This window comes from Plecotus auritus (genome assembly GCF_963455305.1).
Source record: "Plecotus auritus genome assembly, chromosome: 1".
Taxonomy (NCBI): domain Eukaryota; kingdom Metazoa; phylum Chordata; class Mammalia; order Chiroptera; family Vespertilionidae; genus Plecotus; species Plecotus auritus.
Window position 1 is genome coordinate 81,878,672 of NC_137770.1, and position 140,989 is coordinate 82,019,660.

The window sequence follows — 140,989 nt, forward strand, 5'->3', positions numbered from 1 at the left end:
GAGTGGCTGAGAGCCTGGCTGACTTTCTATGGCGGAAGAGGGAAGGAAGCCCCCGATTGCACTGAACCCCAGTTCTGACTGCACAGAACCCCAGTCCCGGGTGAAACCCCATGGACCCAGGCTCATACAGGGGGCATCTGGACTGTCAGGTAGAGAGAAAGGCACCCGGAGACTTGGAGACCCGGGGAGACCCGGGGGACCCCCGGTGGGTAGGGGTCTGGAGGTGCGTGCGCCAGTGTGCACAAAGGCTGCGGAGGTTGCCACAGGCTTTCCCTAGGAGAAGGGAGTTGGAAGCACCTGACTGCACTGAACCCCAGTTCCAGGCGAGCCCCTGGGGACCCACACTCTTACTGGGGGGAATATGGACTCTCGGGCGGAGACTCAGGAGCCGGGGAAGGCAGAGGTCTGAAGTCGCGCACACAAGGGCAAGGCTGACTGGAAGCCAAGACTGTCTGCTCCGCCCTGAGACTCCACCCCATCCAAACTGAGCACAGAGGCTATTGCAATTTGGCAAGTCTAATCCTATAAGGCTGTCTCCAACACCGAACTTCTCCCAGCGTAGACACAGCTGATCCTCACAGGCAACTGGCCCGGAGGTCAATTCCTCCCAGTGATACCAACAACAATCAAGACTTAACTACAACAAGGCTGTACACACAGTCCACAAAGGGGTGCACCAAGTGTGTCCACCTCAGGTTAACTGGGAAGGCCGACCCACTGGGCCATATAGGAAACCTAGCATACAAATCTACCCTACCAACTCAGGGAAGCAGTGAAAATGTGGCATCAAAGAAGCAGATCACAAACGAAAGAAATGGAGGAAAACAAACGACTGGATATAGAATTCAAAACCACGGTTATAAGGCTTTTCAAGAATATCCTAGCAAAGGCCAATAAATATAATGAGACCCTTGAAGATATGAAAAAGGACCAACTATAAATTAAACATACACTGACTTAAATAAAAAATATTATGCAGAGACCCAACAACAGACTAGAGGAATGCAAGAACCAAGTCAAAGAATTGAAATACAAAGAAGCAAAAAACACTCAACCGAAAAAGCAAAAAGAAAAAAAAATCCAAAAAGTTGAAGATAGTGTAAGAAGCCTCTGGGACAACTTCAAGCATACCAACATCCGAATTATGGGGGTGCCAGAAGAAGAGAGAGAGCAAGATACTGAAAACCTATTTGAAGAAATAATGACTGAAAACTTCCCCCACCTGGTGAAAGAAATAGACTTACAAGTCCAGGAAGCGCACAGAACCCCAAACAAAAGGAATCCAAAGAGGACCACACCAAGACACATCATAATTAAAATGCCAAGAGCAAAAGACAGAGAGAGAATCTTAAAAGCAGCAAGAGAAAAACAGTTAATTACCTACAAGGGAGCACCCATACGATTGTCAGCTGATTTCTCAACAGAAACTATGCAGGCCAGACGGGAGTGGCAAGAAATTTTCAAAGTGATTAATAGCAAGAACCTACAACCAAGATTACTCTACCCAGCAAAGCTATCATTCAGGATTGAAGGGAAGATAAAGAGCTTCACAGATAAGAAAAAGCTGAAGGAGTTCATCACCACCAAACCAGTATTATATGAAATGCTGAAAGGTATTCTTAAAGAAGAGGAAGAAGAAAAAAGTAAAGATAAAAATTATGAACAACAAATACATATCCATCAACAAGTGTGAATTAAAAACCTGAGGAACAGAATAATCTGGTGAATATAATAGAATCAGGGGCATAGAAAGGGAGTGGACTGATAATTCTCAGGGGGAAAGGGGTATGGGGGCGTTCAGGAAGAGACTGGACAAAAATCATACACCTATGGATGAGGACAGTGGGGGGGAGGTAAGGGCAGAAGGTGGGGTGGGAACCAGGTGGAGGGGAGCTATGGGGGGAAAAAGGAGAAACAACTGTAATAATCTGAATAAAGATTTATTTAAAAATATATATATATATTTAAAAATATATTTTAAAAAAAAAGAAATGACTCACTTATGTAATGACTTGTAAGGATTCTTCTACTTCTGAAATGAGTTGATTTGCACATAATTCACAAATTCTTAAGCTAACAGGCACTTTTATTTTTACTCAACACTTTCAATAAACCAAAATGCAGCCCTTTTTGTTAGGAGTTGATTTGCTCCATTGATTTTTTCCCCACACAATTTCTAGTTTTCATTACATTTAAATTAAATTTGATATTTTCCTTTTTTATTGAAAAAAAGTTGCTTTTATTAAATAGTGAAAAGATGTTGGTTAAAAGCAGTATAGGAAGAAAATGGATTTAAGTGTATTTAATATAAATAGCGTGTGTTGTTGCTTGAACGTTCTCATATCCATTTTACCCCCATTTGGATAGCTGCATATTCACTTTCCTTAGGGCATTATCCTTTCTCTTTCCATGTGCAATTTGGTGAGGCTGTCCATCCAGGTTTCCAATCTCCTCTACAGAGCAAAGTGATAATCATGACGTCAAGTGAAGCTAACTGGACGCTCTTGTAGAAGGGCAGAATATACCACCTTAAATTATGCCTCTTTGGCTTAAAAATTAATTTCAGAAACAGCACACGAAGAAGTAGTCCTGAAAGCAAAGTATAAATTACCCCTTTGTGGATTTAAAAAAAAAAAAAATGCATTCTATGGAGAGTATACTGAAAGGGTGATCTGATCATAAATTCCTAACTGGGCATGTCATGGTGGGTAGTCAGCCCCAGGCATTAACTGTTTAGTAAAAAGTGACTTATGTAAGCCCTGTCCATTGGTGTGTATGTGCGTGTGTGTATCTACCTTTGAAATAAGCAGTAACCACTCTCAAGAGGGCACATAATTTTTAATCCAATCCCAACCTTGTTTTCTCCCAGCTCTTCCTTACTTTCCTTCCTTAATTTAAAAAGCATAAAGGAAGCTGTTATTCTCCAGATATTTGAGATCTTGCTACCCTGGCATATGTTCTGGGAAGCCACCGCTTTCCAATACTATCATGAGAGTGCACCAAGGAACGCGGAAGGCCGATGGACCTTGACCATTAGCAGGGCTGATGCTAAGCACCGATTGTTGGTGTTGAGATAGTGGTGGCTCAAAGCAATTTCCTGACCTGATAGCCTCCAAGTAAATGTTTACTAGGCCTTACTAATCTTTACTGATCTTTACTGACCTTAGAGATGGTCTGTCTGCTACCTGTTTACCATGCTTTACTGAGGGCAAGATGTGTATCTAAACTGAATAAAAAGCAGATAAGGCCAGGTTTCAGTGTGTCTCTTCAAGAAAGAGGCTCCATTTGGCCCCCAATGCCTTCTAAATTCGTATTTCTTGTATAACATTTTCATTTGTGCATTGGCCCCTCCTTCAGATCCTAAACTCCCGCCATGAAGGTTGCAGCAATATGTTGTCAATTTGGCTCAAATAAAAGCATAAAAATTCTCCACATTTTGGATGTTTCTTATGTAGACACTTTTGTGGGGTAAACTTTTGTGAGTCTGAATTTCAAGTAGTGATGCAGGGTTAAAAAAAAAAAAAAAAGGAAGTGGGTTTATGCCCATTAAGCCCTGATCTCCAGCTTACCTAAGCTTATTGGGTTTCAGCTATTTCCAAAGACCAATTCCTCAGCTATATTTTTTCATATTATAATCTCTCCCACATTCTTCCAATAAATCCCCACCCTACTCTCACCACCATTTACACTTTTTTCCCCTTAAGTTACCTCAAATTGCTTGTTTGCTTGCAACTAAAACTCTAATGTATAAAATCAATTTTCAACATTTGTGACCTTCATGATCACTAGCATGTTTATGCCATCCAAATTTTGGAATTTTTCATGTATACTAGATGCATATTCTATAAGAAATATCAACTTTCTTTAGTACAGCACATAGTCTCCTACATAATCTGACTTCTGTTTACCTCTCTGGCCTCATCTCCTATCATTCGCTTCACTTTTCTCTTAACAGCAGTCATACCTAGCCACTTACAGATCTAGGAATATACCATACACATTTCAACCACTGGAACTTCTTTCGAACTTGTTGCTACTGTCCTATGTTTATATCTCACTTTAGTTCCATGATCATTGAGAAGTCTGTAAGCTCCAATTCATGGTGATCCCTCCCATCTGTTAAAAAACAAAATTCAATGGAGTAAATTTGAAGACCTAATTGGCTTTATTAAGCAATTCATAAATCCGACAGTATCCCATCTAACAACTAGAAGGATGTTCTGAGGGGTTGTACAAAATGGAATGTTTTAGAGGAAGCAGGATGGGGCATCAAAGCTATTAATGAAAGAAAAGAAAGGATTATTTTGGGTCTGGAACAACTTTTCTTTGGGGGAAGGAAAGAGAAAGGGATTCATTATGTAGATTGTCTCTACTTTCTATGGGGGATGGAGAGAGCTTACTGGACAGATTACCTTACTTGGCTTGACCAGAAAATTCCATACTGGTTGATTAAGATTATGCTTATGGGAGAAGTTGAAATTCAAATTAGATCAGGTATTAAACCTACATTTGGTATTGTTTAAAAAAACAAACAAATCTGTAGACCTAAAACGGCATCATTTGTGCTAAACGTCTATGATATCAAACTCAAATTCTTCCTATGAACTGTAGGGGAAGAAGAAGTTTTCTTTGTCTTTGGATCCCTGGCTGGTTCTAAAAGTTAAACTGACAAAGACAAATCAAAAAAAAAAAAAGTACAAATTTTATTAAATTTGTACATGTAGATGGGAACCTTCATGAGAGAATAAAGGCCCAAAGAAGTGACTGATAGATCGTCCCTCCCCCCAACTGGTGGGCAGAGTTATGACATAACCTGCGTCTGCGCTGGAACATCCCCGAGACATTCAACCACCAATCAGCATGTGCCAAGTGCCCTGGGGCCCACCCCTTCCCATTCTGCCCTGGGTCCCTACCTCTTCCTGTTCCTCCCCTCAAAAGGCGTCTTCACCGCTCCACGTGTTGCTGTTCTCCTAGGCTGCTCTCCCAGTCTGCGAGGCAGTCCGGCTGGGTCCTTCCTTCTCCTCCTCCCCCTCTTCTAATCCTGGTTTCTCTACCTCCTCCTTAACGAATCTCGCTCGTTAGTGCAGAATAAACTTCCTCTTTAACATGTCTTGGTCTCCGACTCCTGTTTCGTGCCCCTCAAACCTTGCAGTGACCAGAGCAGGAACTTTTTATACCTTTTAGGAAAAAATAAATAAATTTGTGAAAATTTGACAAAACAAAGGGCAATTGGTCTATGGATAGTAAATGGTAAACATAAGGGCTAGTTTGGAGATTCCTCTGGTGCCTTCTCTGGGCTGATTAAGAATCTGTCTTCAGTAAAAAAATTTATTTCCTGTCTTTAGGCTGAAAAGGTAGGTTCAGGAGCTTTTTCGGCATTTACTGATTCAGCACAAAACAATGTTTATATCAATGAGTCATATTTTGCGGTGACATAGTCTTGTTTTCTTGAGCATAAACATAAAATATTTCTCCATTTATTTTCCATCTATTTTGATGTCTTCTATTAGAGTTTTATAGCTTTCTGCATTGTGATCTTATACAATTTTATTAGATTTATACCTAAGTATTTCATTTTTCTTTGGTGCTAATGTATGTATTTGTGGGGTTTTTTTAGTTTCAAATTCCATTTGTTCATTGTTGATATATAAGAAAGCAATTGATTTTGGTATGTTAACCTTGTCTCCTTCAATTTTGTTATAAACCAACAACATTTTTTATGCTGTAGATAATCAGAGCCGTGAAAAGCATTAGACTCCCTAGCTGGTTTGGCTCAATGGGTAGAGAGTTGTTTCGAGGACTGAAGGGTCTTTGGGCAAGAGAGGGAGAAAATCAATTGATGTGTCTCTCTCACATCAATATCTCTCTCTCTGTCCCGCCCCCTACCTTTCACTCTATTTAAAAATGAATGGAAAAATACCCTTGGGTGAGGATTAACAACAAAAACAGACAAGTATTAGGCAACAGTGTTCCACTATTATATTTATGCTGAAGGGACTAATCTGCAAATAATATGTAGAATGGGTTGGAAGGAAAAGAGGCTAGAGATAGGGAGTCCATGTAGGAGGCTTTCTTGTGAACCCTCCATGAGACAACGAGATTCTGAATACAGGTATTGCAGCACCAATGGGAAGGTATGAATAAATTCAATAGGCAAATACCCCAAATTTCCCTTCTTTTTTGTGTGTTTGGGTCTCTTCACACAGAGTTTCCTTCTGGGGATGCCCTTACCATCCTCTTCACCTAACTTCTAATTAATGATCAAAACTCAGCTCAGGTGTTGTGCCCTCCAATGATCCCTCCTCTCTACTGTCTGCTCACATTCCCCTGTCAATTCCTCTATCAGAACTAACATGCTATTTATAATTATTAATTCATAATGAATTTGTCTGTTCACCTGTTTCTTTTGTTAGAACATGAGCTCCTGATTCTGAGTAGCTCAGTATCTGCTCTAAAAATGTCCACAAAAATGAATAATTTATTCAAGTCTGTTGTTGGAACTTACAACATTACCAAGTATGTGGCAGCTATTATATCAGATTTACTTGGTATATTTTCTCTTAAGAAACTGAAATCATAGAACTTCAAAAAACTGAAACTTCAGATCAGAAAGGAAGCAGGCAACCCACATCCGGAAGTGATCAATTCCTCAAAACTGAGTTTTGAGTCACTGTTTCTTTAAGTAAGCTTACTCTTCTTGTGCCTCTAGTGCAAGCATGTCAAATTTGCAGCCCATGGGCCACATGCGGCCCACAACCAATATTTTCGCGGCCCAGCCAATATAACAGGATGTAAGAAACATTTTAATAAAAATTTCATAACTTAATTTTTACAATATCCTGTTATACATAATTATTAATAATGAACTACAACATTTGAATATGACTGATTACTATAATCATGTTGCATTCATTTCCCTTACGCACCTTAAGCGCAAGCACACCATTTCTCTCCACTAATACTAGCAGCGAATATTTTAGCAGCTGATTGCCACATCATTAGTCTTGGACTGATTTGTTTGGTGTGTGCAACAGGAAATATTTCACTTACAGAGAACAAGAAAAATTGATACATTTGCATTAGGCTTATTAATTTGTGCAGCTATTCAGTGTCTGGTAAGTTACTGTTCCAGAAAAATATTAATTTTTATTAAAATGTTCTATTATTTTATGTTAACGATTACTCATTTATTTCAGCCTTCTGTATTTAGCATGTCTCTATCAAAATAAACCTACGCTTCTATGAAAATTAAGGCTTTTGTTTTTTGTGGGCCCACATAAACTTAAACCTTGTTTATTTGGCCTGTGTTAGCCTTTGAGTTTGACATGCTTACTCTGGTGATATTGATAGGATTTTAAACAGCAAGTTGGAAGGCCTAAGTATCTCATCCACATTGCGCACAAGAAGTTTATCTTCCAAGCCCTCCTCTTTCTTAAGGGCTAAGAACTTTCCCTTGAGAAGGCAGGCAGCTCTGGAATGCCTGGGGAAGAAACAGCCTACAAAAGCCTGTGAACCTGGGACTAACTACTGCTTCTGTTTCCAGTGGGAGCACCAAGGCGGAAAGCTGGTAAGAGAAGCCTCAGGGCTGGGCAGACTGGGACAGTGAAGATGGCTGGCAGGTCCAAGTCAAATAGATAGAGGATAAATATTTCAGGCAGGAAGGGGGAAGAGACAAGGTTTCTGACATGGGGGCCGTCAAACCCATGAGCATAGGACAGAGAAGAATCAGATCTGGCCAATAAGAGGAAAGGTCTTCTTCAAATTCCTCCTCACTGGGCTTCAGGCTCATCAGAGAATTGTGTAAGACTCAAGTGAGAAAGAAGATGGTTAGAAGAAAAAAAAACTATGAAATCTTAAAAAGCACAATAAAAATCTAAATGGTTATAAATAACAATTTTACTCTTATTGCTTATACTACTACTGTTATCTTCCCTCTTCCTACACAGAAAGATGGTGCTAGATCTCCTGGGACGCTTTCCTCCCCTCCTATTGCTGCTGGGACTATGGGGACCAGACTATCCATTTAATGCTTTGCCTAAGGCTCAGTGGTTTGAAATTCAGCATATACAACCAAGCCCTCTCCAACGCAACAAGGCAATGCATGGTGTCAATAATTATACTCAGCACTGTAAGCTTCAAAACACCTTTCTGCATGACTCCTTCCAGAATGTGGCTGCTGCCTGTGAGCTGCCCAAGACTGTCTGCAAGAATGGCCAGAACAATTGCCACCAGAGCCCAAAGCCTGTTAACCTCACTAACTGCAATCTCACTGGAGGGAAGTTTCCTAACTGCCGCTACAAAGATGCTGCCCAGTACAGGTTCTTCATTATTGCCTGTGACCCCCCTCAGAAGAGAGACCCTCCCTATCATTTGGTTCCTGTACACTTAGATAAGGTTGTTTAAAGTTTTTACCATTTTGCCTTGCACTTGGTACAGGTCCCTTTATGCTCTCCTGCCTTCTCTTAGGTTGATTCCCTGGTTCCCATGGAAGAAAAAAGGAGGGTATTGGGAGAATTAGAGTATCAAGGATACAAGGCCAGAGTTGGGACAAAAAGAAACAGGATACTTTCCTGCTTTGGATCTCTGTGTGTTTCAAAGAAAGGCAATAAGGAAGAGGGCAAAGTAGTGTCCAGACCTCCCTATTTTTAACCTGTAAACTTCTGTCAAGCTTTGTTACACTGCATTAACAGCAGTAAAACACTTTCTGCTGCATTCCAGTGAGTGTGAGTATGAGTGAGAACCCTTTTGTTACCAGAAGAGGACTGACACCAAGTTGGGTCTGCCCCAGAAGCCTTTGGAAATGGGCACTTCTGTGCTATCAGGGGAAAAGAATTTCAGGACACTCACATAGGAGGAGTTTAGCATAGTGGCAAGATTTATTTTCTGAATTATTTATTTTAAATTTCTTTATTGATTAAGGTACTACATATGTGTCTTTATTCCCCCAATACCCCCCCACCTCCCATTAATGCCCCCACCCCCCTGTTGTCTGTGTCCATTGATTAGGCTTACATGCATGCATATAAGTCCTTTGGTTGATCTCTACCCCACACCCCCACCCTCCCCTACTTTCCCTGAGGTTTGACTTTCTTATTGATGTTTCTCTGTCTCTGGATCTATTTTTGTTCATCAGTTTATGTTGTTCATTATATTCCACAAATGAGTGAGATCATGTGATATTTATCTTTCTCTGCCTGGCTTATTTCACTTAGCATAATGCTCTCAATCTCCATCCATGTTGTTGCAAATGGTAAGAACTCCTTTTTTACCCCTGCATAGTATTCCATTGTGTAGCTGTACCACAGTTTTTTAATCCACTCATCTGCTGATGAGCACTTAGGCTGTTTCCAAATCTTAGCTATGGTGAATTGTGCTGCTATTAACATAGGGGTGCATATATCCTTTCTGATTGGTGTTTCTAGTTTCTTGGAATATATTCCTAGAAGTGGGATCACTGGGTCAAATGGGAGTTCCATTTTTAGTTTTTTGAGGAAACTCCATACTGTTCTCCACAGTGGCTGCACCAGTCTGCATTCCCACTAGCAGTGCACGAGGGTTCCTTTTTCTCCGCATCCTTGCCAGCACTTGTCATTTGTTGATTTGTTGATGATAGCCATTCTGACAGGTATGGGATGGTACCGCATTGTTGTTTTGATTTGCATCTCTCTGATGATTAGTGACTTTGATCAGGTTTTCATGTCTCTTGGCCTTCCTTCTGTCTTCTTTTGAAAAGTGTCTATTTAGATCAGTTGCCCATTTTTTGATTGGGTTGTTTATCTTCTTTTTGTTAAGCTGCATGAGTTCCCGGTAAATGTTGTAGATTAAACCCTTATCATTGATATCATTGGCAAATATGTTCTCCCATGCAGTGGGCTTTCCTGTTGTTTTATTGATGGTCTTTGCTGTGCAAAAGCTTTTTATTTTGATGTAGTCCCATTTGTTTATTTTCCCTTTACTTTCCATTGCCCTAGGAGCAGTATCAATGAAGAAACTGCTTTGGCATATGTCAGAGATTTCTCTGCCTGTGGATTCCTCTAGTATTTTTATGGTTTCTCGTCATATGTTTAAGTCCTTGATCCATTTTGAGTTTATTTTTGTGTATGGTGTAAGTTGGTGGTCTAGTTTCATTTTTTTGCATGTATCTGTCCAATTTTCCCAATGCCATTTATTGAAGAGACTGTCTTGACTCCATTGTATGTTCATGCCTCCTTTGTCAAATATTAATTGAACGTAGTGATTTGGGTTCTCTATTCTATTACATTGATCTATATGTCTGTTCTTGTGCCAGTACCAGGCAGTTTTGAGAACAGTGGCTTTGTAATACAGCTTGAAATCTGGTATTGAGATCCCACCTACTTTGTTCTTCTTTCTCGTGGCTACTCGGGGTCTTTTTTTATTCCAGATGAATTTTTGGAGAGTTCTTTCTAGGTCTGTGAAATATGCCCTTGGTATTTTAATGGGGAGTGCATTGAATCTATAGATTGCTTTGGGTAGTATGGACATTTTAATGATGCTGATTCTCCAAATCCATGAACCTGGTATGTTCTTCCATCTGTTTACGTCTTCCTCTATCTCTTTTTTCAGTGTCCTGTACTTTTCCACTTATAGGTCTTTTACCTCCTTAGTTAAGTTCATTCCTAGGTATCTTAATTTTTTTGGTGCGATGGTAAATGGGATTGCTTTTTTAGTCTCTCTTTCTCTAAGTTCACTATTGGTATATAGAAATGCCATAGATTCCTTGGCTTTAATTTTGTATCCTGCTACATTGCCGAATTCATTTATTAAGTCTATTAGTTTTTTGATGGAATCTTTCAGGGTTTTTTATGTACAATATCATGTCATCTGTGAATAAGGACAGCTTTACTTCTTCTTTTCAAATTTGGATGCCTTTTATTTCTTCTTATTGTCTAATTGCAATGGCTAATACTTCCAGTACTATGTCGAACAGGAGTGGTGAGAGTGGACATCCCTGTCTTGTTCCTGTTCTTAGGGGAAATGGTTTTAGTTTTTGCCCATTGAGTATGGTGTTAGCTGTGGATTTATCATATATAGCTTTTATTATGTTGAGGTATGATCCTTCTGTTCCCTCCTTGTTGAGAGTTTTTATCAAGAAAGGGTGTTGGATTTTGTCAAATGCTTTTTCTGCATCAATTGATATGACTATGTGATTTTTATCTCTCAATTTGTTTATGTGATGTATCACGTTCATTGATTTGTGGGTATTGTACCATCCTTGCATTCCTGGAATAAATCCCACTTGGTCATGGTGTATGTTCTTTCTGATGTAGTGCTGGATCCGATTTGCTAGAATTTTGTTGAGGATTTTAGCATCTATGTTCAGGAGGGATATTGGCCTGTAATTCTCTTTCATTGTGTTGTCTTTATCTGGTTTTGGTATTAGGGTGATGCTGGCTTCATAGAAGGAGCTTGGAAGTGTTCCTTCCTCTTGAATTTTTTGGAATAGTCTGAGGAGGATAGGTTTTAGTTCTTCCTTGAATGTTTGGTAAAACTCCCCTGTGAAGCCATCTGGTCCCGGACTTTTGTTTGCTGGAAGCTTTTTGATTATTGCTTCAATTTCTTCCATAGTTATCGGCCTATTGCGATGTTTAGATTCTTCCTGATTGAGTTTTGGAAGGTTATATTTTTCTAGAAATATGTCCATTTCCTCCAGGTTGTCCAGTTTGTTGGAATAGAGTTGTTCATAGTATTTTTTAACAATCCTTTGTATTTCGGTGGGGTTTGTTGTTATTTCACCTCTTTCATTTCTGATTTTGTTTATCTGTATCCTCTCTTTGCTTCTTGGTGAGCCTGGCTAGAGGTTCATCAATCTTGTTTATCCTTTCAAAGAACTAGCTCTTAGTTTTATTGACCTTTTGTATTGTTGTTTTTTTTTTGGTCTCTATGTCGTTTATCTCTGCTCTGATCTTTATTATTTCCTTCCTTCTGCTTACACTGGGCTTTTCTTGTTGCTCTCATTCTAACTCCTTGAGTTGTGGGGTTAGGTAATTTATTACCATTGTTTCTTGTTTTTTGCAGTAGGCTTGTAGAGCTATGAACTTCCCTCTCAAAACTGCTTTCACTGTGTCCCATAGATTTTGGATTGTTGTGTTTTCATTGTCATTTGTTGCCATGATGTTTTTTATTTCTTTTTTGATCTCTCTGGTAACCCAGTCCTTGTTTAATAGCATGCTGTTTAGTCTCCATATGTTTGCTTTTTTTAATTGTTTTTATTGTAGTTGATATCCAGTTTTATGCCACTGTGATCTGAGAAGATGCTTGATATGATTTCTATCTTCTTGAATTTGAAGAGTTTTTGCATATGACCCAACATATGGTCTATCTTTGAAAATGACTCATGTGCACTTGAGAAGAATGTATATTCTGTGGCTTTGGGGTAAAATGTTCTGAAGATGTCAATTAATTCCATCTGGTCTAGTGATTCATTTAGGATTGATGTTTCTTTGCTGATTTTTTGTTTAGAGGACTTGTCCAATGGTGATAGTGGGATATTAAAGTCTCCTACTATGATTGTATTGCTGTCAATCTCTCCTTTGATATCCTCCAGGAGTTTTTTTTTATGTATTTGGGTGCTCCTGTATTGGGTGTGTATATGTTTACCAGAGTTATTTCTTCTTGTTGGATTGCTCCCTTTAGTATTATGAAGTGGCCTTCCTTGTCTCTTGTTACATCCTTCACTTTGAGATCTAATTTGTCAGATATAAGTATTGCTACCCTAGCTTTTTTTTTTTTTTTTCATTTCCATTCACCTGAAAAACCTTTTTCCATCCCTTCACCCTCAGTGTGTGTGCGTCTTTTTTTCTGAGGTGGGTTTCTTGTAGACAGCAGATATATGGATCATGTTTTCTTATCCAATCCCTTACCCTATGTCTTTTGATTGGGGAATTTAATCCATTTACATTTAAAGTTATTATTGATAGGTACTTATTTGTCACCATATTTATTCTTTACACCTGTGTTCCTTCTTCACTTCCTATTTCTTTTTTTTTACAGCAGACCCTTTAGCATTTCTTGCATTGCTGGTTTGGTGGTAATAAATTCCCTTAGTCCTTTTTTGTCTGTGAAGCTCCTGATTTCACCTTCAATTTTGATTGATAGCCTTGCTGGGTACAGTATTCTTGGATTCAGACCCTTCCTTTGCATGATTTTGTATATTTCATTCCATTCCCTTCTGGCTTGATGAGTTTCTGTTGAGAAATCAGTTGCTAGTCTGATGGGGGATCCTTTGTAGGTAACTTTCTGTCTCTCTCTGGCCGCTTTTAAGATTCTTACTTTGTCGTTGGTGTTTGCCAATTTAATTATATTGTGCCTTGGTGTCAGTCTTTTGGGGTTCATTTTACTTGGGACTCTTGGATTTGTGTGAGTTTTATCTTCCCTATATCAGGGAAGTTTTCTGTCATTATTTCTTCAAACAGGTTTTCTATTCCTTTCTCAATTTCCTCTCCTTCTGTACCCCTATTATGCGGATTTTGTTTTGTTTCATGTTGTCCCAAAGTTCCCTTAGGCTCTCCTTCTGCTTTTTAATTTTTTCTAGAAGCTGCTCTACTTGGGTATTTTTTTCCTACCTTGTCTTCTAGCTCACTGATGTAGTCCTTTGCTTCTTCTAGTCTACTCTTGATGCTTTCTATTGAGTTCTTTACAGCAGTGATGTCATTTTTCATTTCTTCTTGGTTCTTCTTCATTTCCTCTTGGTTCTTACTCATATTGTCGAATTTCTCTTACATTCTTTTCAGCCACCTTGTGACCATGTCTCTGAATTCTTTCTCTGGCAGGTTGCTTGCCTCCATTTCGTTTACTTCCTTTTCTGGTGATGCCTGCTTTTCTTTTCTATGTGGGCTGTTTCTTTGTCTCCCCATTGTCTCTCTTCTCCAGGTGTCTGGTTATGTAGTTCTCTCCTTATCCCAGGTGAAATCTGACCTTTTCATGGTGGAGTGTAGAGCTCCTCTGAATCCACATGTTTGCGCCATTTCAGGACTGGTGCTCTGGGGTTCGGAGCTGTTCAGTGGGTGCCGCAGTTGTAGATTTTCAGGCTTCAGATAACATCCACTTTTCCCTTCAAGATGGCGCAGTCTCCATGTCCTAGCCCTCCACTACGCCCACAAGACACGCCCACCAGCCAATCAGGAGCGAGTATGCAAATTAACCCAACCAAGACTGAAGACAGCGTAGAAGGAAGCCAAGCCCTCCCCCTTGTATGGTCACCATTTGGCTCCCACTGCACATGCCTCACAGTTTGACTTCATCCGTTAGCTTCTACTGCACATACACTATATAAAAGGAATTACCCCTTACTCTTTTCTCCCTCCCTACCCCCCTATTAATCCAGCAAAATGATGCCAGTTACCCTTTAGGGTGGTGGTAAAGCTATCTTTCCTGCCTAGACAACTGGGCAGTATGTTCTCCTCTGTTTGGGTGAACAATGCCAATTACTCCCCAGGGTGACTGTTCCATTCATCCCCACCTCATTTGTTATTATCTATCCAATACTTTCACACCATTGCTGGTCTAGAGAGATCTAGGCTTGAATTTGCCAGTTTTCCAAGGAGAACAATGTTAGCCCTTGATATAAGGGAGAAAAATATTTTTTTCTCTATTCTTCTAGGTTCTTGTCTGAGAACCCTATATAATAAAGAGCTAATATACAAATTGACCATCACTCCAACACACAAGATGGCCGCCCCCATGAGGTCAAAGATGGCCACCCTCCTGTGGACACAAGATGGCCTCCACAAGATGGCCAGCAGGGGAGGTCAGTTGTGGTGATCAGGCCTGCAGGGGAGGGCAGTTAGGGGTGACCGTGCTGGCAGAGGAGGGCAGTTGGGGACGACCAGGCCTGCAAGGGAGGACAGTTGCGGGGGGAACATGGGCCTGCAGGGGAGGGCAGTTGGGGGGAGCAGGCCTGCAGGAGAGGGCAGTTGGGGGGCATCGGGCCTGCAGGGGAGGGCAATTGGGGTCAATCAGGCCTGAAGGAGAAGGCAGTTGGGGGGGACCAGGCCTGCAGGGGAGGGCAGTTGGGGGCGACCAGCCCTACAGGGGAGGACAGTTAGGGGCAACCAGGCCAGCAGGGGAGGGCAGTTGGGGGGGGGGGGAACAGACCTGCAGGGGAGGGCAGTTGGAAGGGACCAGGCCTTCAGGGGAGGGCAGTTAGAGGCAATCAGGCTGGCAGGGGAGTACTTAAGGGGTGATCAGACTGGCAGGCAGAAGCGGTTAAGGGCAATCAGGCAGGCAGGCCAGCAAGCAGTTGGGAGCCAGCAGTCCTGGATTGTGAGAAGGATCCCAGATTGGAGACGGTGCAGGCTGGGCTGAGGGACAACCCCCCCCCCCCCCCCCCGACCGGTGCACAAATTTCATGCACCGGGCCTGTAGTAGTCTGTAATAAAAAGACAGATTAATAAAAGAAAACAATTTTAATTACATAGGTACATATGTGAGCCCCACAAAAATATGGGACTCAAAAGGTGGCAGAGAATTGAGCCTTATATACCATCCTGAGCTAAGAAACTGGGTAGGGTTCTGGGACTTCAAAGGGGTAGAAGATAGCTCTCAGGAAGGTTTGAAGAGTAAGTGTTTGGTAGAAAAAGGTTACCTGCCATGTAGATAAGTCTCCCAGATGAAAGGGTGATCTCTGGTAATAGCTTTTTCCTGGAACAGGCCCCCTTTATGATGTAAATTTCCCGTATAAAAGGGCAACTTTCACTCTGTTTTCAGATTTTCTGTGTGTGCAGTTCCTCAAAGTAATAAACTCAAAGTAATTTTTATGCCAAAGATGCATATTTTGGGGTGGCACACAGAGCGAGTTTTAGTTTCTTTGTCAACCTCTAGAGTTTTTAGTCAATAACCCCAATGGTTAAAAGGATAATATAATTCAAAGTGCTTTGTAGAGTGGTCAGTCTCTGAGTGGCACCCGAAGACAATGCATATTGAAAATGCCAAATATTGAAGTAGTTACAAGTCTGTCAATTACCAGTGCTACAGAAGGTTCTTTCCAAACCAGACTATTCCTTCATAGTTGTTCTAATTGGGCTCACCTTCTTTTATGCCACACATTTATGTCATGTCTAAGAAACAAAGAATGAAATATGACATTTTAGTTTTTGGATGCCTGGGATCCAAGAGTGATGGATATCCCAGGGCTCTCCCACTGGGAAGAAAAAAGCAGGCCAGGGCAACTTGACACCTGAGAAGGCAGTTACCCAGTAGGGGTGATACCAGAGAAGAGCTTGGGCTGACTCTCCTGGTTGTTACTAGGGGTGGTGTCTTTGCGATATCCTGAGAAAAAGAATTTTCTAACACTGGCATGGAAGAAGGAGTTATCTTTATTTCTGTGGAATTACATCAATTGGTTTCCAAAGTCCCATTTCCTTAGAAGAAATATATATATATATAGGTGGGGTTTGGGTACAGCTAAAATAAGAGCCAGTGTCTAGAATGTCCTTTCCACATTGGAGCCTTTCCAGTTCAGCTTCAGGCTAGTGTTGCAGTCCATTAGTCATTTGTATGTGTGGGGGGTCCACATGGCTGTGGACCACATGGGAGAATGCCAGGAAGCCAAGTGTGAGCCATGAGCTAAGCATGCCGAGAGAAAACAAGAGAGTAAACTTCTTTGTTTAGGGGATTATATATCCCAAATCGTCATGCCATTTCAGTGGCCATGCCCATTGTTGCCAATGACCTCTGTTCCCAGGTGTGACTGACAGACAAATATCTTCCCGTTGTCATCCCAAATTTAGTGGGCATGCATCTATTTTCCCTATGTGGTCCCCCGCTTTAGCCCCCAGAATTTTGTAAAGAATATGCCTATAATGTCTGGCTTTCCCTTTGGCTCCTTCCCTGTTATTAACAACTAGCTAATTACAATGGTATTAGGGGGAACTCTATGGTGTGACTTGAGTTTTCCAATTTAGAACAGCTCTTAATAGTATTGACCTGTATTGTGCTGTATTTACATTTTATAGTTTCGGAGTCTTCAAGTAAAGTCTGTGGGGAGTGGGGAGAAGGATCTTTGCTCATGTTTGCTGTGAACCAGTGTAGGAAACTAGCAGTGTCTTCAGAAGGTCTCTTCAGAAGGGGTATTCAAATGGTATGCTGTGAGCTGAGTGATAATCAGAATGGATTTATATACTACACTAGAGGCCCGGTGCACAAAATTCATGCATGGGGGGAGGGGGTCCTCTCAGTCCAGCCTGCACCCTCTCCAATCCACGACCACTTGGGGGATGTCTGACTGCCGGTTTCAGCCCGATTGCTGGGATTGGGCTGAAACCAGCAATTGGACATCCCTCTCACAATCTGGGACCGCTGGCTCTTAACTGCTCAACTGCCTGCCCACCTGATTGCCTCTAACTGCCCCCCTGCTGGCCTGGTTGCCCTCAACTGCCCCCCCTACCAGCCTGGTTGCCCCCAATTGCTCCCCTCTACCAGCCTGTTCACCCCTCACTGCCCCCTCTGCTGGCCTGGTCACCCCTCACTGCCCTCCCTACCGGCCTGGTCACCCTACGCAGCCTGCTGTTCGGTTGTTACTGTGAGGGCGTTGTGACCAATTTGCATATTACCCTTTTATTAGAATAGATAAGCACTATCTGGACATTTCCAGAGATTTCTGGAGAAAGTAATCTGGTAAAAGACTGAATTTCCTTTAATCAAACAATTCAATTACATTCTTGTTATTTATACATTAAAAGGATTGAAGAAATATATGCTATAGAGGTTTTGAATTGTTAAAAACATTAAAGAATATAAAATACTACTTTAAATTAGCAAAATTAAGTGTGAAATATACATTCTATTTCATCTTTTTCTGTGTCCTTAAAAATCACTGCAAATATTTGTCAAGAAAAAATTATAAACAAAAATATGAGTGCCATCTTTTAGACACTTCAGCAATACCTAATTCTCCTCTCCCCTCTCCAACTTCTCCCTCCTCCGAGAGTTGTAGTCACTTTCTGTCTCTGATCAAGGAGAGAGTAAGAATGAGGGTAAATGGGATAATGGTTTATGCCCAAACTCTTAGAAGGTGTTAGTTTTAGAAAAATGGACTAGACTGAGATGGAGATTCTCCCAGATTTGTTTTCTTTTCTACATGCAATTATGTATTGTGGGAGAGTCAAGATAACTAACTAAATTAGAAGTTCATTTAGCTGTATCCATAAATCAGATTAAATAACCTGACAGACATTATAGAGTAATCCCCAAAGTAGGCAAAGTTTAGGAACAAATTCAGCAAATGTTCCAGCAGCTCTCACCTCTGGTTTCATATTAAATTCACCTGGGGGCTTTTAGAAAAATATCGATGACTAGATCCCTGTGAGATATATCTTGGGACTTCAACATTCAAACTGCAGACCAGGAGACTATCAGATAGTCACTGCCTGCCTCCATTTCAGCAGAGAAAACTTTGAGCCTTACATCGAGAAATCTTCTCCACTAGCAACCTCACAAACTCAGAAACTGGTTGATAATTTGCTGTGATCATTAACTTTTTTCTGTTTTCATAGACATGCTGCTTAATATTAGTTCTCAATAATTTCAGGTCAAAGGAAGGGAGAAAAATAGAACATTACCTTGCAGGGTTATAGCCAAATATTTAAGAAAAGTTCAGGATCCAATTCACAGGTAAAAAATAAAACTTTAAAGGTAATTAACAACTAGAATATAATATCTATAACTGTTTCAATAGTTACTATTGAAGCAATATTTCTCTCTAGAATTATCCTTATTTTTCTCAGATAGTCAAACTAAGAATATTTATCCTATAAGTCTAGTTTTAATAAATTTGGTCAGATTATTTACATAAACGTAAGAATAGTAATTGATCATATAGGCTTTCTTAAATCTGCTTTGCTGGAATTTCATAAGGAATCTCCAAATTGAAATTTAATTAGCCTCCCAGGGCTAAGTAACAAAGTCACATAGTTGCCAGACTTTGCCTGCAATACCTATAAATTTGGGTAAATTCTTCAGGTTCAAGGTCCCAAAACATTCTTGAGGTGTTTTATTTGTTGTTGTTGTTTTGCCACCTCCCAGGAAAGCAACCTTCATTTCTTACCGGAAAGACTGCTGTGAACCATATAAGCAAGGTACCATGCTACTTTTCCATCGGGCTTTTATTGGCTTCCAAAGTCAATCTTAATCCCTTAAAGCTTTTGGGTGACATCCAAGTCTATGTATGTCTCTCTCAAACATGATATTCCAGTCAAAGTCTTCATTAATCAAACCAGTTTCCAACTGAGTACTGTTATTAAAATATTCTTATTAAATTTATGCAAACAATTATATTGCCATGAAAATAATAGTACTCATTAAGAGTTTTCAAATTCTAGAGGGATCCGATAGAGAGAAAACTATAAATGCTTAAGTATTTCATACAATGGTATAATTTACCAAATTGTTCTAAGAAAAAGAAGTTTCTTTATATCTGGCAGAGAAATGTTTAAAGTTCAGTAATATTTCAAACAAAAAGTTATTGTAAAAATTACAATCATTTTCAGTTCATTCAGTCCCATAATCAGTTCTTGTTCATCCTAACCTTCTGCCAACATTTTATGAATCAAGTTTACTTAGAGTTGTATGAATCTTCATCCAGTTTAAAGGTATGACCTGAATATTTATTCTCAGGAACTCTATTTTGGAATAAATCAGAGTTCTTTTCATGGATCTTTCTCAAGATAAAATATATTTCTAAAATCATCAGAGTAAAACAACAACTTCTGCAAATGACAAAGAAGTTAAAATAGTAGAAACTTTCTGTCTGATTATAGATCTGATTATAATTCAATTAACAAAGAACAGCTTTTCTGTAACATTTCAAGATAACAATTAGAACATTGTAGACTGTTGGAGATTTTTATATCTTTACAATATTATTTTAGTAACAAGAATATATGTATATAAATACAACATAATTATTATTTCTTTATTTGACAAAATTTCTCTTGTAATTTAAGTATACCAAATAGCCTAATGAGTTCAAAACTTTTCTTTTATAAGGACAGAAAAAAACTAACTTTTCTAAAATTTTCCTAGTCCCTTTTAGTTTATCTCTTTTTATTAAAAAACTAGAGGCCCGATGCACAAAATTTGTGCAAGAGTAGGCCTTTGCAGCCTCAGTTCACCCAGAAGGTTGTCTGGATGGTCATTCCACTGTTCAGCCATCCAGTCTAATTAGCATATTACGCTTTTATTATTATAGACTAGTGGCCCAGTGCACAAAATTTGTGCATGGAGGGGGCGGTTCCCTCAGCCCAGCCTGCACCCTCCCCAACTGGGGACCCCTTAGAGGGTGTCCGACTGCCAGTTTAGACCCAATTGGGATTAGGCCTAAACTGGCATTCAGACATCCCTCTCGCAATCTGGGACCGCTGGCTCCTAACCACGCACCTGCCTGCCTGCCTGATCACCCCTAACTGCCCTCCCCTGCCAGCCTGGTTGCCCCCAACTGCCCTCCCCTGCCGGCCTGATCTTGCCCCCAACTGCCCTTCCCTGCCAGCCTGATCTCGCCCCCAACTACCCTCCTCCGCTGGCCAATTTGGTTCTAACTGGTCAGTTTCTATGCCATTCAGTGTCAAAAACTCCACCTCTGAGGCAGCTATTGGCTCCTCACAGTTGACCCAGATTTGGTTCTAATTGGTCAGTTTCTATGCCAGTCAACATCAAAAGCTCCACCTCCTAGGCAGCCACTGCCTCCTCACAGTTGACCCAGATTTGGTTATGACTGGCCAGTTTCTATGCCAGTCAGCGTCTCTGGGCCTATCAACAGGGCCTGATCAGAAAGGCAGGGCTGATCAGCAGCCCAGGTGGAGGCTCAAATGGAGGCAGGGCTGCTGGCCAGGCTCGGAGGGAAAGAGAGAGGCAAGTGCTGGTCAAAAGCTGCCACAGACTCTACAGATCAGCCCCTGCTTCTCTCTTCAGGTCTATTTCCGAGTCTGATTCAAAGTCCCCTCAGCAGTCACTGCTGGGTCACCGGGCCTGCAGCCACAGTAGTCAGCACTGGGTCCCCATGGCAGCCCAGTGCTAACTGCAGGACTGACTTCCAGATTGGTGTTCTGATTGGCCTGTTTCTATGCCAGTCAGCGTCTCTGGGCCTATCAATGAGGCCTGATCAGAAAGGCCAGGCTGATCAGCAGCCCCGGTGGAGGCCTGGAGAGAAATGGATATGGGGCTGCTGGCCAGGCTCAGAGGGAAAGAGAGAGGCAAGTGCTGGTCAAAAGCTGCCTCAGACGCTACAGATCAGCCCCTGCTTCTCTCTTCAGGTCTCTTTCTGGGCCTGATTCAAAGCCCCCTCAGCAGTCACTGCTGGGTCACCGGGCCTGCAGCTGCAGTAGTCAGAGCTGGGTCACCATGGCAACCCAACAGTTGACTTCCAGATGGTCAGCCTTTGGTTGTGATCGGTCGTTACACCCTGGCTCTTTATTATAGAGATAACCAACTTAGGATAAAACTACTTTCCTTTCTTTTTCTTTAAATGTATCTCCATACCTTATACCCTCTATTATCAACAACATGCAGTTTTCTTCATATTATTTCTTCATATATATTCTTAAACCCCAGAAACCTCAATTTTTAGTAATAACTAAAAAGTAAGCAATTAGTATTCTTCAGATTGACAAATTTATGAATACATTTTATAACTGCTAGAAATATAGTCCCTTTCATTGGCAAATATATTCACAATCTATATATATAAAAGCCCAGTGATCAGAATGACCAGAATGACCAGTGGCTATGAAATGCACTGTGGCAGCCAACCAGCCTGTTTCAGGCCCCGATCGGGCCCTCCCCCCTGCCTGGCTCCCTGGCTGGCCCTGCTCCTGATCGGCCCCCCACCCCAATCAGGGGCAGGGCCAGCTGGCCAACTGCCTGTGGCTCCTTCCCCCCACCAGCCTGGCCCAATGGGCCCCCATCAGGGCAGGTCGGCCAGACCCTACCCATGCACGAATTTGTGAATCAGGCCTCTACTCTATATATATATAAAAGGCTAATATGCTAAGTGTCCCTCCACCCGTCCAACTGGTCACTATGACACACACTGATCACCAAGGGCAGATACTCAATGCAGGAGATGCGGTGACTTGGCAGCAGTGGTTCTCAGGTGACACACCCCAAAACCAGGGAGGAGGGAGCCCAATTCCTCATGGGGCTGCACGATTCCACCTTCGGTCATGGATTATGTTGTTGCTGGGGCACTGTCGGCCCCCGAATCTGTTTACTGAACACTTGTGCTTGTGTTCCACACCCTGTATGACAGCAACTTTGCAGAGTGTCCTCTTGTACTCAGGGACCCCTTGGGGGATGTTGAAGAGCCGGTTTCAGCCCGATCCCCGGAAGCCAGGCCGAGGGACCCGACATGCCAGAGGGACCCTGCTCACTCCACAGATGCTCTTCAAGCCACGGCACCACCCCAGGTGCGGCCAGCCAGTCCCACCCTGTCAACCACCTTCTAATTAATTTCCTTTCAATGTGCACAAACCTGTGCACCAGGTCACTAGTTGTTTAATAAAATATAAGACATATTCATAAACAGATCTAAATTTATTCCTCTCCTAGGGATATTTTTTCATTGACTTTTAGAAATAGTGGGAGAACCAAGAAGAGACAGCGAGAGAGAAACATCCATGTGAGAGAACCACATCCATTGGTTACCTCCCCAGGTGCCCAGACCAGGGCCTGGAATTAAGCCTACAACCAAGGTACGTGCCCTAGATTGGAATGGAACCCAAGACCTTCAGCCCATAGGCCTACCTCTATCCACTGAGAAAAACCCAGTATGGCACTTCTATTTCTTAATTTATGTAAGTATTTGATTCCTTTAAGCCAATAAATTATTACAACCTAATAATATCATCCGGAGACAGAAAGTACACCATATATAAACACAAATATCACCAACAGATCATACACATAAACAAAATCTATAATAATAAAAGCATAATATGCTAATTAGACTGGACGACCTTCAGGACGAAGCTGGGGCTATGAGGGAAGCCTGGGTCCCAGGTGCCAGAGGGAAGCTGTTGCGGGCAGCCTGGGGAAGGAAGGCCTACCCTTGCATGAATTTCTTGCATCGGGCCTCAGGTTATGAATAATTATAGAGAAGACAAGATGTTTCATTTGTCCTTAATAACTTTTAAGGAATCTGGAGATGAGGGGGGAGTATCAGGCATGATGACTTTAGCTACTTGTTTTTAGTTTTTATCTTTGTTAAATTTATTGAGGTGACCTTGGTCAACATGAACATGTTGGTTTCAGGTGTGGGTTTCTATGTTACAAGATCTGTATATTGTACCATGTCAAATGCCACTTGTTTTTACAAGTGCCCATTTTTTGTTGTTGTTTTTTTTCCCTTTGGTTACCTCAGCCTCAGGCGCTAGTGAGCTGTGTTTACATTTCTGATTACCCAGCAAGAAGACCTGTTGAAACTTTCAAAATATTACTATTAGTCTTTGAAAAATTACCTTCCAATTTTGTTAAGTTTCTGATCAGTCATTGAATCCTTTAAAAACTGTTCACTATACTTCTCATAATCTTTTAATCTCAATAACCTTTTAAAAATTTCCACCTTATTGGGAAGTCCCTAACTTTTCCTTCTACATTTGAAAAAAATTATCTTGTTATTTAACCTAATTAGCATATGTGACACCAAAAAAGCTAAATAGGTAATTCAAAAGTCTCGTTATATTTCAGTGTATCAATATTTTTCTTCCTAAGTGCTAAGCAATTGTGCTTCCAGTGACCTAATTTACAATATCTACAAATTTCTGGAAGTAATTAGGAAGGGGTCTGAGTGAACTTTGATTTTTATTCTAATTTCTGTCCTTCCATCTTATTAAGGGTCTCTTAATGGCTAATTACTACACCAATATGAGAGCTCTCTAAAATTTTTCATGTAAAAGTTTTGCAATTCTGTTATATCTGTCAACATCTACTCAATGACAGTAGGATTTTAATAGCAACCCAACAATAAGTCTTTTACAGCTTAACCAAGGAAGCAGAAAGGCTTACACAAAAGATACAGTGCAAAAGATACAGCTCTCATAGCTACACAAGTTCACTCTCAGAGGAAGCACAGACCTTCATTACATAGGAGGTCAGAAAGATGGAGTGTATGCCACAATATGTGAGATGCCTCCAGCCACAACCCGATCATTTATGGCACCAGGCAGGAGCTACTGGAATGGAATTTCTACAGCACTAACAAGTAACAAAGGTTTATATGACAAATACCCTCTTTTCTTGTTTCTTAATAAACATCTTAAAATCAGTATCCCAAAAAGGTATGTAAAGCCACGGCCCTTGTGGCCTCGGGTTCAAAGACTTGGAGAAAGGGCTGACACTCAAATTAATTACACAAGACAAGAAACATAAATTTGGAAATTATGGGGGAAGCCAGTTGTGAACTTGGTACAAGGGACCAAGTTCCACTGAGTCTTCCTTCCCATCTGCTTTTTATTTACTAGAATACACAATTGCCTTTTAGGAATGCAAACAGACATATCAAAGGTGATGTTTAGTAAACAGTAATATTATCAGGTTGGGGGAGTTTGCTTTAGGCCATTGACTCAGTAGCAGGTAATAAAATGCAGATATTCAGCCACGTGAATATCAAAAGCCCCATTCAGCCTTCTGACTGGACTTCTCACATTTATATTAATTACTATTGATCTTGGCTCCCAACAAGGTAACTTCAGGTGCCAAAACTTTGATCCCTTTATTAGTAAAAGCTGGAATGGCATAAATACCAAGATAAATATCAAGCTGGTATGGTATCAATTAGAAACAACCATCTATCAACAGGAAGTATGGCACCTATGGATGACAACAGTGGGGGGGAGGTAAGGGCAGAAGGTGGGGTGGGAACCGGGTGGAGGGGAGCTATGGGGGGAAAAAGGAGATACAATTGTAATAATCTGAATAAATATTTATTTAACAACAACAAAAAAAAAACAGGAAGTATGGGCCCTGGTGAGTACTACATTCTTTGTCCCTTTATCTTGTCAATCATTAGTACCTGAATTCTACTATTAAGAAAGTGCTATAACAGGGGCCTGTTAGTGGAGAATAATTTGTGTAAAACTCCTGGGTCCTCTATCTACTCTGACTCTCCATGCCTGTAAGCTAATTGCCCTTTAATAAATTCTGTTATAGCTTATGGAGTTGCCTGCATCATCCTTTAGTCTAAAGATACCTTTTAATTACCATGGCCATTACACCTTTGCCATATCATGAGACATTTACTATCTGTGCAAGTTGCCTCATTAACTACGGGATATTTGATTAATTAAATCTGCTAAACTCTCCTTGGTCTGGCATCCTGCAAATCACCAGCCATACAGGGTTAAAAAAGGCATGGTTTCTGTTCTCTAATAGCTTTCAGTTTAATGCAAAAGACAAACAAGAAAACTGTAATTTTTAATAAAGAGTGATTAGTGTTCATTGTCAGGGCAGTTTCAAGACCTAAATAAACAAATATAGATATAAAATGGGCTTAATAAAATTTCTGGTACATCATAAAGTTAGTTCCATGTCCCCTTGAATGATTATAAACTTTGAGGAGAATTATTTTATTCCTCTAAAATAAGACATTCTCAAAAAACCAAGATGGCGGCATAGATAAACACCTGAACTAGCTGCCGCACACAACCATATTAAAATTACAACTAAAAGACAAAACAAATATCATCCAGAACCACGGGAAGGCTGGCTGAGTAGAAATTCTACAACTAGAAGGCAAGAGAAAAGCACATTAAGTCCAGTAGGAGGTGATGAGATGTGGAAGTGTGGAGGTACAGAGGCACATGCGCGGAAAGGTGCTGGCAACTTAGTACACTGTTGTCTTTTTCAATTGGGAGGGAGATACAAGCTTCCGACTGCTCTGAACTCCAGTTCCAGGTGAGACTCTGGGGACCCAGACCCATATGGAGAGAAACTGGACTGTCTGACATCGGGCTGGAATGCGAGGGTGGCTTTCAATCAGAGATGCTTGCAGCGATCATCATTCCTGCACGGTGCTGCGGGACACAGAGACCCGGGGGCCTCTTCGGGGCAGGGCTGATGGTCAGCCATTGCTGTTTGCTCCACCCTGGTGTTTCCCTGAGACCCTGTCCAACCCAATTTACAACCCCACCCAAGCTGTGTGCAGATGCTTTTGCATATGAATGGCTTGGCCTTTCTCCACCTAAAAACCTGTCAAACTGCAGCTGGGTCAGAGAGCCACAGAACTTCAAGAGACGGCCCAAGGCTCCATAGCAGCTTTCATTGCTTCACAGCTGGGCCTCATCTGGGCACCTCCAAACCCCAAACAAAGAGGAGGAATCTGCAGATCTCTCTGTAGCTCCTGCTGGGTGGCCTCAGGCAGTGGCTGACTTTGTACCTCCTTGGAGATCCAAGAGCCAGTGTACCCAGTGGTCAGAGTGAGACCATCCAGATTACAACTCTTCACATCCATAAGAGACACACTCAGGGAGCAGACTCAGTGAGCTCCAAAGCCCCACTAAAGCAAGTCCTGCCCCATAAGGGTGTCTCCAGCACAGAAGTTATCCCATTGTGGACACAACTGGTTCTCACAGCCAATTGGCCTGAAGGTCAATTTCTTCCAGTAATAACAACAGCAATCAAGGCTTAACTATAACAAGACTGTGCACACAGCCCACAAAGGGGTATACCAAGAGTGTCCACCTCAGGTAACTGGGGAGGCTGAGCCACTGGGCCCTATAGGACACCTAGCACACAAAGCTGCTCTATCAATTCAGGGAAGCAGCCAAAATGCAGAGACAAAGAAACAGGTCACAAACGAAAGAAATGGAAGAAAGCAAACTACTGGATATAGAGTTCAAAACCACAGTTATAAGGTTAATCAAGAATCTTCTAGAAACCTCCAAGAAATATAGTGAGAACCTCAAGGATATGAAAAAGGACCAATTAGAAATTAAGCATACACTGACTGAAATAAAGAATAATGTACAGAGATCCAACAGCAGACTAGAGGATCCCAAGAATCAAGTCAAAGATTTGAAATACGAAGAAGCAAAAAACACCCAATTGGAAAAGCAAAAGGAAAAAGGAATACAAAAATATGAAGATAGTGCAAGGAGCCTCTGGGACAACTTTAAGCGTACCAACATCTGAATTATTGGGGTGCCAGAAGAAGAGAGATAGCAAAATATTGAAAACCTATTTGAAGAAATAATGACAGAAAACTTCCCCTACTTGGTGAAAGAAATAGACTTACAAGTCCAGGAAGTGCAGAGAACCCCAAACAAGAGGAATCCAAAGAGGACCACACCAAGACACATCATAATTAAAATGCCAAGGGCAAAAGACAAAGAGAGAATCTTAAAAGCAGCAAGAGAAAAACAGTTAGTTACCTATAAGGAAGTACCTATATGACTGTAAGCTGATTTCTCAACAGAAACTATGCAGGCCAGAAAGGAGTGGCAAGAAATATTCAAAGTGATGAACTGCAAGAACCTACAACCAAGATTACTCTACCCAGTAAAGCTATCATTTAGAATTGAAGGTCAGATAAAGAGCTTCACAGATAAGAACAAGCTAAAGGAGTTCATCACTGCGAAACCAGTATTATATGAAATGGTGAAGGGTATTCTTTAAGAAGAGGAAGAAGAAGAAAAAGGTAAAGATAAAAATTATGAACAACAAAGAGACAACAAATACATATCTATCAATAAGTGAATCTAAAAATCAAGTGAATAAAAAATCTGATGAACAGAATAAACTGGTGAATAGAATAGAATCTGGAGCATAGAAAGGGAGTGGACTGACAATTCTCAGGGGGAAGGAGGAAGGGGGGTGTGAGAAGAGACTGGACAAAAATCGTATACCTATGAATGAGGACGGGGGGTGGTAAGAGCAGGGGGTGGGATGAGAACCAGGATGGAGGGGAGCTATGGGGGGAAAAAGAGGAACAACTGCAATAATCTGAACAATAAAGATTTTATATATATATATATATATATATATATATATATATATATATATATATAATCACAAGACATTCTCAAATAGCCCACTTTCTAGCCAGCTCCCAACTTCCTGTCTTTCACCCTGGGACAGTGACTTGCAACAGCAGTCTTTCGGTAGATTTGTGTTAAATATTAATGTTGCAAACATTGCTTAACACCCCTCTAAAGGGATCAGAGAGCAGTCAGAGGCCTTGGGCTGGCCTGGAGCCAGTGTGCTTTGTGGCATGTGGGCAGTGCCACAGCCATTGCTGCACTGTATTCAAACTGAGAGTTGAAGGATGACAACACTGGATTCTGGTGTGGCAGGCAAGGAACGTGAGTGAGGAGCCAGCCAAAATCATCTGGAAGGAGGGAAGTGGATAGACTCAGGGTTTTCCCTATAGTCTGTAGTCATGGATCCCTCTGTCCCCCAGGGATTGAGCAAGTTTGCTTTTACAAAAACTGCTGTGGTAACCAAGGTTATTTAATAAGTTCCTCTAAGTAATTTTTTTTTCCTCTTGATTTTCTCTTATTTATTACCAAGCCTAATCTTGCATTCTGGGCAACTATGAAAAGTCTAGATATGCATAGAGGAAACTATTTTTTCCTTGGTGGAGGAGGGGATGGGATGGTGGTATCGAAAGCACATTTTACAAATTTTTTTTTAGTATAATTGCATATTTTAAAACATACATATTTAAATTGAGAAATCTGATGAGTTTTGACATATATATGTTATCATAAAACATTCAAACATGTAAAGAATTTTTATGAGTTTATTTAAGCCAAACTGTCGACATATGCCAGGAAGCAGAACCTCAACAAATTGAATAATGCTCCAGAGAATGGCGGGTTACATCTGTATTTATACACTATGTTTTTACAAGTGAGTGTGCACAGATTTGTGCACATTGAAAGGAAATTAATTAGAAGAAATATTTTAACATTGCTATTCACCTTTTCTCTATAATAGAAGTGTCAACCAAATTCACAATTGACAGTGACAGATCGAAACACATTTGTGCAATTGGCACCAGCGAGAGCTTTATATGTATCACACATGTGCGAGTCAATGTTTATTTTTAAATTGCCAGTGCTTGTCATATGTACCGGCTGGTTGGTTGGACTGTTGGACTGACATATAGTCGGTTGGTCACTTAGCCTTTTATATATATAGATAGAGGCCCAGTGCACGAAATGCGTGCACTGGGGAGGGGGGTCCCCTCAGCCTGGCCTGTACCCTTTCACAGTCTGGGAGCGCCGCGACCAATTGCCCTAAAGAGGTAGGTCCCGCCCACCTGACCGGGGCTCCTCGATGGATCGCCCCGAATAGGTAGGCCCTGCCCACGTGACCAGGGCTCCATGATGGATCAGCCCTGCAGAGGGAGGCCCAGGATACCCACCAGAGCACCACAGCAGGGTAGTCTGGGCCTCCCTCTGCAGGGACAATTGATCGCACCCCACAGCAGGAGGCCCCGCCCATCAGCCACAGCCTGCCGGATGGTGGCCTGGGCCTCCCCCTTTGGGGTAATTGTGGAGCCCCCTAATTGATCGAGTGTCCCACTGGCTATTGGCAGGGGCCTCCCTCTGCAGGGCGATCATGGGGCGATGGCCGGGCCCCCAACCAATCGCGCGGCACCTGCCTTGGCAGGCCTGGTGCCAGTGGGTGTCATAGTGTGGTCATCCGGAAGGTCATCCGGACGGTTGTTCTGCTGTTTGGTCATTCGGTCAATTTACATATTACGCTTTTATTATTATAGACTGTAATCCAGCGGTTCTCAGCCTGTGGATAGTGACCCCTTTGGGAGTTGAACGACCCTTTCACAGGGGTCACCTAAGACATCCTGCATATCAGATATTTATATTACGATTCATAACAGTAGCAAAATTACAGTTATGAAGTAGCAACAAAAATAATTTTATGGTTGGGGGTCACCACAACATGAGGAACTGTATTAAAGGGTAGCAGCATTAGGAAGGTTGAGAACCACTGCTGTAATCAAAGGAAGGGACATAAGTGGGTTACATGAAATTCATTGGTGATAGACTAGAAAGGCTGCCCTGATCAGTAAAGGAAAGCCCATAAAAGAACACAAAATGTCTGACAGAGCTCCTCTGAGAAATCTCCACCCCTTTCCCTGGAAGATCCTGAATATTCCCTCTCTTATTGAATACCCAACCCCTGATTAAATGAACCTTAATACAGGAAGCAATTCTTGTAAAGAGGGCTGTTCTGTCTGTGGCATACTCATTCTGTCTCATGGCTTCACCAGTAAACTCACTTTCATTTTAAACTCTATGCTGGCTTGTGTTTGAATTCTTTCCTGTGTGAAGCTGAGAACCCACAGTGGGTCTCAGACCCTCAGGTCCTTGGACCCGCAACCTGCATCAGTAACTAGAATATTCATGCAAACATTATTTTACAGGCCCTCCAAGTGGCCACTGACCATGGAAAACTTCTTGTGGTTCCCCGCGATCAACTTCTACCAAGTGACTATCGATCATGGGATAACTGATCTCATCCTCATTCCCAAGTCCTGCATCCACACCAAGGCCCCTATATAAGCCATCCACAAGAACCCCTCAGAGAGCTCAACTTCTCTTTACTGGTCCCTCCCTTGTATACAAACTGTCTGCAAAAAATCAATATGCCTGATCTTGTACAGAATACAGTGCTTATTTCTATGACATAGAGACTCAAGAACCTGGTGTTTGAGCTGGGACTATGACCATTCAGATGAATGATGCCTTTTTTTTTCCAGAGGATAGGATGTCCTTTAAGAGTATTTCTTTATTTTATTTTATTTTATTGTTTAAAATATTACATATAATAGTACACATATCTCCTTTTTTTCCCCCATTGACCTTCTCCCAGCCTCCCCTACCCCCTGTCACATGCCCTCATCCCCTCCTCGCCCCGAGTGTCTTGTGTCCATTGGTTGTGCTTACATGCATGCATACAAGTCCTTTGGTTGATCTCTTTCCCCCCCTCCCCAGCACTCCCCAGCCTTCCCACTGTAATTTGACAGTCTGTTCAATGCTTTACTGTCTCTGTATCTATCTTTTTATTCATCAGGTTATAATGCTCTTTATTTTCCATAAATAAGTGAGATCATGTGGTATTTTTCTTTCATTGCCTGGCTTATTTCACTTAGCATAATGTTCTCCAGTTCCATCCATGCTGCTGCAAATGGTAGGAATTCCTTCTTTTTTATAGCAGCATAGTATTCCATGAAAGATGACTTATTTGTTGTTAATTAAGAGGACCTTAAGGGAATGAGAAAGAAGATAAGCATGGAGGGGGGAAGGTGAGAAAACATCTTTCCACCTACACTTACTGCAAGCCATAAATAAACCCAAAGTACATGTGAATTCACTGAATGATTTGCAGAGGTGCTTATGGGATTTGTCCTCCAGAAAGTGGCTCCTGGAAAACAGTGTTGAGATGCTTCCAGACATGCCACTGTCTAGTCTTCAAGAGGTACACTTTCATTTTGTACCTGAAACAGAATGAAATGCTGGCAATCAATTCCCAAAAACAATATTAAAGTGCTTTCTGGCATGACTAAATAGATTCAGAGCCCCTAGTGTTCCCACTTGCTCTGTGAGGTCTGACTCAGACTAAGGAGGCAAATGTGGGGATTGGGAGCAGGCCTTCATTTACAGAGAGAAAGGTCAACATGCAAATACTGATGAGACAGCTCTGGAAAAGAAGGTATCTGATTCAATGATCATTTACTGTTAATTGAAGGGCTCATTTTAATTGTGGATGTAATACTGGACTGGGGGACTATTGGCCGCTGGAAATGAAGGAAGAATTTACCACAGAGAGAGGCAGGAGAGAATGGGCAGGCCAGAAGAGCAGAAGACAGTGTGATTTTGTGGATATGTAAACAGTGAATGACACCAGATGTTGCACCTTGGTCCTTGAGGTGTGCTAAGGAAAAAAAAAGTTCACAGCCAAGCAACTGCAATATAAGCAAAAGTTTATTTAGAAAGTCACAGGGGTATAAGAAGTGAGCCAGCTAGATTGCATGGACTCAGGAAACAAGTTACAGAGGCAAAGAAGGGCCTTTGGAGCTTAGGAGAAAGAAAGCAAAGATAATGCGCCTGATGGAAGAAAGGGGGAAGGAAAGGCTTGGGCGTGCTCTGGAGAAAGAGTGCACCTGAGGAAAGAAGGGGATTGGGAAAGATGTGTGTGTGTGTGGAGAGAGAGAGAGAGAGAGAGAGAGTCCTTTCAGGGTTGTGATCTCTACTGATTGGTTGGTGCTAGGATAGGAGATCATTAGTCATTGCATCTTGTCCCAAAGTCAGCCATGTCATTGCTTCTCTGGTTTTGCTGCTTTTCTGGGCCTGGAGCTGAAACACAATTGAGGCCTAGATGTTATCTCTAGTTTGACCAAAACTGTCTCCTTGGTCAACAGATCCAAGGCTTTGCTCCTAAGATTATTAGATGCGGGTCAGAACCTCATTGTTCTGGGGGCTTAATGCTTAAGGGAATGGTCATACAAGTGTTATATGGGAGTTGTATGATGCTATTCTCTGGCCTCCTTGTTCTGTCTCCCTCATGACTAGCAACATTCCAAGGGATGAAAGTTCAGGGGAGAATCTGAACTGCATGACCAGCGATATGAAAGGTCAAGACATGTAAACTGCATGACCAATGATATGCTAGGGGAGGAAAGGTCACCCTGGGGGTGAAGTCCCACCCTACAATACTTGTTTACGAAGTTTTCCCCTAGGCACCAGGGACTTTCTATCCTGGTAACCTTCTGTACCTGGCCTGTAGTTTCTACTCTGCTCATGTCTGTCTAACTGCCAACTATATCAGATACACTAAAAGCTGCAGGGGTAAGAAAGAGCTGGGATAATAATATGTGTTTATCTGTGTACTGAGAATGTAGAATTATTGAAGCTTGTTTGCTTTAAAGAATCTTCTGAAAATTAACATTATTCTTCATTGGATATGATTATTTCAGCCTGTAAGCAGATACCCAAGTTAGTACCTCCATTTTACTGTTAATTTGCCTGGGATAGTCTTCTGGTGATAGAGTAGGCATCTAGACAGGCATGAGCAGAGCAGGAACCAAAGGCCAGAGTGGAAATTCCTGGGTGCCTAACAAGGGACAAAACTAGAGAAAACAAGTATTATAGGCTTGGACCTTACCCCCAAGGTGACCTTTCCTCTCCTAGCATGTCACAAGTCATGCAGTTTAGACCCTTTGACCTTTTATATCATTAGTCATGCAATTTAGCGCCCCTTACAGGAGGAACAAGGGGACCAGAGAATAGTATCATACAACTCCCATACAAGCCCTTGCATGACCATTCCCTTAAGCATTAAGCCCCCAGAACAATGAGGTTCTGACTCACATCTAATAATCTTAGGAACAAAACCTTGGATCTGTTGACCAAGGAGAGAGTTTTGGTCAAACTAGAGATAACATCTAGACCTCAGTTGAGTTTCAGCACCAGGCCCAGAAAAGCAGCAAAACCAGATGAAGCAACAACATGGCTGACATCAGGACCAGAGGTAATGACTAATGATCTCCTACCCTAGCACCAGTCAATAGAAGAGACCATGACCCTGAAAGGACACACTTGGAAAACTGATGAATATACTATTGAGATCCTCCCCTGAGACCTCCCCTAAAATCCCCACCTTTAGAAAACAAATAAAAACCCCTAAGGAGAAGAACCGAGCAGGTGCTCTCCCGCTCTTGAGTACACCCACAACTCTCCACACCCCCTTTTGTCCCCAGGCACACTCTCTCTGGAGCATAATGGTGCCTTTCTCCCTCTTCCCTCAGGTGCATTATCTTTACCTTTCTTTCTCCTAAGCTCCAAGGGCCCTTCTTTTGCCACAGTAATTTGTTTCTTAAGTCATGCATCACATTTGGCTCATTTCTTCTACTCCTGTGACTTTCTAAAGAAACTTTTGCTTGTATTTCAGTTCTTGGCTCTGAATTCTTTTTTTAGCTGAACTCAAGCACTGGGGTGTAATTCTGACATTAACATCAGGAGGAACTAGCACTCCTTTTTTTGTGGGGTAGCAATAGGCTCCCCACAGAACAGAGACCTCTGATTTTTCTCCTGATAGCTGTTTCTCTTCTTGACTGAACTGGACCCCTCCAGGACAGGACCCCTCTCTCTTCTCCCAGTCTTCACCTCTTCAGACCACTTCCCTTCCCATTGGCTCCCTGGCTGTGCAAGTCTGAACCTGGACCATCTGTTGTCACCTATCACTTTATTCCACAGATGGAGGTCTGAGCGGTCTCATGGCCCAGGTGAAAGATAACATGAGTGGAGCCGTATTAAAATAGAGCCTAAGTAGCTATTTCAGAGGAACTGCTCTGCACATCTTATTTTTCTTTATCTTATAAGCTGGATGAAACCAACATAATTCCAAGAAGGCCAAGACTATCTTATATGTAAAGGCTGATGAAATTGGACTTTGAGAATGACCAAATTGGTAACCAACAAATTAAATACAATTTCAGGTGAATCTCAAGCCAACCCATGAAGTACAAATCTAACCCTACTTCATCTAGTACCGACAAATCTTCTTTAATACAACTTATCTCATCTTCCTCCCTTTCCCCCATAAAACCCTGAATCCCTATAAAGGGGGAACACCACTTGGGTTTCTCCCTGAATTTGTTCTCCCAAATTGCAATTCTTTTGGATCTTAAATAAATGCTTAAAGCTTCTCATCTTTTTTTGGTCTTTTTTTTCTTCTCATTTTTGCTTTTTATCTTTCAGTTAATACCCAGGAAGCACAAAGACCAAGAAACCAGAGGTGGTGATATGCAGTTGCAAATGCAGCAAAACACCAAGTTAGCATTCTTAGAAGTTCCACTAAGAAGGAGGAAAATTGAGGAGCTTCAGGCTTGGGAAGAAGGGTGAGATACAAAAAAATTCTGTCTACAGTAAACAAATCTAAAAACTTAAAGTTTCCTTTTTTCCCCCTCCTGCATCCTCACTGCTGGAAAGGAGTGAGACTCCCATTACCCCAGAAATGCAGGTATATCTGACCACTCTCACCTGCAGGCTTCCTCCTTATATAGAAGCTCCCAGGGCTAAGAATTCAGTTTACAAGAGAAACATAGCCACTTCCATCATTTTTAAATGTAGTATATAAAGTCAATGACAGAAGTGGTGAAACTGGTTGGAATCAGGGCCTTTCTCTCCCTATGACCTTGTCTAGAATCAGATACAGCTGTAAACAAAGAGACAAATAAAATGACTAAGTGATGATAGAAGCTGAGTCTAGTCTGTTCAAGAAATGTAAGGAAGCTTTGCCAAAAACTAAACAGACTCACAGGCCAAGTACCCTGAGAATCTGTGAGAGCCGCCAGCTCAGGAAGAGCCACAAGTCCACAGCATGTAGTGAAGCAGGAAGACTCAGAATTTTTTTTCTTAAGTTGTCTCGGGTGGCAGAAAGGATGAGTGGGAAGCAAGGAGACCTAGGATCTACTCCCAGCTGTGCCACTAATTAGCAGCAGCCCTGAGCAAGCCACTTAACCTTTTTGAGATTCAGCTTGCTCCTCTGTAGAAAGCAGGCGTTACAATAGAACAGGGGTGGCAAATGGGAGGCATGTGTATCCTTACTTCCCTCATGCCTTCCCCAGAGGCTACTGTTCAACTACATTATGGTTTAGTTCTTCTACAGCAGTCCAAATAGGCACTTCCAATTAAAGTTTGTACACAAGTTGAAATCTAGTTATTTTACCTCTAAAATTTCTTCTAGCTCCTAAATGGAAGGTTCCAATTTTCCAAGTAAGAGATACTATTTTTTTTATTTAATGGCTTACTCAGAAAAGAAAAGAAAAGAAAGAAAGAAGAAAAAAGAAAAGAAAAGAAAAGAAAAAAAAAAGAACAGATATCACTCCTCCTCCCCACCCTGAGGCTGGGCAGGGTCTTCCTGATGTCACGCTGTCCTTCCTTCTGTGTCAGATTTTAGTGTTTGATTTTCTCCTTCTATCAGTCCACCCAGCATGAGTGTCCTCTGCAGCACCCTTTTATCTAACCAGCCCACACTTGTTAGTACATGCAGACCAAGAGCAAGGTCCCGGGACTGAAAACCTACTTCCCTAAGGGAGGGCAAGGAAAGACCAATGAAAGAGGCTGGTCACTCCAGTCTGGTAATTAATAGAATTCACTAAGGGAAACTTACATACAAGGCCCATCTTGGGTGGCTCTGAGACTGAATGGATCCCCAGGACACCTGGCAGGTGCCAATGAATTTACTTAGGCTAAAAGAGGTGAGGGATAATCAGGAATAATAATACCTGAATGCTACCAGGTACAGAAATTACTTTACATGTTTGACCAAATCAGGACAATGGCCTGTTCCAGGATGGAGCAAGTCACTGGAGGCGGCGGAGAGGTCCCGATTTATGTCAGAAAGGACATCAATTGTGAACTGACAGTCTCTAAGGGGGATTTATGGGAAGCAATCTCTGTTCTGGCCCAGGTCCAGCTCACGGGACAGGACTCATATCATGAAATAATCTTTACTCCACATTTAAAATTTTATGTTTGGCATCAAGGAATCTACTTGAAAAGGAAATATCTCCAAAAAGAATTCTCTAAAAGCCAAGAGTCAGAAGAGGGGGCATTTAATGATTCTACTTGCTGCTCATCAAAGTTAACCAGATTTACAGTTCTCACCTTCTGGCAGGAAAGCAATCACATTAACAGTAACCTGAATGGAGACAGCTTCAGGAAGCCAGGTACTTGCAACTGAGTTTTATTGAAAGAAGCAGTAAAGTGGTTCACATGGGACCCACCTCACAACCCACCCCTCACCCCCAAACCACACAGGCACAAGTCGCAGGCCAGGGAAACACTTTAGTGTTAGATAGGAGACCTAACTTGAGTCATTTCCCTCAGTGGTTAGCAAGGAGAGGGAGACAGGTGACACGATGAGGTGGGACACCTCACTGCTTTGGTCTCAGGTGGAGACCTCTACTGAAGCATCAAAGTGGACAGGCACGTATGGGTTTCCCTCACAGGCCACGATGATGTGCCTCTCTTTCTGGCTGGTCCGGTAGGCACAGTTGGGGTACTTGGAGCCACTTGTCACACGACAGTCTGTGATCTTCATGCTGGAGCTGCTCTTGTGGCAGTTGGGCTGCCCATTCTTGCAGGTGATGTTTCCCTGGAGACAAATGGCCTGGACATCTACCAGAGGTTCGTGCACGAAGGTGTTCACTGGCTTGCACCTTCCCTCTGTCATATTCCGGCGCCTCATCATTTGGTTGCAGTAGTTGGAGTTGTTGCTGGGGTAGCCATCTGGGTCCATGTGTTGCCGCTGGAACTTCATGGCCCGTGATTCTTTGCCCAGGGAAGGCTGGACCCACCCCAGCACTAACAGCACCAGGACTAGCAGTGGGAACAGGATGAGGGACTTCTCCTGAGCCATGGTGGCCTCAGTCCCCTGGAAGAGCCTAGACAGTGAAGAGAGAGGAGAAAAGCATCACTTTAGAAGAGAACCCCAGGTCCCACCTGTGGACTCCCTGGCTTACAGTCTCCCTTCAGGTCAGCCAGAAAGACATCCTTCTTCCTACAAGATTTTCCAAGTGATGCAACACATGTACTCGCCTCCAAAGCATTTGACCCCTACTAGTGACAGGGAGCCGGGTCTTCCCCTCTGGGTGGTGACCTAAAATCCCAGGGGTCCTGTTTTTGAATACTAGAGGTTTTGTATCTAAAATACTTTTTTTAAAAAATATTTTTATTGATTTCAGGGAGGAGGGAAGAGGGAGAGATAGAAACATCAATTATGAGAGGGAATCATTGACCAGCTGTCTCCTGCCCACCCACTACTGGGGATCAAGCCCATAACCTGAGCCCACAACCCCAGCATGTGCTCTTGACTGGAATTGAACCCAGAACCCTTCAGTCCGCAGGCAGACACTCTGTCCACTGAGCCAAACTAGCTAGGGCTAAAATGCATTTGTACTCAGTGTTCTAGTGGGTCAATAGATCTTTTTGTCTAAACCATGAGACAACTTGTATTGTGGTTACTGCCATGACATAAGGGTCATGGTGGACAGAGCTCCGTTGTCCTACAACATTAGGGATACTCCACCGAGTGCCTGGCACTGGCCTCATAAAGGGATGCCATTGTATTCCAAAGAGAGATGCTTGCCTCCCCCCAACCTGGGGCTGCTCCTTCTCCAGACCTATGTGTTCTCTGCAGCCAGAATGCTCGCTCCCATCCCAGCTCTGCCCCAGCTACATTTGCCTAACCCAAGCTTAGGGTTTAGCCTTGCCCACCCTGCCTCCCTCCTCTCCAGACCTCAAGCAGAAGCTGCTCCAAGACCACCTCTTGGGCCCCTTACCTGGGACTCTAGCTTGAATTTCAGGCAAGAGCAAGTGGAAGGCCAGTTTCTGCAGTCACTGGATCCCTGGGGAGTGGAGCTTATGTAGATTACAAAGGGGCTTGGCTTCCAAGATGAGAAGGGTGGGAGGAGCATTTGGGTTTCCGACCAGAGGAAAACAAAGGCACCCTGTGTAGGGTGGGAATGGTCCAGGCTCCCCTCTTTTCAGGATTGCTGGGGGGAGTGAGTCTGCCTATAGGAGCCTTTCTTGCCATGTGAATCTCATCTCTCTTCTGGTTCACAGGGATAGCAGGGAAAGTCACTAAGGCCCTGATACTCAAACCCAACCACGTCTTTGTTATCTCTTTGGGGGCCATTTCACCAAATAGCCCTTGGAAGTTAGCAAAGGGCCATAATATGTAATCAAGGGTGTGGGGGAGGGAAGGGAGGTCCTCTCTCTCCCCAGGAGTCCTGGAGTGGTTTTGACCAGAATTACCAATCTCCTAACAGCAGCTCTCCTGGGGGAAGTAAGAGAGGTATCCAGCTGTCTCTAGCTGGCAGGCTTCCCAGATCTGGAGGAGGGGAGAGTGCCTGAACAGTTTGGGTAAGAAGGAAGCCTCTGCATGGCCTCACCCAGTTCTGGCCACTTCAACATTCCTGAGGTGAGTGTGTGACAATTTTTATCTTCAGTGACCATTCATCCTGTAGGTCAGAGTTAAGTAGAGAAACTGAAGATAAATCAAAACCCAAATTCCCTTTCAGAGAAAAAATAGAGAGCATCAAGTTTCTTAGCAGCAGAATTCCCTCCTAGGTAGAGATCTCTTTTTGTTGTGACAATTTTGATACTGTTTGAGTGAGAAATAGCAAAATTCCCTCCATGCTCTACATTTATTATTTTTTCTGGGAAAATTATTTTATTTAGTTATAATATCAATCTCCGACAGCTTGAAACAAAATTTCCATTGTTTTCCATTGAACGGTATGGTTTGTATGTCATTTTCTTTTAGAATATCCTGTTTTTCATTAAAATAACTTCTATACCACTCAATGTGTTCCACTTTCTATTTAAACACTCACATATGGGCTTTTAGAATGGCCATGTTAGTTCTGATCAAATAATTGAACCAATACTCCCTCCCCTGGAAACTGACCTTGAGGCCATTTCACAGTGGACATTCCCTCTTGCTTAGACCACATTCCACTTGCTAAGACCATTATCTCTCCCCTCCGAACCTTCCTAGGATCCAGACCACCCAGAGAATTCTCAGCCCAGAAAAAGCCCGCCTAGTCCTTTAAAATATCTGACTCCCTGTCCCTGTGTGCTGGCACCATTTGGGGGCTCAGCCCAGCTGGTATCCAGATGACCTAATAATTTTATAATCCCTTACCACTTCGGTTCCATGTGTTCCTCCTTTGGCGACCCTAACAGGTCACAGGTCACCAGCTCCATGAAGTAGTGAACTGATCTTTGTGTTGGAAAATACTGCAGGTATTTATCCAGAAATTATGTTCATTAAATTCTGAACCATCATCAAAACCTGCTTTGTTGTTAACTGGGAAATCCCAGTTTCCCCTCTTTCATTCACTGGCTCATCTTCTCAAAACAATTCTGAAAGGGCGTTCATTCACTGCAGCTAACTGCTTAGAAATTCCACATCCCAACGTGAAGGTGCTGTTTCTGTTTCAGGTGCCTCTTCAGTAACTGCTTTAACATAAAAAACATTAAGTTTCTTCCCCAGGAATATATTTTTCCTAAAATAGCTGACAGACTCACTGGCTTTGAACTGCAGTGCTGGGGCAACAGTTCCAGCATTAGGGACATTCGGGGGGGTGGGGAGGGTGGACTGGCTTCAGGGTGAGCGCTATCCATGCTCTGGATTAAGACTGTTTCAGTTCAAATTGTAGTGTAGCACCTTAAGAGCTGGGCAAGTTACAGAACTTGACTTATTTCCCTGCTCCTCAGTTTCCTGGTCTCTAAAATGGGGATAATAATATGTACCTTTTTTATTTGTTATTGCACTGAAATAAGGTCTGATGTGCAAAGCGCTTCAAGCAGTGCTTAGAAAGCATCTATAAATGGTAGGTCAGTGATTGTTCATAAGGAGTGGTGTTGAGGTTCTGTGCAAAGGAAACTGTTTAAATAACATTGGGTGATCTCTGAATTGCTTTTTACAGGGAGTGGAGTCAAGTAATAGGCAGACCTTGGTTTTGCTAAAAACCTGAGCTTAAAATAGCAGGCAGTTTTGAAATCCTGGAGACAGGAGGAAAGAGGTAGAGGAGAGAAGAAAGGGACCTTGGGAGAAAGAACAGAGTTCTTTTAAATGAAATTTCAAAATTGTCTTGCCCTGTGATAGCCAAGACATTTTTAGTCAAGTCAACATTATTTGCTAAAGTTTAGGAGTTTGGAAGTAGCAGGGGGGCTAAGGAAGCCATGGCATAGCATGAGCTTTTAGTTTCATGTTTCTGTGTTCACCCACCACCTCACGCTCCAGCCATGTTTTGTTTGTCTTAGTCCTTAGATAGTACTCTTATCATCTTGAGTGGTGTTGAGAGGAAAAATTTTCATAGCCATTTAGGTTCCTATTTGGGGGCCTGTGAATTAACTGATGAAAGCCAGATCAACAGGAGAGACTAGACAAAGTTTGTTCACGTGCAGATGAAGAAGCACAAAAGGGAGGAGAAAGGATAAACTGGAGGGTTCAAGGCAGGCTCCCAAGACCACAGGACATTATGAGGCCACACCAGTGATGGGCCTGATCCCAGGTGCAGGTGGGGAAGTGAAGGGAAGTACATTTTTGCCCCTCCCATAGATGCCTGGAAATTAATCTCTGAAATCCTCCTAGAGCCAACCAAAAAAGGGTAAAATTCCTATTGATGATTCCCATTTTATAAGACTTCTCATTTCTCTTTCCAAGCCCATTTCACTTCCATCCATCCAACAGTGTGAACTGGGAAAGAAAGGGGTTCCAACACCTGAGCTCTTGTTTGCGGCCAACCAGGTACAGGTTGCACTTTCCCAGAGGGCGGCTCTGACCTGTGTGTGAGCCCACCAGGTGCAGTCAACAGCCTGGTCTCTAGAACTCACAGAGAAGGGCCCCAGTGTCCTCCCTCTCACTCTAAGCCTCCCGACACTATCAGTTTTCCTCAGCCCCAAAGACAGAGTGCTTCTTCCCTATGTCCTTTCCCACCCTGAGTGCCACCCTGAGTCTTCTTAATGGAGGTCAGATATTTTTTAAGGTGTTTGAGCGAAGACAGAGACTTGGGAGAAGACCTAATTTCCTTTCAGCCTGGGTAGTTCAGTGGTCTCCTTGGTTCCACCCATTTTAGGAGTCTCCCTGCCCTTCCCTTATAGGATGAGCACCAGTGCCTCCATTCCTTATTTAAGGGTAACCCACTTGTGCAAGCTCTTCTGATAGCTTATCACAGTGGCATTAATTATTGACCTGGATTTCTGAGTGAAAGAAACAGCTGATAGCCCTGGCCTGGTGGTTCAGTTGGTTAGAGCATCATCCCATGCACCAAAAGGTTACGGGTTCAATGCCTGGTCAGGGCACACACCTAGGTTGTGGGTTCAATCCCTGGTTGAAAGATGAGACAGAGGGCCGAAAACCAGGACTACAGGCTTTATTAGAGGAGAAGGACCCTGCTGGGCTGTCTCGCAAGGGGAGAACAGCAACACGTGCAGAGGTGAACATGCCTTTTGAGGGGAGGAATGGGAAGGGATGGGGCTTAGGGTACTCGGCACACGCTGATTGGTGGTTTCATATAAGGCACATGATTAGGCACTTAGGTACTTAGGAATCAAGAGCTTAGGGTATTTGGCAGGTGCTGATTGGTGGTTCAATGTATAGTCCATATAAGGTGCCCGGTTAGGTGCTCAGGAATGTCCAGGCCGCAGGTTCAGGTTATGTCATACTCCGTCCATCAGTTGGGGGAAGGGAGGATCTATCACTGGTTGGGTTGTGTGTTGGGAGGGGAAGATAGGGGAATGACCAATTGATGTTTCTCTCTCACATCAATGTTTCTCTCTCTCCCTCCCTTCGTCTCCCTTCCTCTCTCTGTAAAAAAATCAATACACACATGTTTTCAGGTAAGGAAAGAGAGAAAGAAAACAACTGACAAGAGAGGAAAACAGGACACCTGAGGGAGCTGGGACCCTGAACTCTGCAGTCTCCACCAGAGCCACAGACCTTGTCTTCTCCTGAGAAGAGCTAAGCAGTAATTCAAGGACTTTGTTTTAGATCCAAGTGCTGAGAATTCTCTCTGCAGAAGCAGCCCCTACAGTTGTAATGCAAATTAGACCTTGATAAGAGCTCCCTACAGGTGAAGATGGGGTTATCAGAAAGCGATGGGAGAAAAGACGTGGAGTGGGGGAAATCGGGAAAGATTTCAGAGCAAAGGTTACCTTGTGAGGACTTTTAAAGATAAATAAGTGTTTTTTACTAGGCATACGGGAAGGGCAATTCAGATTTAAAAAAAAAAAAGGCCAGAAAGAAAAGTAGACACTCATGGTAGAGCACTGTCTATTTAGGAAATAACAAGTTCCTCCATGTGACTGGGAGGAAGTGAGGGATGGCACAGAAAGAAAACTGTAGGCCCAAATAGAAGTACCTTCAATACCAAGCAAAAGACTTCAATATGTAAAAGATGTAGACAGTTACTTTGAACTCAAGGAATGGAAAGACACAAGCAATGGAAAGGAACTTCCATCATTTTCCCATTATACACACAAGGCGACTGAAGGTCACAGCAGTCCCAAGGTCAGATAGCACCTTGACAGCAGAAACGGAAACCAGCCTCAGGTCCCCAGCTTCCAGGGCAGGGTCCTCACTATACTTTGCTGCCTGGTGTGCCCTGGGTGGGGAACATGCCCCCAGGATGTGCACCCAAAGGACTGCAATATCTCATAAAATTCATCTCTTCTTCTAGTTCTGATTTCCCAGAGAATTCTCCCACTGCCCTTCCTGCTGTGAAATGTGGTGGGAGAAGGCAGGATAGCTTTGCTGCTGCCCCCATCTGTGAAGTTCCGGGGGCTGGGGACTCATACTGAGGAATTTTCAGGGGTACTTCCATTGCAGCAGCTGGGGTGAGGGAAGTGGAGGCAGGGAGGGAATGAGTGTCCCGGGGCTCCCAGCTCCAGGCTCTGGAGGCATTGGTTGATTCTCCTAGAGACACTGGAGCAAGCGGAGCCAGCTTAGGAGGAAGAGGTCCCCAGGAGAATATCTACTCCAAGCAGTGTCTCTCCCTCTCTTTAAGAAGCCTCACATGCTGGCTCCATCAAGGAAGCAAAGTCCTGAGAACACTCATTTGCTTAGAACTTTTTGGGGTCTCACATCTTCCATCTCCTGCTTTCCTCCTTGAGTTAATCACCAGGACTGGTACAATGAGCACAATAGTGCTTCTTTTCCCAAAGCTGGGAGATAGTGTCAAGAACAAACCTCGTGGATGAGGAAGTTCATGCAGGCATATCAAGTGAAGAGAGTTCAGCTTTAACCAGTTCAGGGGACAACTCTTACATCTGTTAACGTAAAAATCATTTAAACCTGTAAAGAATATTTGTGAGTTTATTTGAGCCAAACTGTCGACATATGTCAGGTAGCAGAACTTCAATAAACTGAGCTAATGCTCTGGAGAATGGCGGGTTACATCTGTATTTATACATTGTAATCTAAGGAAGGGACATAGGTGGGTTACATGAAATCCACTGGTGATAGATTAGAGAGATGGGAGAAAGCAAAGCAGGGCATGGGGCGTTGGGGGTGGGGGGGGGGGAGATACCTGGGATTGTATAAAAAGTAAAATGATGGACACATGCTTAGGTGGGTGCAGGAACAATCCTATCTAATAAAGAGGTAATATGCAAATTGATCATCACTCCAACACACAAGATGGCCACTTCCATGTGGTCAAAGATGGCCACCACAAGATGGCCAGCAGGGGAGGGCAGTTGTGTGTGATCAGGCCAACGGGGGAGGGCAGTTGGGAGGGACCAGGCCTGCAAGGGAGGGCAGTTGGGGGGCAATCAGGCCTGCAGGGGAGGGCAGTTAGGGGTGACTGGGCTGGCAGAGGAGGGCAGTTGGGGGGACCAGGCCTGCAGGGGAGGGCAGTTGGGGGGGACCAGGCCTGCAGGGGAGGGCAGTTGGGAGGGAACACTGTGGTGGGGGGGGGGGGGACCAGGTCTGCAGGGGAGGGCAGTTAGGGGTGACCAGGCCAGCAAGGGAGAGCAGTTAGGGGCGAGCAGGCTGGCAGGGGAGGGCAGTTGGGGGCAACCAGGCCTGCAGGGGAGGGTAGTTGGGGGTCACCAGACCAGCAGGGTAGGGCAGTTAAGGGCAACCAGGCTGGCAGGGGAGGGCAGTTAGGGGTGACCGGGCCAGCAGGGGAGGGCAGTTGGGGGCAACCAGTCCTACAAGGGAAGACAGTTAGGGGTGACCAGGCCACCAGGGGAGGGTAGTTAAGGGTGACCAGGCGAGCAGGGGAGGGCAGTTAGGGGCAATCGGGCTGGCAGGGGAGCAGTTAGGCGTCTATCAGGTTGGCAGGGGAGTGGATAGGGGGTGATTAGGCTCGTAGGCAGAAGCGGTTAGGGGAAATCAGGCAGGCAGACAGGCAAGCTGTTGGGAGCCAGCAGTCCTAGATTGTGAGAGGGATGTCTGACTACCTGTTTAGGCCCAATCCAGGTGTTGGATTTGGCCTAAATGGGCAGTCAGACATCCCTCGAGGGGTCCCAGATTGGAGAGGGTGCAGGCTGGCCTGACAGACACAATCCCATCCCCCCACCCCCCATGCACTAATTTCGTGCACCGGGCCTCTAATTAACATGATAATGAAGGAATTTGTGGTATCTGTCCTGGCACCCAGCACATTTGGTTGTGCCCCAGGGGGTCCAGAAAAAGGGAAGTTACAAGTTACTCAGACACTTCAAGAGTATGTTATCATAAATGCAAAAAGACAGATAGGCTCAGTTAAGGTAAAGATTGGCCTTGTCAGTGAAGATACCGGCCTAGGATATAACTGACCACCATAACTGCTTTTAGTTAAACTTTAATTTCAGACCATCCTTTGTGGTTACTTTAGGTCTCTGCCATGCAGGCCTTCCCTGAGCTTGTCAGGTTAGTATATGGCCCCTTTCATCCACACATCTAATTAAATGGAACCTTTTATTGTCTCACTAAGTCCAACCTTCTGACTTACTGGCTGACCTGCTTTGAGTTGTATATTAACACAACTTCTTTCTTGGAATCTGATCTGGCAGGAGTTCCCTCTCTCTGAATATGGGTCTCACTTCTCCAGAAAGGCTAACACTTAATCCCTTTCTGCTATTTATGGTACTGCCCCAAACTCAACTCTACTTTCCCCCCTTTTTCCCAGTTTATCTCTCACAGAGGATCCAGAAAAGCAGACCTCAGCAGTGCTATGATTGTTTTATATGAGCAGGAGAGAATATCCAACTCTCAGCAAGTGTGTGTGTGAGCATAAGTGTTGGTGCAGGACCCGCAGCCCCCTCCACCAGCTGGGACACTAGGCCTCTGTCAGCAGGTCATGCAGTGACTGTGGCCAAACCATGTGACTTCTCTGAGCCTTAGAATTGTTTACTGAGAAATGAAAGCGTGAAGAAAGATGATTTCTAAGATTGCACTCAGTTAAAACAATTTTCCAGTGTTATCTGTTTCTAAAGAACTTCCTCTCAATACTTCCCAGAAAGAAAGATTGGATCTCAATATAAGATCTATTTCCATAAGACCTTTATGTGTTTTTGTGGCAGTACTCACCAATTAATTGCCTTCAGTTTAAACAAAAAAGAAATTCATTCACACGGAAATGCAGAAAGGGAGAGAACAATTCTTATTTACCCCCACTCCCACCCTCCTGAATTCCTGTCAAAATACCAGCAAAAAAAATGAATTTTTACCCCAATATGAATATTAATATATTTTTCTTTTAAAATATGTGTTTGTTTTTTTATTGATTTCAGTGAGGAAGGGAGAGGGGAAGGAAGAGAAACATCCATGAAGAGAGAGAATCATGGATCAGCTGCCTCCTGCAGGCCCCCTACTGGGGATCGAGCCCACAACCTTGGCATGTGCCCTGACTGGGAATTGAACCTTGACCTCCTGGTTCATAGGTTGATGCTCGACTACTGAGCCATGCTGGCCAGGCTTAATATTTTTAAAAAGGCACAAACTCTGATCTTTTAATTAAAAAAACAATGTCTTAAGACAGGCCTTGGAACTACCCCACGACCCAGGAGTCACTCCAGCCAAAATCCTGCTGCCCCACCTGCAGACCCACGGACCCTGGGACCTCCACCTCCAAAGGTGCACAGCTCGGCAGCAGTAAGTGCAACCTCCCCCTCCCCAGCGGCAAAACTCCGGACAACACATTAGCACGCTTCCAGCACACAGGCATCCAGGGCACACCACTCCATAGGCAGTGCCTGGGAGCCACTGGGAGCCCCCACGGGTGTGATTTTGTATAGACAATGGCGCACGGCCCTGCAGTAGAAATTCTGAACTCCCTCTTCCTGAATAACTGCCCACGGACACCCCAGCTGTGCAACTTCAGTGCCAGAACCCCCCAGAGTGCTTCAGAGCTCTGTGCAGGAAAAGGCACCTCCACACTCGCGCATTTCCAAGGAGCAGGCCCCCTGAGCCCATCTATCTACAGCGTGCTCGGGGAGCAGCTGTGAGACACTGCTGGGTGTGATTCTGCCCAGACAAGGGCACGCTGCTATACAGTAGAAATTCTGAATTCCCTCTTCCTGAATAACTGCCCACATTCACCCCAGCTGCTTAACTTCAGCTCCAGGGCCCCTCACAGTGCATCAGAGCTCTGCGCAGGCAAACACACCTCCACAGATGTGAATTTCCAATAGGCAGGACCCTGAGCCCATCTACCCATAAGGCGCTCATGGGAGCCACTGTGAGCTCTCCGTGGGTGTGATCTTGGACAAACAGGGTGTCCCCGGCAGTAGAAATTCTGAATTCACTCATCCTGGATACCTGCCCACAGACGCCTCAATTACACGGCTACACTGCCAGGGCCCTTCAGAGTGCTTCAGTGTGCCTCGTTGGCAAAAGCACCGCAGATGCCCCTGTGAGCCGCCACTGGGAACCCGCGCCTATCCACCACAGGTGCAAGAGGAAAAGCTGAGTCTGCCCACCCCACAACTACAGAACTCTGGACACCACAGTCATGCCTTTCCAGAGCACAGGCACCCTGAGCCCCATCACCCCAACAGATGGTTCCTGGGTGCCACTGTGAGTCCCCACTGGGCACATGTGATTTCAATTAAGGGTGCAAGACAGCAAAAATTGAAACACTCCCCTCCAGGGCTGCTGACTTCTAGACACCACAGCTGTGCCTCTCAAGCTCGCAGACCTACATCAAGAGAATCCAAATAGCTCAAGTAGGGAACTACACTAGATTATCAAACTCAGGAGAACTGAGAGTTTACACCAGTAGCACCATCCCCAAAAAAACCTAGGTAGCAAAGCAATTGGATCTACACTAAAACATTACAGGAAAACATGGGAAGACAAAAAAGCAATCCCCAAAGGAAAGAAAAAGAGGAATCACCAGAAAGGGAATTAAATGAAATTAAGGCTAGCAGCTTATCAGAGAAAGAATTCAGAGTAATGGTTATAAGGATGTTTAAACGGCTGGATGACAAATACACACAACTCAATGAGAATTATAAGGAGCTGAATGAGAATGTCGCCAACATGAAAAAAAAACCAAGAGGAGATTAAGAACGACATAGCTGCAATAAAGAACACAATAGAAGGCTTAAACAGTAGACTAGAAGAGGCTGAGAACCACATCAGCGAATTAGAAGACAAGGTAGGAAAAAACACACAAAAACAGCAGCAACTGGAAAGAAGACTTAAAAAGTAAGAGGAGAGCCTAAGGGAGCTTTGGGACAACACAAAACGAAACAACATTCCCATAATAGGGGTACCAGAAGGAGAGAAAGAGAAGCAAGAAATAGAAAATCTGTATGAAGAAATAATAACAGAAAACTTCCCTGATATTGGCAAGAAAAAAACGATGCAAGTAAAAGAAGCACATAGAGTCCCAAACAAGATGAACCCTAAAAGACTGACACCAAGACACATCATAATTAAATTGGCAAACACCAACGACAAATTAAGAATCTTAAAGGCTGCCAGAGAGAGACAGAAAGTTACCTACAAGTGTTCTCTTATTAGAATATCAATGGATTTCTCAACAGAAACACTCGAGGCCAGAAGGGAATGGAATGAAATTTACAAAGTGATGCAAAGCAAGGGACTGAACCCAAGAATACTATACCCAGCAAGGCTATCATTCAAAATTGAAGGTGGAATCAGGAGCTTCACAGACAAAAAAGGGCTAAGAGAGTTTATCACTATAAATGCTAAAGGGACTGCTGTAAAAAGAAGAAAGAGAAAGGCAAGAACACAAACATTAAGGAAAAATATGACAACAAACATGTACTTGTCAATAATAACATTAAATGTAAATGGATTAAATGCTCCAATCAAAAGGCCTAGGGTATCTGAATGGATAAGAAAACATGACCCATATATTTGCTGTCTGCAAGAGACCCACCTCAGAAAAACTGACTCACACAGACTGAGAGTGAAGGGATGAAAAAATATTTTTCAGGCAAATGGAAGTGAGAAAAAAGCTGGGGTGGTGATACTTATATCTGATAAAATAGACCTCAAAGTAAAGGCCAGAACAAGACATAAGGAAGGCCACTACATAATACTAAAAGGAGCAATTCAACAAGAAGATATAACTCTGGTAAACATATATGCACCCAATAAGGAACACCCAAATACATAAAACAACTTCTGGAAGATATCAAGGGAGAGATTGATAGCAATACAGTCATAGGAGGGGTCTTTAATACCCCACTGACACCACTGGATAAATCATCTAAACAAAAAAATCAGCAAAGAAACAGCAATCCTAAATGACACACTAGATCAGATGTACTTAATTGACATCTTTAGAACATTTCACCCCAAAGCTACAGAATATACATTCTTCTCCAGTGCACACGGAACATTTTCAAGGATAGACCACATATTAAGACACAGGCAAAATCTCTTCAAATTCAAGAAGATATAAGTCATATCAAGCACCTTCTCAGATCACAGTGGCATAAAACTGGAAATCTACTAAAATAAAAACAAAAAACAAAAATCAAACAGTTGGAGACTAAATAGCATGCTATTAAACAAGGACTGGGTTACCAGAGAGATCAAAAAAGAAATAAAAAACATCATGGCAACAAATGACAATGAAAATACAACAATCCAAAATCTATGGGACACAGTGAAAGCAGTCTTGAGAGGGAAGTTCATACCTCTACAAGCCTATTGCAAAAAATAAGAAACAATGGTAATAAATTATCTAACCTTACAACTCAAAAAGTTAGAATGAGAGCAACAAGAAAAGCCCAGTGTAAGCAGAAGGAAGGAAATAATAAAGATCAGAGTGGAGATAAACGACATAGAGACCAAACAAACAATACAAAAGATCAACAAAACCAAGAGCTGGTTCTTTGAAAGGATAAACAAGATTGATGAACCTCTCTCCAGGCTCACCAAAAAGCAAAGAGAGAGGACCCAAATAAACAAAATCAGAAATGAAAGAGGTGAAATAACAACAGACCCCACCGAAATACAAAGGATTGTTAAAAAATACTATGAACAACTCTATTCCAACAAACTGGACAACCTGGAGGAAATGGACATATTCCTAGAAAAATACAACCTTCCAAAACTCAGTCAGGAAGAATCTAAAAATCTCAACAGGCCAATAACTATGGAATAAATTGTAGCAGTCATTAAAAAGCTTCCAGCAAACAAAAGCCCAGGGCCAGACGGCTTCACAGGAGAGTTTTATCAAACATTCAAGGAAGAACTAAAATCTATCCTCCTCAGACTATTCCAAAAAATTCAAGAGGAAGGAACACTTTCAAGCTCCTTCTATGAAGCCAGCATCATCCTAATACCAAAACCAGATAAAGACAACACAATGAAAGAGAATTACAGGCCAATATCCCTCATGAACATAGATGCCAAAATCCTCAACAACATTATAGCAATTCAGATCCAGCAGTACATCAGAAAGATCATACACCATGACCAAGTAGGATTTATCCCAGGGATGCAAGGATGGTACAATATTTGCAAATCAATAAACGTGATACATCACATAAACAAATTGAGAGATAAAAATCACACAGTCATATCAATTGATGCAGAAAAAGCATTTTACAAAATCCAACACACATTTTTGGTAAAAACCCTCAGCAAGGTGGGAATAGAAGGATCATACCTCAACATCATAAAAGCCATATATGATAAACCCACAGCCAACATCATACTCAATGGGCAAAAACTAAAACCATTTCCCCTGAGAACTGAAACAAGACAGGGATGCCTGCTTTCACCACTCCTGTTCAACATAGTACTGGAAGTACTAGCCATTGCGATTAGACAATAAGAAGAAATAAAAGGCATACAAATTGGAAAAGAAGAAGTAAAACTGTCCTTATTCACAGATGACATGATAGTATACATAGAAAACCCTAAAGACTCCATCAAAAAATTATTAGACTTAATAAATGAATTCAGCAATGTAGCAGGATACAAAATTAACGCCAAGGAATCTATGGCATTTCTATACACCAACAGTGAACTTACAGAAAGAGAGACTAAGAAAACAATCCCATTTACCATCACACCAAAAAAAATTAAGATACCTAGGTATAAACTTAACTAAGGAGGTAAAAGACCTCTACTCAAAAAACTATAGGACATTGACAAAAGAGATAGAAGAAGACATAAATAAATGGAAAAGCATACCATGTTCATGGATTGGTAGAATCAACATCATTAAAATGTCCATACTACCCAAAGCAATCTATAGATTCAATGCAATCCCCACTAAAATACCAACGGCATATTTCACAGACCTAGAAAGAACTCTCCAAAAATTCATCTGGAATAAAAAAAGACCCCGAATAGCCACAGCAATCCTGAGAAAGAAGAACAAAGTAGGAGGGATCTCAATACCAGATTTCAAGCTGTATTACAAAGCCACTGTTCTCAAAACTGCCTGGTACTGGCACAAGAATAGGCATATAGACCAATGGAATAGAATAGATAACCCAGATATTGACCCAAACCACTATGCTCAATTAATATTTGACAAAGGAGGCATGAACATACAATGGAGTCAAGACAGTTTCTTCAATAAATGGTATTGGGAAAATTGGACAGATACATGCAAAAAAATGAAACTAGACCACCAACTTACACCATACACAAAAATAAATTCAAAATGAATAAAGGACTTAAACATAAGACGGAAAACCATAAAAATACTAGAAGAATCCACAGGCAGAGAAATCTCAGACATATGCCAAAGAAATTTCTTCACTGATACTAGGGCAATGGAAACTAAAGAGAAAATAAACAAATGGGACTACATCAAAATAAAAAGCTTTTGCACAGCAAAAGAAACCATCAACAAAACAACAAGAAAGCCCACTGGATGTAGAGCATATTTGCAAATGTTATCACTGATAAAGGTTTAATCTCCAACATTTACAGGGAACTCATACAACTTAATAAAAGGAAGATAAACGACCCAATAAAAAAATGGGCAATGGACTTAAATAGATACTTTTCGAAAGAAGACAGAAGGAAGGCCAAGAGACATATGAAAACATGCTCAAAGTCACTAATTATGCGAGAGATGCAAATCAAAACGACAATGCGGTACCATTTCACTCCTGTCAGAATGGCAATCATCAACAAATCAACAAACGACAATTGCTGGCGAGGATGTGGAGAAAAAGGAACCCTCGTGCACTGCTGGTGTGAATGCAGACTGGTGCAGCCACTGTGGAGAACAGTATGGAGTTTCCTCAAAAAACTAAAACTGGAAAAAACCAAGATGGCGGCATAAGGTATACACAACCACACCAAAACTACAACTAAAAGACAAAACGTCTAGCACCCAGAACTATGGGAAAGCTGGCTGAGTAGAAGTTCTACAACTAGAAGGAAAGAGAAAAGAGCATTGAGACGTGCACAAGCGCAGAAAAGGTGAGGTACAGAGATGCGCGAATCGGGCTGGTGGCTGGCAACTGGGTGCGCTGTTGTTTTTTTCAACCCGAAGGGAGACACAAGCTCCAGATTACTCTGAACTCCAGTTTCCGGCGAGACTCTGGGGACCCAGACTCCTACAGGGAGAAGCTGGACTATCGGCCATCCGGTCAGAAAGTGAGGGTGGCTTTCTTCCAGAGGTGCGCGCAGGAATCATTGTTTATTGAGCTGGGGTGCAGGATGCGGGGACATGGAAACTCGGAGACGCGAGATGGCTGACTGGCAGCCATCGCTGTTTGCCACGCCCTAGCCTAGTGATTCCCTGAGACCCCGCCCCGCACAATTTACAAACCCACCCAAGCTCTGTGCAGCGGCTTTTCCATATAAATGGCCTGCCCTATCGCAGCTTAACCTAACAAACTGCAGCTCTGGTCAGACAGTTCCAAAACCTCCAAACCCCAAGCAAAGAGGAGAAATCTGCAGATCTCGCTGTAGCTCCTGCTGGGTGGCCTCAGACAGTAGATGAACTCCAGTTTCCGGCGAGACTCTGAGGAACTTAGTGAGACCTTTAAGGATATTAATGAGAATGCCAAAAAAATGGAAAAGGACCAGTCAGAAATTAAGCATACACTGTCTGAAATAAAGAATATACAGAAATTCAACAGTAGACCAAAGGACCCCAAGAATTAAACCAAAGATTTGAAATATGAGGAAACAAAAAACACCCAACCAGAAAAACAAAAAGAAAAAAGAATCAAAAAATATGAAGATAGTGTAAGGAGCCTCTGGGACAACTTTAAGCGTACCAACATCCGAATTTTTGGGGTGCCAGAAGAAGAGAGAGAGCAAAATACTGAAAACCTATTAGAAGAAATAATGACCGAAAACTTTCCCTACCTGGTGAAAGAAATAGACTTACAAGTCCAGGAAGTGCAGAGAACCCCAAACAAAAGGAATCCAAAGAGGACCACACCAAGACACATCATAATTAAAATGCCAAGGGCAAAAGACAAAGAGAGAATCTTGAAAGCAAGAGAAAAACAGTTAGTTACCTACAAGGGAGCACCCATATGACTGTCAGCTGATTTCTCAACAGAAACTATGCAGGCCAGACGGGAGTGGCAAGAAATATTCAAAGTGATGAACAGCAAGAACTTACAACCAAGATTATTCTACCCAGCAAAGTTATCATTTAGAATTGAAAGTCAGATAAAGAGCTTCACAGACAAGAAAAAGCTAAAGGAGTTCATCACCACCAAACCAGGATTATATGAAATGCTGAAGGGTATTCTTTAAGAAGAGGAAGAAGAAGAAAAAGGTAAAGATAAAAAATTATGAACAACAAAATGACAACAAATACATGCCTATCAACAAGTGAATCTAAAAATCAAGTGAATAAAAAATCTGATGAACAGAATAAACTGATGAGTATAATGGAATCAGGGGCATGGAAAGGGAGTGGTCTGACAATTCTCAGGGGGAAGGAGGTGTGAGGGGTGCGGGAAGAGATTGGACAAAAATCTTACACCTATGGATGAAGACAGTGGCGGGGGGTAAGGTATGGGGGTGGGGTGGGGAATCAGGTGGTGGGGAGCTATGGGGGGAAAAAAGAGGAACATCTGTAATAATCTGAACAATAAATATTTAAAAAAAAAAAAAAAACCTAAAACTGGAACTCCCATATGACCCAGTAATCCCACTTCTAGGAATATATATCCTAAGAAACTAGAAACACCAGTCAGAAAGGATATATGCACACCTATGTTCATAGCAGCACAATTTACAATAGCTAAGATTTGGAAACAGCCTAGGTGCTCATCAGCAGATGACTGGATCAGAAAACTATGGTATATCTACACAATGGAATACTATGCTGCCATAAAAGAAGGAATTGTTACCATTTTCAGCAGCCTGGATGGAACTGGAGAGCATTATGCTAAGTGAAATAAGCCAGCCAATGAAAGAAAAATACCACATGATCTAACTCATTTATGGATAATAAAGAACATAATAACCTGGTGAACAAAAAGATAGATACAGGGGCAGTAAAGCATCAAACAGACTGTCAAATTACAGCGGGAAGGTTCGGGAGGGGTGGGGGAGATAAGAGACCAACCGAAGGACTTGTATGCATGCATATAAGCATAACCAATGGACGCAAGACACTGGGGGGTGAGGGCATGTATGGGACTGGGGTGGGGGGGGCAATGGGAAGATATGTACACATGTAATACCTTAATCAATAAAAAATAAAAAATGATAAAAAAAAACAATGTCTTCAGAATAGAAGTTTAAAGCTTTAATTGTATAGCTGAGTTGCACAAAAAATAAGTATTGCAATTTAATACACTAATTTATTATATGTTTATTTTTATAGTAGGAAAAAACAATATCAGTCTGTATGTGATTCCATCATCAATTCATTGGATAAATGAAAATTTTAGGAATGCAGTCTTATCAGAGACCCAGAAATTAGAGATAAACCTAGGAATAGAGTTTATAGAACTAGAGGCTCTCATTAATTAATTTTGGGAATAAGCCAATAGTAAGTAATTATTCATAAGAAAGCTCCAGTATATATTTCTCTATGTTATCAAGTGGGTGGTAAATATTGAAAAGGCACAAAATAATAAAATACCTGATAAACAAATAGAAATATGTTATTTGTATTTTCATCACTTATAAAAACATTGATGTTTTAGTGCATAATTCTCCACACTTTTGTCTATGCTATGCGTATGTTATTATAACATACGGGATATTGTATACTATGTATATACTGCTTTAGATTCTGCTTTTTCTTTTAAAATGCATCTGGGCTTTTGTTAAAATTAAGTTTCTTAACTTAGATAGTAGTGAACAAATATATGTTCACTTTGGATTAATTTATTGACTTTTATACTTAAAATTTGTTCATTTTTCTGCAAATATGTTATATTACATATAAAAACAAAAAGCTTATTCAAAAATATGCATCATAAACATTTATTCCAAGTCAACAAATACCTATATTATTCTGAAGGCTCAGTAGTATTTCATGTTAAGGACGTAGCATGATCCATCAAAAATAATTCTCTATTGTTGGACATTCATAGCATTTATAACTTTTTACATGTATGCATTCTAAAATAAAAACTCATTTAGTCTGGCTGGTGTGGCTCAGAGATTGAACATGGACCCATGAACCAAGAGGTCGTGGTTTGATTCCATTCAGGGCACATGCCTGAGTTGCAGGCTGGATCCCCAGTTGGGAGCATACAGGAGCAGCCAATCAATGTTTCTATCTCTCTGTCCATCTCCCTTCTATTAATAGTCTCTCTAAAATCAATAAAAAGATATTGAAAAAACAAACAAACAAAAAAACATATAACCCTCCCCAGGTAGCTGTTGGTTTAAGTGCCGTCCCACACAGGTGACATCTTTGTTTCTAAAGGACAGTAAAAACAGTCTCAGCACCATTGTGGGGACTAGGGAAAGCTTCACTTAGCCAAGACCTCCCTTTGTGTCATTAAGAACCTAATAATCAAGCCATAAATATAATCACTAGAAACGCAAGTGACATAATTATCTGAACAGCAGGTAGCCAACTTTCCAGAAGCAGCCTCAGATATTCCTAGAGCTACTTAAACTACATAGCTACTCACTAGTTAGTTAGTGCAGAATGATAATTGTGTTACATTTCATTTCAAGCAACTTTGTTTTTTTACAGATAAAGTAATATATTTTTTGAATTTAGGGAAATTTTCAAAGTAAGTTTCCCTTAAACAGCAACTTTCACAAGCACCTTTAGAATTAGCTTGGATTTTCTAGAAATTACTAGTTAGAACCTGAAAGCTGTGTAGTGCATTGGGAAGCTTCTACTCTAGGAACCCTAGATGTTCCTTGGGCCATACATGTTCTCTTTCTCTGTCCCTCAGGTTCCTCATCTGTAAAATGATGAGTTAACACAATGGTCTCTGAGGTCCCTCTCTCTTATTTTATGACTGCATGGAGTGGCCAGGTATTGTAACAGGACTCATAGAAAAAGAAGGTACTCCAGTCATGAGGAGAAAAACTATCATTTGGCAAAGAGTATAGGAAAAGCCATTCCAGAAAAAGAGGAAGGGCTCTGGCTTTTGTCAAAAGTGCAGATGTCAGGTTATAAGCAGGCAGAGGTAAGAGGCTGGTCAAGTTATTGTTGGAAGCATTTACCACTGTGATTCACAAATGAAAGTAGATGGCTAAGAAAGGGACCAAAGCAGGCTGGCAAAACCCCTCTTTAGGAGTTTCCATCATACTGTATTTGAGCAAAAAGCAACCTCTGTAAATAGTTATTCTCAGAAGAACACCTTGAAACATTTGGGAAAGAGAGAATGGGCATAAAGCCCAGAGTTTGTTGAAAAGTGAATGATTAATTATTTTCTGTTTGGAAATAGAGCCATGTCAGCAGGCCTGTGTCCCATTCTCCCTCTATCAGAACTGTCTCCCCTTCCTACAAGTGGAGGCATGATCCTTCTTTTCATGTGAGCATCATCCTCTTTAACCATTACTTCTCCTCTTAAGTAAGTTTCATGCCTATAGACCCAAACTATGTAAGAGTTATAAAGAAATGTGGAGATTAACCTCTTCCCTCCAACACACAATTTACTATTAGTCTTAAGGACAGAATTAAACATATGTACTCTGTGTAAAGGGGGAAAGTACACCAGCACCAGAGTCCTTAGAAGGAGAACCCAAGCTTCCCCTGTTCGTACAGGGAAACTATTGGCTTGAAGAAGAGACATAGAAAAACATTTCAGAAAAAGGAGAATAACTTTCAAGTTCAAGCTGTCAGAACATTTTTAAATATATGAATATATTTTTCATTTGGTAATTGTTTCACATTTATTACGATCACTGGCAAAGATACAGTCTTTATTAATGATAGACTATAATTTTTTGTATTTTGAAACACAAATGGATAAGCACTTATATGCACTTCAATAAAATTATAAAACTTTTCTCCCAAAAAAACCTAAGTTCCCTTTTCATCATAACCTCATTGTGCCAAGCTGAAAATAAAACAATTAGAATGAAAGCAACCATTCACCATTCACCTGACTCTGCACTGTCAACCAGGTAGGCAGGTTGTGGATCTCCCCAAGGCTGCTCAGTGAAATCCTCAGGCAGAGAAGGGATGTGGCTGTGGTCAGAGGCTGGAGGCTGCTCCCCGCCATCACTGCCAAACTAAACCCAGAGGCTGACCTGTCAGTGTGAGCTGGGCTGGAACTGGTGTTTCAGGCCATGGGACTGTTTGTGTGTGAATGTGACATTGGAGTGGAGTCCCTTGTCTCTGTTGTTGGGCGATTCATCACAGAAGGGTTGTGTGGAGCAAGTCGTCCTGTCCCCAAAGGCTGTGGGAGGTGGCTGCTGCCTCAGTCTCCTGGGACTGCTGAGGCACTCAGGGTGTTGGAATGGGCCTGGCAGCCATCTTCCCTAACAAGTGACTGGTTGATAACTTTAAAATAATAATAATAATAATAATAATAATAATAATACTTTACTGTTGAAAGTATTACACATGTCCCCTTCCCACCCCCCCCACCTTGACTCGCTCCAGCCTTCCCCCACTCCCCACCCTGGCCTTCACCACCCCATTGTCTGTATCCAAAGGCCATGCATATGTGCATACAAGTTCTTTGGTTAATTACCTTCCACCCACCCACTCTCCCCACCGCCTTCCCTCTGAGATTCCACACTCTGTTCCATGTTTCCATGTCTCTGGATCCACTCTGTTCATCAGTTTATTTTGTTATTTAGATTACACATATAAGTGAGATCATGTGATATTTGTCTTTCTCTGACTGACTTATTTCACTTAGCATGATATTCTCCAAGTCCCCCCATGCTGTTTCAAAGGGTAAGATATTCTTCTTTTTTTACTGCTGCATAGTATTTCATAGTATAAATGTACCACAGCTTTTTTATCCACTATCTCCTGGTGGGCACTTGGGCTGTTTCCAGATCTTAGCTAATGTAAATTTTGCTGCTATGAACATAGGGATGCATACATTCTTTCTGATTGGTGTTTCAGTTTTCTTAAGATATATTCCTAGAAGTGGTATCACTGGGTCAAATGGCAGTTCCATATTTAATTTTCTTAGGAACCTCCATACTGTTTTCCATAATGACTGCACCAGTCTGCATTCCCACCAGCAGTGTACTAGGGCTCCCTTTTCTCCACATCCTCCCCAGCACTTGTCAATTGTTGATTTGTTGATGATAGCCATTCTGACAGGTGTGAGGTGATACCTCATTGCTGTTTTAATTTGCATCTCTCTGATGAGCAGTGACTTTGAGCATGTTTTCATGTCTCTTGACCATGTGTACGTCTACTTTGGAGAAGTGTCTATTTAGGTCCTTTGCCCTATTTTTATTGGATTGTCTTCCTTTTGTTAAGTTGTATGTTACTTATATATTTTGGATATTAACCCTTTATCAGAAGTATCATTGCCAAATATATTCTCACATTCAGTGGACTCCCTTTTTGTTTTGTTGATGGCTTCTTTTACTGTGTAGAAGCTTTTTTATTTCTATGTAGTCTCATTTGTTTATTTCCTCCTTAGTTTCCTTTGCCCTAGGAGATGTGTCAGTAAACATATGTGAGATGTCTGAGATTTGCTGCCTATGGTTCTTCTAGGATTTTTATGGTTTCATGACTTACATTTAAGTCTTTTATCCATTTTGAGTTTATTCTTGTATATGGGGTAAATTGGTGGTCTAGTTTCATTTTTTTTTGCATGTATCTGTCCAATGTTCCCAGCACCATTTATTGAAGAGACAATCTTGACTCCATTGTATACTCTTGCCTCCTTTGTCAAATATTAATTGAGCTCAATGGCTTCCATTGATTTCTGGGGTCACTGTTCTGTTCCAACGCCTATTCTTGTGCCAGGACCAGGCTGTTTTGATTATGGTGGCTCTATAGTATAATTTGAAATATGGTATTCTGATTCCTCCAATATTATTCTTCTTTCTCAAGATTGCTGCAGCTATTTGGGGTCTTTTTTGATTCCATATAAAATTTTGAAGTATTTGTTCTAGATCTATGAAATACGCCATTGGTATTTTAATAGGGATTGCATTGAATCTATAGATTGCCTTGGCTAGTATGGACATTTTAATGATGTTGATTCTACCAATCCATGAACATGATATATTCTTCCACTTGTTTATATTTTCTTCTATCTCTTTTTTCAATGTTCTGTAGTTTTCTGAGTAGAGGTATTTTGCCTCCTTCGTTAAGTTTATTCCTAATTAGGTTAGTTTTTTGTTGCAAAAGTAAGTGGGATTATCTGTTTAGTTTCTCTATCTGAGAATTCATTATTGGTGTATAAAAAAGCCATCAATTTTTGGGTGTTGATTTTGTATCCTGCTACATTGTCAAATTAATTTATTAAACCTAGTAGTTTTTTGGTGGAGTCTTTAGGGTTTTCTATGTATAATCATGTCATCTGTGAATAATGAGAGTTTTACTTCCTTTGTTCCAATTTGGATGCCTTTTATTTCTTCTTATTATTTGATTGCTGTGACTAGGCCTTCCAGTACTATGTTGAATAAGAGTGATGAAAGCAGACATCACTGTCTGGTTCCTGTTCTTAGGGTAAATGGTTTTAGTTTTTGCCCTTTGGGTATGATGTTTGCTCTAGGTTTGTCATATATGGCCTTTATCATGTTGAGATATGCTCCCTTTATTTCCCCTTTGCTGAGAGTTTTTATAAAAAATGGGTGTTGGATTTGTAGAATGCTTTTTCTGCATCTATTGATATGATCACATGATTTTTGTGTTTCAATTTCTTTATGTGATGTATCACGTTTATTGATTTGCGAATATTGTTCCAGCCTTGCATCCCTGGAATAAATCCCACTTGGTCATGGTGGATGATCTTTTTAATATATTGCTGGATCCAATATGCTAATATTTTGTTGAGGATTTTAGCATCTATGCTTATTAGGGATATTGGCCTAAAATTCTCTTTCTTTGTAGTGTCTTTATCTGGTTTTGGAATTAGGATAATGCTGGTCTCGTAAAAAGAGGTTGGAAGTATTCCTTTCTCTTGAATTTTTTTTAAATAGTTTTAGGAGTATAGGTGATAGTTCTTCTTTTTATGTTTGGTAAAACTCCCCTGTGAAGCTGCCAGACCTGGGCTTTTGTTTGCTGGGCGTTTTTTGATTACTGCTTCTATTTCATCAGTTGTTATTGGCCTATTTAGGTTTTCTGATTCTTCCTGATTTAGAGTTGGGAGATTGTATTTTTCTAAGAATTTCATCCACATTGTCCAGCTTGTTGGCATATAGTTGTTCATAGTATTTTCTTACAATCCTTTGTATTTCTGTGGTGTCAGTGGTTACTTTTCCACTTGCATTTCTGATTTTATTTATTTGGGTCCTCTCTCTTTAATTCTTGATGAGTCTGGTTAACGGTTCATCAATCTTGTTTATTCTTTCAAATAATCAGCTTTTGGTTTCATTAAGTTTTTGTATTGTTTTTTAGTCTCTGTGTCTTTTATTTCTACTCTAATGTTTATTATTTCCTTCCTTCTACTTACTCTGGGCTTTTCTTATTGTTCTCTTTTTAGTTCTTTAAGTTGTAGGGTTAAATAGTTTATTGTTATTTTTTCTTGTTTTTTGAGGTAGGCTTGTAGTACTATGAACTTCCCTCTCAGGACTGCTTTTGCAGAGATTTTGGGTTGTTCTGTGTTCATTTTTATTTGTTTCCAGAAGGTTTTTTATTTCTTTCTTGATCTCATTGGTAACCCATTCATTGTTTAATAACATGCTAGATAGCTTCTATGTGTTTGAATGTTTTTGGGTGTTTTTACTGCAGCTGTTTTCTAACTTCATTCCACTGTGATCTGAGAAGATGCTTGATATTATTTCAATCCTCTTGAACTTGTAGAACTTGCTCTGTGTCCTAACATGTGGTCTATCTTTGTGAATGATCCATGTGCAGTTGAGAAGAATTCTGCAGCTTTGGGATGAAATGTTCTATAAATGTCAATTAAATCCATGTGATCTAGTGTGTCCTTTAGAGTCACTGTTTCCTTGTTAATTTTTTGTCTGGAGGATCTATTCAGTAAAGTCAGTGGGGTGTTAAAGTCCTCTACTATGACTATATTATTAATCCCTTCCTTAAAGTCCTCTAGAAGTATATATATATATATATATATATATATATATATATATATATATATATATATGCGCTCCTATATTGGATGCATATATGTTTAGTTTACCAGGGTTATATCCTCTTGTTGGATCGATCCCTTTAGTATTATGTAGTGACCTTGGTTGTCTCTTGTGATGGCCTTCATTTTGATGTCTATTTTGTCAGATACAAGTATTGCTACTCCCACTTTTTTTCTTTTCCATTTGTATGGATTTTTCTATCCCTTCACTTTCATCCCATGAGAGTCTTTTGTTCTGAGGTGGGTCTCTTGTAGACAGCATATAGTTGGATCATGTTTTTGTATCCATTCAGATATCCTATGTCTTTTGATTGGAGCATTTAAGCCATTTACATTTAAGGTTTTTATTGATAGGTACTTATAGATTGCCATTTTAATTCTATATCCCGAGGTTTGTCTCTCTATTTTTTCTTCTCATTACAGCAGTCCCTTTAGCATTTCTTGTAATGCTCGCTTGGTAGTGATGTACTCTTTTAGCCTTTCTTTGCCCAGAAAGCTCTTTTTTTGACCATCTATTTTGAATGGTAGCCTTTCTGGATATGGCAATCTTGGTTTCAGATCCACGCTTTCCATTACCTCGAGTATTTCATGCCACTCCCTTTTGGCCTGTAGAATTTCTGATGAGAAATCAGGTGTCAGCCTTTTGGGAGTTCTTTGTAGGTAACAGTTTGCTTTTTTCTTGTTGCCTTTAAGATTCTCTCTTTGTCTTCAGTTTTTGACATTTTAATTATGATGTGCCTGGGCATGGGCCTGTTTGGGTTCTTCTTGCTTGGGGTTCAGTTCTGAAATTGTGTGACTTTTTCCTTTACCACGTTAGGGAAGTTTTCTGCCATTATTTCTTCATACATGTTCTTTCTCCCTTTCTGCCTCTTCTGGCACACCTGCTATTCGAATATTGTTACATTTCATGTTGTCTTAAAGCTTCCTTAAGCTGTCTTCCTATTTTTAATTGTTGTTTTTCTCTTTGAGTGATTTTTTTCAACCCTACCTTCTAATTCACTGATTAGATCCTCAGCTTCCCCTAATCTGCTCTGTATTCCTTCCAATGTGTTCTTTATTTGTGCTATGTCATTCTTAATTTCTGTATTCATAGTTACTATATCTTTTCTCATGCTGTTGAGTATCTTTACCATCATTATTCTGAATGCTATGTCAGATAAATTTCTTTTTTTAAAATAAATCTTTATTGTTCAGATTATTACAGTTGTTCCTCTTCCCCCCCTGCCCCCATTGCTCCCCTCCATCCTGGTTCCCACCCCACCCCATGCTCTTACCCCCCTCATTGTCCTCATCGATAGGTGTAAGATTTTTGTCCAGTCTCTTCTCTCACCCCCTCCACACCCCCTTCCCCCAGAGAATTGTCAGTCCACTCCCTTTCTATGCCCCTGATTCTATTATATTCACCAGTTTATTCTGTTCTTCAGAATTTTTATTCACTTGCTTTTTATATTCACTTGTTGATAGATTATGTATTTGTTTTCTCTTTGTTGTTCATAATTTTTATCTTTACCTTTTTCTTCCTTTTCTTAGAGAATACCCTTCAGCATTTCATATAATACTGGTTTGGTGGTGATGAACTCCTTTAGTTTTTTCTTGTCTGTGAAGCTCTTTATCTAACCTTCAATTCTGAATGATAACTTTGCTGGGTAGAGTAATCTTGGTTGTAGGTTCTTGCTATTTATTACTTTGAATATTTCTTTCCACTCCCTTCTGGCTTGCATAGTTTCTGTTGAGAAATCAGCTTACAGTCGTATGGGTACTTCCTTGTAGGTAACTAACTGTTTTTCTCTTGCTGCTTTCAAGATTCTCTCTTTGTCTTTTGCCCTTGGCATTTTAATTATGATGTGTCTTGGTGTGGTCCTCTTTGGATTCCTTTTGATTGGGGTTCTCTGCGCTTCCTGGACTTGTAAGTCTATTTCTTTCACCAAGTAGGGGAAATTTTCTGTCATTATTTTTTCAAATATGTTTTCAGTATTTTGCTCTCTCTCTTCTTCTGGCACCCCCATAATTTGGATGTTGGTACGCTTGAACATATTCCAGAGGCTCCTTACACTATCTTCATACTTTTAGATTCTTTTTACTTTTTGCTTTTCCGGTTGGGTGTTTTTTGTTTCTTCGTATTTCAAATCTTTGACTTGATTCTTGGGATCCTCTGGTCTGCTGTTGTATATTATTCTTTATTTCAGCCAATGTATGCTTAATTTCTGATTGGTCCTTTTTCATATCCTTGAGAGTCTCACTAAATTTCTCAGGTTTCTAGAAGATCCTTGAGTAACCTTATAACTGTGGTTTTGAACTCTATATCCAGTATTTTGCTTTCTTCCATTTCTTTCATTTGTGACTTGTTTCTTTGTCTCTGTATTTTGGTTGTTTCCCTATGTTTGTTTCTATGTACTGAGTAGCCCTTAGGCTCCTTGAGTTGACAGAGTGGCCTTGTGTGGTTGGTGTCCTATAGGGCCCAGTGTCTCAGCCTTCCCAGTCACCTGAGGTGGACGCTCTTGGTGCACCCCTTTGTGGGATGTTTGCACAGTCTTGTTGTAGTTAACCCTTGATTGCTATTGGTATCATTGGGAAGAATTGATCTCCAGACCAATTGGCTGTGATGACCAGCTGTGTCTACACTGGATGATTTGTTGCACAGGAGACACCCTTCTGGGGCAGGACTTGTTCAGTGGGGCTTTGGTGCTCACTGAGTCTGCCCCTTGAGTGTGTCTCTTATGGATGTGAAGAGTTGTAATATGATATCGTCTCACTCTGACCACTGGGTACACTGACTCTTGGATCTCCAAGGAGGCACAAGGTCAGCCACTGTCTGGGGCCACCCAGCAGGAGCTACAGAGAGATCTGAAGATTCCTCCTCTTTGTATGGGGTTTGGAAGTTCCCAAATGAGGCACAGCTGTGAAGCAAGGCCACTGCTGCTGTCAGGTAGTGGGCCTTCTTTTGGAATCTCTGGGGCTCTCTGACCCAGCTACAGTTTGTTTTAGGCAAAGGAACAGGCCATTCATATGCAAAAGCTGCTGCTCACAGCTTGGGTGTGGTTGTAAATTGGGTGGGGTGGGGTCTCTGGGAATCACCAGGGTGGAGCAAACAGCAATGGCTGCCCTGAACCGGAGAAGTCCCTGGTTCTCTGCGTCCCACACCCCTGTGCAGGAACAGTGATTGCTGCGAGCACCTCTAAGAGTACGCCGCCCTCACATTCCTGTCCCGATGCAAGACAGTCCAGTTTCTCCTCATATGTGTCTGGGTCCCCCAGAGTTTCGCCTGGAAGTGGAGTTTAGAGCAAGCAGGAGCTTGTATCTCCCTCCTGGTTTAAAAAGCTGCACATCCAGGTGCAGCACTTTCCACACCTCCACACCTCTTACTGGAATCAATGAGCTTTCTTCACCTCTCTAGTTGTGGAACTTCCACTCAGCCAGCTTTCCCGCAGTTCTGGGTGGTAGTTGTTCTGCTGTTTAGTTGTGGTTTTGATGTGGTTGTGAGAGGCAGCAAGTATTGTTGGTTACCTATGCCGCCATCTTGGTTTCCCAGATAAATTTCTTATCTCCATTTCATTTATCTCTTCTTCTGGAGAATTCTCTTGTTCTTCCATTTGGGGGTTGTTTCTTTGTCTCCTCATTTTGGTTGCCCGTGTGTATTTGTGACTATGTATTAGGTAGATCTGCTATACCTCTCAATCTCTAGTGCAGGACAGTGTCAAACTCTATTTCAGACTAATTAGATCAGGCAAAGATACAAAGCCTCCAGAGGCCACTTCTGTCTACAGATAAGATTCCATCTTAAATTGCCCTCAGGCAATTGTCCACAGGTGTGGCAAGAGTTTTTTTCAACATAGTGGGGCAATTGCTTCTGCCTGGAGGCTGTGATTCTAAGTGTCTTAATTGGCCTCATTATCTCCCCAACAAAGAGGTAAGGTATTTTCCAATAGAGTGGGTCAACTGTCTTCCCCCCAGGTAAGGCTGCCTGTATAGCAAATGTCTGCGTGCGAAAGATGACCTCTGCAGCATGAAGGAATCACTTAGCACAGGAAACCAGGTGTCTGCCTTCTGAACTCTAACCCCAGAGCACCCAATCCTGGCTTCTGCTCACAGAGCTCTAGTCCACTCTGCCCTCCCTCTGCCGGAGCACAAGGTGAGTGGCTCCATAGGGAATTTTGTGCCTTGGTCCTTTGAGAGGGTGCCTGAATTTCCAGCCATCTCTCCCTGGCAGACAGAAACCCACTGATTTTTCACAGCCAGATGTTATGTGGTACCCTTCTCAGTTCTGGTGCTCTCTGGTGGAGGGCCAGCTTGGTGATTAGACCCCACAGTTCTCACTGGTAACTGCCTGAGATATCTCTCCAAAAATTCAATTGCTTCCCAGCCAGCCCTTTGGTGACTCCACCTCTCTTACCAGTCTCTATGGAGTTTCCACTTTTGGGGTTCCTTGATAATTTTTTAGAGTTCACTTATTCAGTGTCTCTTTAACCCTTTGTATGCCATAAGCATCTATAGACAATTTAAAAATCATTTTTCGTGAGAATTTTCAACTGAAAATATTCAAGAACACCTGAATTGTGAGTTATATTTATTTGTATAATATCCATTGCAAATTGATTTTTTAATTAAATTCAAAATACCGTGGCATGTGGGGATGGTTTCCATTTTGAACATGTGGCAGTTAACTGGTTAAAAAGTGATATGTGATTAATTTAAAATAAGTTCCACTGTCAAATAACTTGTCTACCCACAAAAGAACAGTGAGGATTTGGGCACTCTGCTAGGTGCCAGTAGAGGCTCCACTCTATGGACCCCATATCCTGCTACCTCTATTTGCTCCTAAAAGACATTGAACTTTGGTGTTTGGCAGAACAAATGTTCTGGTCAGAAACATGCCTGCCCTTTCCTTTCCAGAGGCTTCAGTAACCATGAGATACAAAGTACTTAGGGAAAGCATTTATGGCAGTGTGCTTGGTCCTCTTCTCACTACCTTCAACTTTTTTCCTTTTAGCTCAGGATTTGGTTGGGGATGCAGGCAAGCAGGGAGGGGACAAGGGGTGGGCAGGAGGAGGAGTGAGCTCAGGTAGGACTGTATCCCAACACAACTGAAAAGAAGGTTAAGTTTGTCTTTTTTGGGTTATCCATGCTGCCCATATCACCAGAAAGGGATAGGACTGGGCAAAGGCAGGTCTACCCAGGCAAGGCTTGGGATTTGTGGTTTTTTTACTTCCTGTAGGGAATAATTCAAGACACAAGCCCAGCTGATTTTGTAACTATGTTTAATAAAGGTTGGGTCAATAAAACAAAGGAAGGACTTAGGATAGAAGAAGCAAGATGACAGTAACAGAAGTGACCCTAGATGGGCTGCCTAGACTCGGGAAAGGAAGTTATAGTAACAAAAGTGAGCCTGGGCTGGGCTGCTAGATCACGGAGAAGTAAAAGTCTGAGTGACAGAAGTGAGCCAAGTGGGGACTGCTTTTGGCTCACTGAAAAGTTAAGCAAAAGTAGGGCCTTCAGAGCTTAAGAGAAAGTATTATTACATGCCGGAGGAAAGGGAGGAAAGGGAGGAAAGGGTGTGCTCAGGGGAGAGCATGTACTTGGTCCTTTGTCTTGAGGATTTTATGTGTTTTCTGTAGAGGGGAATTTTAGTGGAGTTCTCAATCAGATTATTCATCAGCTTTTTAGGTGTGTACTTTAACATGCTTACGTATCAGATGAGCATATAGTGGGGTTTGGGATCATTCTCTAATCATCGTTACCTCTATCTTGGATTTGTCTGGCTCTAATTATTTTTTGTTGTTATTTATTCCGCTGACTTCATTGGTTCTTGGGTTTATTTGGCACTAATGGCACTGCAGGGTCTCTGTTATTTATCTACCTGACTAGGGTGATTTAAGCTACTCACTCTCGGGTTGGGGAGTAGAGCTGTAAACCACTTGCTCCTAAGTGCCCTTGGTTAGGGAAGACAGAGTCTTATGATTTATTAGCTGGCTGTCAACTGCTTGGCCCTTTGTTTAAATATTTTGTCTCCATTTCCCTTATTCTACTTGCCAGAGAATTTCCCTAGTTTTTTATTACCCTGCCTCATCCACTTTTCTTCCTCCTTAAGTCCTCAGGCCCTTCCAGTTACCAAAACTGTTCCTAAGATAGGCTCTAGAGCACGTTCCCAAGCATGTGTAACCCACTGGCAGCTGTTTAAAGAGTTAATCTCTCTAGGAGAGAGTGCTTTGGAATAGGGACCATACCTCCAAAGTGAAGGCATATCCATGGGTTTTTAGGATATATCAGTAAACTAGAAGCAGGGCTTTCCTGGGACTCCTGGAAGCCTTTCTACTCTACCTGTCTTGTTTGGTAACCACTACCAAACCCAGTTGTGCTGGTGAGCCCTGAGAGAAGCCAGGAGAGTTTGCATGGTTGGGGTCTCGAGATCAGAGAATGCATTTTTAGACCAAGAGGGATAATAAAAAGAACTTTGGGCCTAGGTGTCTGTCACTGTTTTAGAAACTAAGACTGTAGAGATGAAAAAGACAATTATTCTTCTCTCAGGGTGTTCTATCAAATGGAGAGACAATGAGATCAATTAACCATTAAAGGAGTGGTGGTTATCAGTGGAGATGACCATTTTTGCAGCTGTGCTACAAGGAACAGAATATTGGGGGCTCCTGGTTAGTCTCTTGTGAACAGCTGAGCATGAAAGTAAGGAGAAGCCCAGGATATATGGCAAGGATAGTTCTGAGGGTTAGTAGCTGGGAGGTTGAGGTCAAGGGCAGTGGGTACTAACAGCTGTCACATAACCTTCTCTACAAGTGCTTTCCTGGTTCTGTGAAATCTATGATTAACCTACTTATTGGCATGGCATCCTTTCATGAAACCAAATTATGTGGGTAAATAGTGCACAGGAACAGCATTCTGCTGGGAGACCACATTTACTCTGTGGGGTTCTTCCAAGGCAGTTCTTGGAGTTGGCCCATAGATCAGAAACAGCGTCTTCTGGATCCAGATCATATATGTGAACAATGAAACCTTGGTCCTGTTATGGGCAAGAGTAAGAACCATAGACATCAGAAAAAGGGCAGCTTTGGGACAAAGGGCTATGCTTATCAATATCAAACATTGCCTCCTGGAACAAATCTTTAATCCACTCCAATAGGTAAATATTTGATCCAGTCATGTCCAGAGAAAAGGTGAATGACTCTCCTTGTTGTGCACAAGCAGTGTCCTTAGTTTTCCTATCTCTGCCAGGATTAGGGATCTTTGGAACTAGTTTCCCCACCCAGTTCATTTGATCACTATATAATCAGAACCAGAGGGGTCCAGTTCACACAGCTGGAACCCATCCCCAGAAACAAAGAGCTGGAAGCTATCTTCAGCTGGAGGGACTCTTCCAGATTTTTGTAAGATTCTTACCCCTGAGTAACCTATTGCTGTATTTGTTTATATATACATACTATTTCTAGCCATCTAGCCACTTGAATGAAACATCTTTTCGCCTTTTAAAGCTTCTGGGTCCAAGCTTATGAATTAAGAAAAAAACAAATCAAATTCTAAAGTTTAAAATGAAAGCAGATTTCTTTGGGGATTGTCTATATATGTGTGTGTAAAGGGAGATTAGTGAGACTGGGAGCAAGTGGAGGTTTAGGAGGAATTCCTGAATTGTGATAAAATCCCCAAAGACCTGGGGAAGCCATTTGCTGAAGGGCATCTGCATGGCCCCAGGGAACAGGCATTAAATGTGGCAGAGCAAGAAAAGAAACCAAAAATATGCTTTTAGTTCTGTTTTCTTCTAATCTTCCCTCCTAATTTTTTCCTTTAAAAACTTTTGATTACTTCTTAAGAGCCAAGTGGAACGCATCCAAGATCAAAAGAAGGTACACTGGCAGGTTGAAGGGAAGAAAGAAGGAAAAGAGATAAAGGGAGGAGTATGGGTGTTAGGCTTTCACTTTGCGGTATATTGCCCTCAAATATATAAAATTGTGAAGCTACATGTATGGAAATTATAACCATAGTTACTCATCATAGACTGTCAAGTTAGTGTGTAAAGTTGGATGGATCTCTTGAATACAAAACATTGCCTGTGGAGAGAGGAAGAGAATATTAATTCTTGTGAAGATTAAAGAATTGTTTTGAGACAGATGATAAAGTTAGTCTGAAGAACAGTGGGGACAAATTTCACTAACAAAAAGCTGACAGTTATGTGCTTGAATATGGAAGGTTATGTGTGAGTGAGTTTGACCACCAGATGTGAGGCTCTAAACCCTTGGCCTAGGCAGATTCACTTCCACATCAAAAATAATGTCTCATTCTTGTTTTCTCCCAAATTCATTTTACCTCTTTGGGGAAATTTAGGATTGAATATATGAGTGAGCAAGTTATGAGTGGGGGAGAAGATATTAGATACTGGTGGCCATGATGTGTACTAATTGGAATTTGCTTTCTGGATGTCTTAGGAAGTCAAGATTACAGTAAGCATGACCAAAATTTAGCTGACTTCTTACAGAATCAATGTGCAAGTTCTGCAATTTATAAACAAAGATTTTTTCTTTACCTCTCCAGACTGGGATGGGAGGCCTTCAAATTCCAACCAGCAAGTGGCTTTGTAGGATATGAAGCCCCTGTGTGGCATCAGTCCAGGGCCTTAATTAAAGGTGGTCTGTGGGCTTGGCTTATATGCTGAGCCTTAAGAAATGATACATTTCAGTGAGATTGGATCACAGGTTTTCTTATCATCTACTAGAGGCCTGGTGCATGAAATTTGTGCAGGAAGGGGGTCCCTCAGCCTGGCCAGCACCTTCTCCAACCCAGGACCCCTTAGGGGATATCTGACTGCTGGTTTAGGCAGTCGGACATCCCTCTCACAATCCGGGACCACTGGCTCCTAACCGCTCACCTGCCTGCCTGCCTGATCATCTCTTCCACCTCTGCCTGTCAACCTGATGCCCCTAACTACTCCCCTGCCACCCTGATCACCCCATAACTGCTCCCCTGCTGGCCTGACGCCCCTAACTACCCTCCCCTGCCTGCCTGATCTCCCCCTAACTGCCCTCCCCTGTTGGCCTGATGCCCCTAACTGCCCTCCCCTGCCAGACTGATTGCCCCCTAACTGCCCTCCCATGCTGGCCTGGTCACCCCTAACCACCTCTGCCTCGGGCCCTGCTACCATGGCTTTGTCTGGAAGGATGTCCAGAAGATGTCTGGAAGATGTCTGGTCTAATTAGCATATTACCTTTTTATTAGTATAGATTTCTTTCACAAGGTGCCTTATGCTACCTACCAACTAAACTTATACAACTTTATCTCTATAATACCACTAGACTTTTGCTAGTAAAACTAGAAAAGATTCTCTTATGCTTAATGAGAACCATGGAATTTCAGACTTTAGAGTTAGCAACTCTCTCATTCTATAGATGCACAAACTTAAGCCTTGAGAGGAAAATTAAGTCAATCACTAAAAAAATTTTAAAATATTGTGGGTCTACTGTGAGGCAGGCACTGTGATTCAAGGTGAATAATATGGGCTCTGCCCTCCTGTAGCTTATACACCAGTAGGAAACACTGACAAGAAGACAGGTAAATGCTTGCCTGGAATACATGGATAAAGGCTTGGAAATTACACCCATGAAAATTGGCAATAAGCATATCTTTATTTTATGATATCCTTGTGGGCAGACCCTGAGTTTTGTGACTTTTGCTTTGACACTTGTATCTAATGGGGTGTCCTTGGTCTTTATTATTTAAGCATAGAGTGTTTAGACAGAAACTCCAGACAGGCCCAGCAGCTCAGACCCCCTTCTGTGAACAACAATATCTCCACAACCTGTACAGCACTGGCACCTCCTACCAGGACCCCTGGTCTCCACTACAGCATGGAAGACATTGGCAACATTTCTATCTACCACTGCCACCTAATGACTCTTTTGGCTACTACAGCTCTGGTTCTTCTTCCTGATTTTGAACTCTGGGATTCTGGCCCCAGGCAGAGAGGTGTTGACTTGGAGACCCTAAGTTCCTGTTCCATCTTGGGAACCTGAGAGTCTATAATTGCCTTTGACATTAGAAGACAATGATTGTGTATTGAAGAGCAAAAGACCTAAATGAATCCAAATCAATAAACCTTTGATGAGGTCTTGCCCAAAACTAGAAAAAGAAAACACACCCAGAAGACTAAAAAGCACAGTGTAAATGTAAAGAGCTTGGCAAATGAGGAGCATGGCAGGCCAGCAGCTGTGTTGAAGCAGTGGCCATGTATGAATACTTGTTATTCTTTTAGGGCTGGCTTTTCCCTCTTTAGTCATGTATCATTTTTCTGCTCAAGTCCCAAGAACATGTTTTCACTTGATTTTATTAAAAATTATAATGAATGTACTTAATGGAAATATTTTCAGTTGTTATTTATTTTAGTATTGTGGAATGACCAAAGATTTTCTTAGTGTATAATTTGGTATTCTTTAACAGTGTGCCAAATTTGTGTATCATTATTATGAAGCAGACAAGGTGTATCAATGCCAAATGATGATGAGAAAGAGTGTTCACTTTGCTCCCTCTCTCACATGCCTTCCCAGGAAACCATCAGAACCCTGGATTTACTGGTCTTTCTAGATTTACAGTCATACTCCAAGGGCTGTTTAGTAATACTACAGGCTTAGTGCTAGAACCTGTGCCATCTTTAAGGGTGTAAAAATGTTTGACATAAAAATGTTTACTGATGTACATATAAGAAAAGTTCAAAATAAAGATTACTATTTAATTTAATGTCTATGAAAATGTACCATTTGTTTTATTTTAATTTAGGATTTATATGAATTACATCACACTTGAGAATAACTTGAAGGCCAAATTTTTCTTCCATTGTAAGAATTTATTATTATGTGTGATGGTTGCTAAGAAATCATAGCCAATCATAAAGTAAATGAGTTGCTCATTCACAAACAATTTGAAAAACAAAATTATAAAAATCGTTTTCAAATTTATAGTGAAAAGTAATTTTTATTATTGGATGTGGGAACACTGACATATATTTGATATAACGTGGGGAAGATATAATGGTTTTTAAAGACTCTAAATGTTCTTTAAATTTTTCTCCAAAGAACTAAAAATATTGTCAGAAACTTCCAAATATTTTTCTGGAAACACCAAATATTATTTTTCAATTCTCAAATCTTCACATTTCTTAACACATAAAGTTTTTAACATTAATATGAAATTTGTTTTCTATTTTATTATAATCTACTAGTGGCCCTCTGCATGAATCTGTGCGTGAGTAGCTCACTGCTGCTTGCCTCAGCTGGCCACCCTGCTCACCACCGCTCATAACTCTCGGCCGCAAGTAGCTCAGCCGCTTGTAGCTTGCTGCCCCTCCCTCCTGCTGTTCAGTCGTTATGTGACGGCATCCCAACTAATTTGCATATTACCCTATTATAAGTATAGATACCTGTTTAATTCTATTTTTAATAGCTATCATTGAGATAAAATCATACTCCAGAAAGAAGCATTATATTTACTTGATAGGTATGTTTGACTATGTGTGACACACTGCCCCTGGGAAGTGTCATTTCCACAGTTTAGACAAAAAACTCTTGAGAGATGATGGCAGCAATCCTCTTCTCTTTGTTATTCTTCTTTTGTGGAAGATGTTACAAAATCATTACAGCAAATTGTAAGGACTTTAGCTTGACGAAAGTTCTGAAGAGGTTTTCTTTGTTGTTGTTGTTCTATCACAGAGTAACATCATTTGCCTATTGTGTCACAGTGTATGTACATTTATTGGGGAAACTAGAAAATACTAGTATTCTCTGAGAATAATCCACCTTGTTCCTAAGAATAAGCTTGAATTCCTGTTCCTCCAGTCTTCTTTAAAAGTTGACCCAGACCCACTTCCAATCATTGCATCAATTCTTCCGTGCTCCTCTCTGTTTTTTTCTAACTAGTATATAATAATTCCACCGTTAGCCACAAACCAACTAATTCTTAGGAAATTGGGACTGTCTCCCTTCACCTCAGGGCAAAACTGCTCTCAACTGCTCTCTTTATAGACAGCTGATTTATTGACTTGAATACTTGGAATCTTGTCATTAACAAACCTCTGATTGGCCCTTCTCTGGGCACAGAAGACCCTCTTTGCCCTGGCCAGTGTGGCTCAGTTGGCTGAGTGTCATCCCATGCTCCAAAAGGTTGCCAATTTGATGCCTGATCAGGGCATATACCCAGGTTGTGGGTTTATTTCTGGTCTTGGTGCATATAGACAGCAACCAATAGATGTTTCAGTCTCATGTCAATGTTTCTCTCTCTCTCTCCCCACCCCCCACCTTTCCTTTCTCTCTAAAATCAATAAAACATATTTTTTAAAGTCCATCTTCTTCATAGGTCTCCTATCTTACTGTCTCATCTCAGTGAACTGGAACTTTTATTCCTTCCCCATGGATGCTACATCGCCTTTTAGGGAGGACTTGGTATGTCTTAATGGTCTCTGTGTGCCAGGACCTAGCACAGTGCCTTGTACCCAGAAGACCTTATGTAGTGTTTGTTATTCAATTAATTAATAACTGGATTAAAGAGTGTGAATGGATATTTTAATGCTATGACTGATAGAAAGGTAAATACTCAGAGTCTTAAGGGATATGAAAGAATGGTTGGGGCAGGAAGTTGTGTTCAGGAAACTTAGATTGATTTTCCAAAAGAATGGATTGACAAGAAATGTGAGATTAATGAGGAAGAAAAAAGAAAAGATATAATTTAGGTGACTGAGGGTACTGGACTCATGATGCCCTGTCACTAGTCCAGCAGGTCCCTGTCCTTTTAGTCTCATTTGCCCTTTTAGCCTAATTTTCCCTACCATACCTTTTGCCCTGGGCAGGAGCCTTGTTGGAAGAGATGATGATGGGCCTGGGTCCCCTTTTGTTGGTCTTCATGCTGGGGCCCCTGTCTGACCCCACCGACCCTGGCTCAGGATGAGAGGTAAAGACACTTCCTGGACCAGCACTATGATGCCAATCCAAGTGGCCGGAATGCCAGATTCTGTGATACCATGATAAGGAGATGAGGCTTGACTTCACCCTGCAAAGACACCAACACCTTTATTCATGGCAGCAGTAACAACATCAAGGCTGTCTGTGAAGATGAGAATGGAAAGCCTTATCGGGAAATTTTCAGAATAAGCAAGTCTCCTTTCCAGGTCACTACTTGCAAGCACAGAGGAGGGTCCCCCCCACCCCCCCTCCCGGCCTCCCTGCCAGTACAGAGCCACATCAGGGTACAGAGACATTGTTGTTGCCTGTGAACATAGCTTGCCTGTTCATTTTGATGAGTCCTTTTACCGACCATAATCAGCAGGCCACTAGCCCAGAGTTGGCTCTGCTCTCTATTCCTGACATTTCCCCACACACTCTAGAACAGGGGTGGCCACATTCATTGCCAGGGGCCCAGAAAATGAGCTGTCTGGATGTTTTGTTTTCTGTTTTACAATATGTTAATAAATAAAAATGTATCTGAAATCAGTAAGAATCAAAGTCTTATCAATTTGGCCTATGGATTTTTCCCCATTTTCTCTACTCAACTGCCCGCAGAAAGGATTACATGGAATACAAATGCCTTTTCCCCTATCAGTTACTTCCTTCTCAGTCAATAGGGAGGTAGACTTTCCTTTTTTGAGTGTAAGGATGTTAAATTCATCTTACAGCAGAGCTGGGAAATTCCAGGGCACATGGCTGCTAAGCAGAATTTTCAGGAGGAGCAAATTATTTTTGCTGTCAAATAAGTCAATATTACTTTTACAAATGTTAAACTTTTAGGAGTAGTGGTACAGGGGTGGGCAAACTTTTTGACTCAAGGGCCACAATGGGTTCTTAAACTGGACCGGAGGGCCGGAACAAAAGCATGGATGGAGCAATTGTGTGAACTAATATAAATTCAAAGTAAAGGAGTGGAGGGGAGAGCAAGAGAACCCTCCGCTCTTTCGGCTCCGCGAGCCGGATAGAACAGCCGAACAGGCCGGATCCGGCCCACGGGCCATAGTTTGCCCACGGCTGGGTTAGAACTAAATACCAACAGATTAATTATTCTTTATCTACCTCTCTCTTAAATTTTTGCATTTTTAAAGATATATTTCAAATAAAACACAAGGCATATTCATTAATAGATTCAAATCTATCCTCTAAATTCTCTATAAGAGGCAAACCAGATTAATATTTCAGTTTCCTGTTACTCCAAAATACCTATATATTTAAATTTTTTTACTGTTTAACCCAGCAAACTCCAAAGTTTTAAGTTACCAAAAAATTATGGAAAACTATGTTTAGGCATATATATCTATCCCTGAAAAAGCTTTATCATAAACCCTTTATTTTAGTTACATCTATTTATTATGTTTTAACAATGTTGTGATTTTAAAGCTAATTGTTTTTACCCAAGGCATTTTATTGGCAAATTTTGTAACAGATAATTCGTTGGCCTTCATTGGCTTTAATGTGAAAGTACCATTTTATTTTATTTTCCTTTAGAAAAACAGGAGTTCCCCCTCCCCTGCCTGCCTTCACTGCTATTTCTGCAACTTACTGGAGGGTTTTTCTACAGAGCTGTTCCTCCCAGTGTTATGGGCAAAAATAGAACATGGGGAACTAGTTATGGTTATGGGAAATATTAATCTGTTAGCCATGATTGCCTAACCAGGACATACCACCTGGCTGGGAGTCATACGTTCCCTCTCTCCTTGGAATGTGGTACATTTTTATTCAAGAACTGCCCATTATCATGGAAACATTAACCTTGTTGCCCAAACAATGGAATCCCAACCCAGACTGCATTGCTTACTTCCCCATGCCCTTAATCCCTACTTCCCCATGTAATCTTTGTCCCTATATTCATAAACCAGGGAACAGCAAACTAAAGTCCCCAAAAGATAGAAAGCCAAAATTACATTAGATACACAGACAGAAATCTCACTAGCTAAGAGTTTCTGGTGACTGACACCCTGAGAAGGAGAGCAGGAAGAGTACATTCTGACAGTATCTGTCCCACGTTCAGCCTCAATACACATAACTGGGCTTCCCCAAAGCAAGACATGGCCCATCTTTAAACAAATTAAACCAAACAACAAAGAAACACAAAACATCAACAGAAACATTCTTATACAGATGCGCACAATGCACTAAAATTTACACCACAGAGTGCCCTGCATTAAAAAACCACCGAAGCAGAGCAATATCTCCTGTCCCTGGTTCGGGGACTGTCCCTCCCCTGAATCTCAGCATTGTCCCAAATAGACTATTTGGGAAAGAATTCTATCTAGGTCTAGAATTTTTGTTTCCCATACTCAGAAAGTCCCTTGTCACTCTGTTTCTGCTCAATCCCCCATATTAGAGATGTCTCGCACTCCCCAAGATCCATTTTGTCCCTCTCTGGCCATTTCCCTTATGGGAGAACAGAAGAACAGATCAGAACTCCGCACTTACTTCATATGTCAGACCTTTCCCAGTCACATATACCCGACCGCCGAGGATACCCAACCACCAAGATGGTATTTCCATCTTGGGCCATGCATGAGACTTGCCTGGTTGCTGGGCATGTACCCTCTTTGTATCATTTTCACCACCTTCCAAAGAAAAACAGTCTTGGACTTATCTATGGCACCCACAAAGAGACAGGGCCCAGGCGAAGGGCCACCCAAAATTGGGTGGGACGTGCCTACCCTTCAACCAGGGTCCCTCCCTAGTCTGGGCACAGAAATCCCAGACACGCCCCCAAATTTTGAGAAATGGTTCACCTGTCTGAATTTCAAAAGATGGACTGGGAAACAGAAACATGGCAAAAATGAGACTTTTAATAACACTCTCAAGAGCCGGTGTCCATCATATGGCATACAAGTGGGGAGGGGAACATAGGCTATTTATTAGTCCCTCCTTCATTTCCTCATTGGCTGAATCCTATTTCTTCATACATCGCCTAGATCTTCTTGTCTGCCTTTGGGCCATTTAAAATATTGGCTGAGACCTTTATCTTTTTTTTTTTTTTTTTTTTTTTAAATTTTGGCTGAGACCTTTCTAAGTTGACTCCACTTCCCTTTGTTTAGGGGAATCTTCTTGGGAAAATGTGCTATCAGCCACGTGCACAGCTCTCATACCTTCTCCCCACTGCCCAAATTCTGTTTGCTCTGAGGAAATTCAGTAACTGCCTGGCCTCATAATGTTTCTTTTCTATAAAGTTTGAATCAGAGGCATGTTTCTTACACTGAGCACCTACCATGTACCTGGCATTATGATAAGTACTTAACATTGATTTTATCATTTATTCTTCCTAACATCCCTAAGTGAAAGGTATTATTATGCTCACTTACTTAAGAATAATAATGCTGAGAGAGGTTAAGTAATTTCCCCAAGATCATATAGTTAATGTGGCAGAGCTAGGTCTTTGGGATCACAGTATCAAAAGAAGTTCTTATTGCGAATCAATGTTGTAGATTGGAAGAGCCTTTGGGGCAAGCTCTGACCAAAAAGTATGTGTTGGGATGGTTTGGGGATCATTTCATTATCTATTGAAGCTACAGCCTTAGGATACACCCATTGATGGCTACATTGGACTTGTTGGCAAATATTTGTTGATGTCTTGTTAAATGAGTTGGTTATTGTGGCTGAGGCTGTGGGTTTGCTCTTGCATGAATAGTTTAGGTCTTCTCTATAGCCAGTTATCTTTCTAAATCATATCTTGGACACAAAGAAGCAGGATAAGAAAAAGTAGATAAAACCATGCAAAATCAGAGGTGAAAGATTAACTATGCAAGATTAGATTTGGGGAAAAATAACCCAAAGTGTATTGTGATGAAGCTATTACCCAAGTGCTAAGTGTACCTTCAGAAATTCTATCCATTAGTCTAAGGATGAGAAGTTATCAACCACCATTTCTTATTGCTCTCATATCTCATATCTATAGCTGTATGAACTGGTATGTGACATAGAGCTTTCTAGCCTTTTGTATACAAGCAAAAGGTGGCTGTGAATATAGGAGATAGCATTTTAAAGAATGAAGTTATGTTTGAAACTGGTATGCAGGTCCCTCATCAGCCATTTCAGTCACCCAGACAGTGTGACCTGCCATAATGAAGCAGCATCTTTGAAAACAAAGGACAGTAGTACCCATATACATCAAACCAGGACCTCGGGTACAATCAGCCCATGGACTGCATATGTAGAAATGGGCCTGTATGACCCTCAAAAAATTGGCCTTTCTGTTTTGGGTTGCTCACTTCCTGTTGAGTGATAAAATAATTTTATTTGCTCTAGTACAGCAGCTTTCAATGGGTATGCCCCAAGTATTTTTAAAACATGTAATACCTGACTATTTAGTCAGGGGCACTGACCTCCTTTCCCTTATATTGTCAAATTAAAAAATGACAACCAACACAATAGCTGCCTGGTGTGAATGAATCCAAATTATACCTACTTATTTTGTCAGATTGACAAATATACTTTTTGGTGTGCTGCAGAATTGAATAATTAGTTTATGTGTGCCATGAGATGAAAAAGGTTGAAAATCGCTACTGTAGTGAGTCAGCCCTGCCTCATTGCCAGGGTCAAGGAGATTCACAGTTCATGAGTTCATGCCAATCTCAGGAGTGACCATCAGATGGCAGGATCTAGCTAGCTGGTGTTGGTGAGCGATTCCCACTTCCACTGCTACCCTATTTCACCCCTGATTAAACTCTCTTGATAGACAGAAGCAACTTTGAACATAAATGTCTTGCATATCCTGAATATTTGAGGAGTGGAAACAGAGATGCACTAGAAAATGTGGAGAAAGCATTAATTTTAGAGCCAGAGAGGTCTGGGTTTTCTTTCCTTGGTCAATAGAAGCAATGTTCTGACACTATATGGCAATGCTTCCTTCGTTGTGGCTCTGAAGGTTTTTGTTTAGTTTTTGTGTTGTAGTTTTCATTTTTTTTTAATTTAATAAATCTTTATTGTTCAGATTATTACAATTGTTCCTCTTTTTTCCCCAATAGCTCCCCTCCACCCGGAACCCACCCCACCCTCTGCCCTTACCCCGCCCGCACTGTTCTCATCCGTAGGTATATGATTTTTGTCCAGTCTCTTCCCACACCCCCCACACCCCTTTCGCCCCGAGAATTGTCAGTCCACTCCCTTTCTATGCCCCTGATTCTATTATATTCACCAGTTTATTCTGTTCATCAGATTTTTTTATTCACTTGATTTTTAGATTCACTTGTTGATAGATATGTATTTGTTGTTCATAATTTTTATCTTTACCTTTTTCTTCTTCTTCCTCTTCTTAGAGAATACCTTTCAGCATTTCATATAATACTGGTTTGGTGGTGATGAACACCTTTTGCTTTTTCTTATTTGTGAAGCTCTTTATCTGATCTTCAATCCTGAATGATAGCTTTGCTGGGTAGAGTAATCTTGGTTGTAGGTTCTTGCTATTCATCACTTTGAATATTTCTTGCCACTCCCATCTGGCCTGCATAGTTTCTGTTGAGAAATCAGCTGACGGTCGTATGGGTGCTCCCTTGTAGGTAATTAACTGTCTTTCTCTTGCTGCTTTTAATATTCTCTCTTTGTCTTTTGCTCTTGGCATTTTAATTATGATGTGTCTTGGTGTGGTCCTCTTTGGATTCCTTTTGTTTGGGGTTTTCTGCATTTCCTGGACTTGTAAGTCTATTTCTTTCACCAGGTGGAGGGAGTTTTCAGTCATTGTTTCTTCTAATAGGTTTTCAGTATTTTGCTCTCTCTCTTCTTCTAGCACCCCCATAATTCAGATGTTGGTACCCTTGAAGTTGTCCTAGAGGCTCCTTAAACTATCTTCATATTTTTGGATTCTTTTTTCTTTTTGCTTTTCCAGTTGAGTGTTCTTTGCTTCTTTGTATTTCAAATATTTGACTTGATTCTTGCAATCCTCTAGTCTGCTGTTGGATCTCTGTATATTATTTTTTATTTCAGTCAGTGTATGCTTAATTTCTAGTTGGTCCTTTTTCATATCCTCGAGGGTCTCGCTAAATTTATCGGCCTTTTCTAGAAAATTCTTGAAAAACCTTATAACCGTGGTTTTGAACTCTATATCCAGTCATTTGTTTTCCTCCATTTCTCTCATTTGTGATCTGTTTCTTTGTCTCCGCATTTTGGTTGCTTCCCTGAGTTGATAGAGTGGCTTTGTGTGCTAGGTGTCCTATAGGGCCCATTGGCTCAGCCTCCCCAATTACCTGAGGTGGACACTCTTGGTGCACCCCTTTGTGGGCTGTGTGCACAGTCTTGTTGTAGTTAAGCCTTGATTGTTGTTGGTATCACTGGGAGAAATTGACCGCCAGGCCAATTGGCTGTGAGGATCAGCTGTGTCTATGCTGTGAGAACTTCTGTGCTGGAGACACCCTATGAAACAAGACTTGCAAAAGCCTCTGTGCTCAGCTTGGATGGGGTGGAGTCTCAGGGCGGAGCAGACAGCATTGGTTTCCCATCAGCCCTATCCTAATAGGCCCCTGTGTCTCAGTGTCCCGTGGTAATCGCTGCAAGCACCTCTGAGAGAAAGCCGCCCTTGAGTTCCGCCAATTTCTCCCTGAATGAGTCTGGGTCCCCAGAGTCTCACCTGGAACTGGAGTTCAGTGCAGTAGGGAGCTTTTGTCTCCCTCCCACTTGAGAAAGCCAGCTGCGTACTCAGCTGCCCACCCTCTCTGCGTGCGCGCCTCGGTACCTCTGCCTTCCGCAGTTTCTCTGAGTCTCAGTGTGATTTTCTCTTTCCTGACAGTCCAGTTTCATCCCGTATGAGTCTGGGTCCCCAGAGTCTCACCCGGAACTGGAGTTCAGCGCAGTTGGGAGCTTTTGTCTCCCTCCCGCTTGAGAAAGCCAGCCACGCACTCAGTTGCCAGTCCTCTCCGCACATGCGTCTCAGTACCTCTGCCTCCTGCAGCTTCTCTGAGTCTCAGTGTGCTTTCCTCTTTCCTTCTAGTTGTAGAATTTCCACTCAGCCAGCCTTCCTGTGGTTCTGGATGATGTCCGTTTTGTCTTTTAGTTGTAATTTTGAAATTGTTGTGCGAGGCAGCAGTTTAGGTGTTTACCTATGCCGCCATCTTGGTTTCTCCTCTGTGTTGCTGTTTTTAAACTCTATAAAACATATGTTTATTTTCCACTGTCAAAAGTGTTGTGGGGCAACCCGCAAGAGACAACCACCAGAGACTGAGATCAAAATTTATGAGCCTTTATTAAGCTGGCCACCAACTACAGTTGCAGCACTTCACCATGGTAAAGGCCGAACTGCAGTGCAGACCACAGGTGTTACAGCAAATTTATTCTCGGGAACCACAAGAGGGAGTTAGGACAGTTACAATGACAACCCAAAGGTTACAAAAGCTATTTCAGCCGTTTCTAAGAAACTCAGGGCACAGGTGCAATGCCTGGGCACGCTTGGCTGGAGCATGAACCACCACCTCCCTCCAAATTCCAACTGACCCATTGTTCCTTGACCTACTGCACCTCCCTCTGTCTTAAGGCATCCTGCCTCCTGGCAATGGAGGGGCTGTGCAATGTTTGCGGCCAAGAACAAAAGTGCCAACAAAACGAGTCTGCAACTAGAGATGACAGAAAACTAGCAACAGCTATTGACAAGACAGACACAGCATCAAAGATACATGGATGATGATGGAATATATCACCAAGGCCTAGTTTTTAGGTTGTGCATAAAAACAGCAAGGAAAAAAAGACAGTCCAAGTTCTCTTTTGTGGAGATTGTGCTGTTGAGATTTATTTTTAAAATTTCTTTTTTCAGTCAATTCCACAAGCCTGGGAAACATCTTCATCCCCTATGCCCATTTCATTTCATTTGTTCATTAATTCCCTCATTTTGTTTATTAGTTCATTCAACCAATATATACTATCTTCCCAACCCTTTGGCTGGATACTCTAAATTTTACTTTGTAGGTTTTTATATAGGATTAACAAGATTTCCATAAAGACTTGATTTTAAAACAATCAAAAAAAATAGCCCCATGAGTGAAAAGATCAAGTAATTAAGAAATACAAATGTCCAGTTTTTAAAATAGCCATAGAGATGTCAAGTAAACATAGGGAATATAGTCAATAGCATTGTAATAACTATGTATGGTGTCAAATGGGTACTAGGCTTATGGAGTGACCACTTTGTAAGATATATAAATGTCTAAGCACTCTGTGGTAAACCAGAAACTAATATAATATTATATGTCAACTGTAATTGAAAAAAAAAAATATTTAATTAAATAAAATAGACACAAGAGAGGAAAGGCTAACCCTATCCTTTTTTCCACATCTTCCTCAATTCCCAAATGTCAGGAATTAAAACTAGTTCATAAACTCTCATTGGCATATCCTGTCTATCCAAACTTTTGGGAATCAGAATCTCCAGAGAACCAAACACTCTCCAAAGATCACATGACTAGAGAATTTCCTCAAGAGACAGACAACTCCAGTTTCATTCAAATCTGCCTTTTCTCCCTTTTCACACCCTGACCATACAGGACACATACACCTGGACATCCAGCCCGTCAGTCTCTGCCCTGAGTCATTGTACTGGCTACAGCAGTGTCTCTCTATGAAAGAAAAGCTCTTGCTTTCAGAGAAGATCGTGTTTGCAAACTTTTTACTCTTTGGGAAGCAGTGATAACAAAAGTTGTGGGCATAGAAGTGGGGAGGAAAGAGTGAACTATAGAGCTGAGGAAATATCAACTTGCCATTCTCAACACCTCTCTGGTGCCCATTTGTTACCTTCCTTTCTCCTTCCCCTTGGTTTCTCCCCAGGCACCTCCTAGGTAGTGATGGCTCTCCAGAAGACACATTCATTGCTTCTGCTCTTGCTGCTGACTCTGCTGGGGCTGGGGTTGGTGCAGCCCTCCTATGGCCAGTCCATGTACCAACGATTCCTGCGGCAACATGTGGATCCTACGGTGACAGGTGGCGATGTTAAATACTGTAACTTGATGATGCAAAGACGGAGGATGACTCAGTTTCATTGCAAGCAATTCAACACCTTCATCCACGAAGACATCTGGAATATTCGTAGCATCTGCAGCACCACCAATATCCGGTGCAAGAATGGCAAGATGAACTGTCATGAGGGTGTAGTGAGTGTTACAGACTGCAGAGATACAGGAAGTTCCCCAGCCCCCAACTGCAGATATGGGGCCAGGGCCAGCACTAGGCGTGTGGTCATTGCCTGTGAGGGTAACCCCCCGGTGCCTGTGCATTTTGACAGATAGATGCTACCCTGCAGGGGTTATGGCCCCATGGTTGACCTTTAACTTACTCCTTGAATAGCAATGAGTAATGCATTTGAGCTATCTCAGGCTCTGTCTTCTCTGCTTATGTATACTTCTTTTTCTCTATATAATCCATTCTCTTAAATGCATCAAAGAGAAATGGAGGCATAAACCTATAATGGGACTTGGCTTTTCTATAAAAACTTTTCAGTAAACTTTTCTGCTTCTTTTTATAATACTGGTCAGCTTAGGTCTCTCAGATCCCATCCTCTGGAATGTAGTCATTATATGTATGATATAGCATTTCAAGTATTTTAAGGTGCTTCCATCTCAGTGATCTCATTTTAATACCACTGCACGCCTGTGATGCTCATGTTCCCACATATACTAGTGGGGCACAAAGTCAAAGGATTTGCTGAAGAACATGAAGTTAGTGGAAAAGCTGAAGCAAAAAAATCCACTTCAACTGCCTGCTAATCCAGGACTTTTTCTACTTCATCACAAGGAGTGTTTTGAAAGTGTCTACTTTTTGGTATTCCTATCAGTCAGCTATTGGGGAAGCATTAAAAATTTGGAAATATGAACTAGCAAAATGAGAGCTCTGTCTGTGTAATTTGGCAACCTTGTTATGTTTGAGTCTAAAAGATTATGATACAAAGAATTTTCTTTTTCTTTTCCCAAACTTTTGAATCACTGTAGCAAGTCAGAGTATTAACAATGCACTAGATCATTAAGACTCATTCACTCTTCCTGACTGGAAAGATTTTTCATGTTTTTCTTTTAATAAAGAACTCAAGCCCAGCCAGCATGGCTCAGTGGTTGAGCATCAACCTATGAACCAGGAGATCCACAGTTCCATTCCTGGTCAGGGCACATGCCTGGTTGTGGGCCAGTCCCCTTTGCGGGGCACGCAGGAGGCAACCAATCAGTGATTCTCTCTCATCATTGATGTTTCTATCACTCTTCCTCTCTGAAATAAATAAAAATATATTTTAAACAAAAACTCAAACTACAGATATCTGTGAAGATGGTGCTATGGTTCTTGTGTGGGATTATTTTTTCTTCTAACCTCTTAATTATTTTCTAGTTTATAAACATGCACCAACACCTTAATACCCTCATAAACTGGTCCATGAAAAAAGTCTATAGCAGGGGTGGGCAAACTTTTTGACTTGAGGGCCACAATGGGTTCTTAAACTGGACCGGAGGGCCGGAACAAAAGCATGGATGGAGTGTTTGTGTGAACTAATATAAATTCAAAGTAAAGGAGCGGAGGGGAGAGCAAGAGAACCCTCCGCTCTTTCGGCTCCGCGGGCTGGATAGAACAGCCGAACGGGCCGGATCCGGCCCATGGGCCGTAGTTTGCCCACGGCTGATAGGATCAATGACCAGGACACAGAAACATTTGTGTCATTTACTAAAGACAATTCTCACACCCCTCCCTTTTCCATTTGAATATTTTGAAACAAATTGGGGAACAGAAATGTATGGAGACACCAGCAGCTAAAGAAGGGAAGTATGTATCTTAAGAGTATGTGCACGCACATGTGTATATGTGTGTGTGTTTGCCTGTGTGTGTGTGTGTGTGTGTGTGTGTGTGTGTGTGTGTGTGTGAAAGGACTAAACTGAAAATACTTAAATTATAGCAGATTTACATTGTTTATATTTAAGGTGTGCAACCTGATTCAGTATACATATGCATTGTGAAAGAATCACTACAATCAAACTAATTAATGCATCTGTTAACTCACATGGTTATCAAAAGTGACTCCATTTTGGACTGTTTTCACCTCCATTCTTTTCAGCACTACTGAACATCATAGCTTAGTCCAGCCAGTTTCTACTGAATGCATATTGCTTTCATACCATTGTAAAGTCAAAAAATCATAAGTTTGAAAAATCATGAATAAAATTGTGAGTCATTTTTGTTAAGCCATGACACCAAACAAAAACTTAATAAATAACCAAATTTCACTTTCAGCCTCTTCCAGAGATGGAATTGTAAACCACTCAATTTCCTGATCAGCACTGGTAAGGTAATCTGCCTGATAAGACTCCCTGCCTTCCTCTGAAAGAAGGTGCCCTTGCTTAAAATAATACAGTCTGTAACTTGGTAATCCCACCCTCTTTCTGCCTATAAAAACCTTCCATTTTGTACAACTCACCAAAGTGCCTTTCTAGTGCTAGATGGCATGCTGCCCAATTCCTAAATTGCTCAATAAAGACAATTAGATCTTCAAACTTACTTGGCTGAATTTTGTTCTTTAGCTCCTGCCCCCAGGGCCTTGCCATTCCTTTGTACCCAGAAGACTGCCTTTGATGTATGACCCCTTTGCTCCAGGCTCTTCTCAGAGTGACCCCCAGTGTTCTAGATGAGGAGATAAACAGGTGCACATAGTAAGGCTGTCCCCTCTTCCCCCACCACCACTGCCAATCAGTTGGAACACTGCCCCTCCCACATCTTTTCTTTTCTTCACTGCCTCAGACTTCTTAGCTCTAAGAAAAGGGAAAGGACACTGACTCTGCTCTGTAGATTCACGCACTAATCCCCACAGACCTGTGAACGTAAGTATGGGATCTGAATAGGGCAAGTTAGAGTTAGAAGGGTTGGTACTGAGCATGGCTGGGGAAAAGGCCCTGGAACACTGGAAGGGCTTGCTTGACCTGCTAGGTGAGAGTTGAGAATGCAGTGATCCAACTTGTGAGAAGCAAAGACCTGAATTTAACTCAGCATTAATCTTACTAATTCACACCTCCCTCCCTCCCCAATATTTTCAAGCATAATACATTGAAGCAGCTTAAATCTTGGTCTTCTCATCCTGTTTAGGCCATTTGAACTAGGGATAGGGTGCCACAAATGAGAACCTGCCTATCCCTTATTCTGTGTCTGATAGAGCACTCGAGACCCCCAAAAGTGCTCTCATGCAAATCCCATTAGTCTCTCACAGGTCAGTAAGGGAGCTACTATTAGGCTCAGTTGAGGACACCAATTGTGAGATATTGAGAATCAGGTTAGAGTTTCTGTAGGGCTAGGTAACTCCTTGTGCTAACTGAGGACAGGGAGCTGGTTTAAAGGGGAGACTGTTTCAAACATCTCTAGGCCCTGATTTTGACCAGAGTAGCTCCTGTGAGGGCAGTTTCAAACTTGGTACTTGGTTGCTTAAAACACTATTTCAAAACTTTATGATGGTATTCTTAATGACAAATCAAGATCATTCAGCATGATGATAATTAGGGAAATGGCCTCTGAGAAGGCAAGTGGGCAGTCAGAAGTGCTACCATGTTTCAGGCAGGCATTGGGGAAGTGCTATGAGGAAGTCAAGATGAGATAAGCCCCACTTGCAGAGTCAGTTTTAATTGCAGCCTGGGATTTCAGGGAGCCAAAGCCTTCCTGCTTGGAAAATGTTTCCCAAGTCTACTCATCTTCTACATTCCCTTAAACCCTTTCTACTTCACAGACATAAAACTTAAAGTCCCATTCTCTTTCAGACACACTCTTATGAGAACACATCTGGCCTGTAAAACAGAGCTAGCTGGAAAGCTCCTTGTTTTGGGTGAAGAGAAGGTGTTTGGAATTCTCAAAATAAACTTCATCTATTTTCTACAATTTTGTGCTTGTCTCACTCAGGCTATAGCATATTTTCAGTTCTTGAAAATTTTATTATCTCATGAGATTTATCATCTTCTAGCCTGGAACCAAATGGTAAAATTGAGCCTAAGTATCTACATCGGCAGGGAAAGGAATTTTAAGGTGGAGCTCAGCTCAGGGCAGTGTGGCAGTTATGTTTTCCTCTCTCTTCCATGGAGACCCACAGGTGATCCTGGTGACTGAGATGTCCTCCTCTCTGAAGGTCCTACGTGCTCTCTTGTTCCTGCTGTTCCCCTTATGTGGGCTCCAGGTACACAGCCAGAACCTTTCCTGGAGGCAATTCATGAAACAGCACCACCTGAGCACAAGCTGGGAATTCAATGAGTACAGATGCAATGATCTCATGAGAGGAAGAGAAGCTCCAAAAGACAGGAACTATCACATCTTCATCTATACCTTCTGGCACAAAATCGAGCATGTATGCATCAGGAACTGGAGAGATCGCTACAGAAATGTATATATATGGGCCCAGTATCCCTTCAAAGTAATCAAGTGTTACCGGAGGAATAACAAAAAGGGCTACAAAGAGCACAGGAGTTACAGCTACATTGAATTCCATTGTGGCATGAATGGGTTTGTTGATAGCATAGAGGACATCCGGTTGTTAGAGGTCATCAATAACCTCTAACCACATCCCTGGTTTCCCAAGTGGTGGACCCTGCCCACATCAATAGCCCTTGCTAATCACTACTTTGCATTTATGTGCCGTCCAGAAAGTCGTCCAGCCATCCGGTCTAATTAGCATATTACGCTTTTATTATTATAGATAATAATAATAGCATATATAATAATATATACTGTATATTATATATACTATATATGCATATATATGCTGAATCATATATATGTATGCTGAATCATATATATATATATATATATATACATATATATACTGTATGTGATTCAGCTCACATGGCATCTCTTTTTCACTAACCCAGAAATTTTCCTGATATTGATTTCTTATACCTACTCAAGCTGAATGATCTTCCCTTCACAATAAATTATATCACTCCAATGTGCGTGACATTTATATATATTATATGTTCAGAGTATGTGTGGTGATTGGTATAAGTATTAGATATAGATTATATTTGGATGAGATTTGTGCTGTGTGTAGTTTAAGAAAAGGCCATGGTATTAACATTTTCAATTAGGTGACTACCTGGAATTTAGATCTCAATGAGATAGTGACCTATACCAACCAAACTCACAAGAGACTAGTGTTAACTCAGTAGTTCTTCCTCAATGATCAGTTCACATATGGAGAATACTGATTGTTTTTCTCACTTAAGGTGTTACATGTGTGTAATATGCTTATGTGTATGATGAGAATGTAAATGTTTATGTACTAGTTGGGAAAAAGTTGTGACCCAGCCATTGGTTGTGTTGACATGCTGAATTTCACTCAGATTGGGAATGTGGGGGTGGGCAGAGCGGATTTAGTATAACATTTACTATGGTCCTAGCTCATAGTGTGTGCTCTATCTACATTGGTCTTCTTTCTTTCCCATATTTTGGCTTGGTACCTTCTTTTTGACTTAGATAAAATCAATATCACAAGTGCCCATCAACCTGGAACTCAGATCTCTTCTCCCTGGCTTCAGAAGATAGTCTTCTAATATACAAATCTGTATGAAAGCTATAAATTCCCAAGATTGTAAAGAACCTTCCCCATCAGCTAAGGAATGACGGAGATTCCTACTGGACTCATTTATTAAGAATATCACTAAGGCCCGGTTGCTGTTGCTCAGTGGTTGATTGTGGACCCATGAACCATGAGTTCCTGCTCACATGCCAGGGTTTCACGTTTGATTTCCAGTAGAGGGCGTGCATGAGGCAGCCAATCAATGATTCTCTATCATCATTGATGTTTCTATTTCTCTCTTACTTTCCCTTCCGCTCTCTCTAAAATCAATAAAAACAAATTTTAAAAAATATCTTTAAGGAGGCAAATGCAATTTAACTAGGATAAGGCAGTAGTTTCCTGAGGAATAATACACTCTGCAGATGATATTAGCACAAGTGAGTTAATCTGATAATAATCATTTTCACATGGCAGAGAAATAGGGTGGGATTGGCAACTCTTCTCAGTAATGAGGCTCCAGACTTAAATTTTGTTGTAAGGAAAAGGAAGTAAATTGGGGGGTGAAATGTTGAGGACACAGTAAGTATAGTCCACTAGAATTCTGTTTACTAAGTGAGGGAGAGAGATACAGGATAAGAGAAATATTGGCTTCATATAATTTTGCCTAAGGCAGGTATGGGGAGAAGGAATACCAAACATTAAAACATAGTACCTTGTGTTCTTTAGCCTCCTGTATTACAAAATGATCCCAGCCTTGAAACAAAGAAAAGGCCATGGTGTTAACATTTTCAATTAGGTGACTACCTGGAACTCAGATCTCAATGAATAACCAGTAAATGTAGCTTGGTCATCGTGTTTCAAGGGAAGCTCCTCAGCTTTGCAGTTTTTCAGTGCACCTGGGGATGAACAGACACCTGGGAGATGATGACCTAAACCAGTGGTCGACAAACTCATTAGTCAACAGAGCCAAATATTAACAGTACAATGACTGAAATTTCTTTTGAGAGCCAAATTTTTTAAACTTAAACGTCTTCTAACGCCACTTCTTCAAAATAGACTCGCCCAGGCCGTGGTATTATGTGGAAGAGCCACCCTCAAGGGGCCAAAGAGCCGCAGTTTGCCGACCATGGACCTATACCAACCAAACTCACAAGAGTGTTAACCCAGTAGTTCTTCCTCAATGATCAGTTCACATATGGAGAACACTGATTGTTTTTCTCACTTGATAAATGCTGTTTCAAAATGTACTGGCATATTTTGGGGTGACACATTCTGATCTCCTATAGGGAAGTTTTACAAATACCTCATTTAAAAAACTCTTTAAAAGATGCTTTTATGAAAGGGTGAAAAGATGTTGGTTCAAAACAGGAAGAAAATGTATTTAAGAGTATTTAGTATAAATAGCATGTGTGGTTGTTGTTGCTTGAACATTCTCATATCCACTTACCCCCGTTTGGATAGCTGCATATTCACTTCCCTTAGGGAACTATCCTTTCCCTTTCCATGTGCAGTTTGGTGAGGCTGTCCATACAGGTTTCCAATGTCCTCTACAGAGCCAAGCGAGGATCGTGAGAGTCGAGTGAAGCTAACTGGACACTCTTGTAGAAGAGCAGAATATACCACCCTAAAGTATGCCTCTTTGGCTTAAGAATTATTTTGAGAAACAGCAGACAAAGAAGTTCTGAAAGCAGAGTATAAGTTACTCATGTTTGAATAAAAAAGAGGGTCTATGGAGAGTAAACTCCTATGGTGATCTGATCATAAACTCCTAACTGGGAAGATCATGGTGGGTAGTCAGCCCCAGGCATTATCTGTTTGGTAAAAAGTCACTTATGTAAGCCCTGTCCATTTGCGTGTGTCTGTGTGTGGGCATCTACCTTTGAAATAAGAAGTAACCACCCTCAAGAAGGCACATAATCTTGTTAACTATCCTGTAATCCAATCCCCACCTTGTTTTCTCCCACCTCTTCCTTATTTTCCTTTCTTAATTGCAAATGCATAAAGGAAGCTATTATTCTCCAGATATTTGAGTTCTTGCTCCCCGGCATATGTTGTCAATTTGGCTCAAATAAAATAAAAATTCTCCACAGGTGTGGATGTTTATTATGTAGACACTTTTGCAGGGTAATATATATATATATATATATATATATATATATATATATATATATATATATATTTGTAAGGGTGTTTCCCTCTCTGTACCAAGAAGAAAAAGATGACTCTAAGTCACAAGAAACTCTTATTAATGGAGAATGCAAAGAGTTACATAAAAAAAACCTTATCCTAGTTTACTGTGCTTTTTCCTTGTCACTGATGCTATTCCAGATCTATACTAGTTATCAGCCCCTTCCTCAATCACTGACTAATTATGGACATCTCTACATCCCACCTAAGCACGAAGAAGCTACATAAGAATGAAATCAGCCAGCCTCCATCAACCCCAATTTACAGAAACGCCAGCTGACGTAGGGGAGGGGGGAGGGGAAGGAGGGGGAATGCTGGGATGTTAGGCATATTTTCTACTTTTCCCCTGGGCTCAGTACTTTTCCATTATACCCCATTTGGGGCTCCCGCCCTCCCTGCGGTTTTCCTTTTACTCTCATTTCAGATTTTGCAAGATATGACTAATGGCTTCCAGTTCCCAGTAAACCACCTACACCTAGCCTCCCGCCAGCACCCAGTCCAAACAGTTTCTCTGACCTGCACAGGAGATATATATATCCCGCCCTCCCTACTCTTGTTTGCTGACACTGATACACTGGTCTCCGCCCGCTGTGAGAGAATGCAATAAAATTTCTTAAACGCTCACCATGTCTCTTGGCCTGGCTCCTGTCAGCCCAAACCTAACAGTGACCTTTCCATAACTTCCTTCTCCCACACTCTACTTCCTTTGTTTCAGCTAAAAATGGCATGTAACTCCGAATTCTAGCAACCTCTTTGAGTTACCCATTTTTGAGTTTTTCTCATATATGTATGAGATATCCATGCTAATAACTTGTTTGCTTTTCTCTTGTTAACCTGCTTTCTGTTAAGGAGGCTTTAGCTGAGAACTTAGAAGGATAAAAGAAAAAGATTTTTTTTTCTCCTTTATACTGTCCTCAGAGTTTGAATTTCAAGTAGTGATGCAGGGTTAAAAAAAAAAGGGAAGTGGATTTATGCCCATTAAGCCCTGATCTCCAGTTTACCTAAGCTTATTGGGTTTCAGCTATTTCCAAAGACCAATTCTTCTGCTATATTTTTTTCCTATTATAATCTCTCCCACATTCTTCCAATAAATATCCACCCTACACTCACCACCATTTACACTTTTTTCCCCTTAAGTTACCTCAAATTGCTTGTTTGCTTGCAACCAAAACACTAATGAATAAAATTAACTTGCAACATTTGTGACCTTCATGATCACTAGCATGATTATGCCATCCAAATTTTGGAATTTTTCATGTATACTAGATGCATATCCTACAAGAAATATCTACTTTCTTTAGTACAGCACATAGTCTCCTACATAATCTGACTTCTGCTCACCTCTCTGGCCTCATCTCCTATCATTCGCTTCACTTTTCTCTTAACAGCAGTCATACCTAGCCACTTACAGATCTAGGAATATACCATACACACATTTCAGCCACTGAAACTCTTTTCTTACTTGTTGCTACTGTCCTATGTTTATATCTCACTTTAGTTCCATGACCATTGAGAAGTCTGTAAGCTGCAATTCATGGTGATCCCTCCCATCTGTTAAAAAACAAAATTCAATGGAGTAAATTTGAAGACCTAATTGGTTTTATTAAGCAATTCATAAATCTGGCAGCATCATATCTAGCAACTAGAAGGGTGCTCTGAGGGGTTGTACAAAATGGAAGTTTTTATAGGAAGTAGGATGGGGCAACAAAGCTAGTAATGAAAAAAAAAAAAAGAAAGGATTATTTTGGGTCTGGAACAACTTTTCTTTGGGGGAAGGAAAGCGAGAGGGATTTATTATGTAGACTAGAGGCCCAGTGCACAGATTCATGCACCAGTGGGGTCCCTCAGCTTGGCCTGCAGGGATCAGGCCTAAACTGGCTCTCTGACATCCCCCACGGGGTCCTGGATTGCGAGAGGGTGTAGGACAGGCCAAGGGACCGCACTGGTGCACAATCGGGGCTGAGGAGGGATCGCAGGAGGGCTCCAGGGTGTGTCCAGCCCATCTTGCCCAGTCCTGATCCTCCGGACCCCAGCAGCAAGTTAACCTACCAGTCGGAGCATCTGCCCCCTGGTGGTCAGTGCACATCATAGTGACTGGTCGAATGGTCAAACGAAAAGTCGGACACTTAGCATATTAGGCTTTTATTATATATAATTGTCTCTTCCTTCTATGGGGGATGGAGAGAGCCTACTAGACAGATTACCTTACTGGGTTTGCCCAAAAATTCCATACTGGTTGATTAAGATTATGCTTATGGGACAAGTTAAAATTGCAATTAGATCAGGTATTAAACCTATATTTGGTATTGTTTAAAAAAAAAAGAAAAAAATACCCTATAGGCCCAAAATGGCATCATTTCTGCTATAAGCCTATGATAGCAAACTCAAATTCTTCCTATGCATTGTAGGGGAAGCAAAATTTTTCTTTGACTGTCTTAGGGTTCCTGGCTGGTTCTAAAAATTAAACTGACAAAGACAGATCAATAGGGGAAAAAATGTACAAATTTTATTAAATGTTTACATGTAGATGGGAAACTTCATGAGAGAATAAAGTCCCAAAGAAGTGACCAGAGCAGGAACCTTTTATACCTTTTAGGAAAAAAATAAATAAATTTGTGAAAATTTGACAAAACAAAGGGGTTTGGTCCATAGGTAGTAAATGGTAAAGATAAGGGTGGGCACTCTGGTGCCTTCTCTGGGCTGATTAAGTCTTGGCTGATTAAGTCTTTGTCTTCAGTAAAAGAGTTTATTTCCTGCCTTTAGGCAGCTTTTTTGGCACCTACTGATTCTTAATTGCCTTCAGCACAAAATAATGTTTATATCAAAGAGCCATATTTTGGGGTGACATATTCTGGGTTCCTTCAGCATAAACATAAAATATCTCTTTATTTATTTCTACCTATTTTGATTTCTTCTATCAGAGTTTTATAGCTTTCCTCCTAGTGATCTTGTACATATTTTATTAGATTTATACCTAAGTATTTCATTTTTCTTTAGTATTAATATTTGTGGGGGTTTTTTTATTTCAAATTCCAATTGTTCATTGTTGATATAAAAGAAAGCAATTGATTTTCGTATATTAACCTTGTCTCCTGCAACTTTGTTATAAACAGACAACATTTTTTATCTTGTAGATAATCAAAGTCATCAAAAGCATTATGATCCCTAGCCAGTTTGGCTCAGTGGATAGAGCATTAGCCCGAGGACGGAAGGGTCTGAAGGGTCTCAGGATGCATTCGTGAGGCAACCAATTGATGTGTCTCTCTCATGTCAATCTCTCTCTCTCCCTCTCTCTCTGTCTCCCTCTCCCTTCCACTCTCTCTAAAAATAAATGGAAAAATATCCTTGGGTGATGATTAACAACAACAATAAAAAAGTATTAGGCAAGAGTATTCCACTATTATACTTATGCTGAAGGGACTAATCTGCAAGTAATATGTAGAATGGATTGTGTGAACGAAAGGGCCACATGTTAACCTGACAAGCTAAGGGAAGGGCTGCATGGCAGGCTTGCAAACTCTAAAATCTAAAGTAACCACAAGGATGGCCTGAAATTAAACTAACTAAAAGCAGTTATGGTGGGTAGTCACTTCCTAGGCCAGTATCTTCCCCGACAAGGTCAACCTTTATCTTAACTGAACCTATGTTTCTCTTTGCATCTACGATAACACATTGAAATGTCAGAATAACTTGTAACTTCCCTTTTCTCTGGACCCCTCAGGGCACAACCAAATGCCCTGGTTTCCAGGACAGATACTGTTGCAGAATTTACCAGGTGACCAAAAAACACACAACAGGTACTCAGAAGATTCAGGAAAAACCCTTTATTTGCAGATGTACTAGTACGGTGACTCAGGGGAATCCATTTCCAAAGCCTGAGTGATGAATATGGACGAAACCTTCCCTTTATACCCTTAGTTTCTTTGTTTCCCAAATATGGATCAGGCTTCCAGACTTTTCACAGGCTTTGCACACACACACACACACACACACACACACACACACACACACACCACAGTGAGATGGGATGGGGGAAGTGAGTTTACACTCAGAGGCTTGGCCTGTCTGGTGCCAGCACTACTAACCCCCTCCGGAGGTTGTAAATGGTTCATGGTTTATGGCCTCTGTAAAATGGGACCGTTCCAGGAAACAGGTTCTGCAAGGCAGGACAGGCACCATAGATAAGAATGGAGTTAATTATCTGTTAGCAAGGGTTTGTGTTAGAATGCAGGTTACTGGCACAGATTCAGATAGCTAGCCCCCACAAATGTCTTATTTTCCCTTTCAATATCACAAATTCCTTCATTTTTATTGTTGTCATCTTAATTGTTGACTGTTAACCACCTAAGTGATGTGTCTATCATTTCACTTTTTATCCAATCCCCCCCTCTACTTTGCTTACTCAGCCTCCTTAATCTATCACCAATGGATTTCATGTAACCCACTTACATCTCCTCCTTTAATGTAAAGTATAAAACAAGGTGAAAAAACACCATTCCCTGGAGCATTATCCCAATTCGTTGAGATTCTGCTTCCTGGCAATTGTCGACAGTTTGGCTCAAATAAACTCACGAAAACTCTTTACAGGTTTGAATGTTTTTACATTAACAGTTGGAAGGAAAAGAGGCTAGAGGTAGGGAGTCCATGTAGGAGGCTTTCTTGTGAGCCCTCCATGAGACAACAAGATTCTGAATACGGGTATTGCAGCACCAATGGGAAGGTAAGAATGGATTAAATAGGCAATTACCCCAAATTTCCCCTTTTCTTCATGTGTATGGGTCTCTTCACACAGTTTCCTCCTGGGGATGCCCTTACCATCCTCTTCACCTAACTTCTAATTAATGATCAAAACTCAGCTCAGGTGTTGGGCCCTCCAATGATCCCTCCTCTCTGCTGTCTCCTCACACTCCCCTGTCATTTCCTCTATTAGAGCTGTCAGTGATGTTTATATTTATTAATGTATAATGTATTTGTCTGTTCACCAGTCTCTTTCATTAGAACATAAAATCTGAATAGCCCAGTATCTGTTCTAATAAATGTCCACATAAATGAATAATTTATTCAAGTCTGTTGTTGGAACTTACAACATTACCAAGTATGTGGCAGCTATTATATCAGATTTACTTGGTATATTTTCTCTTAAGAAACTGAAACCATAGAACTTTAAAACACTGAAGCTTCAGATCAGGAAGGAAGCACGCAACCCACATCAGGAAGTGATCAGTTCCTCAAAACTGAGTTTTGAGTCACACTGTTTCTTTAAGTAAGCTTACTCTTCCTGTGCCTCTGGTGATATTGATAGGCGAGTTTGAAGGTCTACGTATCTCATCCGTATTGCACACAAGAAGTTTATCTTCCAAGCCCTCCTCTTTCTTAAGGGCTAAGAACTTTCCCTTGAGAAGGCAGACAGCTCTGGAATGCCTGGGGAAGAAACAGCCTACAAAAGCCTGTGAACCTGGGACTAACTACTGTTTCTGTTTCCAGTGGGAGCACCAAGGCGGAAAGCTGGTAAGAGAAGCCTCAGGGCTGGGCAGACTAGGACAGTGAAGATGGCTGGCAGGTCCAAGTCAAATAGATAGAGGATAAATATTTCAGGCAGGAAGGGGGAAGAGTCGAGGTTTCTGACATGGGGGCCGTCAAACCCATGAGCATAGGACAGAGAAGAATTAGATCTGGCCAATAAGAGGAAAGGTCTTCTTCAAATTCCTCCTCACAGGGCTTCAGGCTCATCAGAGAATTGTGTAAGACTCAAGTGAGAAAGAAGATGGTTAGAAGAAAAAAAAAACTATGAAATCTCAAAAGCACAATAAAAATCTAAATGGTTATAAATAACGATTTTACTCATATTGCTTACTAGAGGCCTGGTGCACGAAATTTGTGCACTGGGGTGGAGGGTCCCTCAGCCAAGCCTGGCCCCTCTCACAGTCCAGGAGCCCTCAGGGGATGTGTGTGTCTGCTGGGGTGGGGGCCGCACCGGTCATGACTGTTAAGGCTTGGAGCTGGTCATGACTGTAAAGGCGTCCCGGACAATATTGCATATTACATAGATAGATAGATAGATAGATAGATAGATAGATAGATAGATAGATACTACTACTGTTATCTTCCCTCTTCCTACACAGAAAAGATGGTGCTAGATCTCCTGGGACGCTTTCCTCCCCTCCTATTGCTGCTGGGACTGTGGGGACCAGTGTATCCACTTTATGCTTTGCCTAAGAATCTCACCAAGGCTCAGTGGTTTGAAATTCAGCATATACAACCAAGCCCTCTCCAATGCAACAAGGCAATGCATGGTGTCAATAATTATACTCAGCACTGTAAGCCTCAAAACACCTTTCTGCATGACTCCTTCCAGAATGTGGCTGCTACCTGTAAGCTGCCCAAGACTATCTGCAAGAATGGCCAGAACAATTGCCACCAGAGCCCAAAGCCTGTTAACCTCACTAACTGCAATCTCACTGGAGGGAAGTTTCCTAACTGCCGCTACAAAGATGCTGCCCAGTACAAGTTCTACATTATTGCCTGTGACCCCCCTCAGAAGAGAGACCCTCCCTATCATTTGGTTCCTGTACACTTTGATAAGGTTGTTTAAAGTTTTTACCATTTTGCCTCTCACTTGGTACAGGTCCCTTTATGCTCTCCTGCCTTCTCTTTTATTGATTCCCTGGTTCCCATAGAAGAAAAAAAGGAGGTATTGGGAGAATTAAAGTGTCAAGGACACCAGACCAGAGTTGGGACAAAAAGAAATTATGATTCTTTCCTGCTTTGGAGCTCTGTGTGTTTCAAAGGAAGACAATAAGGAAGAGGGCAAAGAACTGTCCAGACCTCCCTATTTTTTAACCTGGGAACTTCTGTCAAGCTTTGTTACACTGCATTAACAACAATAAAACCACTTTCTGCTGTATTCTAATGAGTGTGAGAATGAGTGAGAACTCTTCTGTTACCAGAAGAGGACTGACACCAACGTGGGTCTGTCCCAGCACCCTTTGGAAATAGGCACTACTAGGTGTCACGGGAAAAGAATTTCAGTAAACTCACAAAGGAGGAGTTTAGCGATAGTGGCAAGATTTATTTATTTATTTATTTATTTATTTATATCTTTATTGTTGAAAGTATTATAGATGTCCCGTTTGTTTCCCATTGACCCCCTCGACCCCGCACCCACCCCCCAAGGCCTTCACTACTCAATGTCTGTGTCCATGAGCTATGCATATCTACATATATCAAAGCCTAATATGCAAAGTGTCCCCTCAGGAGTTTGACTGTTCACGAGTTCAATCACTTACTATGACATGCACTGACCACCAGGGGGTGGTGTGGAATGAAAAAAGGCCCCAGCCAGCAGCCAGTGAAGGGAGGCTCCGGCCAGCAGCTGGCAGCCACTAAGGACCTACTTGTGCACACATTTTGTGACTGGGCCTGTAGTATGCAGATAAATTCCCAGGTGAATCACTCCCCACCATTACCCCAACCCCCACCTTTCCTCTGAAATTCATCAGTCTGTTCCATGCTCTATGTCTCTGGATCCATTTTGTTCATCAGTATATTTTGTTCATTAGATCAGTGGCAAGATTTATTACAGTGACAAGTAACAAGTGACAGTAAGCTTTCGGAGAGGCAGAGAGAGCAGGCAGGCTATAGGGGAGTGGCTGCGTGGACTCAGAAAAGGAAGTTACAGAGGCAAGAGGAGCATCCTCTGTTCTGTTTGCTGCTCCCCAGATTACAAGTTTCGCCGGGACGCTTAGAGTTTTGGAGAAAAGAAGGCAAAAGTTACATGCCCAAGAGAAGGAAGGACAGGGGCGTGCTCCAAGGAGGACATGCCTGTCTTCTTTGCCTAGTTCCCATATATTCCCTTGGGTTTGGGAAAGCTCAGGCTTTCTTTTGGACCACCCAACCCCTTTCCCTGCTTTTCCAGGCTGTGTTTGTGCCCTCCCCCTATCCACTGTCTTTTTTGGATTCTCTGAGGCCTGTGCCCTTCCTCAATCCAATCCTTTTCCTAGACTTTCCCAGGCTAGTGCCCTTCCCTTGTATGGTCACCATTTTGGCTCCTACTATACATGCCTCACAGTTCTGCTTCATCACTTGGCTTCTACTGGACATGCACTATGTAAAAGGATTCCCCCTTGCTGCTTGCTCCCCCCCCCCACCCCCCCCCCCCCTTGCCCCCTATTAATCCAGTAAAATTATGCCAGTTACCCTTTGGGGTGACTCAAAAGCTATCTTTCCTGCCTGGTCAACTAGGCAGGATGTTTTGCTCTGTTTTGGCAGAACAATGCCAATTACTCCCCAGGGTGACTGTTCCATTCATCCGCTCCTCTTTTGTTATTATCTAACTAACTGCATGCTCTAATACTTTCACACCATTGTCAGCCTAGAGAGAGCTAAGCTTGCACTTGCCAGTTTTCCAAGGAGAACAATGTTCGCTCTAGGTCAAGCATGTCAAACTCAAAAGCTAACACAGGACAAATAAACAAGGTTTAAGTTTATGTGGGCCACAAAAGAACAAAAGCTTCAATTTTCATAGAAATGTAGGTTTATTTCGATAGAGACGTGCTGAATACAAAGGGCTGAAATAAATGAGTAATTGTTAACATAAAATAATAGAACATTTTAATAAAAATTAATATTTTTCTTGAACATTAACTTACCAGACACTGAATAACTGCACAAATTAATAAGCATAACGCAAATAAACCTATTTTTTCTTGTTCTCTGAAAGTGAAATATTTCCTGTTGTGCACACCAAACAAGTCAGTCCAAGACTAATGACGCAGCATTCGGCTGCTAAAATATTCACTGCTAGTATTAGTGGAGAGAAATGGTGCGTCCGCGTGGTAAGGCGTGTAAGGGAAATGAACACAACACGATGATAGTAATTAGTCATTAGTGAAGGTTGTAGTTCGTTATTAATAATTATGTATAACAGGATATTGTAAAAATTAAGTTATGAAATTTTTATTAAAATGTTTCTTACATACTGTTACATTGGCTGGGCCACAAAAATATTTGTTGTGGGCTGCATGCAGCTCGTGGGCCACAAGTTTGACATGCTTGCTCTAGGTGTAGGAGAGGAAAATAATTTTTTTCTCTATTCTTCTAGGTTCTTGGCTGAGAATGCTCTGTAATAAAAAGACAGATTAATAAGAGGAAACAATTTTAATTACATAGGTACATATGTGAGCCCCACAAAAATATGGGACTCAGAAGGTGGCAGAGGATTGAGCCTTATACACCATCCTGAGCTAAGAAACTGGGTAGGGGTCTGGGACTTCACAGGAAGGTGAGAAGAGTAAATGTATGGTAGACAAAGGTTGCTGTGTGATATAGATAAGTCTCCCAAATGAAAAAGGAATCTCCGGTAACAGCTTTTTCCTGGAACAGATCCCCGCTTTTTTATGTAAATTTCCCTTATAAAAGGGTACCTTCCACTCTGTTTTCAGAGCTTCTTCTGTGTGTGTAGTTCCTCAAAGCAATAAACTAAAAATAATTTTTATTTCAAAGAGGCATATTTTGGGGTGGCATACTCTGCTCCCTTTCACAGGTGATTTTCACAGAGGGAGTTTCAGTTTCTTTGTCAACCTCTAGAGTTATTGGGCAATAACCCCGGTGGTTAAAAGGATAATATAATTCAAAGTGCTTTGTAGAGTGGTCAGTCTTTGAGTGGCACCCGAAGACAATGCATATTGGAAAGGCCAAATATTGAAGTAGTTACAAGTCTGTCAATTACCAGTGCTACAGAAGGTTCTTTCCAAACTAGACTATTCCTTCATAGTTGTCCTAATTGGGCTCACCTTTCTTTATGCCACACATTTATGTCATGTCTAAGAAACAAAGAATGAAATATGACATTTTAGGTTTCAGGTGCCTGGGATCCAAGGATGATGGATATTCAAGGGCTCGAAAAAAACAGGCCAGGGCCACTTGACACCTGAAAAAGTGGATACCCAGTAGGGGTGATAGCAGAGAAGAGTGTGGGTCCACTCTCCCAGTTGTTGCTGTGATATCCCAAGAATTATAATTTTCTGAGACTAGCACAGGAGAATAAGTGATTTTTATTTCTGTGGAATTAACATCACTTGTTTTCCAAAGTCCCATTTTCCTTAGGCCTGTCATAGAAGAAACATCTATAGGAGAGAGAGAGAGAGAGAGAGAGAGAGAGAGGTATAGGTATAGGTATAGGTATAGGTATAGGTATAGGTATAGGTATAGGTATAGTATAGATAGATGGGATTTCATTAGAGCTAAAATCAGAGTCACTGTCCTGAATGTCCTTTCCATGTTGGAGCCTGGTCCAGATCAGCATCATTGTGTGTGTGTGTCGGGGCGGGGGGCGGGGGGGAGGGTCCACATGGCTGTTGGCCACATGGGAGAATGCCAGGAAGCCAAGCATGAGTCATGAGCCAAGCATGCCAAGAGGAACCAAGAGTGAACTTCTTTGTTTAGGAGATTACAAATCCCAAATCTTCGTGCCCTGTCAGTGGCCATGTCCATTCTGACCAATGACCTCTGTTCCCAGGTGTAACTAGTAGGCAAGTATCTTCCCTTTGTCAGCCCAACTTTACTGAGCATGCATCTATCTTCCCTATGTGGTTCCCTCCCCAGTGCTTTGCAGGGACTATACCTATAATGTCTGCCCTTCCCTTTGTTCCTCCCTGTTATTAACAACCAGCTAATTACAGTGGTTTCAAGGTGAACTCAATGGTGTGACTTGAGTTCTCCAATATAGAACAGCCCTTAATAGTATTGACCTATTAGTCTTTGAAAAATTAGCCTTCAATTTTGTTAAGTTTCTGGTCAGTTATTGAATCCTTTAAAACCTATTCAAATATAATTTTCATAATCTTTTTATCACAATAACCTTTTAAAATTTTCCACCTTAATGGAACGTCTCTAACTTTTCCTTCTACATTTGAAAAAAAAATTATCCTGTTAATTAACCTAATTAACACTTGTAACACCAGAAAGCAAAATAGCTAATTTAAAAGTCTGAAGTTATATTTCTGTGTATCCGTTTTTGTTCTTCTTAAATGCTAGGCAATTGTGCTGCCAGTGACCTAATTTTTACAATATCTACAAATTTCTGAAACTAAATAGAAAGGGTCTGAGTGCACTTTGATTTTTGTTCTAATTTATGTCCTTCCATCTTATTAAGGGTATCTTAATGGCTAGTTATTATACCAATATGAGAGCTCTCTAAAATTTTTCATTTAGAAGTTTTTCGATTAAAAACTAATACCATCTAGTCAATGACAGTAGGATTTTAATAGTGACCCCAACAATAAGTCTTTTACAGCTTAACCAAGGAAGCAAAAAGGCTTACACAGAGAGAGTGCAAAAGGTGCAGCTCTCATAGCTACACCCGTTCACTCTCAGAGAAAGCACAGCCCTTCATTACACAGAAAGTCAGAAATATGGAGTGTATGTCACAATATGTGAGATACCTCCAGCCACAACCTGCTCATTTGTGGCACCAGACAGGAGCTACTGGAATGAGATTTTTACAGCCCTAACAAGTAACAAAGGTTTATATGACAAATATCTGTTTGGGACTGGGTGTGGGAAACCACCTATTGTCTTCACTAGCAGAGAGGTGTGGACAAGGAGCCTGAAATGTTGGTGACCCTTGAGCCCTGGCAAAGGTGAGAGCTATGCACCCACTGTTTAGTGGAGACAATGGTAGCTGAAGCAACTTCCCCATCAGACAGTCATGTAAATCCTTACTGTTAAGATAGTCTGCCTGTTACTGGAAATTGCCTAAGGGCTATAGGTGTACCCCAAATTCAATAAAAGGATGGCAAGGCCTGAGCCCAAGGGAGTCCTTCCTCTAGGGATGGGCTACCACCTGGCCCCCCAATTTCCAAATTATTATTTCTTGTCTCGTCTCTTTCATTTGCATGCGTCCCCTTCTCCAGATCCCGAACCCTGAACCATGCGGGACGTGGGTCATTCACAACTGGGGCCCCTTCTGACAAACTTCCCTGAGAGCTGACATAGCCAGACAGAGAGACACTTGGAATGTCACCAGGTGCAGTCCAGTAAGGGTCTTCCAGATGATGGAGACCAGAGAAAATATTTTCCCTGGTCACAAACCAATCTCTTAGGACATAGAATATGAAGGAAAAAAACCTCATCTGAGTCTTATATAAAGACTCACAGCAACATTTGTCTGGATGAGAATCATCAGCTCCCCAGCCTGTGACACGAGATCAAAGAACAGGCTTATTGGGAGTCTGTGTCATGTTCTATCCTTATGCTATTTCCTTTTTATTATAAAATGACATAAAAAACGTAGACATAGAGAAACAAAATAACCATTTCAGGGAGAAAAGGATCAATAAAAAAATAATATTTAATTAAAACCCCCAAGAGTCACTAGGCCCAAGAATCTAGCTTCACAAATATTTTCTCCTGCCAATCTAATTTAGAAGAGAGAGTTTCACCACTTCCAGTTTCCTTTTCTGTTACATAATAACCAGATTATGACAAGGGTATCGCAACATGGTGATTAGTTTCACCTAACGGTAATCCCTACCCTCATTATGCAATCATTTTAATACATTAGCATGCTAAACAACACATCCTGAGCTGCCCTGATCAGTAATGGATAGCCCATAAAACACAAAATGGCTAACAGAGCTCCTCTGAGAAATCTCCACCCTTTCCCTGGAAGATCCTGAATATTCCCTCTCTTATTGCATACCCAACCCCTGATTAAATGAACCTCAATACAGGAAGCAACTCTTCTAAAGGGGCTGTTCAGTCTGTACCGTGGAAAACTTCTTGTGGTCAACTACTACAGTATCAAGTGACAATCAATCATGGGATAACTGATTGTTAGGTTTGATGGAGCAATTGAGTTGATACCTTCCTTCAGAAAGTAACTTTTCTGGTCATTTCATTAAGGACATTCCCTTTGCTGAAGACCACTTTTCACTTGCGGTGAGCACATTCCATTCTCTCCCCTCCCGAGTATGCATAAAGAAGTCTCCACCCAGAAAAATCCCACCAAAAGTCCTTTAAAAACCGCTGACTCCCCTCACTGGATGCTGGAACCACCCAGGCTCAGCCACCTGGTGTGCAGATGATCAAATAAATTCCTAATCCCTCACCACTTTGGCCTCCTGCATTCCTCCTTCCTCGACCTAACACGGATCTCGTCCCATTCCCAATTCCTACACCCACACCAAGAGCTCCTAAATAAGCTATCCACAAGAACCCCTCAGAGAGTTCGACTTCTCTTCATTAGTGTCTCCCTTGTGTACAAGTTGTCTGCAAAAAAATTTATATTCCTGATCTTGTACAAAGTTCAGTGCTTATTTCTAGCACATGGAGACTCAAAAACCTGGCATTTAAGATAGGTAACAGTGAATGCTGCCTTCCAAGGGTCCTCAAACTACGGCCCCGCGGGCCACATTTATCCGGCCCGAGGACATTTATCCGCCCCGCCGGGTGCCTCTGCCTGTCCTGCTTAGCAGCTGACTCGTCCCTGGCCCGCAGTGCGCTTAGGAATTTGTTCATAGTTTTTTTTTTAAACTATAGTCCGGCCCTCCAACGGTCTGAGGGACAGTGAACTGGCCCCCTGTTTAAAAAGTTTGAGGACCCCTGAGTAAGGGAGTGAGAAAAAAGATAAGCATCGGAGGGAGGAAGGTGAGAAAACACCTTTCCACCTATGCTTACTGCAAGCCAAAAAGAAACCCAAAGTACATGTGAATTCACTGAATGATTTGCAGAGGTACTTATGGGATTTGTCCCCCAGAAAGTGGCTCCTGGGAAACAGTGCTGATATGCTGCCAGGTGTGCCACTGTCTAGTTTTCAAGAGGTACACTTTCATTTTGTACCTAAAACAGAATGAAAGGCTTGCTCTCTCTGACGACCTTAATTCTAGGTTACATTTCTCCCATGGCCTTCAGGCTAATAGCTCCCACTACAGATATGCTAATTAACTAGAGGAATTCTCCTTAAGGTTTGAGATTTTATAAGAGCAGCCACTTGTCAGAAGGAGATTTTTCCCAAGAGGTGGGGATATACAGTATATACAAAGTAATGACAGTTTATCAAAGATTTACATGAGTCTCCAGACCAGACTCAGTTCAGCTGGGGTCAAAGGACATATGGGAACAAAAAGATTTAGAAATTTCTTGCTCTTTCTTGGATCCCAGTCATGCCTAACTGTCTAAGATCCTCACCCACCTTCCCCTTCCCTCCCTTTCCTTGACAAAGAAACCTGGGTTCTCTTAACATGGATTTGCAGAAGCTATAAGGCACCCCTCCCCCCTCCATCTTCCTGAGCTGGATCTTCTTGGTCAATGAATATTTGCTTACTTCAAACTCGTTAAGGTAAAAAACCATTGAAACCTGTAAAGAATTTTTGTGAGTTTATTAGCCAAACTGTCGACATATGACCGGAAGCAGAACCTCAACGAATTGAGATAATGCTCCAGAGAATGGCAGGTTACATCTGTATTTATACATTGCAATCAAAGGAAGGAACATAGGTGGGTTACATGAAATACATTAGTGATAGATTAGAGAGGCGGGAGAAAGCAAAGCGGGGGTGGGGAGGGGGGGATCCCTGGGATTGGATAAAAAGTAAAATGATGGACACATACTTAGGTGGGTGCAATTAACATGATAATGAAGGAATTTGTGGTCTCTGTCCTGGCGCCCAGCACATTTGGTTGTGCCCCAGGGGGTCCAGAAAAAGGGAAGTTACAAGTTACCCAGACATTTCAACAGTATGTTATCATAGTTGCAAAAAGACAGATAGGCTCAGTTAAGGTAAAGGTTGACCTTGTCAGAAAAGATACCGGCCTAGGACCTAACTGCCCACCATAACTGCTTTTAGTTGAACTTTAATTTCAGACCATCCTTTGTGGTTACTTTAGGTCTCTGAGTTTGCAAGACTGCCATGCAGGCCTCCCCTGACCTTCTCAGATTAGCATGTGGCCCCTTTCATCCACACTCTGATGTTTTAAATATTGTCCTTTTGTGTTTTTTTAAGCATTGGGCACACAAACCTTGTACTGGTGACAAAACTTCCAGGTAGGATATCCATCATAAATCATGAATTATTAATATGGAGAGCTGTCCCACATTCATGATCAATTCCCAAAAAACAATATTAAAGTGCTTTCTGGCATGAGTGAATAGATTGAGAGCCCCTAGTGATCCCACTTGCTCTGTGAGGCCTGAATCAGACTAAGGAGGCAAGCGTGGGGATTGGGAGCAGGCCTTCATTTCACAGAGAGAAAGCTCAACAAGCAAATACTTATGAGGCAGCTCTGGGAAAGAAGGAATCTGATAAGATGATCACTTACTGTTAATTGAAGGACTGATTTTAATTGTGGATGTAATACTGGACTGGGGGACAATTTTCTGCTGGAACTGAAGGAAGAATTTACCACAGAGAGAGGCAGGAGAGAAAGGGCTGGCCAGAAGAGCAGAAGACAGTATAATATTTTGACAGGTAAACAGAGAACTAAAGCAGATATTACACCTTGGTCCTTGAGTTGGGCTAAGAAAAAAATTCAGAGCCAAGCAACTGCAGTACAAGCAAAAGTTTATTTAGAAAGTCACAGGGGTAGAGGAAGTGAGCCATGGAAGAAGTGAGCCAGCTAGGCTGCATGGACTCAGGAAGCAAGTTATAGAGGCAAAGAAGGTCCCTTGGAGCTTAGGAGAAAGAAAGCAAAGATAATGCACCTGAGGGAAGAGAGAGGGAAGGGAAAGCTTGGGCATTCTCTAGAGAAAGAGTGCACCTCTATATATATGAGAGAGAGAGAGAGAGAGAGAGAGAGAGAGAGAGAGAGAGAGAGAGAGAGAGAGAGAGAGAGAGACCTGGTCCTTCATCTTGAGGGCATCTATTTTACAAAGGCATGGTTTTTAGCGGAGGTCTCAGGGGAGGATTTGGTCCCAAAGTCAGACATGTCATTGCTTCATCTGGTTTTGCTATTCTGGGCCTGGAGCTGAAACACATCTGAGGCCTAGATGTTATCTCTAGTTTGACCAAAACTCTCTCTATGGTCAACAGATCCAAGGCTTTGTTTTTAAGATTATTTGATGCAGGTCAGAATCTTATTGTCCTGGGAGCTTAATGCTTAAGGGAATGGTCATGCAAGGGTTTGTATGGGAGTTGTATGATGCTATTCTCTGGTCTCCTTGTTCTGTCTCCCTCATGACTAGCAACATTCCAAGGGATGAAAGTTCAGGGGAGAATCTGAACTGCATGACCAGCGATACGAAAGGTCAAGACATGTAAACTGCATGACCAATGATATGCTAGGGGAGGAAAGGTCACCCTGGGGGTGAAGTCCCACCCTACAATACTTGTTTACGAAGTTTTCCCCATTGCTAGGCACCAGGGACTTTCTACCCTGGTAACCTTTGTACCTGGCCTGTAGTTTCTACTCTGCTCATGTCTGTCTAACTGCCAACTATATCAGATACACTAAAAGCTGCAGGGGTAAGAAAGAGCTGGGATAATAATATGTGTTTATCTGTGTACTGAGAATGTAGAATTATTGAAGCTTGTTTGCTTTAAATAATCTTCTGAAAATTAACATTATTCTTCATTGGATATGATTATTTCAGCCTGTAAGCAGATACCCAAGTTAGTACCTCCATTTTACTGTTAATTTGCCTGGGATAGTCTTCTGGTAATAGAGTAGGCATCTAGACAGGCATGAGCAGAGCAGGAACCAAAGGCCAGAGTGGAAATTCCTGGGTGCCTAACAAGGGGCAAAACTAGAGAAAACAAGTATTATAGGCTTGGACCTTACTCCCAAGGTGACCTTTCCTCTCTTAGCATGTCGCTAGTCATGCAGTTCAGACCCTTTGACCTTTTATATAATTAATCATGCAATTTAGCCCCCCTTTAGAAGAGTAACAAGGGGACCAAAGAATAGTATCATACAACTCCCATACAAGCCCTTGCATGACCATTCCCTGAAGCATTAAACCCCAGAACAATGAGGTTCTGACGTGCATGAAATAATCTTATGAACAAAGCCTTGAATCTATTGACCACAGAGAGAGTTTTGGTCAAACCAGAGATAACATCTAGACCTCAGTTGAGTTTCAGCTACAGGCCCAGAAGAAATGACATGGCTGACTTTGGGACCAGATGTAATTACTAATGATCTCCTACCCTAGCACTAATCCATCAATAGAGATCACAACCCTGAATGGACACATTTGGGAAGCTGATGCATATTCTATTGAGATCCTCCCCTGAGACATCCCCTAAAATCCCCACCTTTAGAAAACAAATAAAAGCCCTTAAGATGAAGAACCCAGCAGGTGCTCTCCCTCACTTGAGTACAACCACACCTTTCTGCATCTTTGGTCCCCAGGCACACTCTCTCTAGCATGCCTGTGCCTTTCCCCATCTTCCCTCAGGTGCATTATCTTTGCTTTCTTTCTCCTAAACTCCAAGGGCCATTCTTTTGTCTCTGTAATTTGTTTCTTAAGTCAAGCAGCCCAGCAGGCTCACTTCTTCTACCCCTCTGACTTTCTAAAGAAACTTCTGCTTGTACTTGAGTTCTTGGCTCTGAATTCTTTCTTAGCCAAACCACATGTAATTACTAATGATCTTCTACCCCCTAGCACTAATCAATCAGTAGAGATCACAACCCTGAAAAGACTGGGTGTAATTCTGCCATTACCATCAGGAGGGACCGGTTAGTACTCCTTTTTTTGTGGGGTAGCAATAGGCTCCCCACAGAACAGAGACCTCTGACTTCTCCTGATGACTGTTTCTCTTCTTGACTGAGCCTGACCCCTCCAGGACAGGACCCCATCTTTCTTCTCCCAGTCTCCACCTATTCAGACCACTTTCCTTCCCATTCGCTCTCTGGCTATGCAAGTCTGAACCTGGACCATCTGTTGTCACCTATCACTTTATTCCACAGATGGAGGTCCCAGTGGTCTCATGACCCAGGTGAAAGATAACATGAGTGGAGCCATATTAAAATAGAGCCTAAGTGGCCATTTCAGAGGAACTGCTCTGCACGTCTTATTTTTCTTTATCTTATAAACTGGACGAAACCACCATAATTCCAAGAAGGCCAAGACTATCCTATTTGTAAAGACTGATGAAATTGGACTTTGAGAATGACCAAATTGGTAACCAACAAATTAAATACAATTTCAGGTGAATCTCAAGCCAAACCGTGAAGTACAAATCTAACCCTACCTCATCTAGTACCGATAAATCTTCTTTAATACAACTTATCTCATCTTCCTCCCTTTTCCCCATAAAACCCTGAGCCCCTATAAAGGGATAACACTATTTGGGTTTCTGCCTGAATTTATTCTCCCAAATTGCAATTACTTTGGATCTTTAAAAAAAAAAAATGCTTATTGCTTCTCATTTTTGCTTTCTATTTTTTCAGTTAATACCCAGAAAGTACAAGGACCCAGAAACCCAGCTCTGGTGATGTACAGATACAAATGCAGCAAAACCCCAAGTAAGCATTCTTAGAATCTCCACTAAAGTGTTAGCACTAGCAGGAGGAAAGCTGAGGAGTTTCAAGCTTGGGAAGAAGAGTGAGAAAAACTTAAGAAAAATTCTATCTAAAGGAAACAAATCTAAACAATTATAGTTTCCTTTCTCTCCCTCCACCCCCAACTCTCCTGCATCCTCACCGCTGGTAAGGAGTGAGACTCCCATTACCCCGGAAATGTAGGATGTCTGGCAGCTCTCACCTGCAGACCCTCCTACTTATAAAGAAGCTCCCAGGGCTAAGAATTCAGTTTACAAAAGAAAAATAGACACTTCCATCATTTTTAAATGCAGTATATAAAGACAATAACAGAAGTGGTGAAAATGGATGGAAGTAGGACCTTTCCCTATGACCTTGTCTCGAGTCAGATACAGCTGTAAGCAAAGGAACAAATAAAATGACTAAGTGATGACAGAAGCTGAGTCTAGTCTGTTCAAGAAATGTAAGGAAGCTTTGCTAACAACTAAACAGACTCACAGGCCAAGTACCCTGGGAATCTGTGAGAGCCGCCAGCTCAGGAAGAGCCACAAGTCCACAGCATGTAGTGAAACAGGAAGATTTGGAATTTTTTTCTTGAGTTGACACTGGTGACAGAAAGGATGACTTGGAAGCAAGGAAACCTACTCCCAGCTGTGCCACTAATTAGCAGCAGCCCTGAGGAAGCCACTTAACCTTTCTGAGATTTAGGTTGCTCCTCTATAGAAAGCAGGGGTTACAATAGGACAGAGGGGCCATGTACATCCTTACTTCTCTCATGCCTTCTGTAGAGGCTACTGTGAAACTACATCATTGTTTAGAAGTTCTTCTACAGCAGTCCAATGCAAGTTTGTACACAAGTTGAAATCTACTTTTTTTCCTTCTAAAATCCCTTCCAGCTCCTAAATGGATGGTTCCAATTTTCCAAGTAAGAGATGACCATTTTTCTAATTTGGTAATAGCTCACTTAAAAGGAAAGAAAAAAGAGAGAAAGAGAAAAGAAAATTTAGTATTATAATTTCATACACTCCTCCTCCTCCCCACCCTGAAGCTGGGCAGGTTCTTCCTGATGTCACACTGTCCTTCCTTCTGTGTCAGAGATTTTAGTGTTTGACCTTCTCCTTCTGTCAGTCCACCCAGCATGAGTGTCCTCTGCAGCACCCTTTTATCTAACCAGCCCACACTTGTTAGTACATGCAGACCCAGGGAAAGGTCCTGGGAATGAAAACCTACTTCTTTAAGGGGAGGACAAGGAAAGACCAATGAAAGAGGCTGGTCACACCAGTCTGGTAATTAATAGAATTCACTAAGGGAAACTTACACACAAGGCCCATCTTGGGTGGCTCTGAGACTGAATGGATCCCCAGGACACCTGGCAGGTGCCAATGAATTTACTTAGGCTAAAAGAGGTGAGGGATAATCAGGGATAATGATACCTGAATGCTACCAGGTACAGAAATTACTTTACATGCTTGACCAGATCAGGACAATGGCCTGTTCCAGGAAGGAGCAAGTCACTGGAGGCAGGGGAGGGGTCAGAAAGGACATCAATTATGGTCTGACAGTCTCTAAGGGGGATTTATGGGAAGCAATCTCTGTTCTGGCCCAGGTCCAGCTCACGGGACAGGACTCATATCATAAAATAATCTTTCCTCCACACTTAAAATTTTATGTTTGGCATCAAGGAATCTATTTGAAAAGGGATTATCTCAAAAAGGAATTCTCTAAAAGTCAAGAGTCAGAAGAGGGGGCATTTAATGATTCTACTTGCTGCTCACCAAAGTTAACCAGATTTACAGTTCTCACCTTCTGGCAGGAAAGCAATCACATTAACAGTAACCTGAATAAAGACAGCTTCAGGAAGCCAGGTAGTTGCAACTGAGTTTTATTGAAAGAAGCAGTAAAGTGGTTCACATGGGACCCACCTCACAACCCACCCCTCACCCCCCAAACCACACAGACGCAAGTCTCAGGCCAGGGAAACACTTTAGTGTTAGATAGGAGACCTAACTTGAGTCATTTCCCTCACTGCTTAGCAAGGAGAGGGAGACAGGTGACACGATGAGGTGGGACATCTCACTGCTCTGGTCTCAGGTGGAGACCTCTACTGAAGCATCAAAGTGAACAGGCACGTATGGGTTTCCCTCACAGGCCACGATGATGTGCCTCTCTTTCTGGCTGGTCCGGTAGGCACAGTTGGGGTACTTGGAGCCACTTGTCACACGACAGTCTGTGATCTTCATGCTGGAGCTGCTCTTGTGGCAGTTGGGCCTTCCATTCTTGCAGGTGATGTTTCCCTGGAGGCAAATGGCCTGGACATCTACCAGAGGCTCGTGCACGAAGATGTTCACCGGCTTATACCGTCCCTTTGTCATGTTCCGGCGCCTCATCATTTGGTTGCAGTAGTTGGAGTTGTTGCTGGGGTAGCCGTCTGGGTCCATGTGTTGCCGCTGGAACTTCATGGCCTGTGATTCTTTGCCCAGGGAAGGCTGGACCCACCCCAGCACTAACAGCACCAGGACTAGCAGTAGGAACAGGATGAGAGACTTCTCCTGAGCCATGGCGGCCTCAGTCCCCTGGAAGAGCCTAGCCAGTGAAGAGAGAGGAGAAAAGCATCACTTTAGAAGAGAACCCCAGGTCCCACCTGTGGACTCCCTGGCTTACAGTCCCCCTTCAGGTCAGCCAGAAAGACACCCTTCTTCCTGCAAGATTTTCCAAGTGATGCAACACATGTACTCGCCTCCAAAGCATTTGACCCCTACTAGAGGCAGGGAGCCAGGTCTTCCCTTCTGGGTGGTGACCTCCAAAGTGACCTAAAATCCCAGGGGTCCTGTTTTTGAATACTGGAGGGTTTTTATCTGAAATACATTTGTACTCGGTGTTTTAGTGGGTCAATAGAAGATTTTTTTGTCTAAAGTCTAAACCATGAGCCAAATTGTATCGCGGTTACTGCCATGACATACAGGGTCATGGCGGACAGAGCTCCGTTGTGCTACAACACTAAGGATACTCAACCGAGTGCCATTGTATTCCAAAGAGAGATGCTTGCTTCCCCCCCACCTGGGGCTGCTCCTTCTCCAGACCTATGTGTTCTTAGCAGCCAGAATGCTCGCTCCTATCCCAGCTCTGCCCCCAGCTACATTTGCCTAGCCCAAGCTTAGGGATTAGCCTTGCCCACCCTGCCTCCCTCCTCTCCAGACCTCAAGCAGAAGCTGCTCCAAGACCACCTCTTGGGCCCCTTACCTGGGACTCTAACTGGGATCCCAGGCAAGAGCAAGTGGAAGGCCAGTTTCTGCAGTCACTGGATCCCTGGGGAGTGGAGCTTATGTAGATTACAAAGGGGCTTGGCTTCCAAGGTGAAAAGGGTGGGAGGAGCATTTGGGTTTCAGTCCAGAGGAAAACAAAGGCACCCTGAGGATAGTGGGAATGGTCCAGGCTCCCCTCTTTTCAGGATTCCTGCGGGGGAATGAGTCTGCCTATAGGAGCCTTTCTTGCCATGCAAATCTCATCTCTCTGCTGGTTCATAGGGATAGCAGGGAAAGTCACTAAGGCCCTGATACTCAAACCCCAACCAAGTCTTTATATCTCTTTGGGGATCATGTCACCAAATATCCCTTAGAGATTAGCAGAGGGTACATAATATGTAATCAAGGGAGAGGGAGGAAAATGGAGGTTCTCTCTCTCCCCAGGAGTCTGGCTTTGACCAGAATTACCAAACTCCTAACAGCAGCTCTCCTGGGGGAAGTGGGGGATGTATCCAGCTGTCTCTAGCTGGAAGGCTTCCCAGATCTGCAGAAGGAGGGGAGAGTGCCTGAACAGTTTGGGTAAGAAGGAAGGCTCTATATCAAGCATGTCAAACTCAAAGGCTAACACGGGCCAAATAAACAATGTTTAAGTTTATGTGGGTCACAAAAGAACAAAAGCTTCAATTTTCATAGAAACATAGGTTTATTTTGATAGAGACATGCTGAATACAAAGGGCTGAAATGAATGAGTAATCGTTAACATAAAATAATAGAACAATTTAATAAAAATTAGTATTTTTCTTGAACATTAACATATCAGACACTGAATAAATGCACAAATTAATAAGTATAATGCAAGTAAACCTATTTTTCTTGTTCTCCGAAAGTGAAAGATTTCCTGTTGTGCACACCAAACAAGTCAGTCCAAGACTAATGATGTGCAATCGGCTGCTAAGACATTTCTGCTAGTATTAGTGGAAAGAAATGGTGCGCCTGCGCATAAGGCACATAAGGGAAATGAATGCAACACAATGATAGTAATCAGTCATTAGTGAATGTTGTAGTTCGTTATTAATAACTAGAGGCCCAGTGCACAAAAATTAGTGCACTCGATGAGGGGCTTCCCTCAGCCCAGCCTGCACCCTCTCACAATCTGAGACCCCTCAGGTAGGGTCCCTAGGCCTGGCTTGAGATCAGGGTCTATTGGGGCTTTCCTTCCCCCGGCTGCAAGCAGCTACCCCCCCCCACCCACCCCACCCCCCACTGCTGCCACTGCTTGCCATCTGTGCAACGCTGCCTCCCCCTCCCCTGCCACTGGTGGCCTCCCTCTGCAGGTGACAGGCTAGGGTGCGATGGTTTGGCTGGCCTGGGCCTCCCTCTTTCTTTGTTTGGGGGCTGGGCCGTCGGCCTACCTGATCTCCTCTAACTGCTGGCCTGCCTACCTGATCGCCCCTAACCACTTGCCTGCCTACCTGATCACTCCTAACCTCTGGTTTGCCTACCTGATCACCCCTAACCATTGGTTTGCCTACATGATCACCCCTAACCACTCTGCCTGCCTGCCTGATTGCCCCTAATCGCTTGCTTCGGGTGAGGCCAGCCCTGCGAGGAGCCATGGTGGTTTGGTCTCTGGTCGTTCTGGTCATGACGCCTCTGACCTTTTATTATATAGGATTATGTATAACAGAATATTGTAAAAATTAATTTTTATTAAAATGTTTCTCACAAAACATTTTGGACAACAAAAATATTTGTTATGAGCTGTGAGTTTGACATGCTTGCTGTACATGGTCTCATCCAGTTCTGGTCACTTCAACATTCCTGAGGTGAGTGTGTGACAGTTTTTATCTACAGTGACCACTCATCCTGTAGGTCAGAGATGAGTAGAGAAACTGGAGATAAATCAAAACACAAATTTCCTTTCAGAGAAAAAAAATAGAGAGCATTAAGTTTCTTCGTAGCGGAATTTCCTCCTAGGTAGAGATCTCTTTTTTTATTGTGATGATTTTTATACCATTTGAGTGAGAAATACAAAATTCCCTTATTTGTTCTAGAAAAATTATTTTATTCAGTTATAATATCAATCTTCAAGAGCTTGAAATAAAAATTTCCATGGTTTTCCATTGAACGTATGGACTTTCTTTTAGAATGTCCTGTTTTTCATTAAAATAATTTCTAAAGCACTCAATGTGTTCCACTTTCTGTTTAACACTTAGATATGGGTTTTTGGAAAGACCACAAGTCACCAGCTCTGTGAAGTAGTGAACTGGTCTTTGTGTTGGAAAATACTGCAGGTATTTATCCAGAAATTATGTTCATTAAATTCTGAACCATCGAGGAGAAACCAAGATGGCGGCATAGGTAAGCACCTAAACTGCTGCCTCACACAACAATTTCAAAACTACAACTAAAAGACAGAACGTACACGATCCAGAACCACAGGAAAGCTGGCTGAGCGAAAATTCTACAACTAGAAGGAAAGAGAAAAGCTCACAGAGAATTGGAGGTACAGCAAAGGGTCTTTGTGCACGCAGAGAGGAAGGGCGGCTGAGAGCCTGGCTGACTTTCTCTGGCAGAAGGGGGAAGGAAGCCCCCGACCACACTGAACCCCAGTTCTGACTGCACTGAACCCCAGTTCCGGGTGAGCCCCTGGGGACCCACGCTCTTACGGGGGGAGTCTGGACTCTCGGGCGGAGACTCGGGAGCCGGGGAAGGCAGAGGTCTGAAAGCGCGCGCGTGCCAGTGCGCACAAAGGCTGCGGAGGTTGCCACAGGCTTTCCCTAGTGGAAGGGAGTTGGAGGCTCCTGACTGCACTGGGCCCCAGTTCTGACTGCACTGAACCCCGGTTCCAGGCGAGCCCCTGGGGACCCACGCTCTTGTGGGGGGAGTCTGGACTCTCGGGAGGATACTCGGCAGCCGGGGAAGGCAGAGGTCTGAAGGCGCATGCGTGTGCGCAAGGGCAAGGTTGATGGGAAGCCAAGACTGTCTGCTCCGCCCTGAGACTCCACCCCATCCAAGCTGAGCACAGAGGCTATTGCAATTTGGCAAGTCTAATCCTATAAGGCTGTCTCCAGCACCGAACTTCTCCCAGCATAGACACAGCTGATCCTTACAGCCAACTGGCCCGGAGGTCACTTCCTCCCAGTGATACCAACAACAATCAAGACTTAATTACAACAAGGCTGTACACACAGTCCACAAAGGGGTGCACCAAGAGTGTCCACCTCAGGTTAACTGGGGAGGCCGACCCACTGGGCCATATAGGAAACCAAGCACACAAATCTACACTACAAACTCAGGGAAGCAGTGAAAATGAGGCGTCAAAGAAACAGATCACAAACGAAAGAAATGGAGGAAAACAAACGACTGGATATAGAATTCAAAACCATGGTTATAAGGCTTTTCAAGAATATCCTAGAAAAGGCAGATAAATATAACGAGACCCTCGAAGATATGAAAAAGGACCAACTAGAAATTAAACATACACTGACTGAAATAAAAAATATTATACAGAGACCCAAAAACAGACTAGAGGAACACAAGAATCAAGTCAAAGAATTGAAATACAAAGAAGCAAAAACCACTCAACCAAAAAAGCAAAAAGCAAAAAAAAAATCCAAAAAGTTGAAGATAGTGTAAGAAGACTCTGGGACAACTTCAAGTGTACCAACATCCGAATTATGGGGGTGCCAGAAGAAGAGAGAGAGCACGATACTGAAAACCTATTTGAAGAAATAATGACAGAAAACTTTCCCCACCTGGTGAAAGAAATAGACTTACAAGTCCAGGAAGTGCACAGAACCCCAAACAAAAGGAATCCAAAGAGGACCACACCAAGACACATCATAATTAAAATGCCAAGAGCAAAAGACAAAGAGAGAATATTAAAAGCAGCAAGAGAAAAACAGTTAATTACCTACAAGGGAGCACCCATACGACTGTCAGCTGATTTCTCAACAGAAACTATGCAGGCCAGACGGGAGTGGCAAGAAATTTTCAATGTGATGAATAGCAAGAACCTACAACCAAGATTACTCTACCCAGCAAAGCTATCATTCAGAATTGAAGGGCAGACAAAGAGCTTCACAGATAAGAAAAAGCTAAAGGAGTTCATCACCACCAAACCAGTATCATATGAAATGCTGAAAGGTATTCTTAAAGAAGAGGAAGAAGAAAAAAGTAAAGATAAAAATTATGAACAACAAATACATATCTATCAACAAGTGAACCTAAAAATCAAGTGAATTAAAAAAACCTGAGGAACAGAATAATCTGGTGAATATAATAGAATCAGGGGCATAGAAAGGGAGTGGACTGATCATTCTCAGGGGGATAGGGGTGTGGGGGTTGCAGGAAGAGACTGGACAAAAATCATACACCTATGGATGAGGACAGTGGGGGGGAGGTAAGGGCAGAAGGTGGGGTGGGAACCGGGTGGAGGGGAGCTATGGGGGGAAAAAGGAGAAACAATTATAATAATCTGAATAAAGATTTATTAAAATAAAATAAAAAAGAAAGAAAGAAATAAAAACATATTTTAAAAAAAAAAATTCTGAACCATCACCAAAACCTGCTTCATTGTTAACTGGGAACTCCCACAGTTTCCCCTCTTTCATTCACTGGCTCATCTTTTCAAAACCATCCAAAAGGGCATTCATTCACTGCAGCTAACTGCTTAGAAATTCCACATCCCAACGTGAAGGTGCTGTTTTGTTTCAGGTGCCTCTTCAGTAACTGCTTTAACATTAAAAAAACATTAAGTTTCTTCCCTTTGAATATATTTTTCCTAAAATAGCTGACAGACTCACTGGCTCTGAACTGCAGTGCTGGGGCAATAGCTCCAGTATGAGGGACATTCAGGGAGGAACTGGCTTCAGGGTGAGGGCTGTCCATGCTCTGGATTGAGACTGTTTCAGTCCAAATTGTAGTTTAGCACTTTAAGAGCTGGGCAAGTTACAGATTTATTTCCCTGTGTAAGAATAAGCAAGTCATCGTTCCTATCAAAGAACTGTATAGCCAGCCTGCCATTTTGGCTGCATGACTTGCAGCTCCCCTGGGGGTCGCCATCTTTAAATGGCAAAGTCCAACCCCTCCCTTTGAATTAGCCAATCGCAAAAGACTGTGCGCCTGAGCTCCAATGAAGAGTGTGGAACAGGTCACGCGGGTCAGAATTAAAAAACTGAGCAGACTGCCTGCTGGGTGTGCGTGTGCTTCCAGACCATGTGTGGGCCCACCCTCCTGCAGGAGTAAAGGTATTTGCCTTGCTGCCTGGCTCCCGAGTATGCTTTGTGTTCTACAAGGACCCCTGAAATTGGGGGCTCACCATATTTCTAACACCTGCTCATCAGTTTCCTGGTCTCTAAAATGGAGATAATATGTATCTTTTAGATTTGTTATTACACTGAAATAAGGTCTGATGTGCAAAGCGCTTCAAGCAGTGCTTAGAAAGCATCTATAAATGGTAGGTCAGTGATTGTTCATAGGGAATGGTGTTGAGGTTCTGTGCAAAGGGAACTGTTTAAATAACATTGGGTGATTTCTGAATTGCTTTTTACAGGGCGTGGGGTCAAGTAAATTGTAGGTTTTGGTTTTGCTAAAAACCTGAACTTAAAATAGCAGGCAGTTTTGAAATCCTGGGGAGAGGAGGAAAGAGGTAGAGGAGAAAAGAACGGGACCTTGGTAGAAAGAACAGAATTCTTTTAAATGAAATTTTAAAATTGTTTTGCCCATGATATCCAAGACATCTTTCATCAAATAAACTCCTATCATCTTGAGTGGTGTTTGGAGGAAACGTTTTCCACTCATTTAGATTCCTGTTTTAGGGCCTGGGAATAAACTGATGAAAACCAGATTAACAGGAGAGACTAGACAAAATTTATTCATGTGCATATGAAGAAACACAAAAGGGTGAAAAGAGGATGAACTGGAGGGTTCAAGGCAGGCTCCCAAGACCACAAGACATTATGAAACCACACCAGTGACTGGCCTGATCCCAGGTGCAGGTGGGGAAGTGAAGGGAAGTACATTTTTGCCCCTCCCATAGATGCCTGGAAATTAATCTCTGAAATCCTCCTAGAGCCAACCAAAAAAGGGTAAAATTCCTATTGATGATTCCCATTTTATAAGCCTTCTCATTTCTCTTTCCAAGCCCATTTCACTTCCATCCATCCAACAGTGTGAACTGGGAAAGAAAGAGGTTCCAACATCTGAGCCCTTGTTTGCGGCCAACCAGGTACAGGTTGCACTTTCCCAGAGGGCGGCTCTGACCTGTGTGTGAGCCCACCAGGTGCAGTCAACAGCCTGGTCTCTAGAACACACAGAGAAGGGCCCCAGTGTCCTCCCTCTCACTCTAAGCCTCCCGACACTATCAGTTTTCCTCAGCCCCAAAGACAGAGTGCATCTTCCCTATGTCCTTTCCCACCCTGAGTGCCACCCTGAGTCTTCTTAATGGAGGTCAGATATTGTTCAAGGTGTTTGAGGGAAGACAGAGACTTGGGAGAAGACCTAATTTCCTTTCAGCCTGGGTAGTTCAGTGGTCTCCTTGGTTCTACACATTTTAGGAGAGTCTCCCTGCCCTTCCCTTGTAGAGCCAGGACCACTGCCTCCATTCCTTATTTAAGGGTAACCCACTTGTGCCAGCTCTTCTGATAGCTTATCACAGTGGCATTACTTATCAACCAGGATTTCTCTCTCTCTTCCTCTCCCTTCTTTCTCTCTAAAAAAAATCAATACACACATATTTTCAGGTGAGGAAAGAGAGAAAGAAAACAACTGACAAGAGAGGAAAGCAGGACACCTGAGGGAGCTGGGAGCCTGAACTCTGCAGTCTCCACCAGAGCCACAGACCTTGTCTTCTCCTGAGAAGAGCTAAGCAGTAATTCAAGGACTTTGTTTTATTTTTTTTAATAAATCTTTATTGTTCAGATTACAATTGTTCCTCTTTTTTCCCCCCATAGCTCCCCTCCACCCGCTAACCACCCCACCCTCTGCCCTTACCCTCCCCCCACCACTGTCCTCATCCATAGGTGTACGATTTTTGTCCAGTCTCTTCCGGCACCCCCCACACCCCTTTCCCCCGAGAATTGTCAGTCCGCTCTCTTTCTATGCCCCTGATTCTATTATATTCACAAGTTTATTCTGTTAATCAGATTTTTTATTCACTTGATTTTTAGATTCACTTGTTGATAGATATGTATTTGTTCATAATTTTTATCTTTACCTTTTTCTTCTTCTTCCTCTTCTTAAAGAATACCTTTCAGCATTTCATATAATCCTGGTTTGGTGGTGATGAACTCCTTTAGCTTTTTCTAATCTGTGAAGCTCTTTATCTGCCCTTCAATTCTGAATGATAGCTTTGCTGGGTAGAGTAATCTTGGTTGTAGGTTCTTGCCATTCATCACTTTGATCATTTCTTGCCACTCCCATCTGGCCTGCATAGTTTCTGCTGAGAAATCAGCTGACAGTCGTATGGGTGCTCCCTTGTAGGTAACTAACTGTTTTTCTCTTGCTGCTTTCAAGATTCTCTCTTTGTCTTTTGCTCTTGGCATTTTAATTATGATATGTCTTGGTGTGGTCCTCTTTGGATTCCTTTTGTTTGGGGTTCTGTGCACTTCCTGGACTTGTAAGTCTATTTCTTTCACCAGGTGGAGGGAGTTTTCGGTCATTATTTCTTCAAATAGCTTTTCAGTATTTTGCTCTCTCTCTTCTTCTGGCACTCCCATAATTCTGATGTTGGTATGCTTGAAGTTGTCCCAGAGGCTCCTTACACTATCTTCATATTTTTGGATTCTTTTTTCTTTTTGCTTTTCTGGTTGAGTGTTTTTTACTTCTTTGTATTTCAAGTATTTGACTTGATTCTTGCAATCCTCTAGTCTGCTGTTGGATCTCTGTATATTATTTTTTATTTCAGTCAGTGTATGCTTAATTTCTAGTTGGTCCTTTTTCATGTCCTCGAGGGTCTCGCTAAATTTATCGGCCTTTTCTAGAAAATTCTTGAAAAACCTTATAACCATGGTTTTGAACTCTATATCCAGTCGTTTGCTTTTCTCCATTTTTTTTTCATTTGTGACCTGTTTCTTTGTCTCTGCATTTTGGCTGCTTCCCTGAATTGATAGAGCAGCTTTGTGTGCTAGGTGTCCTATAGAGCCCATTGGCTCAGCCTCCCCAGTTACCTGAGGTGGACACTCTTGGTGCACCCCTTTGTGGGCTGTGTGCACAGTCTTGTTGTAGTTAAGCATTGATTGTTGTTGGTATTACTGGGAGGAATTGACCTCCAGGCCCATTGGCTGTGAGGATCAGCTGTGTCTACACTGGGAGAACTTCTGTGCTGGAGACACCCTTATGAGACAAGACTTGCAAAAGCCTCTGTGCTCAGCTTGGATGGGGCGGAGTCTCAGAGCGGAGGCCCCTGTGTCTCAGTGTCCCACGGTAATCACTGCAAGCACCTCTGAGAGAAAGCCGCCCTCAAGTTTCGCCCGCTGCCAGACAGTCCAGTTTCTCCCCGAATGAGTCTGGGTCCCCAGAGTCTCGCCCAGAACTGGAGTTCAGAGCCATCGGGAGCTTTTGTCTCCCTCCTGATTGAGAAAGCCAGCTGCGAACTCAGTTTCCAGCCCTCTCCATGAGCGCACGCGCCTCAGTACCTCTGCCTTCCGCAGCTCCTGTGAGTCTCAGTGTGCTTTTCTCTTTCCTTCTAGTTGTAGAATTTCCACTCAGCCAGCCTTCCTGTGTTTGTGGATGATGTCAATTTTGTCTTTGAGTTGTAGTTTTGAAATTGTTGTGCAAGGCAGCAGTTTAGGTGTTTACCTATGCCGCCATCTTGGTTTCTCCCTCAAGGACTTTGTTTTAGATCCAAGTGCTGAGAATTCTCTCTGCAGAAGCAGCCCCACAGTTGTAATGCAAACTAGACCTTGATAAGAGCTCGGTACAGGTGAAGATGGGGTTATCAGAAAGCAATGGGAGAAAAAGAGTGAAATGGGGGGAAATGGGGAAGGTTTCAGAGCAAAGATTACCTTTGAGGCTACTTTCAAAGATAAATAGGTGTTTTGTTTTTTTATTAGGCATTGGGGAAGGGCAATTCAAATTTTAAAAAAAATAATAAAAGTCCAGAAAGAGCAGTAGACGCTCAGGGTAGAGCACTGTGTATTTTGAAAATAACAAGTTCTTCCATGTGACTCGGAGGAAGTGAGGGATGGCACAGAAAAGAAAACTGTAGGCCCAAATAGAAGTACCTTCAATACCAAGCAAAAGACTTCAATATGTAAAAGATGTAGACAGTTACTTTGAACTCAAGGGATGGAAGGACACAAGCAATGGAAAGGAACTTCCATCGTTTTCCCATTATACACACAAGGAGACTGAAGGTCACAGCACTCCCAAGGTCAGACAGCACCTTGGCAGCAGAAACAGAAACCAGCCTCAGGTCCCCAGCTTCCAGGGCAGGGTCCTCACTACACTTTGCTGCCTGGTGTGCCCTGGGTGGGGAACATGCCCCCAGGATGTGCACCCAAAGGATGCAATATCTCATGAAAGTGATCTCTTCTTCTAGTTCTGATTTCCCAGAGAATTCTCCCACTGCTCTTCCTGCTGTGAAGTGTGTGAGAGAATGCAGGATAGCTTTGCTGCTGCCCCGACCTGTGGAGTTCTGGGGGCTGGGGACTTATACTGAGGTACCATCAAAGGTAGTTCCATTGTAGCAGCTGGGGTGAGGGAAGTGGAGGCAGGGAGGGAATGAGTGGCTTGGGGCTCCCAGCTGCAGGCTCTGGAGGCATTGGTTGATTCTACTAGAGATGCTGGATGAAGGGGAGCCAGCTTAGGAAGAAGAGGTCCCCAGGAGAATATCTGCTCCAAGCAGTATCTCTCCATCAAGGAAGCAAACTCTTGAGAACACTCATTTGCTTAGAACTATTTGGGGTCTCACATCTTCCATCTCCTGCTTTCCTCCTTGAGTTAATCATTGGGACTGTTACAATGAGCACAATAGTGCTTCTTTTCCCAAAGCTGGGAGATATTGTCAAGAACAAACCACGTGGACGAGGAAGTCCACGCAGGCATATCAAGTGAAGAGAGTTCAGCTTTCACCAGTTCAGGGGACAAGTCTCACATCTCATTAAGTGGAGCCTTTTATTGACTCTTTAAGTCCAACCTTCTGACCTACTGGCTGACCTGCTTTCAGTTGTGAATTAAACAGTCCTGATTCCTTCTTTCATTGCAATTTGATCTGGCAGGAGTTCCCTCTCTCTGAATATGAGTCTCACTTCTCCAGAAAGGCTAATCCTTAATCCCTCTCTGCTATTCTTGGTACTGCCCCAAACTCAACTCTACTTTTCCCCCCTTTTTCCCAGTTTATCTCTCTCAGAGGATCCAGAAAAGCAGACCTCAGCAGTGCTATGGTTGTGTTACATGAGCAGGAGATAGTATCCCACTCTCAGCAAGCGTGGATGTGTGAGCATAAGTGTTGGTGCTGGGACACAAGGCCTCTGTCAGCAGGTCATGCAGTGACTGTGGCCAAACCATGTGACTTCTCTGAGCCTTAGAATTGTTTTCTGAGAAATGAAAGCGTGAAGAAAGATGATTTCTAAGATTGCACTCAGTCAAAACAATTTTTCAGTGTTTTCTGTTTCTAAAGATCTTCCGCTCAATACTTCCCAGGAAGAAAGATTGGATCTCATATAAGATCTATTTCCATAAGACCTTTATGTTTTTCTAGGAGCCAAAGTTGCTTTTTTGGCAATATTCACCAATTAACTGCCTTCAGTTTAAATAAAAAACAAATATCATTCACACAGAAACACAGAAAGGGGGAGAAAAATTCTTATTTACCCCCAACTCCCAACCTCCTGAATTCCTGTCAAAATACTAGCGAAAAATTTAATTTTTATCCCAATATGGATTTGTATATTTTCATATTAAATGAAATGCACAAACTCTTATCTTTTAATGAAAAAAAATTAAATGTCTTCAGAGTAGAAGTTTAAAGCTTTAATTGTGTAGCTGAGGTGGCACAAAAAAATAAGTATTGCAATTTAATACACTAATTTATTATATGTTGATTTCTATAGTAGGAAAAAACAATGTCAGCCTGTCTGTGGTTCCATCATCAATTCATTTGGTAAATGAAAATTTCAGGAATACAGTCTTATCAGAGACCCAGAAATTAGAGATAAATCTAGGAATAGAGTTCATAATATAGAACTAGAGGCTCTCATTTAATTTTGGGAACAAGTCAATAGTAAATAATTATTCATTAGAAAGTTCCAGTATATATTTATCTCTAAGTTATCAAGTGCATGGTAAGTATTGTAAAAGACACAAAATAATAAAATTCCTGATAAACAAACAGAAATGTGTTATTTGTGTTTTCTTTTTTTTTTAATTCTTTGTTGTTGAAAGTATTACATGTCTCCTTTTTCCCCCATTGACCTCTCCCCAGCTGCTCCCACCCCCAGCACATGCCCTCACCTCCCTACTGTCTGTGTCCATTGGCCATGCTTATCTGCATGCATACAAGTGCTTTGGTTAATCTCTCCCCCTTACCCCCACCCTCCTTTGCCTTTCCTCTGAGGTTCGACAATCTGATGATTCTCTGTCTCTGGATCTATTTTTGTTCATCAGTTTATGTTATTATATTCCACAAATGAGTGTGATCATGTGATGTTTATCTTTCTCTGACTGGCTTATTTCACTTAGCATAATGCTCTCCAGTTCCATCCATGCTGTTGCAAATGGTAAGAGTTCTTTCTTTTTTACAGCAGTGTAGTAGTCCATTGTGTAGATGTACCACAGTTTTTTAATCCACTCATCTGCTGATGGGCACTTAGACTGTTTCTAAATCTTAGCTATGGTGAATTGTGCTGCTATGAACATAGGGGTGTATATATCCTTTTTTATTGGTGTTTCTGATTTCTTGGGATATATTCCTAGAAGTGGGATTACTGGGTCAAATGGGAGTTCCATTTTTAACTTTTTGAGGAAACTCCATACTGTCTTCCACAGTGGCTGCACCAGTCTGCATTCCCACCAGCAGTGCAGGAGGATTCTCCACATCCTCGCTAGCATTTGTTGTTTGTTGATTTGTTGATGTTAGCCATTCTGACAGATGTGAAATGATACCTCATTGTTGTTTTGATTTGCATCACTTGGATGATTCGTGACTTTGAACATTATTTCTTTTTTTTTTTTAAATATATTTTATTGATATTTCACAGAGAGGAAGGGAGAGAGATAGAGAGCTAGAAACATCGATGAGAGAGAAACATCGATCAGCTGCCTCCTGCACACCTCCCACTGGGGATGTGCCCGCAACCAAGGTACATGCCCTTGACCGGAATCGAACCCGGGACTTTTCAGTCCGCAGGCCGACGCTCTATCCACTGAGCCAAACCGGTTTCGGCTTGAACATTATTTCATATGCCTCTTGGCCTTCTGTATGTCCACTTTTGAAAAGTAGCTATTTAGGTCCTTTGCCCATTTTTTTATTGGATTGCTTATCTTCCTTTTGTTAAGTTGTATGAGTTCCCTATAAAATTGAGGGATTAAACCCATATCTACTGTAACATTGGCAAATATGTTCTCCCATGCAGTGGGCTCTCTTGTTGTTTTGTTGATGGTTTCTCTTGCTGTGCAGAAGCTTTTTATTTTAATGTAGTCCCATTTATTTATTTTCTCCTTAGTTTCCGTTGTTCTAGGAGATGTATCAGTAAAGATATTGCTATGAGCTATGTCTGATATTTTGCTGCCTATGGATTCTTCTAAGATTTTTATGGTTTCCCATTACTTGTATTTCATTACCTATAAAAGCATTGACGTTTTAGTACATAGTTCTGTACACTTTTGTCTATGCTATGTACTTGTTTTTATAAACCATGGGATATTGTATAATCTATATAATAAAACCCTAATACGCAAATCGACCGAACGTCAGAACAACTGGTGTCTATGACATGCACTGACCACCAGGGAGCAGTCGCTCAATGCAGGAGCTGCCCCCTGGTGGTCAGTGCACTCCCACAGGAGGAGCACCGCTCAGCCAGAAGTCGGGCTTACGGGCAGCAGCAGTGGCGGGAGCCTCTCCTGCCTCCAAGGCAGCACTAAGGAGCAGTGAGCCGGCAGCAGGCCGTGGTAAGGAGCAAGGAGTTCCAGACTGCAAGAGGGATATCTGCCTGCCGGCTTAGGCCCGCTCCCAAGTGGACATCCCCTGAGAACTCCTGGACTGTGATAGGGTGCAGGCCAGGCTGAGGGACCCACCTCCCCCCATTGCATGAATGTCACCAGGCTTCTAGTGTGTGTGTGTGTGTGTGTGTGTGTGTATAGTGCTTCAGATTCTGATTTTTCTTTTAAAATGCATCTGGGCTCCTGTTAAAATTTAGTTTCTTTACCTGGATAGTAGTGAATAAAGATATGCTCACTTTGGATTAATTTGTTAAATTATATACTTAAAATTTGTTCATTTTTCTGCATACATGTTATCCTTACTAATAAAAGCCTTAGTGGTCGTCACGCTGTGATGCCCTCACACTGCCACAAGATGGCTGCGCGCACAGCGGGCATGCGTAGGTGGGCAGGGCTGGGCTTGACACTGCATGCGCGGCATGGAGGCGAGTCCCCCTGCTCCACACGGCAAGGCCTGCCTGAGGGTCCTGTGGGTCCTGCCTCCCGGCTCCGTGCGGCACAGAGGCAGGACCCCTGGCTCTGGCCTACCTTTTCAGCACAATCCATCGAGGAGCCCCGAATGGGTGGGCAGGGCCAACTTCTTTGGGGTGTTCGATCATGGGGCTCCCACACTGTTACAGGGCATAGGCCAGGCTGGGGGACCCCCCCCCAAGTGCACAAATTTTGTGCACTGGGCCTCTAGTATTATATATAACAACAACAAAAAGCTTATTAAAAATATGCATCCTAAACATTTATTTCAAGTCAATAAATATCTATAGTATTCTGAATGGTTCTGTAGTATTTCATGTTAGGGATGTGGCATGATCCATCGAACAAATTCCCTATTGTTGGATATTCATAATATTTACAACTTTTTACATGTATGCATTCTAAAATAAAAATCCATCTCACCCAGCCAGTGTGACTCAGAGGTTGAACATCGACCCATGAACCAAGAGGTCACAGTTTGATTCAGTTCAGGGCACATGCCTGGGCTGCAGGCTGGATCCCCAGTGGGGGACGTGCAGGAGGCAGCCAATGGAAATTTCTATCTCTCTGTCCCTCTGCCTTCTACTCTCTCTAAATTCAATAAAAATATATTTTAAAAACAAACAACAACAAAAAACATCTAGCCCTGCCCATGTAGCTATTGGTTGGAGAGTCATCGTTGGATTCCAAGTCAGGGCACATACCTAGGTTGAGGGTTCCATTCCTCAGGCAGGACACATATGAGAGTCAGCCAAAGGATGTTTCTCACATCTCTCTCTCTCTCTCTCTCTCTCTCTCTCTCTCTCTCTCTCTCTCTCTCTCTCTCTTTCTCTCTCTTCCACACCCTCTCACTCTCCCTTCCTCTCTCTCTAAAAATCAATAAAACCTATCCTCAGGTGAGAATTAAGACAACAAAACATCACATCTGCATTTATATTCTTGTGTCATAAGTCAGGTTCCCTGACAAACAGTCACTAAGATAAAGACTTGCATTCAGGAAGTTTACTGAGAAGTGGGCTTGGGATCAATACCTATAGATGGGTCTGCAGTAACCCTGTGTGGGCAGGTGCTGATCTGGGCTGAGGTCCCTGGCCTGCTAGCCAGACAGAACCCCACTGTATTTCATTTCCTTCATGCTTTTTGCATATACTGAAATTTTGTGGTTGGGTTAAACTCGGGACCTTTGCAAAGAGGACCCACTTATTATTTTCTTTCCAAAATGGCAGCCTCCAGCTGTACATAAGTGTCAGATCTGTACCAGGTGATGCTGAGAGGGAGAGAAAGAGAGAGAGAGCAGTTCAGCACCCACAATTACAGAACTTACTATCAGGAGGATAAGAGTGCCTTCCCAGAAAATAAGAATGTAAAAAAATCCTGTAGAAATTCAGACTAGGAGTAAAGCCAAAGGAGACCTGGAAATGATTCGTGGACAGGTCCACATTGGCCAACTAACTGTATTAGGCTGACAAGCTTATCACTGAGAATCAAGAGAAGCCCAAGACCTAAGGACCACCACACCAGCAACCCTGAACCATCTTCAGCACCCATTCTGTGCTTAAGATGGCAGCTCCCAACAGATCATGAGTGGCCTCTTACATCAGATTAAAATAATAGCCTCTTGCTCAGCCTGCCCCATAGGAACTGATAAATTGAATGAGGTTTCCATTCTTCTGCAGCCTTAGGGGAAAAGGGTAACTGTCCCTCTTTGGTTCAAGTACTAGAATGAATAATGTTGTATGCTACTGTCTCCTCTCCACCCCACTTCTCATAAGCTCATCGCCACTTGTATAAAGCATCTCCAGATTTTGTTTCTTGGTCCTTGACAATAAACAGAATTATCTCCCTAAAACAAACAAACAAAATAAATAAACCTGTAATAAGGAGTGAAGGAAGCATGACTGAGCAGAAGGAGGAATTGAATTTCGATGCAGTCACAACAAAGGTCTCAGCTAATCCCTCTGGAGCTAGAGTGACCCTTCAGAGTTGTCCTGAGTTAAGGTAAAGGGCCAGGCCTTTAAACCCCCTCATTGTCCATTCACTAGATACGGATGGCTGGGGGTGAGGAGGGGAGGAGAGGAGGCTTTACTTTAGGCTGGATGGTTCTCGGATACTGTGAGCAATTCCCTAAAAGGGGCTTGGCTGAGAGCTGTGTCACCACCACGCCAGCAGCTGGGTGAGTGCCTTGGTCCTGAAGTGGGGGAATGGGAACACACATCACAGCATCCATTACAACTTCTCCTATTACTTTTTAGGCATAAATTCTTCAATGTGTTCAGAGGGCATGGATTTTTAACAAAGCTTTAGACACAGCTGCAAAACCTGGGGCAAAGATCATGTTTCTGGCTTATTAGTGGATAATCTGAAGTCCAGACAGAGCATGAGTCATTTGCTCTGAATACATAGCTTGTTAGCCACAGGGTTGGAAATTATCTTTCCACTTTCACAGCAACACACAGATTCCCCATGAGCTGTCACCATTTCTGTGTCTTACCTGTCTAGTTTTCTTAATTATAAACAACTAACTTCCATGTGAAAGGAGATGGGAGAGTCTCAAAAATTCTGAGAGCTTCCAGGAACACCTCCTACTTCCAATGGTCAAGTTCACTACTACTTATTTTCATAAATATCCTTCTTCTAGGTTTTCTTTGTTCACAGAAGTGGACACATTGCACAGAAGATACATTTCCTCATAAAATCGCTTAATTGTTTTCTTTTTCAAGAAAGGAGCAGAGCAAAACCCAGGGGTCCAGAGTCTGAATGATCAGAAATTTTTAAAAACCAGGATTCCATCAATAGATTTTTTTAAAAAATAGAAGTCTTAATAAGATCTAAAATATGTTGATTTTTTTCAAGGAATGGAAAGATGTTTCTTTAACATGATAAAGGTACAGAGTTGGAAATGACTATTGGTTTCCTTTGGTGTGCCAAATCTAATCATTTGCAGCAGTTATCTTTAGGGCTTTATAATTGATCAGGCACGTTTAATTTAAAAACGGTGTGAAGCCCTGACTGGTTTGGCTCAGTGGATAGAGCGTCGGCCTGCGGACTGAAGGGTCCCAGGTTTGATTCCGGTCAGGGTCATGTGCCTGGGTCACGGGCACATCCCTGGTGGGGGGCGTGCAGGAGGCAGCTGATCGATGTCTCTCTCTCATCAATGTTTCTAACTCTCTATCCCTCTCTCTTCCTCTCTGTAAAAAAGCAATAAAAAATATATATATTTTTAAAAAATTACTAAAAAATAAAAATAAAAAAATAAAAACGGTGTGAAGGAGCATCAAACACTTAACAAATTTATTTTTCCAGATGTATCTTTCTAAAATTAGAAGCAAATAATGATGCCAGCAATATTTATTATTATTTGATATTGTTTTTGGAAGACCTAGCCAAATCAATAAGATATGAAAGAAAATGTGTTTAGGAAATTTGGAGAGGAAGAAATTACTATAGTATTCTCTCTAAGTGATATTTTTTAGGTAGGAAAAAAAACACATGGCCAATTAGAAACTTTTTGAATTATATTAAAAGTTTAGAAATGGCCAGAAATAAATGTGTGTAAGATTATCTTATTGTAAAGAGTTTTTCATATGAAGTCATTAGACAGTTGCGCTATGAGAGGGAGGAGGAGGAATACACACATATAAACTTAAAGTGACCTACAATATAAAAATAACATTTTATTTGGAAATTGCTAATGTTTGTAAACAGGCAAGATGAAGGTAGCAACAGAAAATGATTGCTAATTAGTGCTTATAATACTCACAATATAGCATTCCCATGGTGAATTCATCACACATCATGGTCTCCAGATTTTTTGGCTTAAAGCTTGATTTTGTTTCCCAGGTGGTGGGGTTAGTGAGTCTAAATAAATCCATAAATCACCCAGATATAACCCAAATAAGGGATATGCTACAAAATAATTTTTAAAGTCATGAAAGTCAAGAAAAGACTGAGGAGTTGCTCCTTATTGAAGGAAAATAAAGAGACACAACAACTAAAAGCAACATGTGATTCTGAATTGAGCTCTTTTGCTATAAAAGGCACTATTGAAGCAACTGGCAAAACTTGAATGAAGTCTGAAGATTAGATGGATGTATCAATGTTCATTTTCTGATTTTGATGGCTGTTTGATGATTATGGTTAAGTAGGAAAATGTCCTTATTTGTATGAAATACCCATTAGAGTATTTGGTGGGGGGAGGTTGGGGTGGCAGGTGGTAACGGGCACCCTGTACTCACTATGGATTGTGTCTCAATTGGTTTAAGAAAAAGAAACCTCTTGAAACTCTCCTTGCAACTACATGTAAACTTGAAATTTTTTTTCTAAATGAAAAAAAGTTATAATACCTTAATCAATAAAGAAAAAATATATAGTAAAGTACAAGCAGAGGACTTTTTAAAAATATATATTTTATTGATTTTTTTTACAGAGAGGAAGGGAGAGAGATAGAGAGTTAGAAACATCGATGAGAGAGAAACATCGATCAGCTGCCTCCTGCACACCCCCTACTGGGGATGTGCCTGCAACCAAGGTACATGCCCTTAACTGGAATCTAACCTGGGACCCTTCAGTCCACAGGCCGACGCTCTATCCACTGAGCCAAACTGGTTAGGTCCAGAGGACTTTTAAATCAAAGAGGAAATGGGTCAAAATTTTATATGCAGGAATGTAACAAAATATTCAAAACTAGAGCTAACAATGAGCACAAGAAAGTCTGGGAGAAAAAAACATGAATGGGATGGTCTTTAATGATCACTTAAGATTATTATAAGGACAGTCAAGGATATGATGTCTGGGTGGTCTGACCTGTTAAAGAGTCAGAGGAAGTGAAAACATGAGAGAAATAGATGGAGTCCGAAACAATACATTAATTCTAAGAAACAGTCTAAGCAGGGCTATTAAAGTTCTGATTTACTGTTTGGACTTAACATGAAAGGGATGATAAATGGCAGTTGGCACAGATGCACATGCAAGTCACATGAGACTAATCTCATCTCCTGCTTTGACAAGGTAGAATTAAGAAATGCGGGGAGCAGGTAAACTTTGTACTCAGAACCTCCCACAACCACATCAAAATTACAACTAAACTACAGAACAATCATTTAGAACCACCTGAAATCTAGCTGAACAGAAGTCCTGTAACTAATGATATAAAGAAGCCACATCGAAGCTGGTAGAAAGAGCAGAGACCCAAAGTGGGCTGGTGTCAAACCCATGTGTGGCCGTTAAAAATCGGGAGGGATATTTCAGCTTCAGAGGTTTTCCCCTAAGAAGCCAGGATCCCAGTCCCACACACCAGGCTCCCCAGCCTAGGGATCTAGTTCTAGGAAGAGAAGTCCCCATAACTTTGGGCTGTAAAAACTAGCAGGGATTGTGGCTGAGTGAAAAAGAGGGCTGCTGTAATCCCAGGTTTTCCTCTTTAAAGGCTCACACACAGACTTACTCAAACTCACTTGTTCTGAGTTCCAGTGCTGGGCATCAACTCAAAAGGCACCCAGGACACATGGAGAGAAACTGCATTGTTTAGCTTCAGGGTGAGAGTTGGAGAGGCAGCTTTCTCCAAGACAGAAGTTCTGGCAAAGACCATTGTTTCTTTGTTGAGCCCTCTCCCACAGAGCTGGCAGGTGGGAGCCATATCTGAGTCTCCATCAACCTGGCTATCACTGTTCCACCTGCTCTGGTGATTCCCTACTCTGCCCCAACCGTCATGCCTACCCAAGCCCATTCCAGTGGCTTTCCCATACACACAGCCCATCTTGGCTCATGCTGTGGACTTTCCTAAAATCTCTCAAACAAGCAGGATCTGGCTTCTTGTTTGTACCCTGAACCTCTTGTTAAGTGGCCCCAGGCTGGGCACTAGCAGCAGTCATCTGCAGATCTATTTGTAGTTCATGGCAAGTGACTCCATGCAGGGCATAGGCTGTGGCTGACCTTTGCCCATACCTCCCAGGAGTTCCCAGAGCCAGCATACCTAATGGACAGCTTTAGACCATACCAAAGCACTACTTAACCACCTTAACAAGTGACACACTCAAGGGGAGGACTCAGCAGGTACCTCATCCCCACTGAAGTGAGTTCTGCTCTGTGGGGTAAGCCCCTGCAAAGCAGATCCTTCACAGTGGTCATGACCAATCTGCACAGTCAATCGGCCTGGGGGTAAATCTCTCCCATGGACATGCCAACAGCAATCAACAGGAGGGTGCACACAGCCCACACAGAAGCTCCCAGTTTGGATGACTGGGAAGGCTATAACACGGGGCCCTCCAAGATATCTACTACATAAAGCCACTCTACCAAGACCAGGAGATGAAACAGCTCTACTTAATACATATAAACAAATACAGAGAGGCAGCCAATATAAAGAGACAATAAAACATGTCCCAAATGAAAAAAAAAAAAAAAAAAAAAACGCAAAAAACCCTCCAGAAAAAGAACTAAACAAACTACCAGATGCAGAGTTCAAACCATTGGTTATAAGGATGCTCAGTAAACTTAGGGAAAGAGTAAGGAACTTAGTGATAATTTCAACAAAGAGATAGGAAACATAACAATGGAGATAGAAACCATAAAAAAGAACCAGTAAGAAATGAAGAATACACTAAATGAAATGAAGAATACATTGTAGGGAGTCAACAGTATAGTAGATGAAGCAGAGGATCAAATCAGTGATTTGGAAACAAAGGCAGCAGAAAACACCCAATCAGAACAGTAAAAAGAAAAAAAAATGAGTATAGTATAAGGAGCCTCAGGGACAACTTTAAGCATACCAACATTCACATCATGAGGGTGCCAGAAAACAAAAGAGAGATAGCAAGAAACTGAAACCCTATTTGAAAATAATAATGACAAAAACTTCCCTAAACTGGTGAAGGAAATAGACATATGCATCCAGGAAGCACAGAAGGTCCTAAACAACAGGCATCCAAAGAGGCCTATCCAAGACACATCATAATCAAAATGCAAAAGATTAAAGACAAGGAGAGAATCTTAAAAGCAACAAGAGAAAAGCAGTTAGTTTCCTACAAGGAAGCTCTCATAAGGCTGTCAGCTGATTTCTCAACAGAAATTTTGCAGGCCAGAGGAATTGGCACAAAATATTCAAAATGATGAAAAGCAAGGACCTAAAACTAAGATTACTCTACCCAGCAAAACTATCATTCAAAGGACATATGCAAAGCTTCCCAAACAAGAAAAAGCTAAAGGAAGTTATCATCACCAAACCAATATTACAAAAAATGTCAAAGGTCTTCTTTAAGAGAAAAAAGAAAAAAGGTAAAAAATATGAATAATAAAATGGCAATAAAGACATATCTATCAATAATTATTTTAAATGCAAATGGATTAAATGCTCCAATCCAAAGATATACAGTGGCTGAATAGGTAACAAAACAAGGCCCTTACATATACTGTCTACAAGAGACTCATTTCAGATCGAAAGACACACACACAGAATAAAAGTTAAGGGATGAAAATAAAAGTGGAGATAAAAAAGCTGGAGTAGCAATACTTATACCAGACAAAATAGACTTTAAAACAAAGGCTATAATAAGAGACAAAGAAAGACCCAGCAATTCCACTTCTGGGTATTTATCTGAAGAAATACAAAACACTAAATTGAAAAAACATATACATGCATATGCTTATCACAGCATTATTTACAACTAGGGGCCCAGTGCTTGAATTCGTGCACCCTGAAAGGAAGTGTGGGCCGCGAGGCTGCGGCAGGCACAGGAGTGGGTCTCGGCTCATCCTCTGCGCCCCAGCCCGGCCCCTCCCGCTGCAGCCCCTGGTCCCCTGTCTGCCGGCAGCCCCGCTCCCACCGCCACTGCTCCCACATGCTGATGGCATGGCCCCACTCTCACCCGCTGACGGCGCAGAGCGATTGGGGCCGGCGTCAGCAGCGGGTGCAAGCAGGGCTGGCGCCGTCAGTGGGTGTGAGCAGTGGCTGCTGCCCCAATCGCCCCTCAGGAGCAGGGGGAGGTGGAGAAGCCCTCAGGGGCAATCAGGTCTGGCAGCTGCCGCTCACACCCGCTGATGGCGCCAAGTGATCAGGGCTGGCACCGGGCACTGGCAACGGGTGCAAGCAGCGGCTCCAGCGCCAGCTGCAGGTGTGAGCACCAGGTGGGACTGCAGCACGCAGGAGCAAAAAATTTTCAGTAACCACCACAGGCTCTCCCAGATGACAGCAACCAGCACACGCCCCCTGGTGGTCAGCACATATCATAGCGACCAGTTGTTCGGTTGTTCCACCATTCGGTCTATTTGCATATTAGCCTTTTATTATATAGGATTATATAGGATAGCCATGATTTAGAAGCAACCTGTCTATCAATAGATGAACGAATAAAAAATAAGTGGTATATATATATACAATGGAATATGATTCAATCATAAAAAAGAATAAAATCTTGCCATCTACAACAACATGCATGGACATAGAGGGTATTGTGCTGAGTGAAATAATTCAGACAGAGAAAGACAAATGCCAATGATTTCACTTATCTGTGGAGTCTAAAAAACAAAATAAACAAATGAAAACAGACTCATCAATACAGAGAACAGTTTAACAGTTGCCGTATGAGAGGGGTGTTTGGGGGATGGGTGAAAAAGATGAAAGGATTAAGAAGTACGAATTGGGAGTTACAGAATAGTCATGGGGATATAAAGTACAGCATAGGGAACATAGTCAATAATATTCTAATAACTATGTATGCTGTCAGATGGTATTAGATTTATCAGGTGATCACTTCCTAAGTTATAAAAACGTCTAATCATGGGGTTATACACCTGAAAATAATGTAATATTATACATCAATGATAAACATTTTTAAAGTCAGAAAAAGAAATAAAAAAAGGAAAAAAAGAAATGCAGGGAATATTTTGCATCTTTACTTCAGCAAAGTATTTGATAAAAGTCTCAATACAATGGCTGCCTTATAATTGGTTAAACCAGATTTTATGATGCTATGACAGGAACTGCCTCCTCAGGTTTGTCTCCTTGTTCATAATATTTACAAATGACTTGGATGAACATCCAAAATCTCATCACAATAGACAGATGACAGAAAGAAATTAACATGGGTGATAGAATCAAGATCCAAAAATCTCTTGCCAGGCTGAAACAATGGATACAACCATGAGGAAAAAAGACAAAATCTCACAGGTATGAATTTTTCCCCTTCAGAGCAGAAAACCAATTTTATAAGTACAGGATGGAGGTGGGTTGACAGCAAGTAGCTTATCAGAGGTACCTTTGTTCATGCTACATTAACTGAGTGATTGCCCAGTGTAGGGATGTGCTAGGTACTTCAGACACAAAAGTGAATCGAGTTCCTGCCCTCAGTGACCTTACTGTCTAGTACAGCCGTGGGCAAACTACGGCCCGTGGGCCGAATCCGGCCAGTTCGGCTGTTCTATCCGGCCCGCGGAGCTGAAAGAGCGGAGGGTTCTCTTGCTCTCCCCTCCGCTCCTTCACCAGCAGCAGTGTTAACATGGCAACATCGGGAAACACGGCCGCAGCTCCTTCTTCTGAGTGGGTGGATTTATATCCGCCCATTCAGTAGAAGGAACAACCTCTCAATCTTCCAGAGGCTCCTTGCAATGCCCACGGACGCGTCCCCCAACATCACCCTGGGAATGCGTAGACACGTTATTATGGTGATGTAGGGAGACACGCCCCTGGAGAGCACAGTATCAGAGCATTAGCTAAAAAGGAGACCAACAACACTGTTCCCACTGAAGTTGATGTTTTAAAGACTAAAAACCTTTCAACCCAGTCTACATTGCCATCTACATCTATGTCCCGGGCATAATTTGGAAGTTGCACTAAAGAAAATGTTTAATTTACTGTTTACACATTTTGTTCTTTTCTATTTGTTTTAGTTTTAAATTATTTTATTATATTTAAGTTTAATTTGAAAGGCTTTTGTACCTTTCCTTTGTTAGGCAATTTTATTTTGCCTTTGCCATCTTCAATATAAGGTATGTTATTGTGCTATGATTCCTCCATTTTTTGAAGTTTCAAATTATAATAATTAGTGTTTACATTCTTCTTGTTAAAATGTTTGAAATGAATAAAACTATTGAAATAAAAATAAAAAAAGACCGTAACCTTTTATGAAATGATGTTTACTTTGAATTTATATTAGTTCACACAAACACTCCATCCATGCTTTTGTTCCGGCCCTCTGGTCCAGTTTAAGAACCCATTGTGGCCCTCGAGTCAAAAAGTTTGCCCACCCCTGGTCTAGTAGAAGATATAAAAAGTCAATAGGAAGCGAAATACTATGAGACAAAGAACATACAGTGCGAGTGCTTTATCCTGTTCCTGTGAAATTCAGAAATGTTTCCCAGAATCACAGCTGAGTGGGGACCCAAAAGATGGGAAGGAGTAAAATAATGTTCAGGGAAAAAGTTTTCCCAGGAAATGCAGCAGCAATTCAAAGATCTGTAGGTGAGGGAGGGCATGGCTTAGTGGGCCTTGAGAGCCCTGGAGATCCTGTGTGGCTGGAACGTGAGGCTAGAAAACCGGAAAAGACAGCAGGGAAAGACCAGAGGCAATTACAGTTAACAACCTAAGGGAAACGAAGATCGTCTGAAATGAACGTTGGAAATGCAAAGCAGTAGACCGTTCAAGATATGATAGAGGTAAAATTTACAGAACTTAGTGACTGGCTGGTTTAGGGCAATGAGAGAAAGGGATACGTCAAATAGAACATCAAGATTGTGTTGTTTTGTGTAACAATTCAGTTTTTCATTGAATACTTCCAACAACTCTAAGATATAGATGCTCTTATTATATCTACGTTACAGATAAGCAAGTTCAGAGAAGTTAAGTAACTTGGCAGAATAAAGGCTAGAAAGTAATAGATTTGACATTTAAACCCAAAGGAACAAAAAGACAAAGAACTGGACATTTATTTTCACGTAAGACATAAATAAGAAATAATTTTAAAAATAACAATTCTATTTAACCTTAAAAGCTTATGAATTTATCTTATTTTCTGAATTTCAAGTTTTTGTCCATAGATGTTCATAGATGACCAAAAGCATTGACATTTGAATGGCAGGTCATAGCAAAGGGGCTAGTAAAGTGTCTTCCAGGTCCTGCTTTGTTACTAATGGAACATCCAACAGCAAAGAAGGTGCAAAAGTCCTGGGACATGATGAATCTAGGGGGTCTGGTTTAGATGATTCACTTAAAAGACAAAGAACACAAAAAGACTATCCAGTACAAATTCAAAGAGTTATTCTTTTGGATCTCAAATAGATACTTGTTGCCTCTCACTTTAGCCTTTTATTTTAAGGTTAACAATCACATAGAGAGGGAATAATGGCGGCGGAATAGACAGACGTGTTCCGAGCCTTGTCCCGGAGCAGAAAGAAAGAACAGCTGAGGGTCGCACAAGGAGTGTTTGTTGGCTGGTTGGGAGACAGCTGAATTCCAGAAGGAGGTGGGGGACTGCTGAAAGGGGTTCCCCTGACCTGGCAGCACCAACTGTGGCTGGGTCCCCTCCCGGAGCTGCGGGGTTGGACGCGGAGTCTGCGCCATCTTGATCCGGAAAGTGGAGCTTATCTGAAGCCTGAGAATCCACAACGGCGGCACCCCAGGAACAGCTGCGAGCCCCAGAACAACGCTCCCCAACTGGCGCAAGCACACAGGTTCAGAGGAGCTCTACACTCCACCACGGAAAGGTCAGATTTCGCCTGGGATAAGGTGAGGTCTCTGGTCCCGGCGGGAGAGAGGAACGCGCGTTTTGCGGGAGCTGGAGGACCAGGGAAGTCTGTGCCTAGAAAAATCCGTGGCTGTAGGGGCTGGCGTGATCTGTGATTGTGGAAAGGGGTCCTCAGAGCTGCTAAGAGAAGGGCACTCTAAAAAGCAACCCATTTTGATCTGAAGTGCAGGGACACCCTAAGAATTTCAGGCAGTCCAGACTTACGCGCAGCCCCTGCGTTCCCTGGGTGCCTGGGCTTACGCGGAGTCCCGGAGCACGCACAACTGGGCTTTTTCCTCTTGAAATTCTTGCTTCTGATTACTAAGCCCAATACATAGGATCACCCAGTTGGGGACACCCTGGGAGACTGCAGGGGAAGGTTGTTTTTCTGGAACCTGGGGATCGGAGCGGGGAGTGACCATCAGAGAGTCAGCTCTGAGGCAGACCACTCCCACAGGCCGGTGACGAGTGCCACAGAGAAAGAAGGCTCTAACACTGCCTAGAGAGGCCATAGATAGACCCGGAAGTTAATCCAGAAACACTGCCACCCAGGGGCTGAATCACAAATCGACTCTTGTGTAATCAAAAATAAAGGAATACGAGAAATTAAGACACACCGCCTGCTTAAAATCAGGACTGGCTTACAACACCGAAGAGCAGTGGATCGCAGGGAACTGCAATACTGTCTGGACTGAGAAACAGGCATGCCAAACAGAAAAACAGAGGAAGTGAATGACCTTCACTACTTCACATTTTATTTTTACCTTTTATTTTTTTATTTTTTTTATTTTTTTTTTTATTTTCATTTTTTGCATCTTTTAATCAAGAAACTTTTTTTTTCTTTTTTCATCACTTGATTTTACCTTTTTAATGATTTCATTTTTATTTTCAATCCGTATTATTACTACTGCTATTTTATCTTTTTTTTTTTTTTTTAAGTGTCATTTTATTTTCTCTTCATTTTATTTTGGGATTAGGGTTCTACATTCTATTTTTATCTTTCCTTTAGCATCGTTTTACTCTATCTCAACTCTACCTTTAGGCCATCACTCTCTTCCTAACCTCCCCCTTTTCAGTGTCCTGTTTATATTACCCTTTTACTGCTTTAGATTTTCCCTATTCTTTCTGTTTACCCCTTGTTAAAATTTCACCCTACTTACATATCTAATCTCCAATCCTCTGCTCCAAGTCCACATACACCTCTCCCTTCGCTGTCTGAGCTATCCATAAACTTGTCCTTCTCTCTGTCCTTTTGTTGTTGTTTGCTTGAATGTAGAATATATCCAATTTTTATGCTTTTTTGTGAGATTGTTTTGCTTATTCTTCTTTTGTTTATTTTTTTGTTTGTTTTGTGCTTCAGCTTTCCCTTGCCTCACTCCATATTAGTTGGTGTGGTAGTTTGTACTAATCCCCAGGCACTTGTTGCTGGCATTTTCTGGGATTAGTGATTGTTCTATTGGAGTTTTATCCCCAATATATATATTCTGTTCCCCTTTCTCTCTTAGTCACTTTCTTGTCTCTCTTACTTTTTTTTTTTCTCTTTACTTTCCCTTTTCCCAATTTCATTTTCACACTCCTTTTTTCTTTTTTTCTTTCTCTCTTTCTTTTTTTCTTTCCTTTTTCCTCTTCTTCTTTCTCTCCTATCACTTAATTTGCCTTTCTCTGGTGGTCACCTTTATTGGAGGTTATTAATATCGTGAATACATTCCTGTTCAGTGCCTTGTGAGTTGTACCTGGTAGTGCTGTATTTTGTGCCTTTAAATCAACCCAGGAGAGAGAGAACTACATAACCAGACACCCAGAGAAGAGAGACCATGGGGAGACAAAGAAGCAGCCCGCATATGAAAGAAAAGCAGGCATCACCAGAAAAGGAAGTAAACGAAATGGAGGCAAGCAACCTTCCAGAAAAAGAATTCAGAGAAATGGTCATAAGGTGGCTGAAAAGAATGGAAGACAAATTCGACAATATGAGCAAGAACCAAGAGGAAATGAAGAAGAACCAAGAAGAAATGAAAAATGACATCGCTGCCGTAAAGAACTCAATAGAAAGCATCAAGAGTAGACTAGAAGAAGCAGAGGACCGCATCAGTGAGCTAGAAGACAAGATGGAAAAAAATACCCAAGAAAAGCAACTTCTAGAAAAAAAAAATTAAAAGGCAGGAGGAGAGTCTAAGGGAACTTTGGGACAACACGAAACAAAACAACATCCGCATAATAGGGGTTCCAGAAGGAAAGGAAGCTGAGCAAGGAATAGAAAACCTCTTTGAAGAAATAATGACAGAAAATTTCCCAGATATAGGGAAGAAAAAACACACACAAATCCAAGAAGCTCACAGAGTCCCAAGCAAAATGAACCCCAAAAGACCGACACCAAGGCACATTATAATTAAATTGGCAAACACCAATGACAAAGTAAGAATCTTAAAAGCAGCAAGAGAGAGACAGAAAGTTACATACAAAGGAACCCCCATCAGACTAGCAACTGATTTCTCAACAGAAACTCATCAGGCCAGAAGGGAATGGAATGAAATATACAAAGTCATGCAAAGGAAGGGTCTGAATCCAAGAATACTGTACCCAGCAAGGCTGTCAATCAAAATTGAAGGTGAAATCAGGAGCTTCACAGACAAAAAAGGACTAAGGGAATTTATTACCACCAAACCAGCAATGCAAGAAATGCTAAAGG

At 42.0% G+C, this 140,989-nt stretch overlaps 5 protein-coding genes across 8 annotated transcripts; 3 read left to right on the forward strand and 2 right to left on the reverse strand.

The window, feature by feature from the left end:
* Window positions 1-7,950: 7,950 nt before the first annotated feature.
* Window positions 7,951-8,403, forward strand: LOC308248651 (ribonuclease K3-like; the record flags this gene model as incomplete). The annotated part of the gene is made up of 1 exon (XM_080668814.1): window positions 7,951-8,403. One exon carries the CDS (start codon window positions 7,951-7,953, stop codon window positions 8,401-8,403), a length of 453 nt encoding a protein of 150 aa, XP_080524940.1.
* Window positions 8,404-36,578: 28,175 nt separating this feature from the next.
* LOC308238778 (ribonuclease pancreatic) lies at window positions 36,579-38,433 on the reverse strand. Its single transcript, XM_080651102.1, has 2 exons — window positions 38,321-38,433; window positions 36,579-37,423 (listed from the first exon to the last, which is right to left on the reverse strand). The coding sequence occupies exon 2, from the start codon at window positions 37,396-37,398 to the stop codon at window positions 36,928-36,930; it is 471 nt and encodes a 156-aa protein (XP_080507228.1). The 5' UTR covers window positions 37,399-37,423; window positions 38,321-38,433; the 3' UTR covers window positions 36,579-36,927.
* A 206-nt stretch (window positions 38,434-38,639) lies between these two features.
* Window positions 38,640-86,043, forward strand: LOC308238784 (ribonuclease 4-like). 4 transcript variants are annotated; one of them, XM_080651115.1, is made up of 3 exons: window positions 38,640-38,961; window positions 46,513-46,629; window positions 83,354-86,043. In XM_080651115.1, the coding sequence occupies exon 3, from the start codon at window positions 83,371-83,373 to the stop codon at window positions 83,809-83,811; it is 441 nt and encodes a 146-aa protein (XP_080507241.1). In that variant the 5' UTR covers window positions 38,640-38,961; window positions 46,513-46,629; window positions 83,354-83,370; the 3' UTR covers window positions 83,812-86,043. The 4 variants fall into 4 exon arrangements, 3 of the variants coding, with proteins under 3 accessions (XP_080507241.1, XP_080507240.1, XP_080507242.1); XM_080651114.1 differs by having other exon boundaries at window positions 46,517-46,629; XM_080651116.1 differs by lacking the exon at window positions 46,513-46,629.
* A 10,581-nt stretch (window positions 86,044-96,624) lies between these two features.
* LOC308248043 (ribonuclease K3-like) lies at window positions 96,625-98,133 on the forward strand. Its single transcript, XM_080667974.1, has 2 exons — window positions 96,625-96,740; window positions 97,355-98,133. Exon 2 carries the CDS (start codon window positions 97,360-97,362, stop codon window positions 97,822-97,824), a length of 465 nt encoding a protein of 154 aa, XP_080524100.1. The 5' UTR covers window positions 96,625-96,740; window positions 97,355-97,359; the 3' UTR covers window positions 97,825-98,133.
* Window positions 98,134-111,748: 13,615 nt separating this feature from the next.
* On the reverse strand, window positions 111,749-112,270 carry LOC308250513 (ribonuclease pancreatic-like; the record flags this gene model as incomplete). Its single annotated transcript, XM_080673229.1, has 1 exon — window positions 111,749-112,270. The coding sequence occupies one exon, from the start codon at window positions 112,268-112,270 to the stop codon at window positions 111,800-111,802; it is 471 nt and encodes a 156-aa protein (XP_080529355.1). The 3' UTR covers window positions 111,749-111,799.
* Between the last annotated feature and the right edge of the window lie 28,719 nt (window positions 112,271-140,989).

What these genes read in the sequence shown, in the direction of transcription:
- LOC308238778 (XM_080651102.1), bottom strand. Translation starts at nt 37,398, where the DNA reads ATGGCTCAGGAGAAGTCCCTCATCCTGTTCCCACTGCTAGTCCTGGTG.
- LOC308248043 (XM_080667974.1), top strand. Translation starts at nt 97,360, where the DNA reads ATGGTGCTAGATCTCCTGGGACGCTTTCCTCCCCTCCTATTGCTGCTG.
- LOC308238784 (XM_080651115.1), top strand. Translation starts at nt 83,371, where the DNA reads ATGGCTCTCCAGAAGACACATTCATTGCTTCTGCTCTTGCTGCTGACT.